The following is a 144,179-nucleotide window of genomic DNA, read 5'->3' as shown; positions in this document are numbered from 1 at the left end:
ACTTGGCCTTGTTGAACTTCATTGGGTTCGCAGAGGCCCACCTCTCAAGCCCTCCCTTTAGTGTGTCTACCACACCATGCTGCTTGGTGTCATCAGCAAACTCATTGATGATACACTCAATCCAACTGTCCATGTTGCTGACAAAGATGTTAAACAACATCAGTTCTGATATGGACCCCCGAGTAATGCCATTCGTCACTGGCCTCCACTTAGACATCCAGCTGTTGACCACAAGCGTGACCATCCAGCCAGTTCTTTATCTACCGTGTGGTCCATCTATCAAATCCACGCCTTTCCAATTCAGAGACAAGGATGACATGTAGGAGGACAGTGTCAAATGCTTTGCATAAGTCCAGGTAGATGATGTCAGTTGCTTTTTGCTTATCCACCAATGCTGTAACCCAGTTGCAGAAGGCCATCAAATTTGTCAGGCACGATTTGGCCTTAGTGAAGCCATGTTGGCTGTCACCAATCACCTCCTTGTTTTTCATAATGCTTCAATAGGATTACTAAAGCAGAAAAGGGCACATCAACATGAACTAAAATCCAAGAAAATGACCCAACATATTCATATAAATTCTCAAATTAGCTTTTTGGCCCACAGTAGCAAGACTGACACTGGAATACATGTTATTGCATACAGGGTTTGTACAGTAGAATATACAAAAAAATTTAGAATTGGAAGTGCAAAGAAAAAATAAGGGAAGTTAAAAGTATTTTTCCTGACAGAAATACATTATACATTCTTTAACATATCAAAATATATTACACTTAAAAAAAAAGATGATAATTATAAGGTACTAATAAAAAGTAAAAGCAAAATGCTAGCTATGGAGTGTGTAGGTAAAACTAACACGGCTCTTAGATATAGAATCATTGAATCATTCAGGTTGGAAGGGACCTTCAAGATCATCGAGTCCAACTGCAAACCTAAGTCCACCACTAAACCATGTCCCTGAATACCACATCCACGCACCTTTTAAATACCTCCAGAGTGGTGACTCAGTCACTTCACTGGGCAGTCTGTTCCAATGCCTGATCACCCTTTCGGTGAAGAAATTTTTCCTAATATCCAATCTAAACCTCCCCTGGCATAACTTGAGGCCATTTCCTCTTGTCCTATTGCTTGTTACTTTGGAGAAGAGACTGACACCCACCTTGCTACAACCTCCTTTCAGGTAGTTGTAGAGAGCAATAAGGTCTTCCCTGAGCCTCCTTTTCTCCAGGCTAAACAACTCCAATTCCCTCAGCTGCTCCTCATAAGACTTGTGCTCTAGACCCTTCACCAGCTTCGTAGCCCTTCTTTGGACACGCTCCAGCACCTCAGTATATTCCTTGTAGTGAGAAGCCCAAAACTGAACACAGTATTTGAGGTGCAGCCTCACCAGTGCTGAGTACAGGGGGACAATCACTTCCCTAGTCCTACTGGCCACACTATTTCTGATACCAGTCAGGATGTTATTGGCCTTCTTGGCCACCTGGGCACACTGCTGGCTCATATTCAGCTGGCTGTTGATGAACATCTCCAGGTCCTTTTCTGCTGAACAGCTTTCCAGCCCCTCTTCTCCAATCCTGTAGCACTGCATGTGTTGTTGAGGCCCAAGTGCAGGACCTGGCACAACTGTTTTAGCAAGGTCTGTACTACATTATTTACATTTTACAATAAAGTCTATGATGTGCCTCTTGTTCATTTCACCACAAAATCAACATGAAGTAACCATATAGCCACAACTGAGTCTTCTTAAATGCACATAAACAGCAAAGCCTATAGGTACACGCAAAAGTTTTGGCTGGGTTTCCGACAGTTTCTGAAACAGAGCACAGTGAGTGCTGGTAAAGGACTTCCTACAAAATGTCTCTATCTTACTGTATGAAAAAAAATATTTTTCTTACAGCTTTAAAATTGAGATATCTGAATGTCTCAATGTAAATGTTGCATTTCCAGTGATCCATGAGAAATCCTTTATGTTTTTGAGTGAAACAGGTTTTCCAGAGGTTTACAAAGCCAGAACACAAAAGTAGTTTTATTATCTGTCAAGATTTTACAGACCATGTCACAAAATTCATAGTAAATGCATCTGCACACAGTTCTTAAAAGAAACCTCAGTTTAACAGACGCAATATTTGGATAGGATGAACTTGCTGTTTGTTTATAATAGTTGTAAGAGATCATTCAACCCCTCCATGTAGGCAAGCAGCTGTCTCCAGATTCAAAACACAAATCCGAATAAAAATAGTGAAGCGGTTTTGCTTAGCTTGCACATGCATGGATATATGGGCCATGGATAAGGGCCTACAGGAAAGCTGGAAAGCTGGAGAGGGACTTTTTACAAGGGCGTGTAGTGATAGGACAAGGGGCAATGGATTTAAACTGAAGGAGGGGAGATTTAGATTAGAAATAAGGAAGAAATTTTTTACATTGAGGGTGGTGAGGCACTGGAACAGGTTGCCCAGAGAAGTTGTGGATGCCCCATCCCTGGAAGTGTTCAAGGCCAGATTGGATGAGGCTTTGGTGTAGTGGAGGGTTTCCCTGCCCATGGCAGGGGGGTTGGAACTAGATGATCTTTAAGGTCCCTTCCAACCCTAAACATTCTATGATTCTGTGATTCTATATGTGTGTGTAGAAGAGACTTCAAATTGAGAAGTGGAGCAAAGCTCAGAAATAGATTGAAGACATAAAAAGAACAAATGCTAGTATATGCCCTAGGAGAAATCTACAGAATGTATTATGGATTTGGTACTGACTGGAGGACGTATTATTTCTGGTAGCTTGAATCCTGACAGTTTCAAAAGCAGGAATTTCTTTCTTGGAAATAAACCTTCTAAGAAATAACCAGAAATAAACATCAAAGAAAATTTACCCCATCAATTTCTTCATCCAATGGGAATAACCTATGAGATCTCAAAATATGGCTAGTTACTCAGATCAAAAACGGCGACCACATGTTTCTCACTATCTTTAATTACAAAGAAGAGTAAATTACTGAAAAAGACCTTAAATTCAAACAATTCCAATAAAAATAAGAGTCTGGTTTATTAACAATTATGTTCATTTAGATACGGCTGTAATTCGGTTAAGCCTTTAAGGTATGGCTGTTATTACTGAAATGAAGTGGTGCCTCAGTCAGAGGCAGTCTGAGACCCCATCATGGGAAGAGTTCCATGAAGAAAGGATAAAACCCACAGTCTTGCCTCAAAAATCATCTAAAGATAAGACAAAGGAACAGATGCAGAAATATGATTACAAGGAAACTAGGCAATATCAGATGAATTTAGTAGAAGTAGTGATAAGTAAAGGTGTCTGCAGGCCAGTAATCTAGCAATTGTCTGATTATCCAGATATCAGGGAAAAACAAGGCTGTGAAGAAGTTGTGTCCTGTTGTCATTTTTCAATAGTTCCTCCCAAGCATAATGGGCAAAGAAGGCAAAGGAGGAAGGTACTTGTTTTAAAATTTATTACTTGAGTATAAACTGCTGAGAGTGTCATTATGTTCATGTTAATATCTGTGAGTCAATATTTGAAAACCAATGAGAGATAATAAGCAGGATAAGGGTATATGATCTTAAAGGTTTGAAATTACTTTGGCAATCATCATTTTGGTAGAATACAAAAAGTGTTGGCTGGGAGATGTTCTATGATGGAACCTGCAGAGAGAAACTCAGTTTTTCTTTCAGTGAACTTGTAAAAAGTAAATAGGGCAATTGCTGGAGAGACAAGTGTGAGGAGGTGACTGTGGAAAAGACTGAAGCAGGACCGTACTGAAAGGGGCAAGTGACAGAAGTTATAGGAAGAGTAATGGATAAAATGGAAGAGGGTGATCAAGTGATGGAATGTGGCTGCTGGAGAAAGCAGAGCTCTGAGAGGAAGAGAGCCATCATGGCATCTCTGCCTCAAAGGAAAAGGGGAGAAAGTTGGGGAGGAGAAGAGAAAGCAAGATAAAGCAGAAGCCTTTGCTGATTTCCTCTCCAAATATGTGAGTGAGATGCCATCCCAGGAGAGAGAGAAGTGGATACAGGAGGATGGAAAGCTTAAGGAGTGAGTCAGAGATGTGGAAAAAGTTACTGAGATTAAGTAGATTTACTCTGAAGAACATTACTTAGGGAAATGGCAAAATTGGAGGAGAAAACACATCTATGGTGTGGGAAGACATCTAGGCCACCGAGTCATACTGTGCTGTGCAAGATCAGGAAGAGAGGAAAGGAGTAATGGAAATGAGTTAGAATTCTGCTGTCAGAGAGGGATGAAGACAAAATGAAGAGCAGAGGACAGTGAAACACAGAGGCATGAATTACCGGATCAGAGAGAGAAGGGAACAGAGCGTGAGGCAGAGAGCCGGTTTCCTGCGAGTTTGCTAGTCAGGCTTACGGATTGTTCTGGCCTCAGCTCAAGAAGTGGTTCATTTCTGTGAAGCTAACCACATAGTCCTATCATGCAATCGGTTGGACCTTTAGTTATTTTTCCCTGAACACCAGCTCTCAGGCATGATTTTTGTGGCACTTTTAAGAGGTCAAAGTTAAAAGAACAATAGTTTGGTAAATGGCCATTTGTCGCTGTTTCCCTGGTCCAAAAATGTCTCAAGTAATACAGTTAAGCTTTAATTTGTAAGTAAAATTCTTTCTTACATCAAAACTTTATAGAAATACAGCAGAGAAAGCACACTTTAATAATAAACAGATAATTAAAACCACTTGAAACACATGTATGTGTTTTATTAGTGACTAAAATAAATGGTATGTTGCAATTTAGTTATGCAGGCTGATTTAGTATCATGTTATGTACCAGTTACATAGACATGTGCTATGGGCTTAGTCATAAAAGTGTGGAATGCGCCACTAACAAATTCAATTTTTTGCCCTTAACAACTCACAAAACTCCTCTTCTTCTAAAGCGAAACCACACATCATCTCCTATAAAGAGCTCAATCAAAAGGAAAGCCAAAATAAAGACAGTCCTTAACGGCCCACTGGACCTTCACTAAAACTATATATTTGGGGAGAAAAACAAAGAAAAGGAAAACCAGGAAAGTTCACCCCCATTCTTAGAAGGAACTGCTGTTCTTAACAGGGTTCAAATACTGCGGTGATGTATCCATGTCTCTTGGAAAAGCTGAATGTGTTGTGTCTAAGAAAATGCCAACAGATACTTTTTCTGTCATTCTGGTTAAAGAAGAGAAGTACAAGGCTGGCTGAATAGTAGATTAAGGATTTCCCTCTTTAGCTTTGTATTGGGAATTGTATTTCCAAGTAACTAATTTATTACAGCAGACATCTGAAGAAATAGGCCTTACTTTGGAATGCAGTGTCACTAATGCCAAGAAAATTAAAGCATAGACATTTTCACAGATATGTGCCCAAATACCTGGTCTTGGCCTGCAGCCATGTCTGTCTTTCAAAGGCCGTGCTGCCTCATGAGAATTGTAGCTTGTGTGACTCAAGCTGGCTGAACTTCCAATATAAACGGCCTTGAATGCCCTGTGTCAGACAGTTCCTATGACACCTTGTCCGGTAAGCCAGAGGGAGATGTGACGTTGCTACATCAGGGAACCCTGACTTTAGAGGAGAATAAGACCTCTGAATTTTAACTCTAATGAAGCATTATGGCAAACATATGCTAACAACAAATTAATCCCAACCCAAAATGTATGACTAGAAGACACATCTTAGGTGTCTGAATACTGTCACAGCAGTGTTTTGTATAAAGTCACTGCATAGCTTATCATACTTCAAGTATGAATAAATACTTAAATTAAAACAGACTCTCAACTCTACAGTGACTGCACACTGGTCACAGGCCCTATCTTTTCCCAAAGACCACCTTTCTCCATGGGAGAAACCAAGCTGTAAGTTTACACGCAGTGTGTGAAAGAAGAATGACTTTTATTTTACTTTAAAATGTATTTGTAAGTTAGAAATCTATGAAAAATGGATTGCACAGGAAGGCATCACTATGGAAACTAGTCATCTAACTGCTGTTGACTTTTGGTGAAAACTAAGTAACCCAGAGCGACCCATGCATTTGAAAATCTATGATGTCATCAGTTATTACAAGTTTACACTGAGACTGACCTTCACACTTCAGCTGATTCAGACCCTCACTGTGTAAAAATCTGTACTGACCCAAGAAATGTCAGACCCACTCTCCTAACATTTATGAAAACTAAGATTATTTTAGCAAAGGTTTGCACCAACACAACTGTATAAATTTGTAAATATTTTAAATACATTTAGTAGATTTCTTATGTGGGTAAGGTATTATACTTACTTAAATTCACTTACAGATTTCCTCAAATATATATAGGTGATATGTCTGAAGATGTTTATAAGTCATGCTTACTCTGATGTGGATAATATGGACATCTCTCCTGTCACTGTAACTTCTGTTGAGGCACAGTAGAACAAATTGATAGGGGGATAGAATTATAGCACAAGAGTCAAAATTTTAAATATTTAGACTCAATGTTTCCTAGTGTGTGAGATGTACTAACAGGACAGAGTGTAAATAAAGCATATTTAGCTTTTCCCTAGGCAAAATGCATGAACTTAATCTCACAGGAAAATTGTGAGGAAGCTCACAACCTGCAACATCCATGGGGAAAAGAAATAACACAGGTTGTTAAAATTGCACTGTAAACTTTGTATTGCTGGTTTATCGCTTACTTAGGTGGAGGAAGGAATCCCCTTAAACACTAAAAAGATTTGGCAATCCCTTGTGAAGAAGTTGCAGTGTAACCTGTGTGGCATTGGCTTCTTTCTAAATGCCAGTATTATTACCCTTCTTTTGATGGGTTAGGTTTTGTTTCGGTTTTTGTTCTTGAAACATTCATGTTTCAGAAAATGCCAGTAGTAATATAACAACAACAAAACATCCTGATCAGTCTTTTTTTAAAGGCTTAAATAAATGTGTTACAGTGAAAGCTAGTTTCATGCACTTGAGAAGTTTATTGACCTTAGAAGACCGGTCAAGTCAGGCTTGTAAATTAATTGGTGTTTGGATGCTGAAATCATGAATCCACTGAAAAGTTTTGCTTAGGCAGCTTTTAGCCAAACTTTGACTAACAAGCATTTTGTATGGCAGCAGCAGAGTTGACTACTGGAGTATATCACCTTTCTGCTCTTCAATGCTTTCACTTTCAGTTTCTGTGCCATAATGGTTACCAGTAAGAGTGATAAGGAAAGCCATTCCTATTTCACAGCAGAAATAGCTGAGAGAACCAGTAGTTGGGATCTAAACCTCTGTTATGAGAAAACCCACATGGTGCTCTGCTTAAGATACAAAAGACTTGAATCTAAAGCAATGGAGACAGTGACCACAAGCAACATCTACTGTGCACAGTATCCCTTCTCTCTGTCAGTGGGAAGGCAGAAGAATTACAAAAGCACTCTCTAGCCTGTATCAGACAATATCAAAACACCTAAACTAACAATTTATTTTAACTTAATTGTCTTTTTCTGAGGCAACATGAACATGATTCCCCCCAGCAGAGCTGTGGGGCAATAGTATGCAGCCAAAAAGGAGCCTTTTCTGAAGCCTTAGGCTTCAGAATCCACCGTGAATGACTCCAGCATCTGCTTCTTTTGAGGTGGATCTTCTCAGTCTTTTTTATAGAGCTTCTTAAATCTGTTTAAATTTTTTTAAAAGATAATTACTAGATCTAAATCCTGAATCTTATTCTCTCATATCACAGACACTGGCTAGTCTAATGTGAGTTACTCTCCTTCTCTTATTTTGGACAAGAATTGTACCTTCATTAGAACTGGTGCAAATATTCCACTGAGAAGTTTTGATTTTGACTAACTGACATTGATTGAAAATGACATGACGGGAAATCCCTGATGAACTCTAGGTGTCATGTTTGCTTCACAGACACTGAGGATTCATAACGATTCAAAAGCAAACAAGCCCACAGACTGCCTCCAGGAATTGCCAGGCGATCATTTTTCAAATTACTTTTCTAACAACAAAAAGAACTGAACCCCACACTCACTCTCAGTGCACCTTTTACTAACTGAATCCAGTGGTAAACAAGTTACAATGAACATATCTTATTATATTATATAATAAGATAAAACTCCCAAATTATCTTAAATGGAATTTTTACAACCAAAACGAGGTCCGCGATGGATCCTATAAAATCCATACAATAATTAGGGCTGACTTTTTTGGAAATAACCTTGCGAGCCTAAGGCAATGAACAGCAGTATGAACTAGCGAGTGAGTCTGGGAATCAGAACACTGAATCTGCAATAGCTTTACACTAGCCATGTATGAGAAGAATCAAGCATTGCAAAACTTTCTAAAGCTGAAACGATCTTTTCTGGACCTTGAACTAATTTATATTGTTACTGGATTAGATATAGCAAAGGAATATTAAAAGCAGTTTTCGCTGTGCAGAATGGAGTATCAGAGTGAAACCAGAGTGTTAATGCACCCGTGCAAGACAGGAAGCTAATATATCACACAGTCTGGCCCACGTATCAATTATTTTGCCAAAAATGAGACAACTAGATTATGTCCCTACTCTTTCCTATGAGCTCTTTCTTTTAGTTTCATTTTATAAGATGTTTAGTATGACTCGGTAATAACTTAGTAGGTTTAACTCAAGTGTTAAATGCTGAATCGATTGAAAAAGACTCTTTATAATGATGATCTCTAATAGTAGTTTTTGAAAAAGCAGTAATTCCCCCAATACTTGTGGCACAGAAAAGAAAATACAGAAAATCTTTTCAATGGAAAAAATAATAGGTGGTATCAAATTAAACTGAAATTAACTTTATGACTTTTGATTAGTATCCCGGGAAACTGAACGCATGGGTAACCAATTTTCAAAGATGTGACATACTAGTTAAGACTAACATCTTCTAATATTTCAGTCAAAGTACATTTTGGTAATAATGTACATGCATATAACCATCATAGTAAAATAACTTTTTATTTTAAAATATTGATTAACAGTTTGACATCTGAAGTGCTACAGTGGTCGATATGGTTTTGTTTATGTTTCACGCCAAAGAAAATTTGTTAGACTAAGTTGCCATGTTTTTTGCATCTGGATTTTATGATGCTTGGCTTTGTAATGGTTGTATATAGAACTGATTCCAGTACTTGAGATTCTGGCTAAATGTAATTAGCTTAAGTGCCTGGAAGATGAAAGTTTATTTGCTTTGTACTGGATTAAAGTGTAAGTAGCAAAGGTAACATGAACAGACTGTGTAAGTTACCTACAGCTATTCAAGTTCCAAAGATCTACATACCAGTGAAGGACAGTGGTGGCCAGGAAGTCTGAGGATGTTTGAATTTATTAAATTTGCTGTAAGAAAACATGAAATATGTTCACGGACTAAAAAGGTTAAGTGAAACCACAGCTTGCATAATGATTTGTCTGATCTTACTTCTTCTCAGAAATTTTATCGCATATGGATATCACATCAGTGCTTGCAGCTTGAGCAACACCATAGGTACATGACCAAGCTGCTAGGTTTTTCTCACCTTCTGCGCTGAAGAGGGCAGCAGTGATTCTCACCGTCATAAGTGCTAAAGGATAAGAGGAGAGAAATGTACAGTGATTATTAGCATTAAATTCCACTGTCTCAGCAATGATTTATTTGAACCATTAGTGCAGGGAAGCAGATACCACAAAACTGATCATTAGGACCCAGACCCTGGCAACCCAGTTTTGCTTTTTATTAATCACATGTTAAAGTGCAATTGTAGCTAACTAAAAATAAGATTAAAATGAAGTCAGAATGCCAAAGCAATTCCACATGGGAAAGACCGCTATTGCTTACTAGATATGGAAAATATACAATAAGATAAAAACCCAGCCTTGTAGGCAGATGCTACTGGCAGATGGAATGCTTATCTTTTCGAAAGAGATAAACATACATGCTTGGATGTTATTCTTTATTTACAAAAGCAAATTAAATCAGTTTTAACACCCCTGTATTCAGGTAAAACACATGTTATCTGGTCATTGCTTTGAATTCTGTTTAGTGCTAGTAAATATTAGCTTATTTATAGCTTTTGTTTTTTTTCTCCCCACTTTGATATTGGAATAACCTGGAACTTCTTCACCATACCCAGTAAGCGATGTGACTGCCAAACCCCCTTGTTTGGTCTCCTTCTATACCTCTATGGAGGCTTCTTTTTTCCGTTGAGGTAGGAAGCTAATACTGCTCAAGAGCAGGACTTTGCTTCTTCTGACTCAGTTCTGCTGTTTTTTTATCTGGAATTGAGGGCATGTAAAAATGCATAGAGACAGATACAGAAGCTGTTTAAAGTCCAGCTTTCCTGATTGCAAACATTTTTACAAATTCCACATTTCAATTTTTGGGGAACATGATGGAAAAAATTGGTCAAGATTATATTTATGGTGCAAGTCAGAAGATAAACTTTTTAGCTTTTAAATCAGAATAAATTACTAGAATGTATTTTTATCAAAACCAGTGGTATTTTGAGTAAGATTCTAACAAAAAAATCATGCAAAGAAAAATGGAAACATTACATTCAGACACATTAAAGTGTGTATGCATGTGTGTGAAATTGCCATGCTTAAGAATGTGAAAATATTAATCTTTTTGGCTTCTTATTCTGCATCAGAAAATATATTTCCTCTTCTTTGACACACTTAGAGTATATCTATACTAATAAATAAAACAGACCACAAACGGTTTTCTGGCCCCATGTTTAAGCAGTATTATACAGCTCATATCTTTATGGCTGAAATCTCCTGTTGGAATCAGGAGGCCAAATCCAAACTATCTATTGATAATGATCATTGCCCCAGATGCAATTTGGGAATTTTTTTGGGGCACAGGCCAAAACTGTCCTAATTAACATAATGGTTGATTATATGTCTGCAGCCTGGGCCTGTGTTTGATTCACAAACACAGACATACTTCTGTAGTTTTCATTGTAAAAAGAATGGATATTCACATATTTGTCAGTCCTCTGTACTCTGTGGATTCAGCAGAATCAGTTGACAGTAGATTATTCAAGTATTTAAAAATTAAGGTATATAACATTAAGCCTCTGGGTGTTTTACTACACTGCAGATCACGAGGTATGCATATCTGACTTGCTTCCAATTTTTCTCCACTATTCAAGTTTTAGAGCTATTTTAGGGTGTGTTCTCAGGAGATGAAAGAGGCTAGGTAGTGTCTTGCATCCTTTCTGTGGTTCTCCATTAAATTAATGACAACATGGTAGCTTCATTAATGACTTTCAAGTTCCAGGTTTTCCCAGAACAGTTTCACAATGAACACCATAAAGATCATAAAGATGAAAGGCCTCATTGTTTCATATGTAAAAAATGGGAAGGAGCTCAGATGCTTGGAGCTAAAAGTAGCTCATTGCATCAGGTACCTTTCTGGGGCTTGTGCAACAGAGAATCTGCGGGTAAACTCCAAGTATCTTATTTTAACCATCCATCCCATAGCCAAAAATGACATAAGGAACAACTTGGGATCAAGCATTTTTCCAAATGTGACCACATCACTTGCAAGATGCTGACCTCTGGCTTGGTGGCTGTTGAAATCTATGGGAGTGAATGTTGTGCATCTCCAAATTTCTCTAAGAAGGGAAAGAGAAAATAAAAGTTTACTGTCTCGTGGTGAGGATGAAGGAGTTAATAGTAAGCATAATTAGCATTAATGTTAGAGCTAAAATCCGGGCCTCATAAGAATCAATGGAAAATTAACTCTTAAAGCATCATGATTTCATCTTAGACCTCTTTTTTCCCCAAGACATTTCTGTGCCTTTGCTTTTTGTCCACAACAATTACTGATTTCCTGCTCTATTTTCTGAACAGTTATATAAAGAGAGCTGCTGTATTTAGTACCTTCACCTTTTGAAAGCATTATTTATATTTTTAAAAAATGCAGTTATTTTTTTCAATACTGGCATATGCCTATTTTCCACAATGTGTAGTCACAGGAAGAAAAAGGTAAGAGGTATTAAAAGAACTGCACACAAAGATCACCCTTTATATGGTCCCTTAAGACTACAGCCTTTCAAGTCTCTCCTTCTTCTCAAAAAGTGTTTGCAGAAGCTGTGAATCTTCAGTACAGTATGTATGGAGACTATAAAACCATTCAGCGATCTATGAGGACAGGAGATGAAAATAACATGCTCTGGCAAAAAAGTTTTCTGTAGGAGAATTCTTCTGAAGAAGAATTTTGGTCTGTCAGGGGGAATGTCTTTATCAAGAGAATGACTGAATATTTTATCTAGTATTAAAGAGCAACTATATTCTAATCCCGAACCTTGATCATGCTAACGTGTCACACTGGTTTTCCCATTTGATGTTAGCCCAATAAGCCCTCATATACATATGTATTGGGTACTCAGCCTGAGCTGAGAAGTGCTAATTAACTACTGAAGGCAGAAAGGAACAGTTTCTTAAGCTGCTTCCTTGAACTGATATTGGTTTAAATTCTGAAAGTAATTCAAGTTTACAGGCTGGGCTCTGCTTTGAAAGTGCGAGGTTCGTATGAGAAGTGGTTTAAGGAGGTGCTGATTTTCAGATAGTAGCTGCTCCTCTGAGAAATTCAGCCGTCTCTCTGATGGCTCCAAGGCTGTTTAAGGCAAAATCAAACATACAGGCTAGCTGAAATCACTACTAAGAAGGAACTTTAAACTTACTTGTTTTCTATTATTTGAAATATAATTATTCATCCAGTCAGATCTACAGTAGAGAGATGGATTAGGAAACCATGGCATATGGCGTCTCAACAGTTAGGTCTCTGACCAAACAAGAAAACGCAGCTTCCAAATGCCTGGACCGGCTCTGCTCTGCTGACATTGCGATCACTACAGTCTCATGTGCTCAGTTTTCTGACTACAGCTCTTCCTTGCCCCCCTTAGCAATTCGTGCTTGACTCTAGCTTAATCATCTCATAGACTGTATCTGGTAACAAAGAAAATCAACAGGGTTTCTTTGAAGTCAGAGCATTCGTTGAAAATAAAAGCTAGGTGGAAAAGGCCATACAGAGCTAACCTCACAAACACAGCAGTGTAGGAAGCATCCCAGAGTGAAGCATTCTGCAGGCTTAGAGGAAGTTAGAAGAAACAGTGCATCCTCCATGACATTTTAGGAAAGCATAGCTATAGATTCATGGCTATGTAGCTGTAGCTGTAATAAAGCACTCGAGGCAGATGGAATTTATTGCATGAGAAGATGACCGTAGTTTTTCACTGGCTATACAGGAAGTCTGGGTAAGTGGTGCAGACTAGACTCCTAACCTTTAGGCAGCTATATTTAGGTAAGATAAATCCCATCTGTGGTTTCTCACTTTCTCCAGGGAGCTGAGTGAGGTAGCTAAGCTGGGGGTAAACTCCTAGCCCTTTTGAAGTGACAAGAAAAGCTTGTGACTGCATGAACTTCGACTAAATAAAACAAATACAATCATTCAATAACTGCTCCAGTCTTTAGTGCGCAGTAACTACATGCTAGTTATAGATGTAGAATAGCTAATAACTATTTAGCTAGTAACTAAAACAAGCTCATCTACCATTTAAGGATAATAATCATATTGCTGCCCTCTTCTTAGGTTAATCTTTATTTTCATATTCTTGCACTCTAGGGATATATTTTGTGCTTCACAGTCACCCTCAGAGCCTTCCTAGTGTCTAGAAATGAGTGTGAGCTTCATGGAAAACATATATTTATAAACAAAGTATTAATTTTAATACTCTGTTGTGAATGCCGGAATAATTGTCCTGAATGACTAGAAAGTGCCTGAAGGCAGGGACAATCTTGGTCTCAGACGGGACTTTGTCTCAGCATGGAGTATTGGATAGGCTCAGGTTTTAGGTATAATCGCTTACTCAGCCATAGTGTATGTCTCTTCCAGAATATTCAACACAAAATATCCCAGAAACTGATTCCTAGCGTCCAGTCAAAGGAAACAATATACACATAATGGAAAACTCTTGCTAGGAGTGGAGTCATAGCCTAGCTTAAAGAATACTTTGTTTCTTTTATTTAATGAAACAGAAGGGCCTCAAACGTTTTAAAAATAACTCTACAAGTGCTGAAGCGAACAGAGGATGATCAGCAAGAACAGAGCAAACTGATATTCACAGAGCAATGGTCATTGCTCTTCCTACTACCTAATAATTTGTAAAATAGTTCTGTCAAAATCGAGTACTTTCTATATAGTTCAGGGAATTGTGTTTCCTTGTTTAGAGCTTGATTTATTTACCCCATCCCCCCTGTAATCCTGAGATACTTCGTTTCCTTTTTTTGGTCTAGTCTTGATTCAGCAGAGCATTAAAGCAAGCTTTACAACCAGCTTCACATCAGGCTTGTAGGTGGTACCATTTGCCTAAATTTCACTGGACTGAGTTTGAATTTCTCCTTTCAAAGTAATGGGACAGCATGACAGTAAGGTATTATCATCATGGAGTGGCACATGCTGGGTCATACTGAAGTAGCAATTGTTTTGAAAATGGTTATGGAAAAAGGGAAGTCTCCATAGGGTTATTTATAAAAGATTCTTGCTAATGGCTGTCATTGTCACCATCATTTTCTTAACTGGGAGGCCTTGTTCTGTTGTATCAACTGCTACCACAGCCTCCAGAGAGCTCCACCAGTCGCCCTCCCTGTTCACCTTGTAGGTCTGGCAGCATAACTGCAGCTTCCCCCTCTTGACTGCAGCAGGACCTGGGAGCACCCTGCAGGGTAAGCCTTGCGTTTTCCTGTGGTTTTGGTTGACTGTGACTCCACAAATGTAGGTATTGCTACTGCATATCAGGTCTAGACTGCCAGGTTTTAATACAAATAGAAAAGTACCTCTAGGACAATTTTACATGTAAACCTTTCAATGACTTGTCCTGAACGTTCCACCTCTAATTTACCGCCTTTGCAACATAGAGTGCTTGGTCATTAGTCATTCAACTTTGACAACGAGCAAGGAGAGCCCTCATAACCATAACACGCAAAATACACACTCTCCGTGTTTCTTGTTCATGATCCCATTTTTTTACACCTTAAACAGCACCCCACTGATTCGTGAGTATTTTAGCTTTCAATCACATTCCAAATCTCAGGCTGTTGCTAACCTTTTATCGCTGTTCTTATCAACTTTTACTATGGAGTGGCTTTAAGAAATAGATAGAGTAATCAAAGGGCAGTGCTTCTCCCTAGATTTTGATCAAAGGCATTTATTGACAGAGCAATTTGTAGCAACATACGGAAATCTAACCTATTTAGACAGCAGACAAGGTACTTCTAAGGTAAGGAGATATAAACTGCAATTTTGCCTGCTAGAACATTTACTTTTTGTGTTCTGCTTTCAGAACCGTTTAATGAAATAGGCCATGTGATCAAATTCCAATATCATTATAATAATGGGAGATTTGTACAAAAATTAAATAATGTGAAAAATTGCATCAAAAGATTTTTATTTAAAAGAAGATATGCATATTCATGTTATACATGAAAATATATCTAGTGAGCTATAAAGCTCAGTATTTTCCCTGCATATCCTACTGCTTAGATATTTAATTCAACTGAAGCAAAGTATTTTCTAACATGCTGTATAAATCTCTTGGAAAAATGAGCTTTTCCATTGATCTAGGCACAGAGCTACTCTTTTTAGAAATCAATTACTTGGTATGCCCTGATAACGAACTAAATTAAGACAGTGTTAAAATCAAGAAAACAATTAATTCAAGGGAAAATATTGTACAGATTTGTTTCAATTACATCAAAGCTGGAAAACGTGATTAAACTTAAAAGAGATTCACTCATTAAGGTAATCAATGAAGATTAAGGCTCTGAAACATCTTTAACTGTGTGGTAATTATATGATTATAATTAAAGCATTTTGTATTTGTGGTCCTGGATTAGATTATATTTCATTTTTAAAAGCACATGAGATTCCCCAATCCTATGTTTTCTCTGCTTGTAGTATCACTGAAGGGCAGAGTTAAAGTTATTTAGGTGCCAGACTGCCCTAATCTTAATGTGTTTGGATTACCATTATGTGTAACCAGACTCAAAGAAAACACTGACACAGATGCTAAATTTCTTGAAGGACAGACTCATTTTTAAACAAATAATGAACTAAATTAATGTAATGTATTTACCTGGAGACTTAAAAAGACTCATCCTGCACTCCAACATTGTGTTGTGAATACAGGGTGGATTCGCTGCCTGGGTAATACATTCTCTGCTTTGGGTACACAGTAACTGAGCCTTCATGGCAGAGTTACAGCTGGTTTCTCTACAACTGCAACAGCATCGACATGCCCCAACCTAGGAGGATTGGTGTACGTGCACACACTGGGAATAAAGCGCTACTGAAGACCATCGAAGTCTTTCTGTTTACTTAGGTACTCGGGACTAGGCCTGTAAGCAGAGACAGTCATTTGTCGAAATGTCTTACGTTGTACATAGAAGGACAGACCAAATGCAGGGTAAAGGGAGGATTCCCATCAACATTTTATACATGGAAGCTGCCTCCAGAGTTTCTCCGTCACCTCTCGTTCCCTGCTTAGATTGGCTCGAAAGCTCATATGAAGACAAACGTGCCTATTGGCGTGAAGTGCAGGTTGGCGACATTAAGCTTGAGCAAAATAGCACCGGAAACACCTTTGCAAGGCGACAGCTTTCTGATGGCAAGCCTCTCCTTATCTCTGCAAAGAAAAAATTATAAGGTCTGACTGACAGCTTTCCAGCAAGCTGCAGTATGAGAGCTTTGCAGCCAATAAAACACCTGCAAGAAAAAGCTGTTTCTTTATACTAGGACTTATAAATTATTTTAAGTGAGTCTGTCAGCATTGTTGTGTGCTGCTGTCCGTTTCCCAAATGTCAGGGATTGTTTATTCCTTTGGCGAAATGTTTAGCAAACGGCATAACTTCTTCCACAATCAGCTTCCACATAACCCTGTTAAAGCCACGTCCAACCTTCCCTTGCTCGCATTGCATTATACTCCAAATCTGGCTTTGTTTCTTTCTTGGTTAATGCTTATGTTTTGCACTTTCACTTACCACACAGTGCACTTTCAAACAGGAATTTCTTACGGTACGACTAATTTTAAGACTTGACAGAAGCTGCGATCATACTGAGTACTGCCGAAGAATAAAAGTATGAGAATGAAATTAAAGCTACAGATGAAGAGTGAGCTTACAAGGCAATATCAAATGGGAAGAATACAGACAGACTAACAGGAGATAAATTCTCTTTCTAACTCCTTACCAAGCTGACAGTTTTCACAGCAATTACAGTGTGTTAGAAATTCCTGATCAAATCTTTTCAACAAAGATTAAAACCCCACTTTGCACTGACTTATGAAATTGCTTTCAATTGTTATTAACAGACTTTAATTGCACCAATATGCTTTTCACTGCTTAAAAAGGCCTTTGTTCTTCACAAATAGTGATACAAAGGTAACAGCAATACTTTAGTGGCTTTTACTGCTTGGATGCAAAATAGCAGTCCTTAAGCTTTAAAAATCTTTTCTCTCAGAGATACCATCTTTTGCCTGGAGCTAAAGGAATTAGGGGATATTTACATGATTTAAGGCTAATTTTATAGCATATTATGTTCCCTCTCTGCCATGGAATCAAATATTAGAGGATTTGATTTTTTTTAAATGTAAATATGGGTAAAATGCAATAAAACTACTGTTTGTATGGGAAATCTGGAAACAATATGCAATATTGGAATTGTGTAACTTGGTGGTCAGCAACAGAAGAAGTAACCATAGCTCTGGGAAGATAAGTACATGTGATAATGTGTACAAAATTCATACTAGAAACTTGGAATAAAGTCAGAAATTATATTTTAGCTTTGAAACTTTATTGTTTAGGTGACAGGGAAAAAGAATACAGTCATAAAAACATTATGATAGATATGAATAAAATATTGCTAGAATATGATAAATATAGCGGTTTGACCAAAACTATTAAACTCATAATTTCTAAAAATGTTTACCAAATCAGGTATTTCAGCTATGAATGACAGAAAACTTCAGCAACATTTGGGTGATGGAAAATGTGCAATTAGCACAGAGGAGGAACGGTTGCTGCTTTTCTCTGAAGATAGTGTTTAGCTCAAGGCAATTGCAGAGCAAGACCAAGTTGCCAATATATAGAACCACTGGGAGATCTGCTGTTTTATGTGGATGGGAAACAAGGAAATTGCTAAAAAAGAACAAAAGGCAGTTAAAGATCTTTGAAAATAAAGTCCCGTGATAAATGTTTGGGCCCGTTAGAGAGAGTGACGTGTGGAAAGAACTATCGAACAAGGGACTGTGGGAGGTCTGTGAAGAGCCAAATGTAGTGAATGGAGTGAAATCCCAGTGAACTGAGTGGGCAGAGTATGTGGTTAGGATGATAGAAGACAGACCAGTGAGGCTTGTTTTGGACAGCCATCATTAGGAGTTTCAATCCTCAGGCCAATGAAGAGGAACATGGAAGGATAATATTTAGCAAGACCTAATTGCTCGTAATATGAATCACCATCAAAGGGAAAAATATGTGCTTGGCTAAAAGAGGTAAGAGAAAATCTGCCAAAGACATTTTGGGTCTACTGAGCTGAGGGATAATAGCACACAGATTCTAGGAAATTTCATGTGATATCTCCCATTTTTAGTTTTGGAATGAATCCACAGAGGAATGATTGCCTTCACTCTTGCTAGAGCTTCTTACTCTGAGGTAAGTAGTAATGAAAAGGATATTCATTCAGTTGTCTGTTCAGAGCTTAACTTCACCATAAGTGGTTAGGAATGAACCAGGAAGAGGATTGCTTTACAGCTGCATGTACAGACACAGGGCTCGCTTTGCGACAAATGAAACATGAAACATTCTACACCAGCAAAAATAGCAAAAGGGTGCCTGAGCTTTCAAATTGTATTATAACTGTTCCGAACTTTTTGGATAAGAAGAATCATGGAAGTGACCATATCCTGCAATAGCAGGCATTCAGGTCTAAGTCCTGTAAAATTCCACTAGTAGGAGCAGGGTTTTCTATTCTCTTTTTTAATACAGTGGGACAGACCACACTTGCAGAAGAATCCACATGAATAAGGATTTGTAAGAGCTAAGGCCAGTGTGAGAAGCTTGACAAAAGACTGAGATATAACTCTTACTGGTCCTTAGCCAAAACACTCATTGAAATGAATGGAAGATCAATAAAACAATTTTCAAGGCCTACTGGAATTGTCTGAAAAATATCTGTTTGTTTACGTATTTTCTCAACATTTCAACACAAGCAGACATTCTTCAAATACTCTATTTAGAAACTGAAAAATGAAATGACATCTTGCAACTCATAACACGAAACAGTTTATTCTGTTTTTAATTCTGGCTTTGTCTGCCTAGTTATGAGTGTCCCAACTTGTGTTTATAGCCCCTAATCATTTCAGTCAACCTCCTAACCCTCTCATTTACTTATACAAGGAAGTAAAGGATTTTTAAACTTCTGTGACAGAAAATGTTTCACTAGTAATATTTTACGGCAAAAATGGTTGCACATACTTACTTTGTCAAATGAGACTAGTGCATGACCAATAATGCCACCAGCATCTAAACGAGCAAGTTTGCATCAGAGTAGTTTGTGGATCAAATTTTAAATAAACCTCAAGTATGCAAGCTATAAAATCACGTGCCAAAGCAGCTCTTACTTTTGGTTTAAAATTCTTGTACTTAATATTAGTACTTTCAAGCCACAGGCAATAAACCTTTAACAAAATATACTGCACTTTCTGAGTGGTCAGATTTCCAGGCAAAATGTGAAGTTGACGCTTATTCATGTGCATTTTCTGAGTTTAGGTTTGAACAGCAGCAGAACCTGTTATATTCACTATTTTTTCTTTAGTGAAACTTCACTCACGCGTTTGAGTTTTCTTTGAATACCACCCTCACAGCCTTGTAATCTGTGCTTGCCGTGCAACAAAATATCCTCTCACATTTGTCATTTATCTACCACACACTTTTACAACAAATTTACTGTAAAATATATAATACATTTGAAGATGCGAGTATCTTGCGTATTCAAAACACAGCTGAGATTTCCCTATAAGGAAATCTTCGTCAGAACATCAGGTTTCCTTCTACTGAGGTGATTTTATATTGGCAAAATATTTTTGCACGTTTAAAGTTCATTTTTACAAAAATCTTTATATGGTACTTGACTTTGTCTTTACATTCACAGTTAGGATATGTAGTATAGTCTTTAAAATGTCATTAAACATTGCTGTAACTAAAAAGATTTCTGTCCCACAATTGAGCACAGACCTGCCGTTTTCAGAACAAACACCAGAGGGGGCGTTTAGATGATGTTGTATCCGTTCTTTAAATGCTGCTCGATAAATTCTCAGTAAAACACTGGGCACGAGTAATATATTTATAGCTTTTGGCTCTCATTCTCTTTCACTCGCTTTCTACTAGTGTCATCTCACAACTTCTCAATTAAATGACACCATTTTTACTTTAATGTTCAAGTAAGAACCAGACTCAAATTTGTTTCCTCTCCAAGAAAATTTCATGTACTGCAATGTATATTTAATTTTACTTTACACCCACACACACTACAGACACATACTCGTGCACCAGATCTTCATGAACTTTGAGACAAGGCTCCTAAATTTCACAGCCCACAAATGAAAACAAAGAAGTGGTTAAATCATTCCGTTTCCCATTTATGGTCCACTGATGCATTTTTCTTCTCAGCCCCAACTACTTCCTTCCATCAGCCACAACCCACATACTCCCACCTCAATCCAGAGCCACCAGCATACAGTCTTGTACTTTAGACAATGTTTATTGGTTATAAGTTCCTATGCTACAATGATTATTTAGAGTTGGTGTGGCTTTCATGAATTACACTACAAGTAATTCTGCATGTGGTTTTCTGTTGGGATGTTTAAGAACGTGAGATACAGTGAAAAATGGGAGCTGCAAGCTGTGTTTCTCTAATATTCAGGGAAATGTATGAATGGGTGATCTATGTTTAAGTGATTTTTTTCTACATTTGGTATTAATTTTTATGAGGAAATTGCAGGATTGAAACCTGGCAAAGTGTTTGCTTTGGTGTCTTACACTTGTGGATGGAGTTATGGTTGCTGTTTGACTGTCCAGGATGTGACTGGAGGTATGTGGGCTGTAGAAGAGGTAACAGAAATGAAGAGGAGGGTTCAATTCATACATTATAGGTGGCGAGACATAGAACTACTTCTTGTCCTTCTGTGGAGTATACACTCCAAGTACTGCAGTTGAATTTTACTTAGGCGGTTTTGCTCTCCTTAGATTTTCTTGCGTGGGACAATTTGACTAATTTTAAAATGACACAGCTCTGCTGACAGTTATTCTCCTCACAGCTACTGTCACTGATGAGCTGTTCTCCATATTACCCCCAAAAAAGTCATGTGCCTTTGAGTTCTCTCTGTTACCAGGTATTCTTGAAAATCCTCCAGGTCCTGTCTCTTCCATTCTCCCTGTAATTTTGAAATTATAGGGAGTATCTGCATTTTCAAACTGTGAGATAATGCTATTGCTTGTTATAAGCCAGACTACAAATCTGGTCCGCTGTGAGATACGGGACAAGAGAGGATTGTGCACTGACCTGCAGTTGGGAGTGGGTCCTTACTTTCAAGGAGGAGCTCCTTACTTTTAAGTGACCTTACTTAAACAAATGTATTTGGTAACTAGATAGCAGAAAACACTACACCTATACAAACAACCTACGCCTCATCAGAAGAAGTGGATGTGGAAGGATACATATATGTACTGGATGTGCAAGAAATTCGTGTACCTAACTGATTTGGTTTTGCTTTCTGCACCGATTTCTTGCAAAACTTATCTGGACATAGTGCTGTGAAGTATACAGTCACTCCTAGCAATGATGCAGTAGCTGTCTTTTGCAGGCTTATATACCCTTCAGATGAAGGTATGGGTGAACAGGATTTTTCAAGAGCAGCAATAGACAGCAGGATGAGACTGGTGATGAAATTGGCAATATGACTATTAAGAAACTGATCAGGCATGAAAATGGAAGATGAGTAATGAACAAGTGAACAGACTACACTGAGGAACCTCACTTCAAAATTAGTCAAGTTATTGCAATGGAATGTGGAAATTAAGCCTGCATGCGCTAGGCTTCTACCTCTATAGAGCAGAAGCAGGAGAAGGAAACAGCCTCAGGTTGTAAGATTTTTGCTCTAGAATCTACAGTGGTATATGATCATAAATAATACATCTTTTCCTTTGAAAAATTTAGCATCTATTGCTGTTATAATCGAAATTCTGGAGTTTATTCCTTACAGTTACCATTCTGCAACATCAGTTTTTCTAAAGTATCAAAACAATTCTATGTTCTATTTCCTCTCATAATGGGTAGATTGTGATGCAGCCAGATGCATGGATATCTGTGCATGTTACTTAAGACAAAAACAGACCAAAATCTCTCCATTGCATAAAATAACTTTTTAAAGTAATGCTTCTTAGCTCCTAAGAAAATATAACATTCAAATTATCCAGAAAATGCTTCTGAACCTCTTTATCTCTCCATGTATGTTTTTATACTTTAACTTGGACTGAAGCATCTCAAGTTGGTAACTGTCTTCTACTCCCCTCATCAAATACAGTCTTTGGCTGATACATGAAGGTTGGAATATTCTCACAGATTCGCATATTCTCCCCCAAATAAAGACTCTTTAAAATGAAATGTTGAGGTCACACAGTAGGGCAGAATACATTAGTTTTCAGGTAAACTGATGGTTTCTTACACTAATCTAGCCACTTTAACCACTCACACAATTTTCTTGAAAGTTCAAATTTTCAACTGGTAGCCGTGCTTAGAAAGTCTGTCAAATCCCTTTACCCACTTAACAAATCGCTGAATTTTGACAGCAACTTCTCTATGTGCTTGATAGCTATTTTTATCTTTGAATTCCTCTGATGCTATGGTAGCTCATGGTGCTAACACTTCGTCCTCCTCCACTTTGAGGTTTTTGAGTGAAAAGGCACGATTAGATTGCTGTCCAACACCTTTTCAAAGTCACCAAATTTTCTCTTTTGGTGTATTTTTCTGAGTTACAGGAGTGTCACATCCAGCAAGGATGGTTCACTGGTAGTGACAGTGGGAATAAGCTACAACAGCCAAACAAACTTTTCGATACAGTAGTGAAATTTTAACAAGGATCGCCAGAGATCCTCCTTTTGCTCCTTTTTCTAAGTTGTGTATGATAAGCATATTGCCTAAAACTTTATTATTCTTCTTGGTAAATGCACAGCTTTGTATAAAGGGTAAAGGCACTGATAAAGCATGTTTTGCTCTGATATGACCTGAAATGATGATATGATGCTTGCTGAGCATTCAAAGCTAGACAGTTCCTAACAAAGCAGACATTTGGGGAAACAGCATGTGCTGTGAGTCTTTGGGCTGGTAAGTATAATAACAAACACTGCAGGCAAAGTTGGTAGAAAAGGAAAATAAATTAATCTGCCCTCAATCTAGTCTGGAGGTGGCTCAGCTGTGGAGCTCTGCAGTCACAGTGTCTCTGTGGCAGTTGATGGTGAAGTTGTCACACTGAAGGGACTGCAGCTGTGCTGAGACAGTTACCAGACTGCATGCTCCCAACAGGAGTTGTTCTAGTGTGCAAAATGTCTCTAGTTATATTTCATATGGTCAGATTCTGAGTGAGGGATATTTCTTAATCATGATTTTTTTTCCCTCAGGTTCACAGCCAGCAAATTCCTCATTCACATCAACACGAAACATTCCTTCCAACTGTGGATATTCATTTAGACCAGCCTACAGGAATGAGGTCTTCAGTTGGACAAAACACACTTAAATTTCTTTGAAGTGCTGCAGTGTGAAAAATTCTTTTCCTTTGATTATATAAAGTTGCTGTCTCCTCTAACAGCACAATAGCAGAGGAAGCTTTGGGCTGCGGAGGTGCTGCTGGATCCAAGTCTAATGTTTAGACAATTTCTTCTGCTTATTTAATAATAGACACAGAGTTGAATCAGTTCTTTGCCTCGTTAACTTTTCTTTGACAAAATTTACTTGACATATTCTGCTTAGTGTTGTGCTTTGGCTCTCTTATAAGCTTTTATTTCAGACTCATCAGGGGTTTTATGAGTGTGGGACATTAAAGCAGGCACATTTACTGTTGCATTCTCCCACTCTCCCCCAGTTTTAATTTCCTTTGAACATCTCATATGGCTAGATACTAGATTCTATTGAAACTGTCCTTTTATGAAGGAGAAGCAGACTAGATGATCTAGAAATCCCTTCTCCTTCCAAAATGTGCATACACTTGAAAGTATGTGCACTTAAGGACATTATCTCAAGAATGTTCTTGATTTATTCATGAGTATTGTTCATTATGAACATGTAACTCAATGTCAGTAAGCAGTTTTTCCAATGAAGTCCATGGAATTTTTTGTTGTCTAAGAAATTATAACTGATTTTTTGTTAAGTTGCATACCAGGGTCAACATGGTGAAGATGGACACTTTTCTCCTGCATGCTGTATCTATGTAATCCTGAGTTCTATCAGCTATGACAGAATGGTATTGTGAACCACAATTAATTTCCTTTACAATAGTGTGGATAACTTCATGGCTCATTAGACTGATGATTTCATTCTGAATTGTTGGACTTGTGTAATCTTGTTTTCTCTTCAGCTAGCTTCCCAGGGTCTCATTGTCATTGCTGTGAAGCTTCAGTAATTCAATAACATTCTCCTCATCAATCTGATGGCCATGAATTACCAAGCCTTGTCTACTCTAGTAATGTACGGTGAGTATTATTTTATACAGTGAGCAAAACTGATCTCCCATCTCACATTTCAGCTGGCTTTATCCTTCAGACATGCTGGAAAATGCGCAATTTCGATATTCCAATCAAACAAAACCCAATTTGATGGCAATTTAAACAAGTTATTGGCTAGGAAAAATTGAGGAATGGTGGAACTTTGGCACTGACATGGATTTTTCTTCCTCCCCTCGACCACTACCGTCTTGATTCCTTCTGCAACTGCTTTCAGTAAATGTTGATGTGAAGTGGTACAGCTGTGGCATCAGAGATAAGACACACATTGATTGGCTAACTCCTTATGGAGGGTTAATTTGTGATATCACACCAAGGGACTTAAGAAACAGTCATGGAGATGTATAAATCACCAAGGCACAAACAAAAATATCAATATTTTTGTGAAGTAATGGTAACAGCTGTTTCTGGTAACCAGAAGTTTGAAGAGTATTTGCCTGCCTAAGCCTGCCAAAATACAATGTCATGACATTATTCTTGGAGCTATATCAGCACATGGTACTTTCATGAATGACTTTGAGGTGGCTTGTATCCAGATTTTGTAATCTCCAAAAAACCAGCTTGAAACAGGAGGATGAGAGAAAGCGAGAACCAGAACAGACAACTTTCAGTAAAAAATGAAGAATGGAAAAGCAAATGTTTACTGTGGTTAACTGCTGTTAAACTAACATTCGGATAAGAGGATGCATGAGTTTTTATTTCATACATCTCATCAGAAACATTGGACTGCAGTTGGTACATGGGGGAACATGCCTGTCACGCGTAATTTGCTTAGAAATATTAGGTCTGCTAATACATGTAGAATTTAAGTTAGAAGTTGAGAATAAGACTTGTTTCATGTTTTCATTATTCATATATTTGTATCTCAGTTCTCACCTATGAATGAAACTAATTTATCATTATCACAGAAACTTTTAGCAAAGATAAAGATTAAAAATATTCACATATTAAAGTGAGAGGATGCCTATGCATGCCTAGGGACAATAAATTAAACGCTGAGTGACAAAATGCTTCATTTGATAACATTTCAAGTAAAACATCTCCGTATATGATATGAATTGTGCAGCATAGATTATGAAGATAATCTCAATCTGGTACGTTTCGTGTTCTGACAGCATCATATCATAATGTCACTGTCTTTCACTGTCCTAGATGGTGAGCTGCTAAGAGGAACTGGACAAAAAGAACTAATGAATGAGAAGTGAGAAGGGTTTGGGCCACACACGTTAAACTTCTATGTCATAGAATAAACCATGAGAAAATGTTGTTCATAATAAGTAAATAAACACTACAGTTAAAATATAAATACATTGTGCTGTGTTTTTTGAGTAACTGTGGTTAATTCTCAAATTTATATACCGAAGATGTAAATACATTACTGCACTTTCATATTTAACATGCATTTTTAAATCTGATTGAATTCATTATGACATTTATTTCAGAGTAAACATTCCAATTATAGAGCTTACTGGTAATGAAATTCTAAATATAAAAAAGAATAACCATACAGTATAATTAGTCCATTAAATAGTAATTATAGAGCTTTTTGGCATGTGTCAGCTAAACTGCCATTGTTTAAATATTCTTTTGAATTATATCCAGTGCATACAGAGTGGCAATTGCAACCTGGCACCAGCAAGTTTATTAGAGAACCTGAATTCTGCCAAACTCACAGCGCTCAACCTTGAGTTTAGCTAGGATGTCTTTATATTACATTGTTTATGCAAACTATCTCTATTGCTGAATTGCATGCCAGCTGGAAATTTCAGTTTGTAGAGACTCCTCTGACAGCTAAAGGTGATATCACAGTCTCTGCACCAATTTCATGCATGGGGACATTCTGGGAGGAAACACGGAAACCTCAGATAATTCTTAAGTAGCAGTATGAGACTGAGAATGCTCTTGCTATCAAATTGCAGGTTGGAGAAGCTTTGCTCTTAGCCCTGCCCCAAAAACTATGAATTCACAGCCAATGACTTTATGCCTTCACCAAGATACCAATGGAAAACACACAGCCGACTAAGTTAAGGGAGGCTGGTTAGTAAGTTGTAAGATGTCTCCATAATACCAATATCTGCATAGTGTTTCTGAGACGAGGTCTATGACTGTTAATTCTAATATTCTGCCCCAAGATGTGTACAAAGTGCTCCCATGGAAGTTAGTGGGAGCTTGGGAGCTGCAGCACATCCTGAGGATAGTCAGCCAGAAGAACGTGAAAGGAATCTGTTTTTCTTTGTTTAGATCTTACAGCAATTCTTTCAGTTCTGCTGGTGCTTCTGCTCTTAAATGTGAATGAGCTCAGTAAAGCAACTGGAGTATTTTCAAGGCTTATGGAAAATCTAACCAGATTAGTTTTACTATTCTCTGTTCGGTGCCGAGTGCTCTGATGATCAGTATGTGGTATGTGAATCTACTAACTTTGATATTAGAAGACATATCATCTCATTCATACAAGGCTGGTACATTTTTTCATTAATAAAACACTGGGAAGTTTTGTAAAGGATTTTTTTTTTCTTCTGTATAATTTTGATTTTTAGAAAAAATAAGAGATGGAGGATTTGATTCTTTTGAGACTTCAATGGTTTCTCAACTACTTTCGCAACTATCTTAGCAATTTCAGACATTTTAACACAAGTTGTATAATGTTTTATTATGATCTTAATATCTCAAATTATCCTCTCCATAGGACACAGTCTTTTAATACTGTAGCTAAATCGTTGCTCACATCAGCAAAAGGAATCTGCCTGTTTTGTTCAATCTAAGTGGAAGAATGGCCATGGCTTGCGTGCTGACATTTGGAAATACAGGGTAGAATTACCAAGTTCTGCACCAAAAGCAGATTTAGTTAGTTAGTTAGTTATGTCTAGTAGATGACAGGTATTTTAATGTATTTTCTCAAAGAAATTCTTCATTTTATGCTTCAGTTCTGGGATAAATCCATCACAGGCCTTTTTCATAGCAGAGAAGAGACTATTTGCTGCAGATTTTTAAAGCAAGTCTCTATGTCAAAATGTCTGTTTCTATTTGCATTAGATCTTTTTGTAATTATTGAAGTTAGGTCTTAACAATCATCATACTCCAAAATGCTACATTTTATTTACTGGAGATCAAAGTTTTTGTGGGCAGCACACTTCTCAAAGAGCAATACAGATCACTCATGTTTCCCCTGTAGCAAACTCTATTTAAGGCAACACTCAACACTAATTTCTGGGTGAAGTTTAAACATGTTCTTGACTTATAAAGCTTAATTTGTGATTGTTTGAGATGCTGCCTCTAAACCCTCTTTGTCCAGTTACTCCTCCATGGATAGTCTTACTAATTTGTCTGCATTCTCACAACTACAGTGTCCCCTTCAATGGGGAAGGAAAGAGTTCAGTTTTTTTCTGAGCACCTTGAGTTACTATACACCAATCAATTCATTTGCTACAGACTCTTCTCAAAATCCTTTTGGTTGCTTCTGTTCCACCCTCAGCACCGGCATGATAGTCATAAACAACGACTTGTGCCCCAAAGGGAAACAATGCAGTCTGTAGATGAGCAACTGCTTGATATTAGATCTTACTTCCTGTTAACTACAGTAAACAATGGTCTGGGGCGAGATGGGAAGCTTAGTAGGATGACTTTCAGATCAGACTTGAAAGAAGATAGACAAAATTTTGAATATGTTTACAGACAAAATTTTGAATATGTTTACAGAAAATTTCTCCCCAGCAAGGGAGAAAGCATTAAAGTGCTTATTTGGGACATGTGCAAAGGCAGCTTACATGATGAGAGGAGGTAAGTGACCTCTGGATACTGCACATAAATGATATGAATTATGCAGTATGCCATGAAGGTCTTTGTGACTGAGATAAGGACCCTATATTGGATCTATTAGAGAAATGGGAACCAACTGAGAGATGCCATCAGAGATGTAACATGATCAAAGTGATGAATAGGAACTTTTTGTGTTGCTATGTATGGGACAAAACTGTATTTGTTACAGTAAAAATAATCCAGATGTTACACAGAACTTGGATGAGAAATTATGAGTGAAGATAGACAGTTGTGACTAAGAGGTTATGGAAGTAAAGAAACTCTGTAGTAATTAGGCTTGCAGGTGATCTGGAGCTATGAACATGGAGAGCTAGGAGATATCAGAAAAGTATTTCAGATTGGGAAGATGGAGCATTACTGACTTTGTAATCAAACCAAGATGACTTCTATAGGGAATAGAATAATGACTATTTTATAGTACAAAATCAATTTTAACTCACTTTAATGGATACATAATTTCAAAAACTTTTGCCTGCTAATGGAAAAGTCACATGCCAGGTTTCTTTTAACAAGAGAAGAAACCATTTTCATTTTAATAGTTTAATCCAAGAAGCAAAACTTTTCCATGTAGTACAGTTCCATTTTTAAATTTTATTTTCCATGTGATGGGCTAAAGGAAAAGAATTTGGCAATCATTCTAGTCAACCAACCAACCATAAACCCATCCAGGACTTAAGATCTGCATTTTCCAACTTTGGACACACTGTTCTCTCCTGTTTCTGACTCCGCATTTTTTTCAGCTTGAATTTCAAGCCCTCTCACTAAGTGACCTACTAAAAGTCCTTGTCCTTGCGTATCCATTTTGTTCAGTACTAACTGAATGGAGATCACCTGTGTTCACCTTAAGCCAGCCTTACAGCTATAAGAAAGGCAATTTTTCAGGATACAGACTGCGTGACATTCCTGTTACTAAGAGCATTTCCTGTAAGTTGTGGCTATGATATGTACCAGTGGGTAGTTCACACTGGGGTGGTCTGAGCTACGTTTACTCGATCACCGATCTTGAACCAAACTCAAGCAAGGTCAACCCACCCATTGCTGGTTTTAAGAGCGCTACTAGAATACAGACTGCAGGTTTGAGGCTACGTATGCGCAAGCACTAACTCAGTAGGTCTTGTTTAACTAGTGAAATAAAGTGTGATTCAGTGGAGTATTTCAGCAGCGAGATCATTGCTAGTAGCCACAATCTGAAAGTCCTATAGCCGTAACAGTGGCATACATACTTGCTTTAGGGAAACTTACATCCGCCAGGGAACATGTAAACAGTACAAGTCAGCCTGAGCAGTAAGAGATAAAATTCCAAGTTTTGGATGGTTAAAAACTCTTTGATGTTCTACATGAATAGAGTATACGTGAAGACCAAATACATGCTCTCCAAATTTGATTCAATAAAGCTGAAACTCTCTGCCTTGCCCTTGGCCTCACAGTGCACCCCACATTAAAACCATTCAATAAAATTTGATACGTTGCCAACTGTTGCCTGCCTGAAGATTAAACTACTTAAGTTTTCAATTACCTATGATATAATACAACAAAGACACAAGAGTAATGTCCTTAACCCTCCAGCTGAACAATCAGGGGGAAAAAAAAAAAGCAGCTATTTACACTGGAGGAAAGCCTCAATAAAGAGATGGGCTTTGCGCTGTGCCCTGAAGGTCAATAGAGGGGAACTTGGTCTACCCATATAGCTTTCTAATATAACTACGTCAGTTTGGGGCCCGATTTTAAACATATACAACCCTTGACGTTGATGCACTTCTACCAGTATTAAGATGCTTGATCTTAGTAGAGCTGATACAGCTACTTCAGTGCAAGTGTAACTTGAATGCAAGGCGAAGGGGCGTGTGTGCACTGTATCCTGTTGCAGAGTTACCTGTGCTAACTCTGCCTGATAGAAGTCAAAAATTGTAGTTGTGTTAAGATGGCATTGAGCCTTCTGAGATACAGTTATAGCAAGCCAACCACAGAATTGTGATAATGTTGCTCTGCTGTTTCTGGGCTTCAATGTCTGCTTTAAATTAATGCCGCAATGTCCACTGTGGACAAATCTGCGCACTCAAAATTAATTGGTTGGTCTCTGCTGTCGTCGTGACTTATGCAATATAGACTTGATCACTGCTTCCCACTGTTTGATCCCTGTAGATTTGATTCTTAAACTAGCAAGAATAATTTTCTTTCTATTTCTCCTCAATGGCTCTAAAGAAAGGCTAGATGATTTGTTCAGCTGGAGAAATTCACTTTGTAAACACATTACTTGAGATGAATCTTAGTTTTAATGTTTTGAGCAGAAAAGTAATATAGTAAAAGTAGGATCTTAATTCCAACATAGCTACATATTCATCGCTAGGATAGTACATTAATAATTAATCAAAGTAGTACAATTTCCTGCATTCAGTCACTCTCAGAATAAGGGGGTGAAAACTCCCGAGTTGAGAAGCCTGGTAAGAATTTGGTGTTCTTATCTGCAGTTAAAATGCTACTGAATCGCTTGGTCTCAGCTGACTTGCAGCAGTGCATGAAGAGAGAAAGTGTACCTGAGGTAGTTAAGTCTCAGATCATGTAAGGCTCTCAAAGTGAAAAAAGCGTGCTAATTTGCACTCTGAAGGGAAGCAGTAACTAATGTACTGGTGCAGTGTGATTCTTCTGACCAGTTTGACTAAAGAAGCGGGTCACTGCATCTGCACCAGCTGGAGCTTCTGAGTGACTTTCAGGAGCATAATATGTTTAGCAAGCAGCATGGTAATCTAATCAGTGAATGGAAAAGCATGACTGTAGGCAAAACGTGGCAGAATGGGAAGAACTTGCTAGTTAAAAAAGGAAAACAAAATGAACTTCCCTCAGCATTTCTGAACCTGCATTTGTTTATATATTTCCAGGGGTTATAATTAATTTGATTTCTACGTTATAAATCTCATTGCCAAACATTTTAATGTCATATGAACAGCAATCTTAAGTAACATTCTATCTTACCAGTTGTAAACTGCTGCATTGTAAATTGCTGCTTCAATGTGAGTTGAAGAAATATGTGCAAAAGCATCTGGTCCTATTTGCAGTTACCTTCAATCTGCAGACTCCTGACTTTGGTAAGAACCCAAAAGCAGCTCCTGCTGAAGTCATGCACTGAGATTGAATTTTGTACACTTTCAAAGTCATAGCAAGTTTCTATTTAAGATGTCTGAAGTGGCAAGCTGACATCCCAAGGAAAAGACTGGTCTTTTATTCAATGGAGAAGCAACTAAGTACCGCAGAGCATGCCGACTTTGTTGAACAGTACTTTCAAATGGCTTTGATGTGGGAACATTTGAATGCTTTAATGCAGAGCATGACACTACAATATTACAAAATCACAGCAGATGTAAATTTAATATATTAATTATATTAATTAATGTATCTTCTCTTTTGGGGAGCTATGAAATATCTTACATAAAGGCGGTAGGCTCTGCCCTTAAAGGCTCTTATTTAGCTTTTCCCTTATTAGATCTAACAGAAAGAACAACATCAACAAAAATGTAGTGCATGTCTCATACACAAAGTTATATAGTCCATCTATCCTGCCATAGAGTGAAAAAAGCCCTTCCTCTGAATTTGCATGCCTTAAAATTAATTCATTTTTATTTTGTAGCAATTTGTAGCAAACCAATGGAACTTCTGCTGAAAGCCTGGACCAGCCTTCACACTTGATTACACTGGTGAAAATTTGGAATTACTACCTTGAAATCAGAGATGTTTCAATGAATGGAATTTGACACATACAAAGTGCATTTTGGCCCATTATCTTCTTGCAGTAAAAGGAAACTTCAGATAGTTTCCCTGTTCTGCACTGAAAATTCCTAAATCATTCAATAGACGGCAAAGGAAGATAGCATTTGGAATATTGGATAAACTGATGGTATAAACTACTTAAGTCAAAGGCAACAATATAAATTGCTTTAAAGAAAGGCAAAAGAAACTGTGCAAAGAAGAGGTATGGGATAACCTGTCACAAGGGCAGGAATACAGGGAAGTACAGGAAAAGCATGTATTTATAAAAAGAAAGGGAATAACATAGCAAATACACGCAAGGAGATTAACTCTCTCTTTTCTAAAGATATTTGAAAATGCATCTGTGCTATATAAAGTATCAACAGTTATCCCTTTTATTAAATATTTAGAGTAAATTACCTCTTTAAAAAAATGCTGGGTACTTCTTTTGCATCCAATGAATATTCATTGGGAAGTTCATTGGTGGGTGCCTATTCAAAACCAAAAGATCAAAAGGGAACTGTGTCAATTTTGTCCTTTTCTGGGTTGACTGCTATTTTTTGATGTAATAAATTGCCAATTTTAGAAGGGTAAAGAACAGAAATGGAAACGAGTATGCCTTTCAGGAGACTTTTGACTGTGCCATTATGAATAGTCTCCAAACAAACAGCTTGTTGCAAGCCATTCACATAGTAGATAGACATCCAATTGTTAGCCATGCAAATAGCCATATCCAATGGTCAGACAGCTGTTAGCTGGCTCTTAGAATGATTGGTAACCAGACTGTTGTAGAACTTACTCATGCCTACAGGCTGCTGGGTCTCATCTTTTTCTAAAATCTTATTAATAAATTGAACACGTTTTATGGGATCACTAAAGTCTATTGCCTCTCTTCTCACTGTTTCTCTCAGTAACAAGTAGAAGACAAAACCAAAACAAGAACAAGAAGGAAAAGCATGTTTACAGGTTATCTTTGTAGACCAGAGTTTTATCCCCATGGGAGTACCATAGGTAAAATTAAAGCATTTTTTGTGCAACCGTTGCAACACCTTTGTACTTCTAAGTGCAAGTATGTTCTACAGGCACACACGTACACACAGAGACACACTCACACATGCTGCTTATGCGTTTATACACATATTTTTTAGTCTCAAAGCCATATTCTGAAAATGCGTATACCAGGAGCAAATTTAGACTTTTAAATGTTCATGGAAAATGCCACCGATATCTTGGAAAGTCTTTTGCAGGTGCTTTTCTCTAACACTGGGCAATTGTGCACTCTTTTGGTTGTGGATGGCTTTTTATGTCTTGGTGAAGTTTTATGTGTTGCAAGAAGAATTTGTCCAACATAAATTAACTAAAAATACTTTGGATAAATTGAAAATAAAAAAGGAAGTTGAAAACTCACAAAATATCATGCTGCTTGTAGTGCCCAGGATTCCCAAGTGTGGTAGAATTCTTTAGCTGGAGTGTCCATCCTGTCCATAAGCTAAATTTTGACAGATAGCGGGACTAGGTGGGTTTTTCTCTTTATCTAATTCAGAAGTTTCTGACATTTTGGTAGCTGATACTCATTTAGTAAATCTGTGGTGTCTGGGCTTCGGTAATCCTACCCCTGGCTTCCTCCTCCCATTCAGTTAGACTCTCATGACCTTACCTTCCTCTTCCCTGGATGAGGCCTTCATGTGTTGCCTCTTCACTCTTGTTTCTGTTGCACCAGGATGCTAGTGTCTCTTGAGTCCTCCCATTACCACCTCCCCTTTCATCTCTGGCAAAACCCAAGCATACTGGCTGAACTTCACTAAGTGTCCAAAGACATCAAGATATCTCTGCACTGTGTTGCTTCCTCAGATCTCTTACTTCTGGAGGAACAACACACATTTTCCCGAACAGGCTCTCTATGGAGCCAACACAGCTTCAGGAAAACTTAGCTCCTTGGTTCTGTACTGAATCTCGTAATGACATCATCACTGAAAACCACAGCACTCAGCAGGAACTACAACTCGAAGGTTAGTGGTGACATGGATGTGTTACATTCGATTTCCTTTTCTTTATGAAAAAATCAGAGCCTTTGCTTTCTGCTACCTGGGTACTTGAGTTGCAACATTTTAGACTGAGACAGAGCCCTGCTGTTCGTCTTTTAAAATCGCTTATTGATATGAGTAGTGGGCATCATAAAGTTAGAGTTAACCTTCTGTGTTAGGGTACTCAGTTGAGGAGGCAGAAACCAAAGTTTCCATCCTGAAAATGATTACTAAAGGTATTTTTGTGGATTCAGAATTAATTGTAAGATTATGTGAGTGCACAGCTTCCTCATCACAGTATGTCTCTTACCTATGAGGTTATGTTGTCTTTTTCTTTATATATGCTTTCCCTGTTTCTTCTCATCTCTTTCTGGTTCAATGACATTTTAATTATGCCAAACAAAGAGGAACAATATCAGAAACAGAAACAGACAAGCAAAAGACACACATATACAGCCATCTCATCCCCTTCTCAAGGCTCTGTGTAACCTCCTAAGGAGGTCATTCACTGGGAGAATAGAGTTTCTTTCTAGAAGGTAGGCAACTCAGCACAGGTTTCCTGTCTCTGAATGAAGATTCAAATCAGGTCATGTTCTAGGCCTCCCAGATCTCCTGATGGAATGTAAACAGGATGGAAACACTTATGTCTATGGGTTGCAGTAGGTAGCAAAGGCTAGGTACAGCATTACATGGCATCATGATGCCGAAGTCCATCTAGAGGTGACTCTCTATGTAACTAGTTTCCATATCGAAAGTTAGGACAATTACAATGTTATACCTCACAAAGATGTTAGAGGTTAAAGATCACAACAGTAACTGAATGAGTGAAATGAGATCTAGAACTACATTACATTCCCCCCCCAAATACGAACACTTAAACCAGAATTTGGAGGGACTGGAATGGTTAATATTCCTCTTGACATTTATCACTGCACTACTTCTTTCTGAACATCATGAATATGTGCATTTAGGAGCTTCTTGGAATGTTGCTACTAAAACTGTACCTTGTCCTGTGAGAGTTCCAAATGGGCTTATGGACTAACAGGTTTTCCCTATCACCTGGTACATGGAACTGACTGCAAGTGTTCATCTTTTATTTTCCATAACTATTTGGAATCCAGCAAATGCTTCTTCAGTTTCAATTACCTCAATATATTCATTAATCAAAGACTCCTAGCTGGGATTTTCCAGGTCCTCCAGATTTCTTAACTGTGGATCTTTTATTAATTACCTCAAAACCTGCTTCAATACTCCTTACAAGGTATCTGATTTTCCTGTTGCCGGATGTGAGTTCACTAGGTCAAAGTTACCATGAAACAATTTAATGGGAGCTTCGATCTCATTGTTTTTTACTAATTATTATTTATGTATCCAGTGCCCCAGGTGTCTATGGAGCTTAACAGGCAGTTTAAAAAAAGGCCACAGCCCAATTAACTAAAAAAGTAACTATGAAAAAATGGTGCAAGTGTTTGGGAAAAGGGCGAGATGACAAGAATTCCTGCAAGATTGAAAGGTCACAAATATGCTTAATGTTACAGATGAAACTTGCCCATTTACAGAAAACTGAAATGGAAAGACTGGAACAAAGACTGAAGTGCTTAGCAGTGAGTGCCTAACTGGAAGCTGAGGGCTTTGGAGAGAGATCTGAAAAAAGGAGAATCATTGTGCAGGGATAAGAAGCATGAAGCAAACAAAAGCATGTGTCCTTTGTGAAACAAAGAGGCTAACGGAAGTAGAATCTGTTGGGCTGCTGGGGGGAAACAGGGTAAGTCAATAGGGGGGTTGAGGCAAACCTTTCCCTGGAAAGTGAGGACAAGAACCTATTTGCTAACATCCCTTGCTGTGCTCGGAGCTGCACGCTACGCAGAGGACATTATCCAGGCCACAAAAGAATTTACTGTCTGAAAGAATGATAGTTTAGTTTTATCCGCCGTGGTTCTTGCAGCTACCTTTGCCAAACTCCAGCTATGCCAAAGCTTAAGAATAGGCTGACTTCCAGCGTCAGAAACTGTTCGACAATCAAGGCGAGATCTGGTCCACAATTCACTAATTTCTCCACTGCAGTGAATATGCGTAATGACTGAAAATGTTGTGTGCAATTTGTTACCCTTCTGCTTGACTTCATTATGGGTTCCATGCAGAAACTTTTTCCCCTGAGAGAAGATGTAAGGATTCAGTTCTGCTTTCCTGAACAAAACAGCACTTTGAATTTTTTAGTTGCAGCTCGTCCAAATACTTCTCTCATGTTTAAAGCATAAATTCTGTTTTTATGCAACTTGCATCTTTGATGACATGAAGAATTTACACAATTCTGTGCTATTTCAAAATTCTTAGTACCAACAGCAGAGATAGATAGTGTCAAATCTTCAGCTAGCAGAAGTTAAAAGTACTCTTTACTATAATTACCTTTCTTAATTGCAACTGAAAATGTGTATTTTGCCTTGATTTACTGCAATATGACATTTTAATAGTTTCTGTATGTTTTTTATAATGATCTCTTGATCTTGACTTGAGTATGTTAACTGAAGCATCAGCACTAAAAATAAAGTCCAATTACCACATCAGCTAACCTAAAACAAGAAAGACAGTTAAGGTTACATTTTTCTCACAGTGACGAAAAATTGTAAAAATTCCTAGTGCTGCCCCTATGCTGCCAATTCTACAATTATGTTTCTTTGTATTCCCCAGGACTGTAATATTTGTCTCAGTAAAAGTGTCAATGGAAAAATAAAGTTGTTCCTTGGTTTTGGCTGTCTCTTTTTGATACAAGCACTAGTTAGTATGATGCATTTCCTGGCAAACTGCTTTTAAGGATGCAGGTGTAGGCTGATCCTTCATGACAATGGTGCTGCTTCAATAGTCCTATGTCAGCAGTGGATGGCTGCAGGCTGGTATCCAGTTAACTTCCTGAATACAAGGAAAAGCAAGCTATCTATCTCTTTTATTTTAAATATACCTCTCTTTTTCTAAGTAGAACCATTAGTTTTTATTGACGGGACTAATGCTTTGCATTTAGCCCAAATTACAATAGGAAAGGAGATGCTTAAGGGTAACTGGGTGATGAAAGGACTACATTAGAGTACAAGTCCAAAGGCTGCTGTTTCCTATTTGTAATGCTGAATCCACATGCAAGTCATATTTAAGCTATAAACGGTGGCGCCTAGGGAGTATACACTCAGATTGCCTTGAGAAACGAAATACTTTTATCAAATCACCAGATGGACTTGTGTTCCAAAACACTCTTTAACAACACGGCTTTTTCTGTATTCACCTTTAGATAATAAATGGGGATTTCAGCAATCTAGACAACTTAATTTGCATGTTCCTCCTGATCTTTTAGAGTTTTACTTAGAGATGCCTACTACACACAATTTCAGACTACAGATAATTTCACACACCATACATAATTTCAACTAGCCTCCACTGATTTGCCCTGGTCTAATAATCCGAAATATTGTAAAGTTCTACTATGTTCATAATTTTCATCAGAGTACTGCTAGACTATGCCACCCCTTTTTATCTCATCACAGAAATACAGTTTGCACTTGGGTGAGTTTAATCATTTGATGCTATGAAGTTTTAGCCTTCAGAAGAACATGTTTTGGGCACTGGTTTGGAGGAAATTTCAGAATACAGAGACAGGCCCTGGCTAAGTGAAAGAAACACATCCAGAGTGTGTGATTTTCATCATGGCAGCAAAAAGAGGCAGGTTTTTGATTCTCAGGATTACTCAATGGGGCAATAGTCTGTTGGGTGAAACAATTTTCATTGTAGTAGGAGGAGCACAGATAAACACGAAGATGTTATTGAACATACTTCAAACCATAGCAGCTGAATAGAGTTCTGTTAACTCAGATGTCATTAGTTGCAAAGGGGAAGATAGAGTTTTATGAAACAAGAGAAGAAAAATAGTAAGGATACATGACTTTAATTACCTCCATGTCTGTATACATATATATATTTGAGGAATATGTCAAATGATCAAGAGGAATGATACAGCATCTGACAATGATTATGGCTTTGGAGGCATAATGGAAATTCTAATGGGTGGATCATGAAGTGAAATCTCAGTTCAACTGTAAGAAAGAAATCAATGGAGAGATGATACATCCTTACTGTCATAACTAAAAACAAGCTTACAGCTATAACAAGACAATACAAGTAGAATATAATATATACAGCTGAATATAAAGCTGAATATGATCAGCAATAGCTGTAAAAATTGAAGGTATCTGAAAACTGAGTATTCTGTATATCCCTAGTAAATGCTGTGTACCTCTTGTGTACTTCTTTTGCCCCAGTGTGTCAAAGTACCCAGAGCCACACAGCCACAGCCAAATCCAAAACAATTTAAATGTCAAGGTAGTTACAAATATGACCAAATCTGAACTGAAAAGTGTATAAGGTCTGAGCCATTGTAAGCTATAACAAATTACACTCTCCATGAAAACGAAAAATTTGAAAATAATAAATAGTTAAGGACTACATTGGATAGGGGCAATGATAAGGAGAAGAGAGCAAGACAGAGAGAAATAAGTGCAGTCCAACAGAAGTTCACTTAAAATTTACAGATGGGGAAACAAAGTTCTCTTCCTAGAGGGATTCAGGAGAAAATACTTAGCTTTTGCAAATATATAAGGAGAAGCGGTTCTTTCTAAATGAACAGAGGACAGGAATTGGTGGTAATTTTTCCAACATCAGCTATGAAACTTGGTTTCCTTGATTACACATTAATAAGAAAAAACCACTGAAAATGGAAGTACCATGAATTTTAAATTATTCCTTAAAAATAGTAAAGCAAACATGCATAGGAATGAATTACAGCAGCACTAAAACTGCCAACATTAGCTTAACTTTGCCAACATTAAAGCCAATGGTAAAACTAACATCAACTTTGACAGAATTGGGGTTAGGTCAGTTCTGAATGCTTTTGAAAATTCCCCCCTCAGAGGATAACTGAACCATCAACCACAATTGCTTGGTGAAGAGTAATTCTTGCCAGACGAGTTGTTTCTTTGTTTTGTTTTGTTTTGGTTTTTTTCTTTATGGGAAATCACAACAAAATTAGTAGATGATGAGAAAAGTGGGGGAGGATATAGGAGTTTTACTAGAATGGTCAGTACAGTTCTTCATGGATTCTTCCCGTTAGGTCAGCTTGGCAAGGAGAGCAGCATGGCTTCACTGACTGCCCAATGGCTGTGGTCAAGTGAGAGGGGGAATTTATCCAGAGAATTTACCCAGACCAAGGCATATGGTGGTCTGGCTAGAGGAAAATGGTGACACTTAGGAAGCTAGCTAACTTTCTTGAAATTTGCTCATGCATAGAGATGGGCAACACTTCAAAACAGGCCTGCCTTAATGTCAAGGTTTTGTACAGCACCAAGCATGCTGTCAGCACTTACCAACAAACACAAAATGATGCTGCTACCTAAGAATAACATCATGTTGGCGACCGAAAGGCTAGAAAGACAAGCAAAACACATATTTACCAGAAGAATGTGATTTTACGATCCAGTAACATGAGAATACTTAATCCTTATATTTGCTAGGGGCTTATCCTGAATACAATTAAAAAAAACAGCTTTGAAAGCAGCAGTGCTGAGATCATGGGTAGAGATAATACTTAGCAAACTGGACATCACATCTGAGTTTCTAAGGCAATGTGTCAGCAAAGAAGAAGTAATGTAAGATCTTGGTGTTTACTGAGGAATAACAATATTTGATAAAGAATAAAGCAATAAAACCATAGAAGAGTATAGGACCATTAAACTTTGTGACACCACATTGCCAAAAAGATGCACCATCTGCAGAAAGCATAAAGAAAAGAATGAGAGCCCAAGTAGCACCATCTAGGCTACATTTTGGAGAATATAAATTTAAATATGCTAAGCAAACAGTTTCCTTTCTGGCATGCCCTGGCTTAGACATTTTACAGAAATGATTATGAAAAGACGATTTAAAAATGTATTTTGGTTGACATTTTTGTCTTTTTTTCCTAACAAGCTAGCTTAAGATGCTAACTCAGTTTAAAAAAACACAAAACATACATTTCCTTGGAATGAAGAAATAGTAAAAACATTCTGGAGAATAACATCAAGGGCAACAAGAAAAACTTCTATAGATACGTCAGTGATAAAAAGAGATCTAGGGAAAATGTAGGCCCTCTCCAGAAGGAAACGAGGGACCTGGCTACCCGGGATATGGAGAAGGCTGAGGTTCTCAATGACTTCTTTGCCTCAGTCTTCACTGGCAAGAGCTCCAGCTGCACAGCCCAAGTCACAAAAGGCAAAGGCAGGGACTGGGAGAATGAAGAAACCACCCACTGCAGGAGAAGACCAGGTCCGAGACCATCTAAAGAACCTGAAGGTGCACAAGTCCATGGGACGGGACTTGATGAGGTGCATCCGCAGGTCCAGAGGGAACTGGTGGATGAAGATGCTACACCACTATCCATCACATTTGAGAAATCATGGCAGTCCAGTGAAGTTCCCGCTGACTGGAAAAGGGGAAACATAACCCCCATCTTTAAAAAGGGGAAAAAAAAAGACTCAGGGAACTACAGGCCAGTCAGTCTCACCTCTAAGCCCAGCAAGATCATGGAGCAGATCCTCCTGGCAACTACGCTAAAGCACAGGGAAAATAAGGAGGTGATTGGTGACAGCCAACATGGCTTCACTAAGGGCAAATCCTGCCTGACTAATTTGGTGGCCTTCTGTGTTGGGGCTACAGCACTGATGGATAGGGGAAGAGCAACTGACATCGTCTACGTGGACTTATGCAAAGCATTTGATACTCTCCCACATGACATCCTTATCTCTAAACTGGAAAGACGTGGTTTTGATGGATGGACCACTCGGTGGATAAGGAATTGGCTGGATGGTCGTGCTCAAAGAGTTGTGGTCAACGGTTCAAAGTCCAAGTGGAGACCAGTGACGAGTGGTGTTCCTCAGGGGTCAGTACTGGGGCCAGTGTTATTTAACATCTTTGTTGGTGACATGGACAGTGGGATCGAGTGCACCCTCAGCAAGTTTGCTGACAACACCAAGCTGTGTGGTGTTGTGGACATGCTGGAGGGAAGGGATGCCATACAGAGGGACCTTGACAGGCTGGAGACGTAGACCTGTGAGAACCTCATGAAGTTCAACAAGGCCAAGTGCAAGGTCCTGCACGTGAGTGGGGGCAATCCCAAGCACAAGTACAGGCTGGGCAGAAAAGAGATTGAGAGCAGCCCTGAGGAAAAGGACTTGAGAGTGCTGGTGGACGAGAAGCTCAACATGAGCCGGCAATGTGTGCTGGCAGCCCAGAGAGCCAACTGTGTCCTGGGCTGCATCCAAAGAAGCGTGGCCAGCAGGTTGAGGGAGGTGATTCTGCCCCTCTACTCTGCTCTCGTGAGACCCCACCACCTGGAATACTGCATTCAGCTCTGGAGTCCCCAACACAACAAGGACGTGGAGCTGCTGGAGCGAGTCCAGAGGAGGGCCACGAAGATGATCCGAGGGCTGGAGCACCTCTGCTATGAAGACAGGCTGAGAGAGTTGGGGCTGTTCAGCCTGGAGAAGAGAAGGCTCCAGGGTGATCTTATAGCAGTCTTCCAGTACTTAAAGGCGACCTACAAGAAAGCTGGAGAGGGACTTTTTACAAGGGTGTGTAGTGATAGGACAAGGGGCAATGGCTTTAAACTGAAAGAGGGGAGATTTAAATGAGATATAAGGAAGAAATTTTTCACTGTGAGGGTGGTGAGGCACTGGAACAGGTTGCCCAGAGAAGTTGTGGATGCCCCATCCCTGGAAGTGTTCAAGGCCAGGTTGGATGAGGCTTTGGGCAACCTGGTGTAGTGGAGGGTTTCCCTGCCCATGGCAGGGGGATTGGAACTAGATGATCTTTGAGGTCCCTTCCAACCCAAATCATTCTATGATTCTATGATTCTATGCTCATGATAGGCTACAAAGGTAAGGTTAAAGACATAGTTAAATCAAGAATGAACAGTTATGTCCTTTTTCTGATGCCAAAATCAGAAAAGGAATTCCCTCATAATTACTCCCTGAGCTTAAGTAAGTCCAAGTTTCCTAGCATTCTTTCTGCTTACTGCCTTTTTTTTTTCTGGTAACACGGACAAAAAAGCAGAATACCATATCCAATAGGTGTTATCCCATGACATTTTTGGGACGCAAGCTTTTTTCAGTACTTGAGGTGAGGGCCTTTACATGACAGGAGCTGGTTCTAGTCACTGAGACAATCTCAAAAGGTGTGTCTGTACCTCATTAGCTGTACCCAAGTACAGATTTTTATTTGTTGTGGTTTAAGTGAATTGTGTCTCTACTGCTTAATCCACTCCTGAGTTTCTCTGTTTGGTAATATGCTTCCTTGCTCCAGATCTGAGCCAAAGTGTGAGACAACTTATAGGAGCAGTATAGATGGCTGGGGAATTTGGTCTTGCATGCTAGCTTGAGCCATAAACTAACGTGGCTGTATAGACTTACCAATAAAGATCAGTATTATGATGTCAGCCAGTTAGTAGCTAGAGATGCTGAGCCAAATGACCTCATAGAGACTTGCATCTTGACACCACAGACACATACAAATAATTACCAGTATGATATAGAACATACTAATAAAGCAGCATTTTTCCCATAGACATTTATGCCTCAGCCGGGACAGGGATGGCTCAATAACTTCTAAAGGTAAGACCGTTAGATTTAATTTTCCCTCATCCCATCATCAACCACTAATTAGGAGTATTCCCTGTTCTTGTGATTTTTATCATGGTCAAGATATTTGATACCTCTCTGAAAAGCCACTGTTTGGAGCCATGTGATTACATCAGACAGAAAGTTTCCAGACCTCAAGGTTGTGTGTTGGGGTTTGTTTTTGTTTTTGTTTTTTTTTTTAAATAAAAGCTATAAACCAGAACAACAAATAGAAGGCCTCCAAATTCTTAGTTTTTCAGAAGTCAGTATTTCTGTGGACCAACATGACTTTAACATCTGAGGTTAACAATATGAAGTCAGTCAAGTTAAAAAGCCAAACAAACAAAAACTCTGTGCCCCTCAAGAAACTAAAATAAATTTATCTAAATGTTGGTAACCCTCAGCTGAGTTTTGATCTGAACCAGGGGCATCTATTTGCTTCCAGTCTTTTCTTTTAGAATCATAGAATGGTTTGGCCTGGAAGGGAACTTAAAGATCACCTAGTTCCAATCCCCCTGCCATGGGCAGGGACACCTTCCACTAGATCAGGTTGCTCAAAGCCTCATCCAACCTGGCCTTGAACACTTCCAGGGATAAGGCATCCACAACTTCTCTGGGTAACCTGTTCCAGTGTCTCACCACCCTCAGAGTGAAGAATTTCTTCCATAGATCTAATGGAAATCTACTCTCTTTCAGTTTAAAGCCATTACACTCCTTGTCCTATTACTACATGCCCTTGCAAAAAGACCCTCTCCAGCTTTCTTGCAGGCCCCTTTAAGTACTGGCAGGCTGCGATAAGATCTACCTGGAGCCTTCTCTTCTCCAGGCTGAACAGCCCCAACTCTCTCAGGCTGTCTTCACAGGAGAGGTTCTCCTGCCCTCGGATCATCTTCGTGGCCTTCCTCTGGACCTGCCCCAACAGCTCTATGTCCTTCTTATGTTGGAGGCCCCAAAGCTGAAAGCAGTATTCCAGGTGGGGTCTTATGAAAGCAGAGTAGAGGACAGAATCACCTCGCTCGACGGGCTGGCCATGCTTCTTTGGATGCAGCCCTGGATACAGTTGGCTTTCTGGGCTGGAAGCGCACATTGCCTGCTCATGTTGAGCTTCTCGTCCACCAGCATCCCTTTTCCTCAGGGCTGCTCTCAATCTCTTTTCTGCCCAGCCTGTACTTGTGCTTGGGATTGCCCCCACTCACGTGCAGGACCTTGCACTTGGCCTTGTTGAACTTCATGAGGTTCTCACAGGCCTACATCTCCAGCCTGTCAAGGTCCCTCTGTATGGCATCCCTTCCCTCCAACATGTCCACAACACCACACAGCTTGGTGTTGTCAGCAAACTTGCTGAGGGTGCAATCAATCCCTCTGTCCATATCACTAGCAAGGATGTTAAACAGTGCCAGACCCAATACAGACCCCTGAGGAACGCCACTCGTCACTGGTCTCCACTTGGACATTGAACTGTTGATCACAACTCTTTAAGTGTGATCATCCAGTCAATTCCTTATCCACCGAGTGGTCCATTCATGAAATCCATATCTTTCCAATTTAAAGACAAGCGTGTTGTGTGGGACAGTATCAAATGTTCTGCACAACTCCAGATAGATGTTTTCAGTTGCTCTTCTCTTATCCACCAACGCTGTAGCCCCAACATAGAAGGCCGAATTTGTCAGGCACAAATTACCCTCAGTGAAGCCATGTTGGCTGTCACCAATCACCTCCTTTTTTTTTCCCTGTGCCTTAGCATAGATTCCAGAACGATCTGCTCCATGATCTTGCTGGGCTTAGAGGTGAGACTGACTGGCCTGTAGTTCCCTGAGTCTTTTTTTTTCCCCTTTTTAAAGATGGGGGCTATGTTTCCCCTTTTCCAGTCAGTGGGAACTTCACTGGACTGCCATGACTTCTCAAATATGATGAATAGTGGTGTAGCATCTTCATCCACCAGTTCCCTCTGGACCTGCGGATGCACCTCATCAAGTCCCGTCCCATGGACTTGTGCACCTTCAGGTTCTTTAGATGGTCTCGGACCTGGTCTTCTCCTGCAGTGGGTGGTTTCTTCATTCTCCCAGTCCCTGCCTTTGCCTTTTGTGACTTGGGCTGTGCAGCTGGAGCTCTTGCCAGTGAAGACTGAGGCAAAGAAGTCACTGAGAACCTCAGCTTTCTCCATATCCTGGGTAATGAGGTCTCTTGTTTTCTTCCAGAGAAGGCCTACATTTTTTACGTTTCCTTCCTCTCCAAAATATTTCTAACTTTCTCTTCTATTAAAATTGTTTGCTTCTTTAAACATCTCTCAGAATAATTCAGTGTTGTTGATGTTACGTGGCATTTTCCATGTAAATAAAAAGAAATGTTCAATACAGAAGAAATGGTAAGAAGGGCAGTTTAAAACGTTTATGATGAGAAATATTCGAAACTTTACTTGTTGGCTAGGAACGTGCAGTTTCTAAGCCAAGTGTCCATTCTGGATTATGTAGTTAAACTCTTACTAATAAAAAAGACATGAAGACTTTTCTTTGGGAATTCTATGGCTTGTCATGCTGTTTTGTGAAGCGATTGTCATTTTGTTTTGTTACACAATTACTTTTAGTGATTCACCTATTTAATGAGAGCAGAAGGGAAACAGCAAAGAAAACATTTCTCTAAAATGTTTTCAGAAAGGCCCACTGGAATTTGAAATGGGTCTTATTTAGTGTACTTTGCATAATTTGTTACACTAAATATGAAACAGATTTCAACTGCAGCTGTACTGCATGTGTTATTCAGAAAAGCTCGAGTCTCCCAGAACACAACCATTGGCTTGTTCAGAGTTTGTCAAAATTGTAATCTCTGGGCAGAATCACACTCAGTAAAAACACCATGCAAAGAGGAAACGAAATAAACAGCCAGGAGCAGACACCATCCGCTGAGGATTCTCACAACATTTGCTCTCTCTCACCTTTGTTTTTGGCAAACTACAGCATTATTTCATGTTAAATGTACCTAGGGAGGGGCAGCTAATATTTTACTGATCTGTCTGATCAGCATTATCATTATCACATGGGAAGAAGTGCAATGAGAGAAACATACACCTTGTCCTGCGTAGGGACATGTCCCTAGTTATATCTATCAGGGACCAGCCACTACCACTGCTCCATCATGCAAACCTCTTTTGTAGTCAAGTAAGGCTGTGTGAACTTCAATTTGAGGTAGTGAAATGGCTTTAACTAGGCATTACACGTCTCAGGTGCAAATGGTAACTTGCAGTAGGTCTGTTCTGTCTTTGCCAATGCGGTTTGAAATTACAACTCCAACAACAAAAGTAACTACAGCTTGTGTTGCTGTGTTGATACCAGCTACCAAACACTCAGTGTTTGCCTTCTGCAGTGGACGGTGATCACTGCTGTCTGCAAGCACCACCCTGAGATGAGAATCGCAGCTGCTTCATATACATATATGGCTATAGCAGCAACTAAACCTTAACAGTGAAAACCGTAATCACAGATGAGCTGTAAAATTGAAAGAATTCTCTATTTCTGAATAAAGATCTAGATTAAACAATAATAAAAGAATAGAAGATTTATAATACAGCTTTAAGGGAACAGGAACTGTTTTTTACCTCTGTGTTTTCATCTCACCAGCAGAATTCAGTACTGGATCACGAAGTCTCCTCTGCACTGTTGCAATGCAAGCACATAATAGAAGAGGTAGACTCATGACACTTCTCACTGTTAAGATGTCTCTTATTTCTTGTCATAGAAGCCTAACTTAACACCCAAGCAAAGCTCTCCCTGTGATTTTCTCTGCAATCCTTCTTGGTCCGTTATGGACAGCACTGATTCTGTGCACAGAAGAAGGGTCCTTTTTCATGTTTTTACCTAGGCATGACAGAAAGGGGAGTCAGAAAGTGGCTTGAAACTGTGCAGAGTGGGTATGCTCAGTGAAGGTTACAATGTTCGAATGGACAGAGGCACAGGGCATGGGCAAGGAGACTAAGCGCTAATTCTGTCAGCACTTTAGGAAATCGAAAGTAATCATGTAATTACAATCACATACAGAAGTGGCCAAATTAAACCTAGAGAAGAAATTTTGTGGAACTTCTCAACTGTTCTATTCCTCTTTAACGCATTTTCATATAATTCTTATCTAAGTTCAAGAAGTGCCTTAAGGAACAACATATGCTACAGCTAAAAATTTAACAATGGTTGACTCAAACTTCAGACATGATTTTATAACTGTTTCTTCCCTATGGTTTAAACTATTATAAAGCTTACTGGTTAAAATCTGCTGAGTGTCTTATTCTGAAGGTCCAGTCTTTGATTTACTACTGTGACACAATTTGGGATTTCACAGTATTTGAACCTACAATCTTCATTGAGTAAAATGTGAAATTCAACTGTTGGAACTAGATATTGGTGGCTGATCAGCAAGAAAAAAAAAAGCTGACCCACTAGTTTTCACTATAGCTGAACCAATAGGAAAGGACATGTTTATTTTAGTTGACAACAGTCCACTTTGTGAAGCATGAACAGACATGCAGCTTGAGATGTAAATCTAAGAGCAAAAGCTTTTGCGAAGCTTTGCTATGCCTTTCTCCCTGGTGTTTTGGGGCTAGGTAAGTATTCCACCATCTGAGAAATGTTTAAGTAAGGCCTGATCTTACACCAAAAGAATTCAGTAATAATACTCCTGAGCAAAATCAAAACTTTAATTTTCAAACCAAACCATTAATTTCCTGAAACACCTTCATCTCTTCTCCTCCTGGCAGCTGTTCCCCTTTTAATCTTCCTTTATCCTAAAACTATCACAAACTGTTTCAGTCGGCATTATGGAAAATGAACTAGCCATTGCCAGGGAAGAGCAGCTGATATGCAAACCAGGATTCAGTCACCTAGATCCTAAGACGGAGGGCCTAACAGAAGGGAGTAATTTGTAATGTTGGGTCTCTGTGAAGGAAATGAGGAAACAGTTCCTGCATACAACTATTCATCTATAGCTGCACTCTTCCTGCATCTAGATGATGAACCTTGTCAAATGTTAAGAGTAAGACGTGTGAAGGAGGAGATTCAAATACACAAATGAATCTTGCATATTCATTTTCCATTTAAACATTTTAGGTCTTTGATTCTCATTTGTGATTATTTTTCATGTCTTTCAAATGTGAAGTGTCTCTGATCAGTGAGCTTTATAAGAGCATGAATCTGAACTTGGAACATCAGAAATAGTCTTTGAGAAAGAAAGAATGAGGTAATGAGAAACAAAAGGATTTTATGAGAAACTTACAGCCAGCAACTGCCTGTCAGATCATGCTGATCCCCTGTGTCACGAAAATAGCAGGGCTCTGAATGGCTAGGGAGAGAAAAAGATTCAGAAAGTGAACCATAGAAATACTACTTTCTAGATGTAATTGATAATTTTCTTTAAAATTATAGCGGATAGCACAGGTTATTTTAAGGTTTAGAGATTTCCAGTATCAGTATGTTTACATTTGCACACATTATTCTAGTCTGTTCTTCCTTTTGTTTTTCTTAATTAAGACTTAAAAGTTGCAGAGCATAGCTGAGAATTCCATGTATACCATTCCTGAACAGCTTTTAGTCCCCCAGAAGAAAGAGCCAAATCAATCGCATTTGAGGTGCTCTGTCATAACGCTATAATCATCTGTCACATGTGCTCCTTGCAAAGGAACTGAATGCAGTGTTCTCTCTATGAAGTAAATACAGAGAACTGATTTTAAAGAAATATAGGCAGTAATTTGTTTTCCCTGACTTGGCATCTGTCTGAAAATGAGGTGAGTAATTAAATTCCCCATCCGGTTAGTAAAAAGAAGGAGGTAACTCTAGACAATTATTCATTCCTTCCTAAAATAGTTAGGATGAGTTACCTGATAGAAATGCTTAGCTCTTCCCATTGATTAGAGGATTATCAGAAGTAAGTACCTAGCATTTAAGTGATGGTAAGTCCCAGTTTCAAATAGTTCTTGATTACTAATAAACAGAATTATGACCATGACATGGAGAAATAATGGGCAGATCACGTATTGGTATAAACAGATAGTTCTGCCAAAGACACTGGCTCTGCTGACTTCAAAATCACTATGTGCCTTCTGATTTTATTACCAGGTTCAAGATATGAGAATCAGGAAGAATGTAAGTGTTATAGAGTTGGATGTCTTCAGTTATAATGGTACGTAAGGAGTAATTTCACTTGAACTCAACGGAAATGCATAAGTGTAAAGCCTTGTGGAAGCAAAGAAGAATTAAGAAATGGGATCTTATCCAAAACTCACTGAAACCCATGCGACCTTTTTGTCTGAATCCACTGAACTTTGGATCAAGCTCCTAGTTCCTTGGATAACAACAGTAGTTTGGCTTCTTAGGGTTGCCAACATTTCTGCAGTAGTCAGTCATATTCTGCTCCACTGCATTTAGGAGGGTATTGAGAGTGATGCTCTGCTGAACGTATCTGTACAAAGCAAATTCATAGTTTCTGTGGACATTTGCTGCCTCTTTACCATGTAAATAGAGGACTAAATTATATATTAGAGCAATTGTGACTACGACCTCTCCTTTTATCTGTCTCTTTTAAGTTCCTAACACCATCTGTTACTATGCAGTAGGAATGATTGGGCTGCCCTTCCAAATAAGAATGCAAAGATTTATACCTTCCTTGTGGTTTTAAGATCCAGGAATCTGTTCACCTCTCCAGGCTTTAACAGTTTATAAATTGAAATAAGTTACTAGTGGCTGTATGAATATAAGTTCTGTGTTTGCTTTATATTTGTATTTAATAAACATAAATATCCCTTTTTGTATCAAATTTATCATCATGTTATTTCACAACTTTTAATGTAAAGCTTGAAGTTCAAAAAACTTAGCCAACCTTTAAAAAAATTGATATCGACCTAGTTTGATCTCAATGAGCATGCTAAAATATGCAATAATGCGTAAAGCTGGCAACCATTAAAGGAACAAATAAAACAATTATTTTCTCTTAAGGCTTGGAGAATAACAAACAAAAAGAGCTAGAAATTTCAATGGTTTAATGTTGTTTCGATGCTGAATCTAAGTATAAAAGAATCTCTCAGGCTCTTCAGGATGTGCCAACAGGTCAAAACACTTTCCAGTTGCTCTAACTACTTCTTAATAAAGTGAAACTGTTTGAGGATTTGACAAGTCCCATGGGTCAGGAAACACATATTAAACAGCCGTAGAGAATTTTTCTCTTTCAGTATCGAACCAATATTGTATGACATAAAAAGTGGTCCTCCATTGTCTTCTCTGTCATACAGAGATCGCTTTCAATGTGTTTTTTGAGTGCAAAGGTAGAAGTACATTCCATTTTAAATATAAATCTTACTCAGTTCCAAACTGAGGGGGGAAAAAAAGACTTTCTTTAAGGAGGGAAGTTAACAGGAGGAAGTGAAGAGAAATAGAAAAGAGCAGGAAGACTGAAAGAACAAGGACAAAAATCAAGGGAAAGAAAAAAATTTTTCTCTTCCTCTTTTTCTTGCTTTCATTATTAGTTTCTCCCTTGTTTTTCTTTCATTCTCCAGTTGCATTGTTTCATCTATTGGCGTCTTTTTTTCTCTGTTCTGTAATCTCTCTCATTTTTTTCTATTCATTATTACTCATTTTACATAAAAGCCTTAAAACAGGCACATATAATTTTTTAAATATTTGTTCCTTGAATCCAAAGTCACCAACATGAAATGTGTTGTTTTCCTGTGAGAGAGAGATTTTCTGTCATCTCTACCAGCAAAAGGCAGCAGAGATCCAATTCACAGGCTGTCATGCAAAGAACTTCATCTCATCTCCAAGCCTCTATATCACTCGACAGTCATCTCGGCAGCCACAGAACACTGGCATTTGATCAAACTGTCATATCCAGAAGTAAGGTAAAAACTCAGAGACAGAGAAGTTTACTATCATATTTACTCTAAAATATCTGAGTAAGTTGAAGCATTCCTCTTTCTTGTCACATGTCCGTTATTCTCAACTGTTTTATTTAGTTTATGTTCAAGATTTTATGTTTGATTTCCCTCTTTTTACTCTTTTGTTATCAACACATTCCCATTATGTATTAACAATTTTAACATTAATTTAACAATTCAAGGGATTCTTTTTTCATTTTAGAAAAAGAATTATCTCCCCATCAATACTTTCCTAGTCCATCTTGTCCAGCATCCTCAGCAAATAGCCCAGACATCAGATGAAATGTCTTTAAAGTCATTTTACTTTGCCAGTCACCAAGAAATACTTCATTTCTGACCCTACGTGATTTTTATGCACTGTTACGAGCCTGCTGCCATACAGCTGAAGCTACTGCTTTTTTTACATATGTATAATTATATTCACAGGCCCTACACTTGTTCCTTTCCCTAAATTCTACAGCAAGAGTTTGTATGTGTAGAGCACTAGAGGCCAATGAGTGTCAGAGTGGATAATCGACTGTTACTCAGTTTTAAGATCTGTAAGTAAGTTGTAACATAAAGCAGGGATAGTGAAAAACAAATCTGTTGCTTTATTCCTTTTTTTTGGTTGTTTTGTTGTTGCTGGAAGAAGGCAGAATATTCTTATGTACACAAGTAAGGTCATTTGCTGAGCTAGCTTTAAAATGGAAGGATTTTAACAGGAATTCTTAGAATAGAAGAATCCTGAAGACAATTGATATGAAGCACTGATACTTCATGCTTCTTCCAATTTTTACCTTTTTGTTATTTTGAAAAATTTTATATTGAAAAGCAGCTGATTTTGGCTGATGAAATGCTTTGCCACTGTCATCACTCCTGAAAAACAATGTCTTCTTTCAAAACCATCTCTTGTCCATTGGATGCAAACCTTGCTAACTTTTACTGTACATGAGCCTCTTCCATTGGATAATCATATTTGCTTCAAGACTGGAATGATATCAGAATGCAACTTCTTCCAGTCTATGTGCTGTAATTCTGATTGTCATAAGGTTAGTCTGCTTTTCTGAAGCTATGGGAAGAAAAATATTTTTACACTATGAGAGGTTTCTGTAGTCCATGTCTGATGCTTGTTATGTAGACAGGAATTTGGCCATTCAAGTTATGTTTCTGTTGCTTAGTATTACTTAAGGCAATAAATGACTTCTGTAGTTATTAAGGCTAATGATCAGGGGTGCATCCAAGCTACAATGCTCTTAATTGTGTGCAAGGCAGAACACAGTGAAGGATGCTCACAATTACATAATAAGATAGTTATATGAAGAACACTTAAAAAGTTTGAATGTCCTTTTCTTGTTACGCTTTCGTGTCCTGTACAACTTTGCATCACATTCTAGGGACAGAAGATAGCTCGTTAAGAAAAATGAGTGTCAACAATATCACACCTGAATAATCCACTAAGAACGTGGCAAATGGACTTTTAGAGGTATCATTCCACTCCTGTGTCTTCTATGAATGAATCAAGTGGCCTGATTATATATTTATTAATATTAATAATATAATTAATATATTATATAATCAAGATGAGTTTACACTATCATTCCATCTAGCTGTCCCTTTATTTGAGCACTCAATGTTATGATTATTTTTTTCTTAACAATATGCAAAGCCACTGAAATAACACAAGTTAAATGAATCCTGCATAACTTGTAGTTTGTGGTTTCATAACACAAGTAGTTTTGCATTAACTAAGGAATAGGCAGAAGGATTATATTGGTATCGGTATTTTGTCCCTCTAAATCATGTAGGTATCAACTTGAATGAAATAATCACTGAAGTACTTACATAGGACATCTTAGTCATGTTCCTTCTTGTGACATATCACAAAATTGTGAAACAAATGAACAATAGTATTTCCGTTGATTGGCATATCATATTAATTGGATATGAGATTAGTATGTTTCAATCAATATCACCAACAGACAATGCAATAATTGTTAATATGATAGAAAGGAAACAATTATGAAAAAGAGAAAATAAAAGCACACAGACACTTTTTTATGCATGGTGTTATAGCAGAGGCACCTAACTTAATCATATTAATAGAACGGTCCTAGAAATAGCGTGTTGAAACCATATACAACTTTATCAAATGTACCAACACTTTAGAATGATCAGGTGATTTGTTGACTTTTCATATTTTCCCAAATTAACTAATTATTAGAAACTACCATTTAACAAGACATCAGCTGCTGAAAACCTTACGCTTACTTGTCTTGTTGTACTCAAGCCTCTGAGTCTATTCATACTAAAGATGTCACTATTTAATGTAACTGTTCTTTATCTTTCTTAAAACACAATCATTATCCTTTTAAGATTTTCACTTTATGTTTCTCCCAATGTCATAAACAATCACTTTTTCACACCTTTTCAAGACTGACTCCCCAGTTCCTGACAGTCTGCCCTTACATCCCCCAAAGCCCAAGGAAAGCTGCAAATACAATCCCAGAAAGCTGTATTTCATTTTGACCTGTTCCTCTTTTCCTTTGGAAAAAAACCTGAAGAGTAGACAAGAAAGTGTAATATATTACCTCTGGTGGCTTAGCTGGACAGCAGCAGGGGCTTGTAATAAGGATGTGGTAATACACCACAAGGAATCTGTAGACTCATAAAACTTGACCTTATAAATCTCTACGTTTATCAATTCCATACAGCAGCCACTCCCTGTGGTGGAAGTCTCAGACCAATAAACCTGCAGTTGATAACCATACAATTTATCCTCAATTTTTCCCTCCAGGCCAGCTAATCATGCTACATTAATAATGTCTGTAAAAAATTGGAATGTCTCTTGAAAATAAAGATACCATGTGATTTTTGTCATTACTTTACATATAATTAAGATGTTAAGCAAACTAGTTTATGGTGATAGCTAGGAGTCCTGGATATTTTTTTCTTGTTCATATCTCTTTGTTTAAAGTTCCCACTCTCTCACCTGAAAACTGCTTTCCTAGTTTTGTTTTGGTTGTGGGTTTTTTTAATTCGCTTAGCTTCCTGAAGTAGATGACTCCTTTCTCTGGACAGTAAATACTTCAGAAACAAGAATAGATATTTCTGCTGCAGGGACCACTGCAGTGCTATGTCATGCAGAGGTGCACTTTGTACATCCAGCATCTTCAGATTTGATGCTAAAGACCACAGCCTGATTTTCTTTTGAACACAGATCTGTAGGCACTAGTGCGTCTGACCTGGATTCTACATTTGTGTGTAGCAAGCGCCTAAACAAAGACAGTAATTCCTTCATCTGATCCTCAGGCCTATTTCCTCCACACAGCGCTTCACACTCTGGATACATTAGTGATGTGCAGCAAGAATGATTTCAGATTAATTCTGGTTTTCAATAAGAAAAATGATTTAGAGTGAACACCAAAAAACAGAATGAAAACAAAATGAAGATATCCTGATTTATCCTCTGATGCAGTGTTTTATCTTGGATGTAACACCTGCATATCTCCACTTGATAGCTGACTCCAAAGAATATTGCAAAACGGTTGTGAAGTGCACTGGGATGAAACAGGCTATAGAAATTTAAAATAAGACTAATGAGAAAGTGGTAAATATAAATGTTTTCCTTTTTTAAAGTATTGCATGCCTCTGATTGCCTACAGGAACTCCCAATTGCAAGCAAATTAATTAGCATTATTCAAGGCAAAGTAAGAGAGGATTGATCCTAAAAAAATCTAACTTTAGTACATGACTCTGGAGAAGATAATGGATCCATCAGCCACCAAAAGGCACTCAAATCTGCATGCCTTACATTAAAGATAAGATTTGAGATCATTGTGAGATTTTACTTTACTACATTTTGCAGAAAAATAAAGTTTCTTCTATCAAAGCTGTTGCCAGAAATATAAAACCAACGTAGCTGCATATTTGATCTGTGTGTCATCATGAGGCAGATTCTAGATCACTGGACAATAACCCATATTTCTTGCCCAAGGAATACGTAGCCAAGGAGAAAACAGAACAGAACTTTGACTCAGTACCACTTCAATGACCTTGAAGGAAAGAAAGAAAATATACTGCTCCAAACAATAAGGAAATACAGTTTATTCCCTCCTAGGAGCAACAGGGGACAAAAGAGGAATAGAGAATAATTCTCCAGACATAAAATTTTCTTGGGACTTGTAACTCTGGGTTACAGATACAGTAACAGATCTCCTCTTACTAAACATAAGACACAGCTCATAAACAAAATTCCAGAGGATTCAGTATATTTAGGGCTTGATTTTGGATTTGAAGAAACTTTGTTTCACATACATAGGCTAAAACTTCTAAAATTTTCATGAACAAGGCCACACCAGATCAATAGCCACTCATATTGCCAAAACATGAAGCAAGTCAATGTATTTGGAAGAAAATATTTTGAGCAAAACCAAATTGAAAACAAAATAAAAAATCCAAAATGATAAAATTTGGTTTTATTTGATTCCCTTTCTTTTTGCTCAGGAAAACAAAATCCTATTCTCAGGCAATCACCTATTAGTCAAATCACTTGACTATTTAATCACCAGCAAGAACAACTAAAGGAATAATAACAACAGTCTAATATAGGAATTTTCTTTCCAATATTATCTTTTCCCTAAAGGCAATGTAGAAAAACAAAACTAGGCAGACTGCTTTTTCCTATAGCTGGATGGCTTTAATATATTTTTTTTTCAGCATTTATTTCCTGTAATATGAATTTTTAGTAAAGATGTACTTACATTCTAATCTTTTAATCGTGATCACTTTAAACTATGTTTTTAAAGATACGTTAACAAATTTACAATTCTGCTAGCAAAAATAATGCTGTAATACCTTGGCTCCTTCGGTCAGTGACAGTTATGCCACTAATTTTATTGGAGCTAGAATTTTTCTCTAAGAATTTTTGGATACAGCATCATACATAGCATAAAATAAAGCAGTTTTGATGGGTCTCACAGATTACTTTGCAGTGGAACAAGTACTGCATTTCAGACAAAACAGAATGCTTATTAGACTTCTAAAATACATTCTATTTTATTCTATTTATTATATTAGTTTTTACTCTTTATCAAGATCAGCATAAAAATAACCTGGTATTCAAACTGTTTATTCAAGCTTGTGTAGCCTTTTATTGTATACATATAATGGATACAGTGAATTGCAAACACTGGATCTGATTCTGCAGTGACTGCTAGCCACAGAAGTTGTATCTCTGCTTTCTTTCATAGAAAGTTGATCTGCCAGTCCTTCAGAAAGTAATCCTGCCTCATCAAACCAGTTCCATGGGGGAATTTCTGTCCAATTATTTGAATGACTAGGATTACATATGTAAGCTCTGCAAATTCAAATGCTGGTCATCATCATATAATTTTTTGCCGGTTGATTAATGCAAAATATGTCTACATCGCATAAGGGAGAGGAGTGAAAAGATCCTGGAAGTACTACTAGCCTGAGAAAATAAAAGGACTGTCTAATGCAGGGTGTTGCTGGTGGACAAGTCAGTTCACCTACAGAAGGATTACTCTCCTTAGCAAAGTGCCTGGCAAATTAGGTAGGATTGTTTTTCTACCTGAGCTGGTTTATTGCAGAAACAGTACAGGTACCAGTGCACTATGCTCACTAGCCTTTGCAGGGCCCAGATTAGCTATCGGAGATCCATCTCTGGCACCTCTGCATCGCCTTGTGGTCAAACAGGCAGCAGAATCATTCCGATATTTAAGGTGTCCTATTCTTTGGCAGGGATAATGGGCTTTATGCCTTTCTGAATCACACTTTCCTCTCACCCTGCACTTCTGCAAAAGCAGTAAGTATAAAATGCTACCGTTCTCCTAAAAGGGGGCATTAAGCCCCTGCAGCAGCTGATGCAGGTTCTCAGAAGACTGTATGAGTTTAAACTGCTGAGTTGAATTAGTTCCCGTAGGGTGAAGAGACAGAAGAAGAAACTTGGCAAAGGTTCTTTTTTTGAAAAGCCCCATGTCATTGCAGCTGCAGCCTTATTTTCAGACATTCCCAGTCTTAGCTTTTGCTCTGAAACCTCTCCAGTTCCCTGAACTCCACCAGGGCTCATCTACGTAGGAAAACCAGTGAAATAGTTATGGCAGAATGGCTGCTCAAGGGTAGTCTGTTTTAGCAGAAAAGTGACTTAATCCTGGAACAATCACTACTTTTCCAAATAAGAGTCACCATTCTAGCATAAAACCTCTTATTCCAGAAGAGAAAGTTCACATGGGGAGCTATTTCACTATAAACGCTGGTCAGCACAACCATATGGGCAAGCTCAAAATGTCACATCTAGAGAAATGAATGCCGTCTCAAAAGATTTAGACATGTTTTTCTTGTCATCCAGTTGTCGTGGTTTTTTTTTGGACTGAGGGTCGCGACAAGAACCGAGCGGGAGCACCCACCAAGCATGGTCTCGGGCAAAACATGACTCAGGCTTTCTTAATAAAACAAAACAATTTATTAACAGTTACTAAACAAAAGACAAAAGGGAACGAAACCGGTTACTTGAGAGGAGAAAGAGAAAACAAGGCCCGATCTTAAAACAACACCCCCCCCCCCCCACCCCGTTTCCTTTCGTTCCTGGCTCTACCTTCCCCCCAGCGGCGCAGGGGGACAGGGAATGGGGGAGTACAGGTCAGTTCATCCATGTTGTTCACTGCCGCTCCTTTCTTAAAGGAGGAGGAGTCTTTACACCATTTTTCCCTTGCTTCGGTGGACCCCTACTCACAAAGAAAAAGTCCCCAAACTTTTCCAAAGTAAGTCCTGCCCGCAGGATTGCAATCCTCCCCATGGATCGCACCAGTTCGGGCTTTACCAGTCTCGGCCTCTTAGGGAGCTGCTGCCACTCGCGTCGGCGTGGGTCGTCCCACGGTCTCCAGATGCCTCCACGACCTCGTCGTGCATTCCATGCCCCATTATCAACAGTACCTGGTCGCGCATCCCCTGCTCCACGACCTCTCCTGGGCTCAGGCATCTCCTTCCCGACGTGGGTTTCTCCACAGGCCACGAGTGGGTCGCTGCTCCGCCGAGTACACCCTGGCTGCAGGGGGGCCGCCTGCCATCTCACACCGATTTGCAAGGGAAGCCTCAGCTCCAGCACACCTCCTCCTGGTCCATCTTTGCTGACCCGGTCGTTGTGGTTGTCTTCTCTTAGCTCTTAATCCTCTCTGGGGGAGCTCGGCCCGGCGGGCACCCCGGGAATGGGGCGCTTACCGAGTCCCCCATGCGGCTCCCCCGGCGCCATCTTGAGCACATGGCGCCGGCCCGGGCCCGAGCGGCCGCTCGGCCGGGAGCCGGGAGCGAGGGCAGCGCCCTCCTGCTCTCTCCTCGCTCCTGAGCAAAAAGCCCCTTTCCCGCCCCTTTGTCCCAACTTAAATAGGGCAATTCGCAGAGGCGCCGCCTTGGCTCAACCTCCCCCGGGGGGGATGGGACTCAGATCTGGTGGCACAGGGAGCAAATCCCCTCCCCTGCCACCAGAACACCCCCCCACACATCAAACTATCACACCAGTTAATAGTTTGATTCCTGCATTATATGTTTGATTAGCAAATCTTGTAGAGAGATGGGGACATAACTGTGTATGTATTTATATAGTAAATACTCACAACAAAATTCTAGTCAAAATGAAACAACGTCCAAGATTTTATGCTTTTTAAAGAGAAACTGACCTACTCTCCACAAGTAAGAAGAAGGAAAAGCTTTCCATGTGCACCATGATCTCCTGAGTTAGGTGGTGCACATGTGTGAAGCTCTGTTTCTTACAAAGGACATCAGGAAATATGGGAATTACACAGTGCTGATCAAGTTGCAGAGGGGCGAGGAAGCAGAGCTTCCTGGCAGAAGGAGCAGTGGGCTGACTCTGTGGAAAAAGATTCTATTTCTGGCTCTCTCAACGACTTGCTGCATAGGCTTTGCGATAACGATTATAATCATCGCTTTTGTAACATACTTAAAGACCTCATGAGGGATGCAGATAGCAAAAAAAATGAGTTTATCTATGCAATTTGTATGCTCAGCAAGTCCTAAAAACGTATACATTAAATATTTTTAATTCTGATTATCTCATTAGACACTTTCCTATGAAATCGCTTCCTGTAATAACAACTGGCAAGTGCTTCAAGATACCTTGAGCCTTCTCAAAGCAGGATAGTTGGTTCCTTCATATTTAAGCAATGGAGATCATAATGACTCTTTAAACTTTTCCATAATGTAATCAACTAAAAACAACACCAACAGAATCACTATTTGTCCAATCTCTTGGTGATCAGTTATAGCAAATACTACTTGTAAGTCATTTTGCTAATAACATAAATAGATTTGGAGAAAAAATTAACTAATTATTCCTTTCAGGCTTTATTGGCTTATGTGTTTGAGTGGCGATACTAAGTCTTGAACATAACTCTGTTTCTATTGCACACAACTGTGTTCTAGGTCAGGAGAGCACTTAAATGTCTGTAAGGAGCTGCTTTGCACCTCAGTGAATAGAACAGAAAGGTGTGCTTAAAGTTAAACAGGTACTTAAGAGTACTTACATAGTACTCTTAATATATAATATTAATAAGTAATATGAAATTATAGTACTAAAGCAGCCTTCTAAAGAGATGCTAATTCTGATTTGGTTCATTGTTCTGCAGTTAATCCAGAGAAAGGGGAAATATATAATTTCCCCACATGAGGACACAAGCTGGGAGAGACCTCAAATTGTTCTCTCCTTCTCAGTGGGGAGGAATAGGGTAGTAGGAGAAGCACTCAACACCTGTAACAGGCGTGGTCACGATGCAGTGGCAGAACAAGCACTACATCTGGTGGCTGACATAGAAGAGCAGATCATTGCACAGCAGTGGTTCAGCACACCATGGCAAGAGAATAGACTCTCTCACATCTTCTGTATCTTAGAAAGAGTGCAGAGAGGTCTAAAACCTGCCGTTCTATTAGCAAACACATTGGGCTTGCTCCACAAGGTATCAACCAGCACTGCTATTGCCTAGTTGATGTGCAAAATCTGCATATTGTCTTCAGACTTTTCTCTCTTTCTACAAAATGTAGAAATAATGTATAATTCTTTTACTGATAAAAGTTCTAAGGATATTGGTTTATCTACTTGCTTTTAGCACCAGGTTACAGAAAAATATTGTACCAAAAGAAAAGGGCCAGGTGCAACTCATGAAGGAAAGTATTTATTTTGAGTGAATGTAAAGTCCTAATTTATTCAGCATATTTTTAGGCCTTGCATTTTATCCTTTTTTAATTAACTCACTTCTAAGCTTTAAACCTTGTACAAAAATATTTTATTGGAATTTCATTACTATTGTTTTCCTTGGGAAGGCAGCTTATAATCTTCATGATATTATTGTAAAGCCATCACTAAGCAACATGCTTTGGCATTTGTATAAGCCTTTGTCCACCTCCTTCCCTCCACCCAAAGGCACACATTTGCATTTACTGTTAAAATATTATGGATGTTGACACCAGTTTAGCCACAAGACCTGGTGTTAGACTGTCTCTAATTGATTTAATTATTCATAATTGCTCAGCTGGGGCTTATGTGTACTTCAGCATGATTAAGGGAGAACATACAAGTCTGCAGCTAATGATGTGTTCCATCATAATTTACAACCGTGAAGTTGCTAGAGCTAAATTGTATAGGCATAGTACATTTCTAATCCTGTTTAGAATGCTTTTTCATACCTTGCCAAAAAAAAAAAAAGAAGAAGAAAGAAATAACGCAACCACACTTCTGATGCTCTTCAGAAATGAGTTTTAAGGAAGGATTGGAACAGCGTGCTGCCTTTTGGTTTGTTCGAATTAAAATTATTGACAGAATCAGAAGATCAACAGATCCGAGTCCATTGCATATGTGATTTAATTACAATGCATTTCCCTCTGTTGACTTCTTCCTAAGTGTACTTGCTCATCCCTCCTTTCTACTTGCTCATCTTGTGCTAAATATGATGAAATTTTCAGTGAAGAATATTGTCTTTTGTGATTATTAAAAAATAAAAGTAACTTCTGTCAATAGGATGCATGAAAATTATCACACAGTGGTTTTCTTAATTGTCACCAAACATGTTTTCATAATTAGCTCAAGACAAACTAATTCTGACAATGCCATGTACATTTTATGAGACAACATCCCTGAATACTGTTACTGAGGGATGGTGCCCTTCTTGTCTTTCAACAGTTCCTTACACATGGTGAACACTGTTGGGAAAAAAATCAATAGGAAAGATACTAAAAAATGACCATGATTTCCAGTGTAACTGGATAATTTCAGATAAGGCCTCTTTTTTTTGCTTCTGATAGGAAAAAAATATCATCATTTTGGAAGTGTGTGTGTCAAGAAAGGAAAACAAAGACGTGTGCTGCGAATGATGAATATTTCTGAGATTTCTATAGTCTTAGCGTTGCTAGTATGAAGTTCAGCATTTCTCAAGAATCTGTTCAGACTAGTACCTTAATCAGAGAGAGAAAGCATGGTTCAAAGGATTATATTCAATTTAATCTTAAACTGAATGTCAAACCAGATCAGCTGGTGATGCAAACTAGAAAATGCAGCATCATTGCCCTGATAGTAAAGGCAGCATGGCTTTGTCTGGAGCAAGTCTCAATTGCTGCTAACGCGGCATTAACTTTCTGTGGTACTTTGTATTTTGGATCTCTCTGAACAAAGGTTCCAAAAAAGAAGGTTCTACCCCAAGTCCTGGTTCCTAACACACACTTTTCTTTTTTGGACCTCGGAGAGATACAACATGCAGCATTTAGAACTGCAAAGTATTATCAGAAGGATGTAATTACAATTATTTATTTAAGCCGGTTCTGAACCAGGGAATCCTGATATGAAGCTGGAGCCAGTAAAGGCTTGAAAAACTACTGACAATAAGCAATTCTTCATGGAACAAAACTATTACAATAGAGGGTCTTTGATCTTGCCTGTCTCCTGTTGCCAATTGAACTTTGTCACCATGCACTGTCATCCACAAGGGAGCACTTTTGAATTAAGCAGTCTACAGCAATTTAGTCTGTTCCAGCTTTGAAGTGCCAACATCAGTCAGGCCAGTACTAACTTTTTTCATTAAATTTTTTTTGAGTTCTCTTAGGAGTTTAGCAGTCCTGGCATTTAGATAACTAAAGTCAAGAAACCAAGGCACTAAGACATCAAACGCGAGAGGGGCCCCTAAAATACAAATGTGAACAATCATTAGGCTCTAATGGTGCACTTCATTAATGTCCACTTCAAAGCAAAAGTTTACTGACTTTGGGATTGACTAATTTACACATTGTGGGAAATTGCTGCCAGCCATGCATGTAACCACTAAATGTTTCTGGAATAAATAGAAACGCCCTCTTCCTTCAGAAATCAGGAACTGCAAACTGAGCTTTTAATTGCAAGATGGCCTTTCATTTGAATGGGAATGGAAAACCTGTCTAGCACATAAATCACTAAAGCTCTGTGTAGTTATCATACAGGCACGCAGATGCCAATCAGCATCCTTTTGCAAATTTCTCTCCCTCCCCCAAACTCTGCAGCTAATTAGGAATATTACAACATAGTCTGTTTTTCTTTGGATATGTTCACCTACTTGGAGAAATTTTCGTCTTCCTTTGAAACATAGAGCCCGCTGTAAAGTCGGTCTCTTCTAGGTAATACTGGTTAACTGGTAACACCGCTGAGACTTAAGTTTCTCCGAGGGGAAAGAGCTGTACTACTTTAACTGCTTGTGGTAACTGTTACATGAGTAAAAAAAGTACCACTGTGCTAAAAAACTGCACTCACATTCAAAGTTGTACTAGTCCAGTTATATCAATTAAAAAAAAAAAAAATCTGCTAACCACCAGAGTTAAAACCATAATTCAGATAATCAGAATGAAAGCCTACCATGCTAAGAAACATCTACAGCACGTGAACTCCCTAAGCAACACCCTCATGCAGAAAAATCTAAGATGATGTGGGCCGGTTTGTAAAAGCACTGAGCACATGCAAACTTTCTTATGCTGTCAGTAAGGACTGCCTACGTTACAAAATGTGGTTGTGTCTGAATGGAGTTGTGATAACTGAGTGAGAGGACGGGAGGCCAGTCACAAGTTAGAGGTCAATGGAAGCCAGGAAAAATTGTGTTCAGCTGATGCTGTGGTGAATATAATTTGTCCTTGTCTAAACACTAAACACTAAGAGACGGTAACATCCTGCCATCTAACTAGATTGCTTCCAATCTTCTTCAAGCACAATCAAATCTTTTATCTAGACAAGCCTCACTGTGGCTGTAAAATCTCAGCCCCTTTGAAAAATCTAGTTGTTGGCTCCTAATGCGTAAAAGAGCCTAGAAAACGTTTTGCTTAAAAAGGGTCTGTACAAGAATGCCAGAAATCCACACTTTAGTGTGAATGCTTAGAAAAAGAAAACTATTATGGATGTACATTGGGCAAAATATGGAGAGATGGTTGCCAAGGGTTATGACGAGAAATAAGGAAAAGACTTACAATGTTTCTGCTTTATATTTCAGCTAACTTCCTTAATTTTTAGCAATTACCTCCTTGTTGCAACATTTTAATAAAAGGCTGTGCCTTCATGCCTGGTAGGGAAGCTAACTTGCCATGGGCAAGAATGGCAAAAAAAAAAAAAAAAGGTAAAAAAAATCCACTTAGCAAACCACAAATTTCAGAGACCTAGTCACATCTGTGTTTTATCAGCTTTTTCCGGATAGTATTACACCAAACAATTGTCTGCAGATCGGTAGACAGCTGAGACTTTAAAGTGCTGAATTACTGAGAAAATGCTAGAGATAAAAAACAGCACATGTATCCTATCAATGTAATGAAACCAACCTGCTGCTAGCGCCATAGTGCCTTAGTTCTAAGTACCCTGTAGAGGAACGGAAGGCTTTCATTTAACTCTTAAGAGGAAAGCAAGGGAAAGAAGAGTAAAGGTCATCTAATACCAGCCTTAATCACAGAACTGAAATACTCTCAGATATATGAGGGGAGGAATGCTCGGTGTTCAAAACAAAACACCAACTGCAGACAACAAGAGTGTGTCTGATCATACTGGGGGTAGCATTTCCTGTTGGAAATTCCCAAGACTTAGCCTGATGTCAACTGGAGTTACAGATGCATGGAGCATGGCAAAAGCTGAAACTAAAAAACCTCGGTACTCAGGCACTGCCACATGAAGGCCGATTCAATCTAGTAGAAAACTCTCCAATGGAAAGTAGATTCACTACATCAGCCAGAAGGTACACTGGAAATGAATAATGGATATTTCCTGAATGGAGCACAGTTATTAAGCATCACAGCTCCTACTCAATGACAGATGTAAAATTTGAAGTTATGTTTAGAACTCCAAAAAATATTCCACGGAGTGCTCTAAGTATAAAGAAAACGGAGAAATGTAGAGATTCAAATAACACTCTTCAGTCACAAAAAAGTGATTGTTGAATTTCTCACTTTTTTTTTTTTTTACTTTGTGTTAGGATTGCATTGCAGATAAGATGTCAGGTTTACTTGGCTGAGTGTGATACTCAGGTGTCTGAAGTGAAGTAACTCATAAAGTACTTGACTGTAATCACTGAAGGCAGTGATAAAACTTCAAGAATGAAAAATTTTACTAAAAAAAAAAGAAAATGAATGAGACTCTGTGAATTATGTCATTAAAGCTCAAATTTTTACTCTGCAGACTTCTACTGGAATAAAAGCTAGCCTAAATAACTGTGTAACACAGAAAAGAGCATTATCCTTACTGTTGGGCTTACAGTTCCCTGACAGCAAAGCCCAAAAATTCTAGCAAGAATCAACCTGTTGTACAAAATGCTGTTCAGCAAAAAATAAATATGGCCCTTTTCACAAAGAAAACTTAGAAAAATCAAAAGGTAATGAGTGAGGAAAAAATCAAATAGTTAATATAAACCTTTTTATATTCATATACTTTTTAAACAGGTTTTGATTCAGTGTACAAAAGTAGTTTTTCTCCATGAGTCCATCAGGCTCCAAATGACTCTCAATTAGCCATTTAAAGTCAGCTAATTTTTGTCTGTTTTGTGGCAGAACCATAGAAGAGACACATGAAACAGAAGCAATATTTACTTCTGGCAATACACTCCTAGCTTCAGGAGTAGTGCAGGGGAAAGCACAAAGGCCACAGAGACATTTATGAGCAGATAGAGAAGACGTCAGCTGAAGCAGTAGTATGAGAGATGAGAGCTGATAAGCAAAAAAAGCAGAAAGAGGATCTTTTTTAATTAAAAAGGGTCTTTAAAGTCTTTTGCGCTGAAGCCTCTGAACATACCATTAATGCCACAAATAGCCATAATGCTCAGCGCTTAAATTTAATGAGTGTTTTCAGATGACCTTTCTTACAGGAACATCCATTTTGTATCTGTATATGAATATTCTCAGAGTTGGGCGTACCATGGACACATGCTTGAACTGCACTTGGACACGTGGCATAAAAGAAATCATGAAGTACAAACCACTCATTTAATGCATTTCCACTTAGTCCCACTTTAATTCACTCTACTATGCAGTAAAGTGTACAAGTGAGAGAAAATTAGTGTGTACAAACCCTATAAATTCAACTTATTGTCATCTAATTCAATGCATTCTCAAGGGAAATACAGTGAAGAACTGACTAGTTTGTAGTTTATTTTTAAAGCTTCCTAATTAAATGTCCAAATTGCACAAAATGACATGGAAGTATGGGCTTCGATACACCAAAATTCTTACTAAGGATTGGATTATGAGACTGAGATGTGCATAAATTAATTCTAATGAATTACTGATCTTCGTCCATGCTGAACACTCTCTTCCACAAATCTACAAGAGCACTTCTGCAACATTTCATAGGTTGATGTTATCAGCCAAAAGGTAAATAGAACTATTCATAAATTCTGTCAGACAGATATTCTCTCTTAAGAGAACAGAATATTTAGGTGTATAAATAGTAACCAAATATTGAAAGATGGGAGTAAACATCAAACAGCCTTACGAACAGAATGTGAGTGGAGTCACCCTGTGCATTATGGTTTCTGGGAATGTAAGTGATGAAATTAGTCCCATCAATACACAAATATAGAAGATTTTCTTTTGTTTACAAAGCTAAGATTTCAAAAGTTTCCAAGCAATAGCGCATGTCATTCACTTATTGTTCCAATTCCTTTCTTCTTTAATGTTGATTGATTTGAAAAGATTGTCTTTAATTCAAAAGCTGTTTTCATTTTAGTTTTCATCTTTCTGTCATGTTCCAAATGAGATGAAATTGAATTACCCTCAAGTATAAACAAAGGAGTTTTGATTTTCTTATTTGCTTTATCCCCCAAAGACTGCAAAGATTGCATATAGCATCTTTTATTTCTCCTACCTCTAGTCTAGAGAACATTCACCACGAGTGGATGAAAATTCTCCAATATCAATCCTTTCTTACACTTTGTGCATCAAAATGATAGTTTCTTATCACCCAGGAAACATATATGGCTTACATTTTTATTGCTAAAGTATCTTGCATCACAGTTTGTGCGCAGTGATACTCTGTACTATGAGATACTTGCATCATTCTGACATGCAGAGGCTGTTCCCTCATTCAGTTGCTGTAACTCAACAGTTATCTGTGAAGTAGCTTGAAAGAACCATGTTAAGGTTACTAGGCTCAAAAAGTCCATTTGCCCATTGTCGTACTTTTGTCTAGATAGTTTGCTCTTTCAGACTCTTCAGAGCCCTACAGAGGACGCACTTGTTTTATCACTCATCAATATGGAATATAGGAAAATAAAATAAAAATCTGACTTTTGTCAATGTGGCCAAACATGAATGAGATCCTTTTCTACAGATCATACAGTTTCCCTTTTAGGGAAAAAGAAAGAAGGAAAAATAAAAAAAAAGAGGAAGTCTCATGAACAAAATATGGATGGAGTGAGGTGTGAGAAATCGAGTTTTGGGAATTCTTATATAATCAATAGGTCACATCCAGCAAACAGAACAGATACTCATACCACTGCATGTGCACTTTTCCCAACTTCATACCAGGCTCCGTGGTGGGAGATGATCAGAACGTTTGTTCTTAATACAAAATAACATTTTATTCCCTTTCTTTTGGTCACAGTGCTCTCTTGTATAGTTTTCTGTAACTGTTTCTGTTTTCATGTTTTGCTGTCATTCTTTTTTAATTTCACTGTCAAGACTCTGCTGTAACTGCTGGCCATTCTCTAAAGCTATGGTAATCCTAGCATGACATTACCTAGCCACGCTGCATATACTGGCCAACTTGTTTTCATTTTACCTTATTTTCTTCCATCAGTCACATTGGCAGAATGGAGCTGTGCTTGGGTTTGCACAGGAAGAAATGTATATAAGTATCATCTGCCTGACGAAGTCAGGCATTGACTCAAGTTAGTTACATTTCCATCTCAGCATGAAAAAGAAAAAAAAAAAAGATAAAGTTAAATCCCTTCAAACAAACCAAACATTTTAGCAGTCCAAAAGGTCAGTCCCATCTTCTATGAACTAACATAAAGGTGTTGTATGTCAGCGTTTCTGGCTTTATAGTCTTGAAAATGTGCTTTTCATAGTACTGAAATGCCTCATTCCTTCTTACTCCATGTTTAAAGGCACCCTAGGAAAATATGCATCAGCAAATAAGACTCAAGAAGACAGATGAGTCTTTCAAATGTTTAGTGCACACAAAACACACAAAAGCTATTCTCTGATTAGCACCTTTGACTTATGCACAGTGGCAAGATCCCAGCAATGATTTACGGGGATTGGCTCAATCACTGCACTGATGTCATGTATTGCTTGTTATTTTAGCAAATTGTTTTTCCTCCAAGCCAATTAATTCTATTCTGATTGAATAGCATACACTGAGTGTCAAAAGCTTTTACAGTCTCTTTTTTCTTTTCAAATCCTGCAGGGGAAAGAAGTAAAAATTAATCTGCAGGATTTTGAAATCGCTATGTAGAATTTTAATTAATTTTATTTTATTTATTTTTTTTAGGCCTATGCTGACAAACTGCTGACCTAATGGTTTCTGTGTGGAATTTAGCTTGATTTCTTCCAGGAAATGACCATATATGTGTTTGCTTGTTTTCAGCTATTTATAAGATCCACAGATACTGATTTTGGAATATATTCTTATCCTGAAATACTTTTAAGTTGTAACAGCTAGGACAGAAAGCACAGCACAGATTACTTATTATCAAGACACTATGAAAGTAAAACTTATTTTACCAGCGTAACTGTTTATGTGCTAGAATCCACACAAAGTAGGCTTTCATATGAGTGGTAATAAATATTGCAAAAATGCAATGGCTGTGAAGAGGATTTGCACAAACACAGGAAATAATGTAATGAGTCCTCTCTAACCAAGTCTAGGAAAAAATCTTAAATTACTAAATAATAGGGATATACTTGGTAAATCTATTGTAAAATGTGCCTTTCTGTCCTTTTACACTGTTTGCAAAGGAGTGATGTCCATTGCCATTGTATTTAATGCAAATACTGTCAATAAAATAGTTGATTTTTATCTTTGTCCTTTCTTCTAAATAATCCAGTCTTTTTCCAGATTAGCCATAATGTGTCTGATATGAATGACATTATCTTCATGTCTCAAAAGCATTGAATATACTAGGTGAAAAAGATAAGACAGCATTTTCACGAAAATATTTGGGCAAACAATATTCAGGCAAATAATATTCTAATTTCTACAAAGTCTTTGATATCATCAGTCAAGAGCTGGGATATTAGATTTGAAGGTTTGATCCTACATATTTATTATTAAGTTATTTTTAGTGTATCCTTAAAAAAGGTAAAACTGGATTATACCCTCCACATATTTACACTGAGGACTGAAGCAATCTATATCAATATCTAATTTACACTGCCTCTTTACATGTATAAAGTGCCAACTCTGTCAGCTATATATTCAGATAAGATACTCTGTAGTTCTTGATACAGACACAGATATATTCTTTATGGTTTTAATTCTATAATAATGTATTTTTTTTTATTAAAGTGTCCAACATTGCTCTTACCTTAGGTGGTAGCAAATAAGCTTTCCCTTGGTTAAATTAATAAAAATATAAAATACTGTTTTAATGAGACTTTATCTCTTAAGATACTCTCATCACCACAAAATTCAGGATGAAAACAACATATGCTTATTATAGCAAAGAAAGTAAACGATAACTAAATTTGATAATATACCAAAGATTTATCTTAAAGTAATGGTAGCAACTCTGGCATCTTTCCTGGGAGTGATGTGTTTAAGAATGAAGCAATATTTAACCAAAGATCTGTAGCTGCAGGGAGCTTCCCTGGTTTTCTTGCTAAGTTCTGCTACTCTTCCTTTCCAGTAGCTTTCCTACCATTTTAGTTTCACCTAAATTGTTCCTCAACTTTGTAGTGTTGACTTGATTCTTCATTTTCACAATTGTTTTTCAGATTTTTTCTCACTAACAGGCTTCTGGTTCTTCCTTGAACCTGGATTTGAAATTGTTAAGTTGGAAGCAACTGACAAATCAAACTCTTGGTTTGAATATTCCAAATATTTGACTCTTGGAAGGAGTCAAAAACAGACACAAATTTTACAGGTTGTCCCCTTCAATAATTTCATCCAGAATTAACTCAAAAAAACCCAAACCCTGCTCCGATAATCCACAGTATTCACGTTTGAACCTGAGAGCTTTCAGTGAAATACTTAATTCAAGCACCTGAGCAAATATGGACTCTACAGTATATTTCCTACTCTGCAGCCAGTTCTGCACTGTAAAGTTATTGCTATTACAGCAGAAAACAAGGCCTCTTTTTGCTTAGTGGACATTAGTTGTGAACTAAAACTTTGAAAGTAAGCAGCTTGCCAGTTTCACAGACCTCAACACATCACTCTCCATGACAACATGGAACTCAGAGGAAGGAAGAATATTCCTGGGGGAAAGCTGAGAAGTGCAAAGAATTTTTAATTTTTTTAAAATCTAGGATGTGGTGTTTGTTTTTGTTAGCTGAAAACTACTGTTTGAAGTCCATTTGTGTTGGTAGATTACTTTATCCACTCTTCCTCAGGGAACAGACACTACACTATCACTTTGTATACACTACACTGATAGTGCCTTTACATTTGAGCATGGAATTGTATGCCATTACATTCAAGTGCTTTATTTTCCCCTAGAGCTCTGAAAAGCTAGAGGAAACTTGCCTGTAAATGGAGGAGAGCCTTGCTTTATTGTTTTTTCCTTTAAACTTTGAGTTTGTGTGACATAGGGCTGAAGAGGCTTTTTAATATGTAGAAAAGATTAAACATGAAAGAAGGAAAGGGGTAAGACAAAAAGCATTTAAATAACATGCAAAATAGTAAAATTTTCTAAATTATACTGTAAAATATACCTTGAGAGACAGTTATGAGAGCACCACAGAGAAACCCTCTGTAGGAAATCTATAGATACATTTAAAAATACATAATTTTTTCAGAAGTTGCTTAAGACCCTAGGTCTCCACAACTGTCATTCAGATCTGCGTTCGTAAACCGTTGAAATGTCCTTGAAAGTTTTGTCCAGCAGCAATAACCAACATGTTTCTGCAGCCAGGTAACTCCTTTCATAAGAAAGGAACTCTATTCTCTTTAAAGGATAAAGTGCCTCTCAGTGATAGCTTCAATCACCCTTTACTCCCTAAGTGTTGGTGTAAACCCACAACTACCCACTCCGGCCCCAAAGAAAGAGGTTATTGTACCCACTATTGATCTTGTCAGACTTTAAATACGGAAGTAATAATATCAGAACTTCTAAAATCTCACTTCCATCTGGCATACAAGGAGTTTCCCATTCTAGCTGCCTCTTCTCCTGGGCTGGTGAGCAAACAAACACTTCTATACCCTATGCAAGCCATTGAAATGGTCTGTGTCAAGCTCAGCTGTAGTTCAGTTTCAGGAAGAGAAAAAGGGATTGGGTTATCTGACAGCCTGACAGGACAGACACAAGCTGGATAACAGGAACAGTAAGTGGAGAGTAACCCAGGTTTGAGTAAGGTGGTGGAAGAGAATTCTTCCACAGACAGTAAGACCCTACTTCAAACTGTGCAGCCACTGTCTTACAGATGTGCACCGCCACAACTCAAACTTGGGTATCAGGCCCTACAACCCCTCATTCAGGGTACATAAAGTCAGTGGCAGGACAGAGACTTAAGATGATTCATGGCACTTTATAAATGTCCTCTGTTTCCCCAGTTGTAAGTAATGAAGAAAAAACATATCCCATTTGTTTTTGCTAAGGGACACAGGATTTGAGACTGTAACATGTGAACTCCCATCTCAGGAAGGGCATCTAGCAACCCCTACATACAGCCACTGAACTTCATCCTCAGGAGTGAAATAGGACATTTTTTTGACTGTTCAAGACAATATAATTTAGAAAAATATCACAAAAGAATCAAGCAATCATAAGCATAAATGCCTCTATTTTCACATGAGGCAGTTGGGAATGTCGAGTACGTGTTACACAATTCCAGCACAGCTTCAACCTGCGCTTAAGTCCACACTTGCCAGCATTAACATTATCATCGTCCCAGAACATTATCTGGGAACAGAGACCACACTGTGCCCAAACACGAAACCATGTGCATTTCTGTAATGTGGAAGGACCGGTACCATGAAGGCTGTGTGCTTTTGTGGCACCATCCTGTAGCCGTGGTCAGACAAGCTGACTTGGGCCGTGACATCAAGTGCCAACAGGAAAGATGGTGGGTTTAAGTATTAGCAGACTAAGGTTGCCTGTAACTGTTGAGAAGGTACCATGAACAAATCCCACATCCTCATGATGCAGTCAAAAAAGCTGGATTATGGAATGTGCAAGCTCTAGTCTGCTCTGTGAACCGTACTGTTAAAACATGGCACAGGCACTGCTAGCATCTTGTGCTCAGATGTGATTAGGAAGGCAACTTTGTTAAAGACTGTACTTCCAGCAGAGTTTTGACAACATTATAGAGGAGCACCCTTTTTATCGGGTTTAACATAACTACCTTTGGTAGCATCTCAATTTAATATCGGTAATACAATTCAATTATCTTTCCAATGGTAAATTCTCAAATATCTCTTTACTACAGTGGATCTCAAAACACCTTTGAAGATAAACCTACCCATTTTACAGGTTCAGAAACTGAAGCATGCAGTAATTAAAGCAGCGTCACCCATAAAGGCAGTGGATCTGTCATGAAAATTACCCATGCTGCATCCCATGACAGAGGAATTAAAGCAAGACTCTCATTTGCTATAGAAGACTATGAGTCAGGTACAGAACTTCATTTTCTTTACCTGCTGTATTAGAAACCAAGCTTTAAATAAAATGAAATAAAATCCAGGTTTCTTCAATAAGCAGGTTTCCAGAGTTATTTTAGAACAGGTGTGATTGCTTTAGCAGGACTTTTTTTTTAATATGACAAGGCTTCTCAGGCCATAAAAGTGTAAATCAAATATGAGGCAAAACAAATATAGGATGTTGGAAAATTCACTAAAATTTATAGAATAGTGTTAGCTGTTGGTTTTGGGTTGGTTTTTTTTATTATTATTTTATTTTCCTTCTATTACATTTCTTTCTCATTCTAATACAGATGGGGTCATTTTAGGTCTCATCTTTCTAGAGAATATTGTCTCACTTCTGAGAGGAATTTATCCCTAGAGCTAGGTGTTAGAGAAGAGAGTAGATTCCCAAGCCTTTTCAAGTGTGAGTTCCTCTCTAACGGCTTCTCCCTAGCTATCTTTGCTGCAGAAATGAGAAAACAGAGAAAGCAGAGACACAGGCAAGTACACTTTTCTGTGAGAGAAAAGTCAGATCAACCTATTGGAGTTCCTGGAAGCCACTGTCTGGTGTTGCAGTGTAAAGAAACTCCAAGACTACTGAAATGCTTTTAGGGTGAAGCTTTGTACTCAACATGTGTCCAATGAGATAGCTTATATTTATATCTAAGGAAGCAAATTCTGCCTTCCATTGCATCTCACTGTATTCGCATACTTCAGTGGTACTGAAGGAAAATCAGTGAGACCTAAATCTGACGGGTAACATGTCTACTTGAAAGGTAATCTGTTGTGCAGAAATGATCGCATGCCCTGGGAGCATCCTAGCACACATCCCTCTGAGACCCCACAGCCCCAAAGACAGTGATTATTTTTCACTCAATCCAGAGATGTCAGTTATCAAATGTAAGCACTGCTCATGGTCTTGAGAGAAGTTAGTAATAGAAATATTTCTCATAAATCTGAGAGATACTCCAGTTCTGGAAATTTCATGATCCTTACTTCAGCTTTACAGGCCTGTAACTAGACTCTGAATGTCAGCCTGTGTAATTTTCCTCCTGCTCTGTTTAGCAGGCTGGCAGTAAATGCTTAAGTTTTTGTTCGTAGTAATCTACTGTAACACAAATCTTTTCACCCGTTACGATTTCAGGAGGGATTTTGTCTGATCATTTCCATGCAAATGCCACTAAAGTTTGCAACAAAATCTTTTTTTCAACATAAATCTATTGGTTTTTTCCCTCTGTCTTTTAGAAATTCATTGATCCATACACTTTCTGGGCAGAAACATTCACAGCGAATATCTTCTCTGTCAGTCTATATAGGTTGCATAGTTTTTTCCTCAGAAGCTAGATTAAAAGACTTAAACTTAAAAGCTTGTATCCTACTAAAGAATTCCTAGTAAGGCCATGATCTCCTTTTGTAGGCTGCAGTAAAACATACATAAAATATAAGGTGTGATAAAGTCAACCTAATATTCCTGATCTCATGACTTGCTGGCTGTTCTTTTCTCATGGAGGATGATAGCTGGCTATCTAATCAAAATGCATAAGCAGTGTCTGTTCCTTCCACCCCCAGACCCATTCATTTTCTACTCAGAATCTCTGCTTGGGGTAGTATAATTGATTTCGACATAATTTACTGCTTACTTGGTAATGCAGCATTGCAGTCTCTGATAAAAACCATATCAAGTCACAGCACTGGTCTAGAGCTTGAAAGGGAGGCAGTGTAATCACTTTCTTACCCTAATGCACCGCCATCTCATTTCTGCTGGGCAAGGAGCTGCAAAGTAATCATTGTTAAATGACGCTGGCTCCAGAGAGGGTCTTTCACTTCTCTGCCTGACCACTTCTCTTTGTCTCTCTGCTTTATTTCATGGCGAGGCAGCAGGGAAACTTTTCATTGTTGGATTGTCACGGAAATAAAAGACTATGATTATAGTTGCCTACCATCAGACATCTACCTCTAGCACAGAGCAAAGATACCCATTTCTGAATTGCCCTGGAAAGAAGTGGTAGTTCAGGAGGATGTGGAGGAGCAAATACTAAAGAGGAAATATTTTGCATTAAAATTTTTGTTATTCCACGCCGTCTGCAAACTACTAAATATTTCTTACTGCTCCTGTATTTGGCAACGAAGTGAGGGGGACCACTGCCTCTCTGTGCTCCTGGTCCCAGAGCAGAGGTTTGGTACCACCGCAATACGCAGAGCTCTGTCTGTCATGGCTCCTCACCTCCGCCATCCTGCTGCACCAGCACCAGTGGCCATTTTCACCAGGCCTGCCCACAGCAGCCCGCAGCCTGGCTGCACGGCACGTGCCACAGCAGCACATGAAGCCAGAGTGGTTTTTAAAAATGGGCTACTCTCTTTGTAAGGAATAAAGGTCCGTAACTTCATGGAAGCCTTCCTCCAGCTCCCCGGCTGCCATCTTCTCAGACCCATTTCCTACAGGGGCCAGGCTGCCTCGCAAAGCTTGCTGAAAAACTCTCTCTGATTGGCTGTTTTTCTGCCGTTCCGACTCTGTAGGGACTGGCAACCAATCAGAGCTGCTGTAACAGATGCCAGCCTCTTCCCTCCATCACTGGGGCCAATTCCTGAGGGGAGAGAACCATGGGGTTCCCAAATGGCATCTGGCCCTACCTCTGTTGCATCCTGTCGGAAACAGGACAGCTCTGCCTCCCCTCTGCAGCACCTGCCTGGGATAAATGGCATGTGCTGCGTGGGGAAAGAGGTGGAGACCCTCAGGAGGGGCAGAAGTGGTATGGGGAGCAAATGCCACCACAGCTAGGCTGGCAGAAACCTCACCAAGCACAGTGAGAATATTGATAGAGAGGTAAAGGACGCAAGGGGGAAAGGACCATTTGATTTCGGTGCCTGGGTTTCCCCAGATGTGTTATCGTTTGCTGTGATTTATGTATCATTTGCATAAGTGGCTAAATGAGCACTTGGTTGCAGCAGTTCAGACCATCCAATTTCACTGAGTATCAGACAGCCTAGATCTTGGGCTGTAATCATCTGTTCCTTCTCTGGGGACAACTGCTTATTTATCTTCTACTGGTCACTCGTGCAAAATGGCCAGATATGGCTAGCAGTTTTAGGGAACTGCTTACCGCTGTCCCTGGCCAGCTGACTCCATACAGAGCTTTTCTGAATCACTTACATACCCTCTGTCCTATGATCATGTTATGGAAACAAAGAGCAGAAAAAGTATCACTTGTTAAAGACAACTCTTATCCTATGCTTCCTACAACAGATTTTTTTACAACAGGCAACAGTAAACACATTTGCAAAGGAAACTTCATTTGGTTTGAAATTGAGATTTATTGAGGAAACAAGTAGGCTTTTGGGATGAGGTTTTAGAGTTGCTTTTCAAGCCACAAGATATGTTTTGCCTGACAATGAGAGAAGATCAACAGATGCAGGCTTTTTTTTAAAAAAAAATTGAATAGCAGTAACCACTCAAATAGTCTATACAAAAATAATTCTTCTCACAGTACCATTCACTCAAACTTACTAATGGCAGTGATTCTTCACACTGATTCAGACTTATCTTTGAGAGTAAGGAGAAGATCTCTTCTAAATAAATCACTTGAGCCCAGTCCTGGCAGACACTGAACATTGTTGATGACCAGCATCTAAATTGGAGGTCTACATGGGGAAAGTTGTGCAACTGTGTGCAAGGCTACCGTCTGATGTCCAGAAGAAGGCATGTTGTACCAGTGGTGCTGAATTTGATTGATGTGGTATCCTTGGTAAATATCGGAATGAAAGTAATATGAGTTTCTCACCTTGCAATGAATTGCTTAGAAATAACTGCATTTCACAATTTGATATCCAAACTTTAATTGAGAAGGAGCTACATCTGACTATAGACAGGTAAGCATTCATGCCAGCTGGCTTTTAGATGTTGACAATCCAATCCAGACCAGCTTTATTCTTTCATGTTGTAAAAAGGTTTGCTTTTACTTTTACTTTGGCAAAAACTACTACCCAGGAAGCCCAAGCAACTACCACAGGAAGAGACAACAAGCATGAAAACAGTGTTTACAGGGCATGACACAGTAAAACAATAGGTACTGTATAGTAGACAATCTATTAAAAAAAAAAAAAAAAAGAAACAAAGATTTGCTACAGCTGGGAATCAAGAAACCGAGGCATTTTACTTAAAAAAGACTTCTCTGGTGCTCATTGGAAGTTAAATTCAGGTCTATGCAGCCATTTCTACATTTAAGACATAACTCAAAACTCTTTGCAAGTAGTACTGTGGCATGGGAAAACTTTGTCTATTTAAATAAAAAGAGAGAATAAATAATTTTCCTCTGTTCAATTAGTGTAGTATTCTACTCATAGATGGGGAAAAAAAACACAAGACTATTGACAAGTCCACAGAAGCCAGGAAGTCAAGACCAAAACTGTTCTCAGCTTACCCTGTGATGCTTGACATAGCACCTCGAATGTTGGATACAATCATCTGCTCTCTTAAGTCTCCTTGGAGGCATATGTCAAAAGCGTGCCAAAGAAGACCAAGGTGAATTCGAGATGAGATTTTAGCCCTACTTATCCAGTCTTCAAAACCCGTCCAAAAGTTGGCGGAATTCCCACTGAATTTCATTGCCTGAAAAGGACTTGTTTATTTTGCTTTGCTTCTGTTTTATTTCCTTAAATTGTTGCCTTGCCTGCATATTTAACGTAGAAGGTCAAGGTACACGTTTGTTTATTTATTTATTGTATTATTCTTGATCATTTTTGCATTTGTCTAATATATTCTAATGTTTCCAGATATTTCCTTTCTTCTGAGACCTTAAAAGCACTAAGAGATGGAAAAATCTGTGTTTAGGAAACTAATAAAAGGGTGAGTTGTGTTTCGGGGGGTGGGGTGGAGGTGGCGAACAAAAGAATACCTGTCAAACAGTACACAGGAGTTCAATGAATTGGACTATGCTCTTTTGTATGCTCAGGTTCTAGCCTGGAGTTACTCATGTGCTTGATATTAAGCACATGCATAAGTCTGTGCACGACTGGAATCTATTATTACCATGTTGACATACATTTGTTAAGGGTTTGATTCTGCTAGCATTTCTGTTGGCAACACAGAGAGATGCAGTAAGATCCTGCAGTTCAGGAAGGTATTACTCTGCAAGTGGAAGATGGAAGAGATTTCAGGGAGCTGCTAATACACTCAACTTTAGAGACCATTCACAGTAAACCACATTTTCAGTACATTTCCATGGTCATGTTTATTTCTAAAGTACCTAAAGACATCAATCAAGTTGTAGATTAAAGAGATATATACGTATCCAGCCCTGAGAACAAAACCATTTAAAAGATTTATTAACGGTTATTTATATGTTTAAGTCCAGTTCCTGTAAGATCTCAGTAGTGTGAATAAGAGGTTTAAAAACTGTTCCTTATTTATTGGCCTTCCAGCTATAAATATATATTTGGCCTCTGGATTTTTTTGATAGCTTTGAAGTATTTTTTGTCTGGGTTGAAACCTAATAATGCAAATTTTTGTCCAAAGCAAGAGTTTTGAGAAACACAGGTTTCCTATCATATCTTCACCATGGCAACTGCTGTTATCTAACTGATAACATTCTGGTAATTTAAAATAAATTCTACCAGAAGCATAAACTCATACTTGTCTACTTTGTCTTGGGACTTGACTGTTTTTTCCTGGAGTGTTTGAACTATGTGCTCAAGTAATCTTAACCTTCTGGTTTAAATCCAAATGTTTCAGTTGCGGGAAGCACTATATTCTGTTTACACATCCACTACCCCTGGAGGATTTAATGTGCCATTTCCATCACAATTAGATTTCTAGTAGCTGAACTTGGATTGCTTTCTTTGGGCACAAACTTATACGATCGGATTTATGAACCGAAGACTACAGAGGCTTTATTCTTAGTAGCTTCTCATTTCAATTCAATGCTGTATGGGAACATGACGAAATATGATGGATGAAAGTGATGGAGTCAGTTTCCTTAGGTGCATGCTCCGCAATGAAGCCTGGTGCAGGGACAGGACACTGCTTTCATCTCCTCCTCCTTTTCTCCTCTTCCTCCTAACCGAGCTCTGGCTGAGCTAGCCTGCTGGCTGAAAGCAGTATAGCACAAAGCTCGGAAGAAAATAGCTTTGCTGGGAAAAATCTTTACTGACTTAGGTGCTAATGTGGCTAATATTGCTAATGTGGCTATGTAAAGCTTTCAAGCTACTGCCTCTGCATGTCATGATACTGTGCTATGCCCAGTTGGTTGGCAGTAGCATAGGCTCCTTAGCAGAATGCAGACGAGCACATGAGCAGATATTCTGCCTTTTCAACAGTGTTGATCGATCTTTTGAAATAGCTGCCATCTCTCAAAAACAAAAAGTCCCTTGTCAAACAAATATTTATTTTCAGAAAGCCTATGAAGAAAAATTTTGTCAGTTTGCTTTCTGATTCTCAGTCAGGTGAGTATTATAGGTTAAGCTCTATTTGCCAGAAAAGTTTTATGCAAGGAAGGTTGTTTCTCTTTGCAACCCTACCTGTTTCACATGCACCAAATTGTAATTAATGGGGTTATTATTTCATCCTTGCTCAATGCCTTGTTATTAGAAAGGTGAAGGAGAAGGAGAAAGTAAGAGAGCACCATAATCTCTTGCTGCTACTTTGCAGAAGCTGTTTCTTAATGTTTTTTTGTTTGGGAGGCGGGACAAATTTGAATCAATGTTTTATGCCTTCTTTGCTGTATCCATCTGACTATTGCACTGGGAATGATAATGTAGACAGATTGTTCATGGGAAAGAAACTTAATTCCATAGATGGCTGCATAAGACAGAGTCACAGAAAACCTTTGTAATATTAAGTTGGGCGGACAAATTATGTTCTGACATGATCTATTTGTAGAAACATCTCACATTGGCCAAGAAATATTATTTAGAGAAAGATAGTAGCTTGGCCTATCATCTACTTCAGAGATCCTTGGCCCCACTCTTCTGCTGTTTCGTTTCTTATCAATTACAGCTACATAGCGTCACGTCTCAAGTGTCTAAGTTAAGGGCACGTGATTGTGTCTGCCTTGGACTCTGTATAGGGAATATTTAGAGCAGACATTGTCCCCCAAGTATCATGCAATGATAAGAAGTGGATCTTTCCTCATACACAGAATTTGGATGTACTTATTTCTTTGTCTTGTATCAGATGAACACTTGATGAACCTAAGCTTCTAGACTAACTCTGTCTTTGCTGGTTTACTGAATCTGTTCTATTCAATATAGAAAAACAAAGCCATTAAAGAAAATAAGTGTGATGTTTGTTAAAATATTTTTTCTTTTAGGGTCTGTTATGTTGCATACACCAGAGCACTGCAATGGATTCACAGCTTTCAGACTGGACTTGCCTCGTTTGCAGTGAGCTTAAAATATTTGGCAAAAGAGCTCAGGCCTATCAGCCACCAGCCACAAATGTCTCGCAGGTATGTAATGTTTTGCCTTAGTTCATGGGGGTGTGGCTATAAATGTGTTTAAAATGCTAAGATACCTAGTTCAGACACCTCCTGCTTAAAGCAAGCTGAGAATTCACGAAGAAGTCTGACACTAAATTTTGAAGTATCTGACCTAGTAAATATGCTCAATAAGCAATATTGGTGTTAAATACAAAGCTGTCCAGAACACAACTGCCACAACAATTTTTATTCAAAAACACTGGGATGGGGAGAATAGTGATCTCCACCTTCGTGTAATAACCCAGTGCTTTGGGACTTTCTGATAAGTGAACTGCTCAAGATTTTGACCCTTCTAGCCTGGCTTTGGTTCAAACATTTGTTTTAAGGTTTAACTGCCTCCTAATGGTTAGAAAGTACTGAGAAAAGGCCCAGAACCAAGTATTTCCAGTTTTTTAGCATGCTCTCACCACTGCTACAGTTACATTGTCTGTTTCTTTCTTTAACCATTTAAGTTTTACATACCTTTCTGCTTAGTTACCACCTTCACCAGGGAGTAGTAGAAAGTGTGCTCATCCCAAATTTACCTGTAGCTGTGAGATAGACATGCTACACTTCGCTCAGGTTTAGCTGCATCTTATTACTTATGTTATCTGTTTCCTGATGTGTTGTCTTTATGTGGTGGGGTTTTAGTAGTGAGGGAGGGGCTAAGGAGATGTAAGGAGCTGCGAGAAGCTTCTCCAGCTCCATCCAAGTTGGACCCACCTCTGTCCAGGGCTGAGCCAATCAGTGCCTCTGTGAATAAACATACTTAAGAAGGGACAAAGGAACCTGTGCCTTGTGAAACCTGTAGCTGAGAGAGGTGGAAGGTAGAGAATCTCACCCCTGACCTCCAGCATGGGCGTCCATGCTGGGCCACCACCACTCGATTGGTGATGGCCACGGCGGTGAGGCTTGGAGCGCTCCGAAGTGTTGCGCTCCTGGTGCACCTGCTGGGCAGAACTTTTCCTGACGGGACTGCCAAGGTTCATGGGGCTGGTTGGGCCAGCATGGCTGCAGCAGGGAGAGGACTGAGATTTGAGAGTAACAACTATGCAGACACTAAACTCAGTGAAGATGGAGCGGGAGGAGGTGTGCCAGAGCCGAGATTCCCCTGCAGCCCGTGGTGAAACGGCTGGCTACCCCCCTGCAGCCCATGAAGATTAACAGTGGAACAGAGGTCCACCTGCAGCCTGTGGAGGACCCCACGCCAGAGTGGGTGCCCATATCTCAAGGAGTTTGTAGAGAACTGTCTCCTGTTGGAAGGACCTCATGCTGGTGCAGTGGAAGAGTATGAGTCCTGCTCCTGAAGAGGAAAGAGCAGCAGAAACAACATGTGACAAACTGACGTGCAACCCCCATTCCCCATCCCCCTGTGAAACTAGAGCCAGGAAGAAGAGAGGGGAGGGGGAAGGTGTTTTTGAAATCTGACTTTGTTTCTCATTATCCTGTCTAATGTGATTGGTGATAAATTAAATTGATTTGTCCCCAAGTCGAGTCTGTTTTGCCCGTGACCGTAATTGGTGAGTGATATCTCCCTGTCTTTGTCTTGACCCTTGAGCCTTTTGTTATATTTTCTCCTCCTCATCCCACCAGGGAGGCAAGGAGCGAGCAAGTGGCTGCGTGGTTCTGAGTTGCTGACTGGGGCTAAACCACACCTGAAGAAGCTGTCCAGCTCTAAGGATATTATATAACAAGTAGGTAGGAGCGTGTCCCATGTTTTCTTAGAAAAGAACGACCAATCATCCAGATTCATGGGGATGATTTATACACCTTTTATCCATTAAGTCCATCAAACTCTGGCTAGCCACCTAATTCATGTCCTTAAATCTAGGACAGATTTCACACACCACAGTTTATCATTTTCTACGGGTATGTTAGCTGTCAGGTGCTATGAATCTCCTTCTTTGGTATCTAACTTTGCTTGTGAGTAATTTATTAACTCTGTTCAAGAATTAAGGTAATGCTAAAAGTGTTAATCTCCATAGGTGAAGGCTCTAACTTTAACATGGTAACACCTACCTCTGTTTTAAACACAGGCTTTGCAACAGATGTTCACAGAAAATCAATAACTTAGTGTCCTGCTGAAAAACTCTCAGTGTTTTAGCTGCTTAACTTGAAATTCTTGGATTTTAACCCCTGAAGTTTTGAAGACCTGCAAATGTAATATAAAATTGTTGGGAACTATGGTCTGAGCATAGGCATGTATTCAGCCGTGGACAGAGAATTGAAATACATTTTTTTTTGTTTCGTCTGTATTGCTTTGTTTTTCCAACCTTCTGTTTTTTTGCAATGTGAAATAGAGACTAGGATTTCATTTCTGTTCTACCAGTCCTTCAAATGCTGAACATTCCAGATATTTATTAGGAGCAGGTGTTAAACACTTTATTCTCTTTATCTCATGACTATTATCAATAGCTTACTCACTGTAATGTTATGACTAGATACTTGCTACACTGTCTAACATAATTAGTGATGAAAAAGGGATCCCTCCTAACCACCAGTGCAGTTGAAGTACGCGGCACGAATTTGTTTCCTATTTTTGTTCCAAATTTCTGCCTTGTTACCTTCTCTTGTAGAATGTCAAATGATGTTGCCTCCTGGCAGATCTTATGCAGCACAGTGTAGCCCATTGCTACCTGGCGACTCATCCTTTTCCACTAGTATTGTTTCAGTGTTTATAAAGTGCATTTTACAGAATAGGCTGATCTCAAACCTGTGTATTGCATTTTGTCCGGCACCATCTTTTAAGAAACCTGAATAGTTCAAGGGAATTTCCAAGATCCAGATCTTGATAATGAGCTGAATTTCTCTTGAGATTCTCATTTAAATTACAAAAAGAATAACAATATTTGGTGTTTGCAGTTACAGTTTGTTTAATTGAAGGCTATGTGTGGGTTTACGTATTAGTTATCAACCAACATGTTAATCAGTTGTGAGAGATATAGTCTTGCTTTTAAAAAATATTTACTAAAATTAATGGTTACAAGTAAGATTGGGACTGTGGCACTATGTGCTAATATGTGACATTAAGGGGTGATCTCAGCATTCTACTTTTATATTGTCTTCTGAAACTATTGTTATAAAAAATGCCTTTCGTTATAAAACATTTCTTGAAGAAACTTAGGTTTCAGCTGAGGTCCAGCCAAGCCAGTGTCAAGTTCCAAACCATGCCTACTCAGTGCTTATATACAGCAGTCAGCTTCCACTATTAAAGAACTACTTTATGAATTATTTGCAGGTAGGACAATAATGTTGGCATATAGGGTTTAATGAGCAGCAACGTATTCCATTTGCCTAATCTATGGTTTTCTCCTTCTTCCAAGTGTAAAAACCTAGCTCCAGAGGATAGCAATTTCTGTTGTGAGCATGAAGATTGCCTCTTACTTCAAGTTGATAGAATCTTTTGTTTATTATTTCAGAGACCTATGATCTTGATTAACTGCAGAGTGATTCTCTGTAGAAATATAAACAATGTGTCACTATCTTCTTCTTTGGTAGAGAAATACTCCGATTTAGTGATAATCAGTGATACCAGTAGCAGATCACTCCAGCAAGTAGAAAATCCCCCTTACTCTTTACAGTTATCAAGTTTCTACAGCTGGGCTCAGCTTAGAAATATTAGTCTTGGTTCTTGCATTAGCAAAAAATTTTACTCCTGTGTGAGGAGAAAATCAAAGCAGCAACTTTCTGAAATAACAGGGCTTTGTTTAATTTCCTCTTATAACTCATATGATTTAAATGTCGTGGAAATTTACATTTACAAAAAAAATGAGAAGGCAGGCTCCTCATATTTTTTCAAACTTCTAATGTAGCATGCAGTCACCATTTTGTCCCTACTATTGTTCTGGTACATCCACCTGCCATTTGACACTATTTGTAATTCCTCTCCCAGATAAAGAATAAACACAGCATCAGGTTAGCATCAGTATTATTACTGTTCTTTAAACAGAGCTGTTAGCCAAAGTGCAGAGCTTCACAAACTGTTTTCATTAGGGGGAGTGATAATTGAGTCTGACATCTCTGATGCAATCCTGCTCATTTACAACATACAAATCCCTGTTTCCCTAGGCACAGAAGAAATCAAAGAAGGGGCAAATTCTTCACAGATAGCTCCAAACCTATTCAATTCAACTTCTGGCTAAAACATTCTCACATATTTTTGCACTTCTGTGGTTACATCTGGCATCTTCTTGCCTTTTCTCTCATCTTCTTTGGCCAATCTGCTGTGAGTCTCACACTTCTTCAATGTATCTCCATATTACATTATTTCTCCCACTTATGTGCTTGCAAACACCTTTACGTTGCCTTTTGATCCGCGTTTATGCTTAAGGTACAGATAGCAGTAGTTTTAACTCCTTGCTTCTAAAAGTGAGCTTAGTGACTTTCTTCAGCTGTACGAAATTAAGGGAATTTGGCGCCCTAAGCTTCATCAAGGTTAAATTCAACACCTATCAAATTATAAGGCAGGTAAGAAATGCTAGCTTTTGAGTTTCATGGAACAATTTGGTAGCTTTGTGCAAGAAGGTTAGTGATGACTATAGGCACGGGGTGTGTGGGAAGCGCAGCCAAGACGTCTGAAGTGATCAGATCTGCAGTTGACCGATTAGTTTCAAGCCACTCTTTTCTAAATTCTAAAGCCTGTGTAGTTTAAACTGCCCTTGCAGTTTAAGAGCTGTGGTCTTTATCCTGATTACTGCAGACAGCTCGAAAAAAATGCTTGAATGGCATTTGAAATATTATTTCTTGAGGCAGTAACTGAGTCTAGATAAGTTTAATCACCATTACTCACTGTCCAAAATGTGAACTCTGATTCGTGTTCTGTTTTTCTTTTTCCTTCCACTGGCATAAGATTTTACAACAGGGAGTCATATGAGGGTGGGAAAACATATTTGGAAACATAAAGCCAATCTAGATCCAAAAGATGCAAATCAATGTGTTCTACCCTCATTGTGAAGGGGCAGTTTTAAAAGTGTGTTGAAACATTCCATATTTTGGAGCTGGTCAATAAAATCAAACCATTTGACGTTAAACTTTCTTCCAATTCCATGATTTATTTCTCAGAAATGATTTCTAGCTGTGATGTTTTCTTTATGTTTTATTTGACCACGGTCATTCAGCTTGTCCTTGTATAAGTAGTTTGTTGATTTGGTTCTGCCTTTCATCGTACAAACCTTAATTAATACGCTTCCACAGAAATACATAGATTCATATGTAATAGGGTTAGAAATGTTAACTCACTCATGCAGTCACATGTGTACAGTACTTGTGCACATACAGATGCAAGGATATTTCAAAAAGAAACAGAATCTTTTCAGAAAATATTATCATAAATTGAAGAAAAAAATTTTAGAAAAAACGTATTAATTCCTTTCAAAGATCCTATGAAAAGACATATTTCACAAACTCCTCATTGAAGGTCACCCCAGGGATTACTGTCCTTTTCACAGTCACCGCAGTGGGCTGCAGACGCAGTTGAATGACTGATAGACAGATGGACTAATTTGCAGAGTATTGTGTGAGTTTTTAAGGCCATCGCTCTCTAATCCGAAAGAGACCAAATAAAAGGAAAGGGCAGTATCACATGACCCAGCCACAAGTATTCTCTTAGCCAGAGCAAATTTACATCTTACAGACCATCTAGGCTTGGCCTCAGGGTGACCTTGATGTTTACAGATGAGAAAAAATCAAGTGATGTGGTATATGTAACTAGAGGACAAAGGATGTGTAACAAAGAAACCTAGTAGACTAAAATATATCTATTTTAACAGACACTCAAAACAAGTCTTGGCTACATTCCCATTGCACAAAGATACTGAATGTCACTCTTTTGCTCTTCTCTAACTAGACTGGTGGCTAGCTGTCTTCTGTTGGGGTCACTTTACTTTGTTCTCCTCTAAGAGAACTGTGCGCAGGTTTTTTAAGTCTGACTACGTCCTTTCATTCTGAAACTTTTTTTCTGAATAGCTCTACCTCTGTTCTTGACATCCAATCACTATGATGTTTTCTAATTCTAACTGGAAACTTGTTTCCCTTGAAGACTTTTCAGTCATTGTCTTTGTGATGACAAACTTAATAACAAACTATTTGATATTTACATCTGAGTTCTGCAAAGTTCTTAATTATGAATTCAAAATTGGTATCATTTGAAACTGAAAACCTGGACTAGATGCTTGGTTTAGATCCCCTTAAATCTGAATCAATTCATGCTGTGTGAAAACGTGTAGATGTAGTAGTTCTTATAAAGACACACAGACACTTCTACAATTTGTATTTGTACCAAAAGCTAAAGGTTTGTGAAAGTCTTTCCTTTTGCCGTAGACGCCTTCGTTCTGTTTTATATTCATGTATATCAATGAAGACAAACTTTACCAGACTGAGAGAAACACCCGTGTTTCAATGATTAGAGCAGAGATAGCCATCCAACAACCTGTGGGACAGGCGTTTTATTCCTTAGTGTCTTCTTTTCTGAAGGCCTCTGAGACTTGGGCAGGGAGTGAGTAAGTGATTATGATTAAATGTTAAAAAACTGTTTTCTTCCCGACACGTATTTTCATGACTGTGCCCTACACACAGGGCAAAAACCATGAAAATCTGAACAACTGCAGCCATGTCATTATGTGTTGGGCTCAGATCAAGTTACACAGTACTCTTTGTTCATACGGTGGTTCGCATGGACTGAAGAGTGCCTGGATGATGCAGATGTGCTCAGTTACAGCAGTTTGCATTTCGAACATCTCAGGGAGGCATTCACGGTCATATGACAGGTGATGGCGTAGCTGATATAAAAGTATGGCTTTGTTGTGGCTTCATGACAGGGACAAATACCATTACTTGACAGGATAAACAGTCCTGCAATAAAATCAGAAATCTGTGGGCTATTTAATGGATGTATGTCCAGCCATCTGATGGGAGACATGCATGCTGCCTTCTTGTAGCTTGCTCTTGTGGAAGAGTTAAGTCTCATGGGGTTAGAGCACTTATCTTGGGTTTGGAGGCTTGGATACTGATTCCTGCTGTACCACAGACTCCTTGTTATGATATGAGACACTGAGCTTAACATCCCTCCACTTCAGTTCCATGATTTTTAAATAGAGAAATTTAGTGCTGTTCTTGCAGAGTGTAATAACAGGAATCATCCAAAGAGTTTTAACAGAAGTCGCTGAAAACATGTATAAGACAATAAGAAATTAGACCCTGTGTTTTACATCTTCAGGGACAACATTTCATTCCCCACAGAGAATTGATGAAATCTGAGAAGTCCTTTAGACTGTGAGAAATACTTGAAAGAAAAAGCAAAGATTGTGTTACTGCCCTTCACTGAGTGGCCATACCTGCCATTTCCAATTCACATTCAAAAATGCTTGTGAGATATCCTACTGCTTTTGGATAGGTAACGTGCAATTGTTCCCAGCTTGTGTACTTCATAAGGTATGTACTGCCTTTTCTTTTCAATACATCTCTTACCGCAATGAACGTGGTGTTCGATGCTTTGATGTTACACTTTCAAATTACCTAGAAATTGCAGCTGTTACAGTGTCTGGTTATTAAGTGCAGCTTCACACAAAGTATGCTGCTACTACTTGCTGTGATCTCTATCAGCTCTCAAGTTTTAAAGTCTGTGTTTTTCCAGTAAAGCCTGGTGTGGCTTTGACTTGGGCTGCTCATATATACCAACTATCTAATCCTCTAAAGGTTTTTTGTGCCTAACTCCCTTTGAAATCCCAAGAACTTAGAAATACATTTGAGGATTGGAGCCAATTTTTTTATCCAAGTTATAAAAGTACACAAATGAGTTAGAAGTATAAGTCTAATTGAAAACCATGATTCTTGGGCTTTTAACTCTCTTAGGTTACTCCTTAGAATAGAATTTCCAAAATACTTGAGTGTTTGGCAGTTTGCATTAATTTATTTAAGTTTTTAAATTTATGATGAAGCTGCTGGGTGTTCAGCACGTATGAAACTCAGGCCATGGCATAGATGCCTAACTTAATTTCTCTCTGTAGTTGATTCTTGGTGTAGTTGTTCTTGTTGTCTCTTCTAACATGACACCATGATAATTTATGATTAACTACTCCTATAAAACAGTGCACTTTGAACTACAGGCTTCAGAAACTTGGTTAATCCTCTCTCCAGCAAGTGATTGCTGAATTTTTCAGAGGGACACAGTGCAATTGTCAATGCGCAAAGAAGTGCTCAATAGGAAGGGGAAAAAATATAACTATATAAGTTTATATAAATGGCATGTAGGTAATTGGAGAACACTCTAGGCAAATGGGTCCTGATTTTAGGACTTGCATTTGCTGGATTCAAAGATCATCAGAATAATACTTCCTCAGGGCTTTTCTCTTGATACTGAATAGATTAGAAATGGAGGATGAAGGGTAAAAGAATGGCTTGAATAGAAAGGGAGATTTCTTTGAGATCTTTGATCAATTTTAGTGCTTAGAATGAAAGGCAGGCATCAGACAGGACTACCAACATGCGACAGAAGAAGGTTTTGGGAAGGAGATCACCCTCTGTCCACATCACAACTTTGGATCACTACTGGCACCCACAAGTTCTGACATAATTTGAAAACTCTTGAGCTCTAAATTTCACTATTCAAGAAGCCTCTCTGCTTCTTTCATCTACTGGCTCTCATTAACTCCCTGACCCCGTTGCTTGGTAATCCTTGCAACAGTTACATTGCTTTATTTTATAGGTTGGCTTGTTGTGTTATTGAACACATGCTAATTAATTTTCCTCCCATCTCACTGTTTGCCTGGCTCTCACCTTCTTACTGAGCCATTGACAATATCCTTCTATTACTTTTCTGTCAGATTCAGTATTTCCTTTGGTTATGACTAATTCCCTTGTTTATTCTATCCCTTTCTACTCTTCTGTCTTCTGCAATGTTCTTTTTCTTTAAATGGTTGGTTTATTTTTGTACCATCTGCCAAAGTTCTTTTTCTCTCAACTTTTTGATTCCACAACCTCATCCTCTTACGTGGTTTCTACTATCCTTCCTGTGGTAAACACTCAAAAATCTGTTTTTTCTGTTTGTCTCTCATTTTCACCAATATCTTCTATCACCTTTCATCTATACTGAGCCTATCTATCTATCCATTTAAATATGATGTATTAAAACCTGTCACTTGTCAAGATGATAATGCTTGTCAGATTGTCAAGTGGTTTTCTTTTCCTTTCTCCTTTTTTGTCACAGATGATGACTACTATATTATAGTTGTCGCTATAAAAATGGATGTCAGCAGTGATTCCACTTCCTTTCTGGAAAGCCGTTCTTGACTTCAATTCTTCATCTTTCCCATATCAAAATCCTTGTTGTCTTGTTTTCTGTGAATTCTTGACTTTTCGTCTTTCAAAGTCAGCCAGAAGAACCTGACAACTGTAATCTTCTCATCTATGGCTTCCTTGGTGTCCTCATCATGCTCACATATCTGTCCAGACAGATGCTTTATAACTGTAAACATATTTACTATGACATTCTGATCATATTATCTCTCTCTTCGAATTCTTCTTCTCCTCCAATGTGTTATGTGCAACTTTATTACACCAATTAATAATCAGCACTGTTGGCAACTCAGCCCCCTCTCAGTATTATTGCATGTGCTTCTTTTCTTCTGTACCATCATTTATGCAAAGAACATGTTGAACTGCTCTGTAAAGCCACTGGTTCCTCAAAATTCACTTCTGGCAGGATCATAGGGAAACTGATGAGTGGTAACTAAAGAAATCCTCAGGAGAGACTTAAGAGATTTATTTTACTCATGCTACTCCTTATTAGCTCTTCCAGCTAGTTGTTGAATCCTGCCTTGATAGATATTGGGATCTTTGGCACCAGGCCTTTCATTTATTTCATTTTGCGTGCCTCTTGGCATGATGGTTATCGTTTTCCTGAAGAATAAATACAGAAACTGTCATAGTATCAACGCTCCCTTTTTCCTTAAAATATGGACTTCTCCATCAGGATTGCGAATAAGCTGCCAAAAAGTCATTCACTTCACTTCATTGGAAATGAAGAATGTTCAGCAACAACAGGATTTAAATTATGAAAAATCCAAGCTAGTATTCAAATTAAGGTTCTAACTATAGGACCTTAACAGGGGTCTTTGGAGAAAGAGATAATCAATGTCACTGCTTTTGTTTCTTATGCATACATGTAGTGCAATCCTTGAATTAAACCTTTAGAAAGGAGATAAACTTTTCCTAATCAGCAAAATCTATATTTAGTTCTTACACGTTTTGTTTATTAATCCACAAATATATTGTGCTTTTGAATGTGAGATCAAAGTAATGGAAATCCATTCTCCAGAAGATTCTGAAACTTTGAGAGAAAAAGTTAATCCCAGACTCTCTTTTTTCCAGAATGAAACGTTCTTTAAATACCGCAACTTAATCAGAAATTTATTATACTATATCCTGCAACATGAGAATAGCAAAACAAAAGCTTTGCTTCATTCTAGCAGGAATTTTTAACTACTTCGATGAATTCCCACAAGGAATTGTAATATATTCAAGAAAATATGTTAGATGTAAAAAGTGCCATCAGTAAATCTTTAATCAATCTTACCACAAAATATTTTTGGGCTAGTTACTCAAATCTGTGTATTATATATAGCAATTATCCAAACCATACTTTTTCTTTCCTTTTTTTTTTTTCCCTGAGTTTTGCATATGTAATTCTGATGTAATTCAGTTCACTTCAGTGAAGTTATTCCCCACTAGATTAACCCACATACTCAAATTATATTTCTCAGTTTCCAATGTAAACACCCAACTTTGCAGCCCATATATTTCTGGGCAGTTTTTAGCCTAACAAGGGATCCCACTGATGCCAATACAAGTAAAACCCACTGAAAAGGTACATGGATGGCAGAATCAAGACCTCATAAAGTTGAAGACAACTATAGAGTTAACTAATCCCCATGCTTACTTTCTACAGTGGTTTAGAATCCTCCTGAGCAATCCCTCCGTATTGTAATATGCAATTCATTATAAAGACTCCAAGTGGGATTATTTTCAAGCCTTTCTTTTTCTTTAGCCCTAACAGGATTTGAATTTGCGTTTCATTTCTCACTCATATCTTTCCTGCTTGCTTTCAGATTTGCCCATTTGTTCTCCTTCACAAATGGATCTTTGGACAAACATTTTGTATATGGTATGGGTCGCCATGTTAAAAAGATTATCTCACCATGGAGTCCATCAGCATTTAGCAACAACAGCACTTATATTTTTCTCAGGTTGCCTTTATCTCTTAATCATTATGAGCTGACTGAGATTTATGATATCTTCTTCATCCAGAGATAAAATCAATTAGTTGAAAAATCTTTAGCTTGTTAGCTGTAGTCAAAAAACTAACGGCCGAGCTTGGATGTGTATAATTGTATTTTCCAGTTCAGCGAGCATGTGCGCAGGAAAACAGCCACAACCCCCAGCAGGGAATGGTCAGCTGGTCCCAGCCTATTCAAGGCTTTTGGTGCCAGCCAGCTTTCAAAGAGGAAGGGGTGGGTCCTAAGGAGCCCAAAGGATTTTCCCGACCCTCTTGGGTAATTTACACCAATCTTAAACATGTATGTTTGTCTGAAGTCTCTTTTATCAGCGTGGTAATCCCATTACTGACAAATGAAGATGTAATCGCAGTTTATTCAAATCGTTTGAAAGCTTTATCCCCTTTTGAGAGAAAGGAGAAAGTACAATTGGCTGCAACTGACTTCTTAAACTCCTACTGGGACACTAGCAAAGCAAAAATGGTTTTTAAAAAGCATCAGCACTTGGATATAGGATGAAAAGTATAGCCTACAGGGTCCCTGAGGAAAGGAATCTTCTCATGCTTATGGAATTTACATGATACTCAGCACTGTTGCTACTAATTTAAATCAGGGAAATCTTGGTTTGTCCTACAATGATATTTCCTACTAATGCTGTCTCTGCTTAACTCCGTCAGCAGTCGTGAGGGTAGGGATGCTGGTTGAACTGTGTATCCATCACCTGGGTAACCATCCACTAACATGCAGAGATCCTCCCTTTTGTGAAATGTACACCAGTAAACAGAAAAGCATGGAGAAAAAGCTAGAATAGATAACCTTATGCATTTTCAAGGGAAAAATTAACTATCACAATGTTTCTCCATCAACCTTGTCTGTAGCAAAGGGAAACGGAAACATAGACTCAGGGAAAAACCTTGGTGCAGAAGTGAAGCCTTGAGCACTAATAGCACCACTGGACTCTGAGGTGATGAAGTGCCAGAGAGGATCCACAGGAGGTCCTAGGAACCCCTTGTTAAAATTTCTTCAAGTGTGGAACAACTTCCTTGTCTTGGGTATAACCCATTCACACTATTCTGATACATTGATATAAAGGTTATAAAAATAATCTGAAAATTATATCTTCCTCTTCCTCCTCCCAAATCACAGCAAAAAAACAGTTTTAGTAATTTTGTGACTAAAAGTGTGCCCAGATAGCCTAAAAAACTAAAACACACAAAATGTTTAGATGATTTTAGCTTCTGAACAAGAAAAAAAACCTGTAACATTTCAAATGCCATACATAATGTTAATTTTAAAGAAATTATATATATAGTGAAAATTTCTTATTAGGCAGATGTCTTTCACATGAGTTTCTTGACTTTGTGATAAAATTTGATCTCACTGATAAACAGAATATCATGTTCTGCAGTTTTCAGTATAGGGCAGTACTGCGTGAGGTGATGACTGCTTTGCATTTCCGTTAGCTAACATGAATCCCTTAGGTAAACTGCTTTTGCCCTCGGAAATCATTACTTTTATTTCTTTTTATTACCACAGTTACCCAACCTAGACTATGAATTAATTACATGTGTACATAATATGCAAAACATTTTGCTTTGAAGAATATATAGTCTAAATAGACTGAAATTGGGAAGAGAGTCTTGGAACATCTAGCCTGACACCATACAGCAAGCTAGTTTTGTAGCTGGGTGTAGTCCTTACTTTCACAGCTCCGTAGGATCATTTTCAGTTAATAAAATCCAGCACTTCCAGTGTAGTGGTACTTGTTTCTTTCTTTCTGTTGAGCCTTCTCTTTTGCTGGAACAAGTTTCTTGTGGCCACACAGTGAACCAGATTTGAGAGAGGGTAGAAATAGCACAGCCAGAAAAAAAAAAAAAAAAGAAAAGAAAAAAAAGAAAAAAAATAATTTTCTGTTGGATCAGTTCCCCATTCTGAGTCATTGTTCAGCTGTACAAACTCTCGTGCTGGCACAATGGAAGGAATGACAAAGGCTTGGAAATGGCCTGCCAAGGCAAGGGAAGGGGGCTGCTCCACAGCGAGAACAGCAATGTTAGCAGCAGTGCTGGCTTTCACCAGCTTCACGTGGCTGAAATGGCGGCCTGTGTTTCCTCATGAGTTTCACCTTAGTTTCACATTGTACGAGGGTTTAGTATTGGTAATGGCATCTCCTTTTGACTGTAAGCAATACGCTCTTCTGAAGGACCTGCATCCTGCAGCTTGGAAACCCCCCCTTGAGAGACAAGTTGCAGAATCTAGGAGAAAGAAGCCTCCACAGAAAAGGTTCAGAAAAGCAACAGATATCATCTTATTTGTAGGTAGTATCCAGAGTTGAGAGGTACCAAGAGTCATTGTCCAACTTCTATTTTGTTTTGCTTTTTTTTTGATTGGGCTCTCTTTTTTTTTTTGAGGGTGTGTGAAGTGATAAATTTCAACAGGTATTTGGAATACCAAACAACATCTGACTGGAGGTTGGTTATCATACGATGAAAACACAAAGTCATTAAAACCAGCCACTTGTGCTAAAGAGATGACTTTAATCCTTAATAAAGTTGTTCTCTGAGAAACTTCAGTTCATGCTATAAAAATGCAGCCTGTTACTGACCATTTAGTAACGTGTCCAAGAATACTGGTATTATCTGTTAAGGAGATTTTTGTGAGTCATTAACTACAATTTACATTATTATACTTCACGATGTACCTGAAAAATGGATTTATTTTTTTTTATGTTAGCAGAATAACCTCTGAATGCTGAATGTTTCCAGTTGAACAAAAACATGAGCACTTCTATCCATTTTCTGCTGAATGCATCATGTCAAACCATGTTTTGGCCCTGTGTACATTTTCTTGCTCTCAGAGCAAAAAAAGGATATTTCTGAATTCTCTTTTTCAACTGGGAGTTCCATTTCAAAGCTATTGAACTTGTGGATTGAGACAGAAAGCAGAGATTCAGCAGTGAGAGGTACAGAAGAACACTGAGATTATGAAGAAGAAGCCATGCCGTATCACGGGAGATGCCATCAGGAGCAAGTCAGACCTTTCAAGAAAGCTTTCCATTGCAGCCTTTGCAGCTGTCAAACATGGGCCTTGCACAATATTAAGCAGCACAAGCAGAAGACAAGCCACAATCGATCAGTGCATTGAGCTATCAAACTCAATGTAAGGAGATGTGCAAGAAGTAAGTAACTTGGGCTCCATTTGGGTTTTGGAGATGGGTTCCAAAGCCCACTGCATTCTTTTTCTGGCCTTTGGATTTACCGTTTGTGTACTTCAGCATCAGCATAATTTCTTATACTTTCAGTAGACAACTTCTTTAAGCTTTTTAGCTTCGGGAATGGTTCTGTGTCCTGATCTTATTATAAATAGATAGTATGGTCCATGTTACTGATCACATTTCGAGCAGCAGACTCTCTTGCAGGTTTATATTGATCTACGATGAGTGTTATAAATCCTTTCTTTTTTGTAGTGAGGCCCGTTTGACTTTGTAGTGTGATGGTACTCCCCCATAAATGAATTATAGTGAGATCTAAACATCAAGACAATCCAACCTAAAGTCAGAGTATTGGCTTTGTAATATTTGTGCATTGTGCTGCCAGAAATAATAATAGATATCTACTCTTTCACTCTGTGATTCTAATGTTGGCTCCCTGATGTCTAATAGTCAGCTGGTGAGTTAATGCTCTCCTCAAAGTACACTTCAGGAATTCCAAGTAAAGCCTTACTTTTGAGTCTCTCCTTTTATCATGCACACAAAAAAATCAATACCATTCATATTCTTTAATTTAGTGCTGATCCATAATTTGGTAATCTACCCTAAAGCATTTTTAATTTTTGTTTTCAAACAGAAGACGTCTTTTCCACCACATAAAATTTTTCATTAGAATGTATGATTTGGGAAAATATTTTATGTGTTTTGGATTCAAACATGTATTTTTCTGAAAAAGGTTCACTTTGGTGGAAAAAAGTTTCATTTAAAAGATTAATTTTTTTTTTTTTTTTACATTTGCAAATAGGAAAAAGGTAAGAAAAACTTATATCCAGTATGAAAGTTTCCACTTAAAAAAAAAAGGTACCTTGAAAGAAAAATCTTTTTTTGTTGAAAGAACTTACTAATTTTGAAATGAAAAAATTCGTATTTACATGCAATATATTTGCCAAAGTGAAACTCTTACAAAACTGTGTTGATTTAATATTTGTTTTGAGAAAATTATGAAGTCTGAAAATGCTGAAATGTACTTCTGAGTGAAGATATGAAATGTTTTGATCATGAAAATAATTTATTTCTCTTTTAATTAGAACTATATAATATATATCTGGAAAGTCAAAACTAAAACAAATAAAATTACTGATTTTTAAATTAAAGGTTTGACCAATGTAATTTTTTTTCCTCACATTTTCTTTTATGCATTTTGTTTTAATTTGGAGGACTTTCTGGCCAATCAGTTAGTGAATATACTGAAAACCTTGTGAAATAAAAATTCTAGCTTCTCCTCAGTTCTAATAATTCTCTTTGTCTGCTAACACAAAGCTCAGAGGTCTGCCCAAGCCTGCATACCCAATCAAGCTAGTGGAGTTATGGCATTTCAGTTTTGTAGTTGATAACATACAGGCTACAATAGCTATTGATATATCCCCATTCACTCTGTAATGATTGCATTTAGGGACCTGGACATATAGAAATTCTCTGATGAAACCGCTCATCAATATCAGAAGTTACATGAAAGTTGAATGTTCTTCATTTTAAAGTAATCAACTTGTCATAGGTAGAGAAAATGCATGTTTTTAGCCATTGGGCCTAGCTTGAGAATAATCTCTACTGCTCTGTACAGTTATGATTGTTACCAAGTTTTTATCTTTGCTTAAAAAGTTCATGATGGGCATCCAATTAGCTTTAAAATGGTAAAGCTTATTGTAAGTGTTGAGAAACATGCTGACCCTTAGGCTATGGGATAATGTCCTCTAGCTGTGTATAGTAGATCTTAAATTAATGATGTTTTGCAATATTGGGTTATTGTTCCTGCTATGAACTATGCTGTAGAGTAAGAAAATCTCATAAAAGTACAGTGCCAATTTCCTAAGGTGCTATTTTGAGTTTCTTATAATCTGTCACTTCTAAAAGATTTACGAGAAAAATAGGGAATATATAATAATCTCCAAGGTTACAAAGTTCTCCATGCTCATATCTAACAGTCACACTGAGTGAACTCCAGCATGTATCCAAGTACTTACTTGTTCAAAATAGAATGCAAAGGAGCCATGCGTAGCCAATCCCAAGCCTGCAAAGCAGAGAAGAGCTCAGTTACAAATTTTTGGTTGTTTCTGTACATAAGCATCTTTTGTTTTAAAGCTCCTTAAAAGTTTTCCCTAGTCCTTTGCACGGGCCTTATATCCTCCCTTGAAAATAACTGTACGTTTGCTTCTGCAATCTAGGCAGTGGAGCTAAAATAATCGAAATACGTACAAAAACCAATAATACAGCTGTCATTTTGCAGAAATTTTCCGAAAGGATGTGAAACAGACTACCTGATGTGTGCTGAGGAATCTGGAATCTGCAAAGTGTGGGATCATTGCTGACAGTCCGATGTTCCTGGTTCGAGCAGGTAAACGCCAAGTCCAGTTTTTCCTTCCTGTTTCTTATGAAAGGACACATGGCTGCAGCTGTACTGCTTTTGGCCATGAGCTCCTCGAATGTTTTATAGTATTCACAACTGCGTTTGGTCGTTAGAATAAGCACTGTGATAAAAACAGGCAAAACCACGTTGTCGACTAGTTGCTTTGGTGAACACAGTGGGCAGTTCTCATTCTTCTGAGCAACAAATTCTACAGCAATGCTGTATTTCTACATACATCTGCAAAGACGATTTTGTAGCGGTGTTTGCAAGAATATGAATCTGTTCCAATATTTTAGCTATATTTCACTTCCTGTATTTTATGAAACAGAGAAGAAGGGGACAGTAAAATAATCCAGAGAGAAACAGTCAAAGTAACAGCTAGGAAAATGATCTGTACAGAAGTATTTTAGCTATTTGGGTGTAGGATACACCCTTTTCTAGTCAAAAGGAAAGGATATAACTATTGAACTATTGAGGATAAAACTGTGGTATGGAATGGCATCATTCTGTTACATGCTCTGTAAGAAAAAAGAGAAAAATTTATATGGATTATACTTCAGCAAGAAATCTGGAAGCTATCATGATTTAATAATGTAAAAGAAAAACTTGACACTGTGACCCAAAGGCCAAGAGTTTACATTGACCTAAGGAAAAATATCACCCTTTCTTTCCCCTCCTCCTGCAAATGCAGACATACTGATTCTCCTGGGATAAAGCCAATGGCTCTATCTTCACCTCCCTTTCTTCCCCGTCTAGGCCTGTGTCTTATGCATTCGCAGGGCTGCACGACAGCCTCTTGACTACTCCACAACCTCTTATACAAGATAAGGTTGATCGGCCACATCTGCCAGCCAGCTGTGTCTGCTGCATGAGATCACTGATCAGGAGAGAAGCCACAGCATCATGTTCAAAACAGAATCCCATCCTGAAGTATTCCTCAGCGCAGCACATCGATGAGGCCTGTGCTATGTCCTTGCATCTGCTGTGGCAGGTATGCCTCCTGGTACATCATCCAATATGCATTGGCTCATGCGCCAGGATAGAAGAAATGTCAGCTCTGAGTAAAGTTACTAATTTTGCAAGGCTGAGGCACTCAACTCGGAAATTGGGAAAAACTGCCTAGCTTCTGGTGGATTGCAGCTTACAGTGAAGATGCTGCAGCATCTATCTTAACTAGTAGGTTGAGGAGTAGTTTGAAAAGTATAGGAGATTTTACTGTCATTTAGTGCCATCTAAACCTAACGAAGGCTTTGTAGCCTCCAAATTTTAGATGTTTGGTGCCCAGGATGGAGTCTAGATTTCATGTAAGCTGCCTGTAGTGCCTCTGGGGAGAGTTAGGCAGCTCCTACTTCAGTCATCAGACTGAAGATATGTTCTTTCTGTCGTTAGTCGACTCTGACTGATACAGGTCGCTTCAATCCAGGAGCTGCACAGCCACATCAGCATGGCACAGTGCTTGAACTAATAGGTTCTAGACAACATCTGGCTCAAACGCAGCCATCTCACAGAACAGGCAAAGTGAGATCACATCTTCCTACAGCCAGTTGTGTGGCTCAACCTCCGAATCCATGGCACATTAAAGGAAAATTAAGAGGTAAAGGAGAAAGAAGAAGAGGGAGGTGTTATTTTCACTCTTTTCTGAAGTGTAAATACTATGCTAAGTATATTAATTCTACTAAGCACAGAATTCTATCCTTACATCTATAGAGAGGTGACTAAAGATCCACATTTCAAAAATCAGTCCTGAGACAAGAGCTTGTTTTGGTTCAGAAGGCCCAGGCTTCTGTTTTAAAATGTGGCCAAATTAAGAAACTCAAGTACCCCCCTCTTGATCTCTGCTGCAATCAGCAAAGGATGCAAGATTAATGAGGCTGGAAATCAAGCACAAAAGGAATCCTCACCCTGTAATAATGGTTTGAGCACTCAGCAGGGATTCGTGAGACCTAGGTTCAGTGTTTGGTGTAGAATATATAGTACTTATATTCCTGGCTAAGTACTCATACTACTAGGCTGCTACACAAGGTGGAAGAGAGGAGAGGTGAGAGCGGGAACTACCTATCTTCATCTCATTTTGTTTTAAAATGAAGTTATTTTAGTGATGTCTAGTTAATCTGCTGTGAGAATATCTAAGACATCAGCCCCTGCATGTGCACGGAGCCAGAATTTATAAACCTGACCATCAGTGAATTTAGCAGGATGTTGAAATGCAGCAATAATTTTTCTGGATTATGGCTATTGTCAGGCACCTCAGTCCTTCTGTCCTGATTTAGGCATCTAAGTCCTTTATTGGACCTTTTTTAAAAAAAATAATTGTTGTTCCAAATTAGTCAAGTGGTAGAAATCTGAGTTTTTGACCAGCTCATTTGGAAGACTATGTTCATTGAAGCATCGGCCCAATTTCAAATACTGTATTCTACAAAAAGCAACGTAATCTTTTAGGCAATGAACGATTACTTTTATTTTTAGCTGCTTTAGGAATCAGCTATTGAGTAATTTCTTTCAGAAGCTTAAAAGAAGGTAAGAAAAAGGGTTTGGGCTTTGCATTTGCTACACACTATGGGTAGAACTCCTTCTTTACACTAACTGGTGTAGATCAGGAGCCATTCCAATGAGATCAATAGTTACACAATTGTAGAATTGGTTAGTGAGCTCAGTCTGGCTGAGTAGACCTATGGCATTAATCAGTTTTAAAGATCTGGTCCCTGAGTACTTAATTTCTAGGAAACAGTACAATGTGACATTACAAGGATCCTATTTAGAGACACACACTCTGCAGATCAAAGCAGGAACTACTGGAAATGCTTTCTGAAGGTATGTGTAACTATAAATGTTTTGAGTGGCTGCCAGTATTTTGTAATCAGTGTTGTAAAGTTTTGTGATACTCTTGATGTCTGCAGATGTTATGTGGCCCGTGGCACAGAGCTGATGTTCTGAATTACCAATTATATACCTAATGGAGCCCTGAGAACTAACTCCTGCCCTCCTTTGGGTACTGGGGCAGTCTTTAAATGCTAGCAAAGGACTGATGCTATAAATAAAACTCTGTCTCCATAGCGACAGGCAGTTCAGTGCTCAGCTTTCAACACTTTAAAAAGGTAATTACTGTCTTTTTTCTTTATATTTTTCTATTCTTGGTTTATAACAGCAGTAATAACCTCCTGAGTTGGGCATTTCCTGGCAATTAATGACTGACAGTGTTAAGAACACTTGGCTTTACCTCAAGCCCTCAAATCCTCCAGCCGGTCATTAACTGCCAGGAAATGCCCTTCCCCATAGTCATTATTGCTTAATTATGTAAACCTGGATTAGAAATTTAATTAGATGACTTTAACATTCTCTGATTCTCTCTCTCTTTCTTCCCCCATGTCCCAAGCGTCAGTCTTTGCCACAGTTGTTAGCTGGCATGGCTGATGTTTACTCCCTAATAGTGCCAGCATAGCAAATGCTACACAGAGTCTCTGAGAAACAAGACTGATTCCTTTTTTTAGCATTTGGTCAGCAGAATTTATCTGCATGCCTACTTGTAAAGAACATATTAGATTAGGTTGAAAGGAATTTCCAAGTCCTATCTGGCACTGCTTTTAGGTGATGACCGAGAAGAGTTCCCATCAGGAACTGGATGACTCTCCAGTCTGATGAATGAAGGAAAGCTTGTGATGGAGGGCTCTGAATCTCTACCTTAGCTTCCAGACACCAACTGTACCTGCTTCAAAGAAGAGTATGCCAAGTATCACAACATTTTGTCCCATTTCTCTTAAAAGCCCAAGTGAATAATTGCTGTAGGTAAATGCTTAAAAACAGGATCCGTGACTGGCCCATTTCTAATCAGACAGCCCTCGAAGCTGCTTTCACAGCAGCTTTCCTTTATCTAGACATGGTACCAAGGTTTAGCTAAATAATAGCTAATGCAGCATCCAAAGAAGAGTTGACAAATAAAGCTGTTTCTCTGTATTTAACATGCCATTTTGTTTATTAATAGTTTTTAAAGATCTCCTGCATACTGTAATACTGAGCCCATCACACTACAGTCAAATATGTTGGCTTCCAGGAAGGCATTGCTTCTGTGCTTTTGATCCACGTGGATACTTGCAGCACATTATTATCACCATCATCAATATTTTATCAGTACATTAATAAAATCAGCTGTCTATGCCTTCTGATTTTTAGTCCCAGAAGCTTTATTTGGTCACTAAACAAAAGCAGCAACTAATGCGTACTTTTCTCTTATATTTGAATAAACTAGTAGCCAACCCCTAAAATTCATAGTTGTGATTCTGGGAGATCTCCTTCTAAATTCTTAATTTGTTTCTGACTTCTATGCAGGCTGTATGGCACCTTTTAATGACTTAGTGTCTCTGACACTCTGTACAACTATAACTACTCACATACTTCATAAAGTACTTCAGTGTTAATTTTTAATATACGAAGGGCATATAATTTGGATCAAAGGGCACTTTCTATGAAGTGTTATGCATTGTAGCACTGGTACAAAATATTACTTCTTGACATATAGGTCATGTTCTAATAAACAGAGAAGCAGCAATAATGTGGACATGAAAAGTAATTATTGTATTACTGAATCATCTCTTTAATTTGAAATCCTTTTAAAAAAGCACACTATGCCTGACTGCAGCCTCTGTCAATCCCCAATAAAACAAAAGCACAAGTGTCTTTTGAAAGCTCTTTAGTTTTAAGCATTCCGTTCATTTCCACTGTGTATTTTAAAAGAAACAAATCCCCCACAATGCAAAGCTCCTAAAAACAATGCAAAACAATATTCATTTTTAAAAGCCTTTCCTCTTTTTTAAGAGTTTACAATTTTATAGAAAAATCCATTGAAATCCATATCCATTAGAAAGGTAAACTACAGATGGCAGAGCCAAAGTATTTATATATGACTTTAATTGAGCTAATAAAGTATAATATTTCTTTTTCTGTAACGTATTATACTGAGGTATGTATGTTTGTATCATTTAACTTTTTTTGTGGTAATTAACTAAGTACATAAAGCTGAGGCTAGACTGGTGTGCAGGTGGAGGACACTTCCCCGCCCCGCACTCCCAATAAAAGAAGTAGACAAGGTAACCGATTTCCACCTGCCTTTTTGAAGGCACACTAAAAGTAAAAAAGGTGGTATAGGGTGAAGTTCTAGTCTGTTACTCATATACTAGTGGAAAAAACGGGACAGATACAGAAAGCTGAATACTTGCTGTTTGTAGTGGTCTTGTTTTTCTTTCTCTTCTCTGCCCACTCCTGCTTTTCTTTGTACCTGCTCCACAAAGCTGTAAGGCTGTGCTCAAGAGGAGCACTATTCCTTTGAATAGCATTGCAAGTGCACAAAGCCAGGGGGTCCCAAAGCAGCTACTTCTGGAAAAGTAATACAGAAAATACAAGTGGCTTTAAGGCAGCTTTTAAGGAATTCACCTATGATCAAGGTGAATTGGATCAATCTAAGTTAAAATACAGGACAGAATTAAAGAAGCGTTCTCTCCTTTCCTAAGATAGAGTGAACCAGAGGATGGAGCCAAAATCTGGAACATGATAGACCCTTGTTCACCTCTTGGCTCTGCTATTGATCTGAAGCTTCAGTTTTGTGCCTTCATTTCCCAAATACATAGTTACACTTGCTCCCTGTGTAACAGTGATGTTGATATATACTGACAAAAAGCATTAAATAAACATTGGGTTTTAATCACATCAAGCCTTCAAGGGAGTCAGCCCGATCTTTAACACACTATGGACAGTCAGTTATTCTGATGATTCACATCAAAGATTTGAATTTAATCACAGAAATCTCACCAGCTTAGCAGAGGGAATGAGAAGGCAGAGAAAACCCACTTAGTTTACACACCAAAAGAGAAGCTGCTTCTGTTGAGAAGCTTCATAATCTACAACAACTAAAGACCTGACACCTCAGAAATACAACTTTAAAAAAAACAACTGTTAACTTCATTGCTACAGCATATGTTTTGCAATTTGATAGTTTGCTAAAGCATCAACATAAAAATGTGAAGGAACAATTCCTCATGTTTGCCTTCTGTATGCTTTATCTTAGTTATAAAAAAAACCAACCCATAAACTCATATACTTTAAATAGTGTATTTTGTGAAGGCTGAGTGGCTAAAAGTATTCAGTAAACAGAAAGAAACTTAACAATTGATACTAACAGGTCATTGCCAAGCATATCAAAGTAGACATACAAATTCAATTGCTAATGAGATTGTCAGTCTAACTAGCCAATTCAGAATTTAGAGTGAATATTAAGAATTAAGAAAAAAAAAAAGAAAAAGCTCTGAAAAGTATTACAGAAAATGAAGTTTCTTGGTGAATAACATTTACAGAAAAAAAGTAATAAATATTTAGAAATAGTTTTGTTTTCTATGGTGAAAGAATGCTTTTCCTCCTCTTCTCCCAGGACAGGTTTTGAGCTCAATGAGACCAAAGAACTGTTGATTTAGCAAGGATTACAAGACTGATCCTCATATTATACGACAAAATTTATCCACCTCAGGAATCACTTCAGACTCTCTCTCTTTGCGAGTCTCGGCAGTGAATCAAAGGCTATTAACTGCTGTAATTTATATAATCTTCTACCTCCCTTGTGTTACAAAAAAATGCATTCAGCTAAGACTATTTAAGCATTTCTTTGCACAGGGAAGTATTGTCAGCATAACTAATATTACTTTAGCTGAGTTGATATTGCTCCAATTAAGTGCATTCATGCTGTTGTGATGATGTCCACACAGCATTATACTATAATCTTTTCAGTGCAGACAAGGTGGCTGAGCCTTGCTGCTGTTGTTTGGAGTTCATTGTGTTGTGGATAAAAAAAAAAAACAACAACTTGTGATATACTGTGAGATACCCCTTGGTGTCTGAAGGAGCAGTGGTTGCAGTGGTACCCCTTGGTGTCTGAAGGAACAGTGGTTGCAGTGGCCACTTTCTAATCTAAATTCACTTGGAATGTTATTCTGTTTCCAAATTGTTCTTTGCTTGCATGGTCGAAACACAGAACACAATACTTGTTCTTTATCTAACAGGAAAACAAGCTGCTTCATCAGAAGGCTGCAGTGTTCATGGATAGCCTTATTTCTCAATCAGCCTTTACATTCTGATAGTTTTGGGGAGAAGATCTACAGCTGGATAAAATGAAGTAATCCATGATGTGAGACTGTCTTTATGTTGTAATCTAACTGAAAAAGCACAGAGGAGAAATTTTCCTGTACCAAGTCCCTAGTAGGCTTATAGGGGTAGTGCTGCCACATTTTAAATTTTTGTGCAGCCTTCATTTCTTTGATGTTTGATGTCCTCCACTGACAGGCCCAGATGCAGCCACAATGTATGTGCAGAAGCTATGAAGCCATCAAGTAACCTAGATACATGTTCCCCATATGTGGAGCTAAGCAGGGAGCAGCGAGAGGCCTAGGACAGCTTCTTTAGCTTTATTGACAAGTTTCTGCCTTATAGCGTGCAGAAAAAAAAAATTGAAAACTATTTTATAGGGTCTTAATATTTTTTTAATTGAGTAACACTTTGAGAAAGTTTTTGTTTTATTTTCACTAGTTAGGAGTGGAAAGGTTTCTGTAGCATTTTCAGTGTGTTTTTCATCACGATTTAATGGAAATGTTATTGGGTTTGTAGTTTTAGGGTTTTTTTTGAAGCACTTCTAATTCTTGAAAAGCAAGTAAAGGAGTCATGGACTCATAGTTTAAGCATCACCTTAAGCTGTCACAAAAGATTTGGAAATAATTTTGACCCCTCTGTCTCTGAAATAAAAGAAAGCTTCCTATTTGTTGCCCTTCCTTTCAGCATGAAGGAAGTTTTCTGTAAAACGTGAGTCGTGTAGAGAATGAATGGTACGTTGTACGAGGCCCATGCATGGGAGCCAAACTCAGTGTGAAGGAGCAGCGTGTAAGCAGGGCTGTACGTTCTGAAAGGCAGTGAGGGATACGAGTAATGTCATGAATGGTGAAGGAGCGGGAATGAGCCAGCTGATTAAACTGATAGGAGCCAAACAGTGCCATGGAGCCTTTGTTGAGTGTCAGAGGTCATCTCCATACAGTTCCCCAAGTCCCCAGGACACACAACCTTGCTGACCTAGTCACTAGATCAGACAAGAGCGTTGAGACTTCATCAGCAAACAACAACCTAACAGATTTAGATAACTGATAGACTGCTAAGCAAATGCTGTAAAAAGGAGTGAAGGAGGAGCAGCTTGTCTGGAAGAAAAAACTGGGAGAGAGAAGGAAAGAGATTGTTCAGAAAACGTCGACTTCTGTGTCTAAACAGCAATACCAGGATGTATGAGAAACTCAGGGTAAATATCATTGACATAAAGGTACTAAATCTCCTGCAAATCCGTGAAGTCTGTATTCATGCTAATTCTTCATCTGCTAAAGAATTTATGGAATTTTAGGTGTTTCTTTAGCTGTCTAGGGGGTTTCAGTATTTACATACCATTTTAAAATGAATGAGGTATCAACCTAAAATATAGTCAGCTACCTAAAAATATAGCCAGCTGCACTGTAGACACTCTGCCACCCTTTTATCCTTATTTTGTAGGGCTGGTTTGCTTTGTGTTTCACAGCATGTTGCAAAAGAGACAAAGTCTACCTCCGAGAAGATGTTGCGCAGAGATACTAGCTTAGATTGCTAAAGCACTGTAGCTGTATTAGTATAGCACTGTGCCAAGCCGCCTAAGCTCAGAACGGTTAGCTATTTGAACCCAAAATAAGACTGATAAGACTATACTCATTTTTGGTATAATATCTATGCATAACATAAACACTCCTTGAGTCTTCAGTAACCGTGGAGTCTGTGCCTTCCCATGTGTTTGTGCAACAGTCAGTGAAATGTTCACCTATATGGGCTTGTTTTGATATGACCAGACAATTAATATACCTGATCTCAAAAGCTCACTATAGTCAAAAAGTGATAGAAAGCAATGACAACTTCTTATTTGTGTTTTGGGAGCCATCTGATGTATTATACTGAAGTGTATCATGTCTAAATAAAGGCGTCAAGGGCTATGTGAGACATCCTAGGATACCTGAGACATTCACATGATGCAGGTAGATATGACATGGGACCTGTGTGAGACCCACATCCTTCTGGAAGGGGGACTGAAAGCCAGAAAAGATGCCCTATGTCATTTCAGGGGATATTAGGAGCCTGTTTTGGGTAACCTAATCGTTGGGGCAGGAAGGTCACCTGTGTCATCTCTTCAGTATCATATTGCCAGCGCAACTTAAAGTAGGATATCCACTCATGTGCCATGAGCTACCTCTCTCTCCCCTGTGAGCTGACATGCTGCAAGCCAAACGCGAGCTGGAAGCCGTTTAGACAGGTTTGGGTCTTGCTGAAAGGTAACATAATGTTGAGAAGCAGGACTCACTTGCTTGGGCACAATACTGAGCTAACAAATCTGAATGGATTCCAGAGCACAGCTCGCTCACCGGCGAGTCTAGCTGGCAATCGTTTGCACATGGCGATGTGGTCGGACTCTAAGAGGAGAAGACCAGTCTGGGCTCTGCTCCACCTTGTGCATTGCCATCAGAATCGTTCCGGAGTTCACATAGCAGATTGTGATTGTAAGTGAGCCAGAAGGAACTGGACTTGCAAAAACTCAGCTGGAGTTGGTAAGCTCTTACAGTAGCAAGAAAGTAGAAATTCTTATGTACAAACCGAGAATGGCTGAAACAGGTATATGGAAGAAAATGGTTAGGATCCTTTTTACTTTTGCTTTTTGTAACATAATACACCATTTAAGAGGAAAATTTGAGAAGAGTTACGAGTAAATTAAATTGTACAGATGAGATACAGAAGTTACTCTGCACAGTCCTTCCATTCACCATCACAGATAAAGTAGTTCTTCAGAAGCTTATGTGGTGCGTTTAGTTTAACAAATTCACTTAGAGACATGATTGACTATTTTTAAGCTGAACACTCACAGTAACAATTACCTGCTTTCTCAATGTCCATGAGCCTCAATAAACAGCCCATGGATTTATGTCTTAGTGAGAACCAACCTATTAGTTTCAGCCATAAATCTCATACGCCTTGTGTGCAAAGTGAATTTTAATAAAAATCATATAAGGAGCCAGACTTGCTAGGCAGGGTTTCACATGGCTGCCAACATTTGAAAACAATTAATAGAGACCTTTTGGGGAGGGTAAGTAGAAACCATGTCTTTAGCTCCTGTTGAAATACAGTGGACTCAGTGAACTTGCCTGAAGGACAGAATAAAGAGGTTTTTTTCTATTAAAAAATATTAAAAAAAAAGAAATGGAGGCCATCACTTCTAAATAAGGGCAGAAGGAACAGAAAGGGTCATTCCTTTGAGTTTGCAGTCTCATCCTCTCTGACACCCTGCTGCCAGGGAAAAGGCAGTAAGTATCTAAAATTAAGCAGCAAAATAAAATAAATATACATCTGTGCTCCTTGTCTGAAAATCGACTCTGGCCCCTAATGAACAGAGGTAGCATATGTGTTCAGTTTCCAAACCCTCGCCTTCCATGTTCCTTGTGCACTCCCCGTCTAAGAGTACAGAACGTGTCGTGTCGAACAGAGTCCAAAAGACAAAGCTAGGAGTCACTGCTCATTTCTGTTCTGCTGGCCATATTAGTTTTATAAGCAAATAGTTCAGGCTAGAAAAATAAATATGAAAAGTTCAAAGAGAAAAGGTTAGGTCCCGAGCTTCATATGCTTTGTACTGCCTCCACGGTGCTGAGGGTGGAAAGGTTGCTCTAAAGGAGAGGCCAGGGATTTCTGTAACATGCAAGGAGCCTCCCAGGGTCTTGGTGTTGTGTCTGCCCAGTCCATACAGGACTAGTTCAGCTGGTGTAAATTAATCCAGCTCACAGGCTATAACATACTGCTATAATATAGTGAGGAATGGATGTCTTATCACCAGGCTGGTAAAGGACCTTGGGGTGAAAGGTACTGTTTATACCAAGTTTAACCAAATGCAGCTGAAGGCAGGTCCACTTCATGTGTAATACTAATAAATATGTAGGCTTGGTCCAGGTAGGGAGCTCTGGCAGTGATAAGGGGAGAGCTATGCTCTCCCTGACTGCTTTTAAGGAACACAAGCCATATGTTTTGAGTTATTGAAGTGGCGTGTACCAGTATGTATGTATCTGTGCTGCTACTCACGTATGTTTAAATCTAGGTTGGGATGCTTATAATAAACTAATATTGTAATTGCAGATGGAGTCAGTCTCCTTCCTTTGGAAGTTCTTGATGGAAGAAAGTGATTGGCACTGATTTTATGGTCAATTTTCTTAAGCAGTCAAGGTGTGGATCCCATTAACCACTGCTGTGCTTATATACATATTACACCGACAACACTGAAGCTTGAGTAAATGGTTCGGGAGTAAAAGCTTGAATCTAAACAGACTGAATTTGAGCCAGCTATACAATGTCCAAACATAAAGAGCTAAGTCCAGCTAACATGTCACTGTGGCTATAGGTGTTGTTAGCCAGTCAAAAAGTGCCTCGAGCTTAGATAGTCCCACTCAGACTACAGGAAGAAGCATCAAACTGTTTTCCTCCCCAGCTGACTCTTCTGTGATACTTTCCTATTCTTTTAGGAGTGTGATAGGATATTTGGTTGACTTTGATACTTTCAAAGAGTTGCGATGAAGATGTCTTCACATCTTAAAGCCGTTTGAGGATTAATTTGACATATATAGAAACTTGTACTTCTTCTTGGTAAGGAAGTACTGAATACTAGTTTCTACCTTCAGATATGAGTACATCAAGCTGATTTTAGTTACTGCCAGCCTGGTATATGTAATTAAGTTCAAACTGGACTGCAGTAGTGCACATATTGGTGTACACAAGGAAGACAGTGGGAGGAGAATGGTCAAAAGCACTAAGAAGCTTCAGGAGCAGAGTTGAGAATTGAATTCCATTTGTGCCCCAGTCTAGGATTTGCTTAGTATTGTAACATATACTTTAAGACTATTAAAAGCTTGATCAAGAAAATCCCAGGAGGTGTCTTTCCATCTACTTTTGTGGCCTTTCGGACTTGGAAGTCTTTTGCTGTCTTGCAGTAAATGCTCAGGTATAAGCTGTAGTTTCAACCTTCCTTTTCTTGCCTCTGGAGATCCTATGGAGACTGCTCAAATTACCAAAGAGGGTTGTGATAGTATATTGTTTTCTTGGACTTAACTTTGTGTAATTACACACAGGTAATCCTGGTTTATTTCTGTTATCCCTTAATTGAGCTATAAGATTTTTTTTTAAGCCTAAAAAATGCCACAGGCTTTTTAAGGGCTCTAAATTAAAATGCAACAAACTGAAAAAGAACCCTCCCCAGTTAATGCTATTGATCGATAATCTGCCAAATTTAATTGTAAAAGAAGTGTGGGGTTTTTTTAATTACAAAATCCCAAAGAGATCCTTCAAAACAGCTGTAGGGATTTTTTTTTTTTTTTTTTTTTCAACTTCCCTGGAGTGCTGTGTCTCCATTTTCTCACTCTCAGCCCGAGGTATGCTTTTATGACTAAAGTATCAAAATCCTGCAAACGGAGGTTCGTAACAGAAATCCTGATAGATCTTTAGCTGCATGGGTGGGCTCAGCTCTAGCAATTGCATCTTTAAAAGTCCTATTCAGCCTATCGCTGCCGTAACAGTAACAGTGGCACCTGTTAGCAGTGCTGCTGCAGTCTCTCACTGTTCCATTATAAACCTCTCTTTTCATGAGTTCATTTCTTGGCTAATAAAACTTTCCTCACAGCTTAAACTTGGCTGAAAGTGACTTTGCCTGGGAACAATAATTATTAATATTTTTTAAATATAAATTTCCTTTTAAAAATCTTTCTGTTATTTTTAAATTAAAAGAGAGAGGTTTACAGGGTTCAGACGCCTACTCTGCATATACGACCAGGTCTGGTGGCCCTATTTACAGTTAGATGCCAGCTAGAAATTAGGAGATTTGATTGTCCTGTGGGTGACATGACATAAAACTAACTGAACTGCTGTCAGCTGAAAAAAAGGGTGATGACTGACGACTGCAAACTGCACAGAAGGTCTGTTGCTCCTGTCTACTTGGATGACACCGTTCCTAGCAAGAGTGCAGATGTTAGGCCAGGGTTTTTGGAAATCAGTATATCCAGGAATTTAAGGTTAAGTAAAGGAAGAGCACAATGGCAGTAAGTTCTTCATCTTAGAAGTGAGTCATGCACACTACGTTGCTAGAAGAGTGACTTAAAGCAGCCTAAAGAGTGTAACCTTGCATGTGGTGCTCACCAGGTGCACTTGTGCTTTCGCTGGATGGGTATCAAGTAGGGTCGAGGACAAAGTGCGTCCTGCCTTCTTATCACGCATTACTCAGGGTTTGCTGATCTGTTTTTCCCCTGCCGTTCCCACGTATCCTTATCTTGTGCTGAGTTTCCAGCAGCCCTCTTCTCCCAGCAGTGTGCTGATTTCCTCTCCTCCTCCCGCTGCCCAGCACTGGGCGAATGCAGCCCTGCTCCGCAGCTCCCCAGTTCCCTGGTTCCTCAGCTCCTTGGCTCCCCAGCTGTGCATGCCGGTGACAAAGATCCTGCATCCGGCATTTCTCGGACCCTTGAAATAAGGTGTTCTTCTTTACTCTTCTGAAAAGCTGGGCAGGAGGAGGTTGCTGCATTCAACTGATGACTGAAGTAGAGCGTGTATTTGGGAAAATAGTATCTCCTCCCTCTCTCCCAAATAATTGTGAGCTCGAGCGCATACACATGATGCCGAAATATTTAGCAATATTGATGAGCTCTTTGTTCCAGACAGGAAGCAATATGTAAATTAGAAGATTCCTTCAAATCCACAAGCGCAGGATCCCCACCAAGGGAATTTTGGACGATCATACTTTGCTGAAATTAGAAAATAATCCCAATTTAAACTAGGGTATGTGAAGAAAATCGCTGACATTGTCTTCTCATTATACACAGGATTTGGGTAGTTAAACAGGCCTTGTGAGCACGTGGGTGAATTCTATCCTCTTTGAACAACACAAGCATAATCTGTTGGGGTTTTTTTTAATTGAAAAGAAACCAAGTATCAAGTGACTGAAGATGAAAGCAGCAGCCTTACACTTTTACAGCAGTGGGTGTAGCTGTTCTGTATATAGTATTTCAGTTTATACATTTTGTGGTACTACCTATCTACCGGGCATGCCCTCGGCTCTGCCCGGTCCTACCCCGGAGCAGGTACATCGTCAGATGCAGCGGTAGCTCCTGCTGGGCAGGAGCAGGAGTGGGCACTGGGGTGCCAGGGCAGGGGGTGCAGAGCAGCTCACGCACACACTGTACGCACACTGTGACTAGGATCCTCTGCCTGCCCGCGGGCATCCTCACCGCCGGCCAGAGAGCCGCTCCACATTCCCCTTGGTGGTTGGTTTATACCGTATGGAGTATGTGGGCTAAAAGGCCCAGGCGAGAGGTAGAGTGCTGATTTCACATCCCTTCCAGCCCTCATTAAGGGTGGATATTTGAAAGGAAGCCTTGGACCTGAAGCGCAAGTTAGCTCTCCCTGCCCGATTGGAGTTATCATATTTGCTGTTTAAGCAAGAGAGGGTGAATAACTCTCTCACAAGGCAATAAGGATGCTTTTCCAGGAACTAGGATACCCAGTTTCTCCTCAAATGTGAGGTTAAGTACATACCCTAACACAGCATAGCATCCTGGGCTGCAGGATCCTGCGCATCTGGGCAAGGAGAGGTCTTAGAGCAAACAAGAAATCAAATTGCCCCAGCATCCCCTCACATCCGAACTGTGGACCCACAGCACCCCAACTTTCCCCTCAGTGGCGGTATGAAACTCACCCGTCATTCCTTTGCTTTACTTGCTTACTCCTGAAATGCTGTGCATTGAGTGCAGCCATTTAGCAAAGAAGGAAACTCAGTTTTCCCATTTTTCGTCTTGGCAAGGAAGAAGGTAGATGCCATCTGAATTTTTCGTCTCATCTCCTTTCCCATCCTCCTTCCCCCTCTCCGTTCACTGTAAACTGAAAAAAAACCCAAGCAAACCCTGCTCCGGCAGTCTGCCTCACCTCCAATGTACCCTCTCAAATAAGCTGCTTCTCTCTTGGTTTCCCCATTGCTAAACCGATTATGTGCATCATAGGAGAAATTGTAGTCTACATCAAGGGGAATTTGCAGATTTTTGCTAGTTGGTGTCCTGGTCCTAATGTATGTAAAATGTAAATTGCGTATTACAGTTTTCTTCAAGGAAAGGAGCTAAATCCTACAACGCTGCTAGAAGGATCAGCATTTTACAAGATCTTTAGCAAACGAGGTCTTCTTCCTCTTACCCAGACACCTCTCCTGTTCCAGCATTATGGACATGGACTTCATCAGACATGGGACTTCATCAGACATGCCTCTGATTTACAGCTCAGTCTGTGGAAGAAGAGGAATCAGGCCCAGAGACTTCAGATTATGCTATTTTTAACCACCAACAATTAGATGTTATGCAGTTAACTAACAACAGGGTGGAAAAAAAACTAAGAGGAATTGTAAATATATCCTAATAATTGTATTGCAGCATAGGATTTATAATTACTAAATGTGTGATAACTGCTTCCTAAATGCCCATGCTCTTTAAACAACCTAATTTATAATTTAAAAGCTGACAACTCTTAAAGTGTTTTATTTTATCTTGTCTGAAATAATTGAAGAGTAGTTATTGAAAACCTTTATTTTTCATTAGCCTTAAATTCAGCTACAATTAATGTGCCCAATTTGATTATAAACTGCACAAATTAAACAATAAAGAGCTGTCTAATGAGAAATTAATTATGAGGAACAGAAGAGGAGCTGGGCTGGATAAAAGCAATAAGTTATGGCCTATGGCAGGATGTGTCAGGTTTTAAAGGAGACAAAGGGCTTTTTCCTCAATGTGTGCCAGTGCTGATAGGGCTCATCACAGATCAGTAGATCCAGAAGCCATAACAGCACGGTAATTGAAACTGCCAAATCAATAGTGCTGACAACCTTAATTAAATTAAATATGTCTCTGATGAGCTCAAACAGCATGGCAGCGGACCACTTGACCCTTTCTCGGAGCCCCGCTTGATAGAGTGCAGCACGCAGCATGATGGATTTCACCCCCGAGGACCGCCGGAGCCCTCGCGCTACTGTAGAAAATTGCTCCAAGAGTGATGGTCTCCCCAGCGCGAGTGTAGCTTTGACTCCGAAGTGCAGCCCCGAGTTTGTCGCCTGCTCCGGCTTTTGCTTTGCCTGGAAAAGGCAGGGGCTACTTTGCTGAGCACAGCCCGGGGAACTTTTCCACCCTTCTTGCAGCAAAAATAACAGTTTGTTTGCTAACAGGCAAACGGCTTCCATAAGAGCTGGCTGGCTGAGAAGCAATTCTGATTGTCTTTTTGGTGCAAGCAGTGTAAGATCCACTTGGAATCAGGTTTAATTCAGGCTGGGTTTTCAGGTTTCGTCCTTTTATAATGAAAAGAGATTGAGTTGAGACACCCTAGAATTATCTGAAAGATTGTCATGGGATTATAAGGGAGAAAAAATGAACTATAAATGGACAGGAGACAAAGAAAAACTCTGTCCCTTAAATCACAGGGCTGGAATCTCAGCTCAGCTGTACAGTCAGCAGTTGTTTTTCTCGCTAGGAAATTGCATGAGTAAATATTTTGCAGAATGCTGTTCTCTTGACCATGACTTCCTAAACGACATTAAATAATTGCACCTCTAAGTTTTCAAAATGTTTATGTCAGCATTAACAAACTGTTCCTTCATTATAAGCCTGTCAAGATCAGAGACTTAGATTATTGAAGTAGATTCCTTTCAAATGCTGAAGTTGTTGCTGTGACAACTGGGGGAGAGAAGAGATTGTTGGAGGTGGTCAAACTGTGGGTTTTCCATACCAAAAAGGGTTTAAATAATCCGCCTCCCTGTTTAGAAAAATACCTCGATCACAGTAACACCCTCCAGCTAAGCACAGAGGTCTCAGAAAGGTAAAACGAAACATTGCATCTAAAAACCAATGCATTTAAATCATGCTGCTGAGCTTCGTATATGTATAAATTAGGCTAATCTTAAATAATGTGATCCAGATACTGTAATTCTGTTCCGTGTATAACATTTTATGAAAGACACATATTCAATATATTTGGAGCATTGCTATTCTGCTAGGAGCTTGGGCAGAAATTTATGATACTGGAAAAATTATACAAAAGACGATGTCCTTGAATCACAACCAGGCCCTCCCTCACAGTGCGGTTTATGGCATTGTTAATTTAATGTGGTTCTGTGTCAGGCAAACTGTTTTATAGCAGCCTCTAATCCAGCCTTGAAAACTTTGTAATCCAGTGCGCAAGAAGCAGTTTGCAGGGGTGGGAAGAGAGGTTGTGTTTGGATTTTTGGAAATGTCTCAGCCCAACTTTTCCTTTTTTCCTTTTTTTTTCCCTTTTCTTTTTCCTTTTTTCCCTTCCTTTTCCTTTTTTTCCTTTTGTTTCTTCTTCTCCTTCTCCTTCCCATTCCCCTTCCCATTCTCCCTCTGCTTCCCCTTTCCTTTCCTTTTTTTTCCTTTGAGTTAAACTAAAAATAAAAATAACCTTTTTATGCTCTAAGTGCTGCGTATTGTTTTCATTATTACTAGTGAAGAGTTATTATGTTGTAGGGGTCAGAGAGATGCTAAACTCCCCATAAAAATCTGTAGGGGCTGGTGCAACCTCTGCCTTTGAGTACTACCCACCTTTTAGTAAGAGCGTCAAATTATAAAAAAATATTAGTAAAATAACATTAGTAAAAAAATATTAGTAACATTGCCAGCAGGAACAAACGGCCTTTACTCTCAGTTCTCCTCAAAGGCAGGATGAGGAGCCTTTTGCCTGTGAAGGGACTGTTAACATTGCTCGGTTACGAAGGGAGAAAAAGGCTTCTAGAGCAAAAGAGGACTTCCCAGAGGTGAAGCGGAGCAGAAACTTCTCACATACAGTATCAGAGCTGTGGATGCAGCTCTAGAAGAACAGCAGATTGGAAAACATACCTTTTCCAGTGGCCTGACAGCCAGGTGGGGGTGCTCACCCTCAGCAGAGAGCCAGTGTTAGGCCTAAAAGCCATTGAAGCACAGTTCCTGCTTGGGTGTCTCCTCCACCTTCCATGGCAGTGTTGAGTTTTTGGCCAACTGGTTATCCACTTGCTGCCTGAAGCACATACTGCCGCCTCATCCAAACCCTTAGGGCTCTCACTATTTTCGGTCTTCTTGTTTAACTTACTTTTTACCACTCCTTTCTCATTGCATCTGTATTCCAGTAGATGCTTTTGCCCCACCGTACTGCGTCGTGGATGTGAGGTAGCTGACCCCTTTGCTAAAGAGGTGATGGGATGCACGCAGGCAAGCAGAATGAGGGAGAGAAATGCAGCCAACACAACCCCTCGGCTTCCCAGTGTTATGGTGCTAGAAGCCAGTAGAGTTTCACTGCCTGAAAAACAGTTTACCAGGGCAGGACACTTGGGATACACTGCTTCTGGCACACTAACGTAACGCATGGGAGGAGGACGAGGAGCTGCGTGCACCGCTGGCTTTTACCTGAGTCGCTCTGCAAGTGGACAGGTTTTCTGGGGCTTGGTAGAAAGATCTGAAGGAGTGTGTCCCATGCCCCAGTGCGATGCATCCTCATTGCACTGGATCCCACCATGTCGCTGAGTGATGTCAGCCACTTCTTCTGGACACGGTAAGAAGCCCACTCCTTTGGACACAATGAGAGTGTTTAAGTGGGGAGAGGAGGCTGCTGGATATTTCTGGAAGGACTTATGAAGTTAGTGGAAGTCTCAACGCTCAGACTGGAGCACAGTGTCAATTTTGCATTTTTCTGGAAGGTCTGAGCTGACAAAACAGGAATTTAAAAGCTTCATCCTTGAGGTTTTGTGCTTTCATTTCTCCTGACCAGTACATCTGTAGCAAGCAAGCATTCAAAGCTCAGTCTGTTGGGAAAAACAGTTTAGAATAAGTGATTCTTAATCTGCTTATTCAAGATAGAGATACGCTCTGGAGCCAAACTTTCTGAATGTTCTGTTGTTTTTGGCTAACCATACTATATCTCCCTAATCTTAAAGAACCCAAAGCATTACTTGTTGCCAAAGAAACACTTCCTGTTTAGGAGAGATCTGATTAGCTACAGGCACCTTCATCATTCAGTTTTCAACCCTCCATTCTGTCTCGTGGCAGCTGACCTCCAAGTGACCATGGAGGGTGGCCCTTGCCACTGAGATCGGAATACATAAACCTTTTAATTGAAAGCAAAAAAGTAGCGTAGCGTAAAGGTTTTGAATTCAATTTCAGTTTGCATATTCTACCAACAATTTGGCCTTTATCTCCTGTATTGTTCTCTGTACACTGAAGCTTCTGATTAATCTCTAGTGATGTATCTGAGCTAGTCTTGTGTCACCAGCCTTTGCAGTGGGGAAGAAAGCTAAGATAGCAAGAACGATAGCTCGGAAGGAGCAATTTGTATAAGGAGGAGAGCCGCATCGATCATGTCATGGCTTTACTACCAGTAACAAGAACACTTCAGCTCCAAGTAGTAATGATTCTCAGTTTCACAAAAGAGCCTGGTTTGAGTAGCTGCAAAGAGTAAATGCCATGCAAAGTAATTTCCAAGAAGTACAGTTTCAAGAAAAAAAAAGAAGAAGCAAATCTCTCTAAAAGGGTGCACGGAAAATCTTCTACACAGCATATATAGGGACGGGTTTTCTGGTGGTTAAAGAGAAGAGGCTGTGAGGACTGTAGATCCAGGTCATGGCACTAAAGCAAGTGCAGGTGTATTGCTGCACATCTGCTTTCATAAATATCCTGGCTGCAGCTGGCCTTGCCAAAGTCACTTCATGCTCCCCAAAACTCATTTCTGCCTTCACACCCGCAAAACCTGAGCAACGGCTGGCGGCGGGTGTTTCAACTGCTGTTTACTGCACTGATTTCAATCACCCGATGTTGGCTGTTGTATTTATCTTACCCATGAGCCTGCAATCTAATTATATATGTTTTATGTTCTACTTGTACAGGACCAAGTTCCTGAATTATTAACCTTCAAATCAGAGCTTTCTATTTTGGTCAGTGTTCGAATGTATTCAAGTTTTGGTACAGCTGCATGGAAAGTGAAAACTTCTGTACTGGGCTCAATCATCCAATATAATGACCCATTAGCATTACACCCCAAGTAAAAACTTGGCTTTAAATGCAGCATTAGGAGCTGAAGGCAAATTATGTAGTTGGAAAGGTGATCTTGCAGTCTTACCCAGCTAAAAAAGATGCTTGTATATCTCATATGTTTATGTCAGGCTGAATCCATTTTAAATATAGTCACAACTCCTTCACCGCGCTTCTAATATTTCGCATTTTTTCTTGTGTTTCAACATTACCAAAAATTAATATCACTTTTCTTTTTCTGGAAAGAATCACAGTTATTACATTTTGCTGCATAATACTGTGGTGTTTGATTATTTATTGATTGTTTTGTTGCATTGAACACGATTTTTTTTTTTGAAAGGCAGAACTGAAATGTTTTTTGTATAATTCTTACATTTTGCTTTGAAATTACTAAATAGAAATGGCAGAATTATTAATGGTCTTCTGCTATTGCTAGGATATGCTTTTGTTTTACTGCCCCTAAATAAAGTTTGTTGTTGTCTTTAGTTTTGTCTGCATATCGACACAGTTAAATAATGCCACTTTTGTCCTTTCATTCATTTTGATTGAATTCTAGAAACTTTTGATGCCCTGATATTATCTTTTGACAACGCAGAAATGTGATGAACTGTGAATGCCCTGAAACACAGACCTTCAAAATTTAGAATAACATGAGTTCACACTGAAGAACATTTATTGTCTTATTATTATACTGTTACGGGAAATAGTCTTAGGAGGAATGGGAATATTAAAAATTATTGTTCATTTGAGTCATAGGTCAAATCAGAAACCTTATTGCAATGTATAGAAACTATCTTTACAGCTCCTAGAAGGTTAGATGGAGTTCAAGGCCAAGTATTCATACAACTGAGAAAGGTCAAATTATACATATGATAATACTTGGTGACAACAAGCCAAAGGTCAACTCCGAGGCATTATTGTGGCACATACAGAGAAAATTACCATTCAGATATCATATGGCATTCCTGCTGGCTCCAGGGCCAGATTCTCATCTTGGTTCTGCTGTTGTAAAATGAACGATCCCAGTTATGCACCTGTGCCTTTAAAAGACTGGTTTTATTCTTGAATCTTTAGCCATAAGTCAATTAAGTTTCTGGTAGAGACAGCAAACAAGTTCCTCTTGATACTCTACCATTTCCATATTTTTAAAGATGTGCAGGCTTCTTTTCAGCAGATAAATCGGCTCCAAGAATTTCCATTTTGTTAATGCAATATTTATGTATCCTGGATTCCTAGACAAAAATAACCAACGCATACTCTCGTAAAATCTGTACAGTTATTGAGGAAATTATGTATTGTGGGTTACAGGAAAAATACGGATGTGCTTATATACTTTTTGTTGCACATTTTAGACAACTGATTTTTTAGATATGTTGCAAACAGTTTTTCTGGCTGCTATCACAGTGAAACTTTTAAGTATACTCATTTGAAAAGGTTTTAATTTATTACAGTTTGTTGCCTCAGATAAATGAAGAGCAAACAAATTATTTTTAAAGTATTTGTTCCTCTAAGTTGTTTAAGATCCTCTGGAAATAGCCCACTGAGGTAACTAGTTGGAGAGTTTAAGGAAAAAGTTCAGCTTTTAGAGCAATCTCGCTTTCTTTGTTGTAAAAATGTATAGCGTCAGCATAGATCAGATAAAATGGTTTTCCCCAAATCAACAAGAGAAAAATGTTAATGATCTGGAGTTATGCATAGGAGAAATGACCATTTGGGAGCATATTCAAACAGTGGGATAACTTGAATGTTTACTGTAATACACTGTTCTTGGCAATTGGAAATCATATAATGTTATTTCTACTGATACAGTTCATAAAGGCCCAGAACTGCAACGCAAGGAAAAAATTATCTGTGTGCACTGCTTCTTTTTTCATTATGTTCTGTACATGGTACACAATGTAAATATTTAATAACAGTAATAATACAATGCAAATAAATGTTTCTGTTAAATAGAAACGGATTCTGTATAAATTATCTTGTCATTTATTCAAATATATTTCTCATTAGTCTGGGAGGAGTCTCAACGAGATGGCTAAAGACAGAAAAATTCATTGCAAGAAAAATGTGACATTTTACTCTGTTCATGGTTGAATGTATACTCTTACAGGGATAATACTCTTTAAAATTGCTGCACAAAGCTGTATATTCAGAATAATTTAAAAAAATAGTGTCTACTATATACTGCATGTGAAAATGGTAAAGATACAGAAAAAATCAAGCTACTATTTTTAGTGTATGCATATACAAACATAGGCACAAACATATGCAATTTATGTCAAAATCTGAGTTACTTGTTTTATTTTTAGTCATTGTATTAATATTAAAATACTCTTGACCTGAAATAAGAAGACATTTTCTAATAACGAAAAAAAATTACATCATTAATAAGTTGAATTTGGTATTGTGGATTGTGAGTGACTTCAGCAGGACTCGTTGCATAGTATGCCAGCAGACCATCTTTTTTAATATTTAGCTGCAGTATCTGTTGAATTACATTACCTTCTATTCCATCCTCTATGAATATTTTTCCAATCCACTACATAGCATCTGCTGGTCCCCATATTCTGTGGCACTGTATAATTGTACAGAGACAATGATCATACAAAACCACTCAGCAATTCTGGAACAGGGTGCCATCAGGAATATTATGGACAATATTCAAATTAAGTAAGATGTATCATTCTTGGAGTAGTGGTGTAGCTTTGACATACAACACTTTAGTGCATCTTTGGTGCGGGAATTTGTACTACTTGATTAAAAGCAATAAATACCATTCTGCGGAGAATTTAATCCTTGGAAGGAAGATTCATGAAAGAAAAGAAAAAATTGTCACAAAGATAAGTTCAAGTATTCAGCACCTGAAAATTGAAAATAAACTATTTTTTCTTTCCCTGACTGACAAACTTGCCCACTCTGGTGTTTGTACCTTGAGTCTTTTTAAATCTAGCTGTTGCTATCGACAGATGACATGGGAATCCCAGCCTTAATTTATTTGGAGCCCTCCTACGAAGTATGAGGGAGTGTGACGCGAGTGCACCTTAAAGCTTCAGGGGCAGTATCTCATGATCTTTACATGAAGGAATCCTTGCTGACTGACCTCCCTGTGCTTTAGATAGGCAACATTATGTCAGTGTGGTGATGGTTCTTGTGGTCTAAGGTATACCTTCAGCTTTGATTTGGTTTAGTCCAGTTTCAAATACTGAGTCAACCCTGATGATGAGTTAATTGAAACAACTGCTTTATATTATAGTGTAGTGGTACAAATGCATCTGCACTGGACTGCCTTCTCCACTGGTTGTTGCTGAAGAAACACCTCAGCCACCAGCCGGTGGCATGCACAAAGTTCACATTCACTTGGGATGGGAAAGTTATTAATGATCCCAAGGATTTTATTTTTCCTAAAGGAGAAAAGTTTGGATATGATTATCTATTCAAATTCCAACTCTGTCCCCCCTAAATGCTCCTCAAGTTTCAATTGAATTTTTTAGCCAGATTCTCCCTCAACTCCAGACCCAAACCAGTGCATGTTGCTCCTGACTGTTTCCCAGTATGAGCATCGTCCTCTCTCTTAGCCTATCTTAGAATCATAGAATGGCTTGGATTGGAAGAGACCTTAAAGATCATCTAGTTCCAACCCCCCTGCCATGGGCAGGACACCCTCCCCTAGATCAGGTTGCTCAAAGCCTCATCCAACCTGGCCTTGACACTTCCAGGGATGGGGCATCTACAAATCTTCCAGGACAGCCCCGGAACAGGGAGCAAGGAGAACAGGGAAGCAAACCAAGACAAACGACCCTGCTTCCCCCCAGGACAGAGCAGCGTTCCCTCCTAGCGACAGCCAGGATGCTGCTGCACTCCTTCCTCGTTGCCATCTGCGGGTGGGAGGAAAGCAGGACAGCCCAATATTGGTGAGGGCAGCCACCCCAAGGGTCCTTGCAGAAGACCTGTGGGTGGTCGGGCTCAGGCGGGGGTTTCCCTTTCATCGGCGGTGCTGTCTGCCCCAGCCCATGCAGCCCTCGCTCCCAGTCAGCCCTGCACTGTGCTGGCACAGCTGTTTGTGCAGCTGTGCAGCCGGCCAGATGGAGAAGTGATTCTGGCTGGAAAGAAAACATGTCGCTTTTTGCAGGGTGTCTTAACATCTTTTTTTTTCCCCCAGCCAGATCAATGCTCTGATCCGGTTGATCAGGCAGGCACAGAGCTGTGCTTGGGCAGCTGCAGGACAGCGAGACGGGTGAGCCGACAGCCTCTGCCCTAAGTGCTTTGTACCACTGGAGATACTCCCGTGGGACTGACACTGCCGTTTGATAAGCATTCGTATCAACGCTCAGGAAAGCAATCTGCCTTCTGCCTTCTCTTTCTTCCCCATCTGAGCATTTCCAGCTCCTGCTGTTACCCATGCATGGAGGTGCTCCTCCAGCCAAGCAGGCGAGGGAAGAAGACTGGCTAACACATCAGGATGAAAAATATACCCTTATCCTATAGGATCTTCCTCTGCTAGGTCAGCTTCTCTGGTTCTCTTCCTGGCAGTGCTGCACACGCCCTTTCTCCGACAGCAGGGTGGGCAGCACAGGGAAGGTGAGAAAGCAGTAGATCTCTGCCTGCTGTTCCCTAGGTCCCTTCCAACTCAATCCATTTTATGATTCTGTTTCCCACTGTGTAAACTAGAAATAATGGGGATTACTAAAAATGTAAAGATACCGCCTACTGACCAGTATCATGCACTATTTTTACAGACTGCCTTCTTTTACAAAGGCTTGGGCTGACAAAATGCTTTAGCTCTGCTCTCCTGAAGTGTTGGAGGCGTTTGATCTGCTGCCATCAGACACTGGGAAGAGCTCGGGTGGTGTGAAGAGCATTTCTGTGCCAGCGTGGATCACCAGTTTCTGTGCTGCCACAGCACGGCACAGCCCTTCCCACGATGAGTGACTGTCCTTCCCGTGCAGAATGAGCTGTCGCCCTGAGCAGGAGCATCAGCGGGGCCAGCCTGGCTCGCTCACACAACAGCACGAGCAAAGCCAGTGTCCAACTGTCCTCCACGTGCTGCTGCCTCACTAAATTGCCTGATTTATCTAAACCTAGAATCACCAGTTTCAGAAGCAATATTGTCAAGAATGCCCTCTTCCAAACCGGCCTAGCTGCTTATTTCATGGCCAGCCCAGGGCTTTTGTGACTGGTTACACTAGTCTGAAAGCCCAAGGAGAAAACTAGGTTCAGTTCAATCTTGTTCATGGCCAGAAAGCTGTGGGTGATGTCTTGTAGTGCAGACTTGCTCACTGGCAAATCAGCAAAAATCAGTGTAGGGTTTGAAACACGGTTAGATGAAATCCAAATCAAACCCAGAAAGAGCCTTGCTTCTCTTCTCTGATCTCAGGGAGAGTTTACAAAGCTGATAGTTATAAAATAATCGTGTGATGCCAGACCTGACCCAGCAGTTAGCATTTTCAGCCTCTTCTGAAGCCAGTGACCTGAAAACACACTTATTCCCAGGTCAGGCTGGTATGCTGGCCTGAGACAGGTAGTGATTCAGGCTTTCCACACACTTCATGGATAGATATCGAAATGCCTTACAGAAACCTTGATATTCAGGAGAGATATCTCCTGAGTATATATATATCCTGAGTATATCTATACTCAGCACCTGCTGCCACAAATTTTCTTTTTAGTATGGATCAGGTCAGGTTCCCAAAATCAAAGTACCCCCAAAATCACCAGTGGATTAAGGAAAAGAAAAGGTTTGGTTTAAATAACAAACAGCAAATCTTATATAAAAGCCACAGAGAGAAAAAATGTCTTTTTTTCCTGACTACTCTCATGTATTTCATGTGAAGATTAAATATTCTGCTCATCCCTTAACTCTGATTTACCTATTCTTAAGACTAATAAACAATCAGTAAAGATATCTGAAAGCTCTCTCCGTCTTTCCTTAAATGAGTATTTTGAAAGGGGCTTATCCTATATCTGGCAAATTCTAATCCCTATGAGCTAAACTTCGGAAGCGAGCAAGGAATGTAGGTAGAAAGCTTTTCTCTTTCAAAGTCGAAGGGTAATAGCACGTCCTTTCTATTCCAAAGTCAGAGTGAAGACAAGTTCCTCTTGATGAAAGCGCCACAGCTAATCCGTCTCAGGATTGGTGTCTCCATGTAGCACCCTGGGGAACTAGAATAAAAAGAAGTGTTTTTCGCCTGGTGAGCTGTAGAGTTACAGTGTAGGAAAATCCTTGTTGTACAGTACGCTATATTGTTTCGCTAATGTATTTTTTCAGTGCTCTGAATGAAGCGCTTATATGCAGGGAAATTGGCTTTGAGGCAACAGATGAAATCGTGATAGTGTCAATGATCTGCCTTGCAGCAGAACAAGCCATCAGCTGATGGATCATGTTAAACCGCAGAAGACTGGATCCCGTCACCATTTCTCATGGTAGCAAACCCGTAAGCATCGGGAGCTGTACTGTTAACATCTGCGAGACTGCTCCAGAAAGGAGGATAATTCCAACACAGTTATTAAGGAGTCAGGCTCCATTCTTGTTAATTAATTGTGATCATTTGTTGAAGAGACTAAGCTTTTGTTTTCCTCCAGACCTATTTTTATTTACGCTGCAAAATGCTCCCAAACCTCACGTATTTCAGATCATTGCGTATTTTACAATGTTCAGAGTGGAAAAAAAACAAGGTTGGCTTCTTTGGTGGAAGTTGTCTGATAGTGGTTTTTCTCCCTTTTTACTGTTTTGTTCTTCAAACAACCTGCTTATGAGGGTGGGACCCGATTTTTTTCACAGTTCTAAACATGTTTAGCATATAGTCATAGACTGGTTTGGGTTGGAAGGGACCTTTAAAGATCATCTAGTCCAACCCCCCTGCCATAGGCAGGGATGTGCTACAGAGTGTTTACTGCAGTGATGTGAAAAGTCCTTACCAGACATATAGGACCGTGGTGCATCAGCTTGCACTGACACATGCAACAGGAGAGTTCCCGTTTTGCTGATTTTATCACTTTATTGCTCAATGTTATAATTCCTCTCAACTCTAAATGAAAGCTGACATTCTGTTGTGAGTTTTTTGGTTGTTTGTCATTTGTTATTTCAGAGCTGTTCAGATGTAAGCAGCGAGACAGAGCTACAGTTCTAAAAGACTTGATTGCCACAAGGTATTTGTGTGGTCAGAGGATAAACAATAGCCAGGCTGTTTCTTCCAACTTCAGAAAAATATTTTCTTTCAATACTCTCTTTTGCTTTCTGAAGAGTCACCATTATATCTAAACCCAGACTGTATACAAAAAACTCAACACTAGATGATGAAAGGTTTTCACGATACAGTTCTTGGGGACTAATTGAAGAGCACTTTGTCAGTGTTCACCATTAATCAGTTTAATCTGGCCTTGCAACTCATGCGATAGGGTTTCCAGTCAGCTGATGCTGCGTATAATCAAAATTCGTGTGAGGCTCAGACTCACAATACAAAGGAATTCCTTCTAAAGCACGTATGGCACGTGAAATCCCAAATTAACAGTCACCCAACTTTAACTAACCATCCTCAAATCAATTTTCATTGTCAGAGCATCAATATAGTATAAGCAAGCCCATGCTTTTGTGTGCTGAAGGCTTATGGAAAGGCTACTCTTTGCTTTACCACTTGACTCTTCAAGAAACCATCAGGCTCTGGCCAATCTTTTCTACGTTTCCTTCCCCGTCTAACAATCTCATTTCCCCAGTACAGCTTTTCCATCAAATTTAGACTAGCATTCATTCTGATGGCAGGGAAAGCTCAGTAGTTCAAAAGAGCAGTCTGTGTGATGGCTAGTGAAATCAGTTACTCTTATGTTTCATTACTATGATACAGCTGTTAAAGCAATTCCTTTCCTTTCTGTTCAAAGCTTTCTCTGTCCTCTAGAGCAGAAATCTGTCAGGAAAAAAAAAAGTTGCTACAACTCCATTCATAGATGCCAATAAGCTGCTGTAATATTTGAGCCATTTATTTTGGTTACACACATTATCCTGAATACGTTTGGTCTTTCTCTCACCTGATAATTACATACAGTACATTTATTGCTTTAAGAATAGTATCTTCTTCATTGTCTTATGGTTGTTACTCCAGGCTAATACTTAGCTGGTGTAAATACATGTAAATATATTTGGGGTGAGCAGTTAGTAATGTTTTAGAATCAAGCCCCTAGTGCTTCTAACCTGAGGATCTGAAAGTGCTGGAAAAAAGTTCACTGGTTTTGCTGAACAAATATTCCAACTTTCAGAGATGCTCAAGTCTAAGCGTATTCGATCACCCCGTTTGTTACTCACGCAGCTTACTGAGCTGGACAAATAATTCACAGTTATGTTAGGTGAATAATTTAATGAATTATTTAAATGTTGTCAATAGCATATGTGAAGGAGGGAATAATTCGTTTTTTATTGTTTCCTGAAGATTTAAGGTTCCCTGAAACAGGAAAATTTGACTATCAGATCTTTTGAGGTCAAGTCTTTATTCTAGCTTCAAGTCTACTCATTTCCTTTTCTGCAAATGGGAACTGCTATGAGAACAAAAATTTTGGCTTGAACTGACTTCTATATTCTGGTGTGTGTTATGAAAGTGCTGTCATATTCCATTTTTATCAACTATTTTTGGTTAAAACACAGCTATTTGACTGATAATTAGCATGCCTGTGTCCTTATGGAGTCTCAATCTTGAAACAATATATAAAATACCAAGTAAGTAAAGGCAAAGGTTAAAGATGCTTGGTGTCTTTCAGTTAAAACTGTGCCAGAATAAGTTTTTTATCTTTTTGAAGAGGAGGCTGCTACTTCTTTCAGAGTAGCTGTATGATTTCTTTTTTTTTTTTTTTTTTCATCACAGCTCTGCATGCATTAGTCTCCTAGAGGGCAAATTGCTTTATTTAACATGCCACAGAAAGCTACTGCTGTTGCATCAGGGAGAAGGAATGCTTCTCTTAAACTGTAATGCCAATAATTGCCTTTGGACTTGCACACATAGAAAGTTTTGGTCTTCGAGCTGTCTGGAAGGGTTTGTCTGTAATTGCTGCAATGTACAATCTCTCCTAGAATAAAAAGGAAAGTGACATATATTTAGAAAGTTCAATAAGAACAGTGCAAACAAGCAGCACTATTATCCAAGACGATGAATGAGCCCCATGTTCTGAGGCTGAGTCTCAGAAATTGTTTTATTGCATATGGTGAGCAGACATGCTGTTAATATAAAAGCATAATGAAAGCAGTTGGAGTAACCACAAGAACACCCTCTGCAGCATCCATGTTTGGTTAAACGTATTTGTCTGAACTCATACCAGGCAACTGGGCTGACAGATTACTAGTGTCTGGATTCTTCCCCTCCACGCTGACTCATTGCAGAATAGGTATATGCCATTTAGACATGGAAAAGTTCATTGCCTTCGACCTTCAGGGAAAATAGAAAGGAAAAGAGTGTGTATTTTCTAAGCCTCACAACTGTTAAAACTCTAGATACACTTTCAGGGAGATACTTTAGCCAAAGTTGCTTCATGAGTTTGACCCACATCCCAGCCCAGTCCGTCACGGCCCTGCCATTGACCTGCAAACCTGACAGTTTTCAGCTGTCTGCATTGTCAGAATAAGAAAAGCAGAGAAGGAAATTGCTGGCATGGGTGTAAGACAGTGATGATCTAGAATGCTCTCTATTGCTTAACAGGATTTAACATAATTTGCTCTGAGCAGTGGGAAGTTGGCTTACTGGTCAGCTATGGCTTACTGGTCAGCCATGGCGTAGGTAGCTCTTAGCAGGCTGAACCTACAGAAGTTAAAACTTCAGGAGACTGGAGATCCCTCTCGTGACATTGTGCAGCTGCAAGAGTAAATGGAAACCCCCAAAGGAGGAAGGAACAACTCAGTGTTTTAAACTGAAAAACTTCACAAGGCATGAGAATTGTTAAAGCACTCTGCAAAGTAATCTTTCAGGCAGGGAAGAAAATTCTAGATCAGATGTTTACATATGACTTCTACTATCCCCTCGTCTTTAACTCACACACGAAATAATTATTTTCTTATCATCTTATTCATTGCTATGGAAAAGAACTGTGTTGTCATAAATTACAAGCTGTCTTCAAATAAGGAGTAGTTGAGTGAAGAATATGAATTCCAAGACAGAGACTTATCGTATCTTTAAAAAAAAAAAAAAAAACATTCTTAGTATTAAAACTAGAGAAAGATTAAAAAATATTTTAGATTTTCTTCTCAGTAAAACGTGTATTAGTATATTTCTGACAGTATCAGGATATTTATGAGTTTTTCTGCCATGCTACTTTTCAAAACGAGATGTTCGTTTTAAAAATTACTAACATTACTGTAGTGGTTTTAGGCTGATCCAGCAACTAAAACTCACACAGTCTCTCCTTCTCCAGTAAAGTAGAGAGGAGAGAAAAAAAAACAAACAAAGGGACTGAGGGTTGAGACAAGAACAGAGGGAGCACCCACCAACCATGGTCCTGGGCAAAACAGGCAGAGCTTTTCTCAAAGCAAAACAGTTTATTAATGATTACTTAGAAGGACAAAGGGAAACAAAAACCGATTACTTGAGAGGACAGAAAGAAACAAAACCAGATCTTAAAACTGACACCTTCCCCCCACCCCGCTTTTCCTCCCGGCTCTACCTCCTCCCCCAGCAGCACAGGGGGCAGGGACTGGGGGAGTGCAGGTCAGTTCATTCTGTGCTGTTACTGCTGCTTCTTTCTTAAAGGAGAAGGAGTCCTTACACCCTTTTCCCCTGCTCCAATGGATCCCCTACCCACGAGGAAAAATCCACAAACTTCTCCAACGTGAGTCCAGCTCACTGGAAACAATCCTTCCCCACAGATTGCTCCGGTGTGGGCTTTACCACAGTCTCGGGTACTTAGGGAGCTGTAGCCACTCGCTCCGGCGTGGGTCGTCACGCAGACTCCAGATGCCTCTCCGCCTTGCCGTGCACCCCAACACGACCATCCTCAGGCTCAGGCATCTTCTCCCCACGGGCTGCGAGTGGGTCGCTGCTCCACCGAGGCCGTCCTGGTTGCAGGGGGGCCGCCTGCTATCTCACCATCAGCCGCAGGGGAAACTCGGCTCTGGCACACCTCCTCCCGCTCCATCCTCACTGACCTGCTGTCGATGCAGCTGTTTCTCTCAGATCTCAGTCCTCTCGAGGTGAACTCAGCCCAGTGGGCACCCCGGGAGTGGGGTGCCCCCGAGTTCCCCAGCTGGCTCCGCTGCCGCCATTCTCCGTGGGCGGCGCCGGCCCGACGCAGGCAGCTGCCCGGCCGGGAGCCAGGGAGCGGGGGCAGTGCCCTCCTCCCTTCTCTGCTCGATCCTGGGTGAAGCACCTTTTCCGGTCCCTTTGTCCTGACTTAAATAGGGCAATTCGCAGAGGCGCCCTATTGGCTCAATCCCGAGGGGGATGGCAGTCTGATCTGGTGGCTGGAACCAAACCTAACCCGGTTCCAAAACCGGGGAGGTTGCAGGGAGCAAAACCCCTCTCCTGCCACCAGAACCCCCCCCCCCTCCACATCAAACCATGACAATTACCTTAATGTGGGTGAAATTCAAACCAGCTAATGAAGAACTGTCCTGCTAACTGAAGTTTCATTTCTGTATATTTTCTGGTTTTGCTAAATCAAAGCAGTAAAAGCGGAACGTAGTCCTTAGGGATATTTAGATATAAATCCTGCTACACTACACTTGCATCTATGAAACACCACCTTTCACTGGTCCTTCTGTGGGTACATGACAGGGATTTGTGTCATAAAAAGATTCTCAAAACTACAATATACAATATAGCTGCACCTTCATTTGGATTATTAAAGAAATGACAATAACCCGTGTAAAAGAAATTCAGTCGCCAATTTGAGGAGGCACTGCCCCAGTACTTTACATCGGAAAGTTACAACTTGAAATATGTTTATGGAAATGCTGTAGTTCATATCTACATGCATTCTTTAAATCACGACATAGCTAGATCAGAAACCGCAAATGGGTTTTCTCTCTTTGCATCTTTATTTGCTTGGATTAATCTGGCCCCACCATACAGCTGTCCTGCAAAAGGAAACAGAGAAGAAGGTAATAAATGTTTTAATAGTTCCGCTCTCTCTACTTCCCACTCTGCGATCGCCTGGTCCCCTCTCACAACCACATCTCAGCATCCTCGTCCCCTGCAGCCAGAGGAGCCCCTCAGCCTCTGCCAGTGGTTATTGATCGCAAGTTCCAGTGTTCTGGCAACTAATAAGGCACCTCGTGGCTTTCGTAAATTATACTGTAGGTAACTCTGCTTGCAGTTTTGTCTTTCTAGGAGTCTGTGAGGTATGAGATCAGATTGCAAATTGTGGCTCTGAAACATGGTTTCTGTTTCAGCATCTGAAAATATCAGTATCTGTGGGATCTCTGGTAGAGGGATGGTCTTAACCACTTGTGTTTCAGGTTTCATCATAGAAGTCCAATCATGTTGTGCTCCGAAATTATTTGAATGCCAAAAGAAGCACACAGAAATAGAAGTTATGATGCAGAAGGAAGGGTCTAGGGTGTTGTGTAAATAATTTATGTTTTGCCTGCAAAAATTTGAAGGAGAAGGAAGAATTTTAATTTAAAATTGCTCTTCGCACACACAAAAGATTGAAATCTGCAATTTGTTCAAACATAAAGTTGAGTTTAGTTTTGTAGTTTCTCTTATGTTAAAAGAGTGACAAATGTTAAAATAAAAAGTAGTTTTGAATAGAAAAATATTCTGATGTCTTCTGAACTAGAAAGAGAAGAGTTTGACTGAAAAAATGAAGCAAATTTGATAGCATTTGATATTGGCTGATCCAAGCATATATTTTTCAGTGAAAAAGTCTTTCTGATAGCAGCTAGATCTACCCAGAGGACTGTTACCATGCGTGCACTTCTTTCCAGCTCCGTTTCCTTACAAAAAAATTCCCTACAATCTATGTTTCCCTTTTCCTCTTCTGCCATGAAGGCAAACCTACAGCACATCCATATTAATTGCCTCATTTTTTTTCTTTCCAAAGTTCTGCTCAGCCCATCCTAGTCCTGTCACAAGCTCTTTGTAGCTGTGTCCTCTCTTCAGTTCCTCAAATGCTGCTCCACAGTTTTCTCCTTCATCCTTCCTTCTAGGCACCCTGCATCTCTCTTCAAACAGGACATTTGGGAGAGGAGAACAGAAAACAGCAAGGCAGGCTTGGAAAAGTTGAAATAACTTGCATATACAAGCTGCTCCAAAAAAGCCAAATTCTCGTTTGGTTTAAAATGGGATAATTCAGCTGACACAATAAAATTAGCACTGATTTAGAAGTTTTCCTATCATAATTCAAACTGGCCCACACTTGAGATGTGGACTGCATGTGTGTGCAAGAGAGAAAATCAAAATCTGGAGCAATGAAGATTGCTGGTCTTTCTCTCTGAAACATAGGGAAGTCTAACATTGCCCCTGTGGAACACTGGTTTTAAGTTTTACCTGAAAAAGCCACAACTTTCCTGCATGGAAATCCTATCCTCAAAAGAAAAAAAAATTGTATTTCCCATGGAGGAACACTGTATCAAATCAGAATAGAAAGTTCCAGGCCTGATAGAGAACTTTAGTCCACCCTCAAAAGCAAGTCTTGGTACATCCTGATTTACAGTGCTGTGACTGACACCTACATGACATCAGCTGCTGGGCATAGTCATATCCATCTGCTAATTTTTGCTAAACCTCTATATGTCACTTGAATTCCAAATGCCTATATGGCTGGTTTTGCTCTATCCAGTGGAGGGAAGAGCAGACTTTCTCTAGGCCTGGCAGCCAGAATGAGTCACGCTATAGACCTAAAAACATTGAACTAGAAATGATACAGTGACATATGAAATAATTTCTTCAACTCTTGTGTTCCAAAAATATACATTTTCTCTCCCGTTTGCCTCTTTTCATTTGCTAAAAATCTTAAAGTCGCTTTACTTCTTTCCTGGGATTACGCCGGAAATGCTGAAACATTCAGCATTTTGCAAGACTGCACCTATATTTGAAAACTTTCTTCCTATCACACCCACCCCCACAAATTTACACAGATCAAAGCGGATGAAAGAGCAGCAGTGGTAGTTCCACTGCTTGGTTAGGCACTCTGATCTGCTAAAATCTAGATGTGGAGCAAAGGAGTCTAAAAAAAAAGAATCCCAAAGAGTGGTTCTCAGGCAGCTCTTTTGTGCGGGGATCATACACTTGACACCATGCCTTATGTGGAATGCACATCAAATCACCTGGAGACTCCACATCAATGGTAGTTATGTGCATGCATGTATCACAAAGAGAATAGACCCTTAAACCAGTTGGGTGCATGAGATAAAAAAAAAAAATGTCTGAAGAGTGTAAATCTAGAGGAATACATCAACTTTTCCTTTTGATTTACCTCTCTGCTCTGTCCTATGCCTTTTTTTGTTGTTTTTTAATGCTTTAATGGATGGATTTTTTTTAAAAAAAGGACTTCCCCAGTGCAGCCAGTGCTTTATTTTATAAGGTTCTGGCCTTAATCTAACACATCTGTGTTATCTGATCCAAGACTGCCCATAGGACAGAGGGCCAGATTCTTAGCTCCCATACACTCGTCTCGTAGACTTCAAGGGGGTTACACTAACTGCAACAAGTCGATGACTTGCTCTTGTTTGTTGTTGAACTCTTAAATGTTACCATATTTTTCCTTTAACTGTTGCTGAAGCCCATACCAGGTACCACTCAGATAAAATGATTTCCTCTGCTGAGCTGATTTTTGCTCCAGGCTGGCGTTTACTAATTTCAGAGAGGTTTTGCTATCACAGTGAACAAGACCAAAACAAGCCTCTTGCAGGAGCCAAGAGACTTCAGTATCTAGAAAAAGGATTTTTATCCCTCAGAACTGAGTCTCGGGTTTAAGGTCCATTTGGTCCTTTCAATCTAGGAATGGTAGAGATGTTATAATAGAAAATGAAATAAAGTAAAACAAAACAAACAGAAAAAATGGGAAACTGCTAGTTTGTATTGCAAGACGAAGTGGGTAAACTCTGAGTTCACCTCCCACTACACACACTCAAGAGTGACGGCACTGCCGTTCCCTGATCCTGGCTATTCTTTCAGTGATGTGAGTAAGCCGGAAGGATCTGCCCACTAAACTGAGTAAAACCTCAGTGAAGCCAAGCCTGTGCTCACGGGCTCCATGCCTGTCCTGCTGCCCCTCCACCAGCTGCTGCTAGACCATTCCTGGGTTTTTGCCCACCCTGCTGCCGGGCAGCCTTGCTGTTGTGACAGTCCATCTTGAACAGAGATTTCTGACCACACTGAGGAGCAACGTCCCCATGATGTTGGTAACTGGGCTCTACTACTGCCAACTATGTCCATCCTCTCTTCTCTGGGAGTCCCAACCTTTTCCTCCTGGCCGTTCCTCTCCAGGTTGCTTTCTGAGATGCAAAGGAATACAGATGACAAGCAAGGGCAACCAATTCCAGATTTCACGCACCAAATCCCGGCATTGTTTCCATCCTGCACATGTGCCCTGACCCCAGGGGGACGTCAGCGTGTGGGTTTGCAGCACACCATAATAGCTTTGTGCCTGACTGGGACCAAACACTCAGCAAGGGAGGCTGTGGAGACCGAGAGAAGACATGGTCTTCTGCTGTAGTGCGTCATATGCCTCCAAACAAGCTGCTGGTCTCAAATGTTGGGAGGTGAAAACCAAAAGGAAGATACAAGTCCTATGGGAAAAGTATGTTTCCGCAGGAGTGGCTAACACGTGCATTGCGTGCTGTGTGGTTTCTAACCAGAATCTCTGGTGTTACAACCTATTTAATGATTACTGCCCACTCAGCTGGCAGGTACACTAAGCATACAATCTGCATAGACGTGTTAAAAGAAGGAGAAAAAGTGATGGATAACTCAGTGTGAAACAGAGCATAATAGATTAGCTGTTGATGTTAGCTCAGAGATTTACAAAGAAGAAGTCCTTCCATATATCTGCAAGCTATGGTGCATTCCATGATTTTTTTTAGATGTGCATGAGGAGCAGAAGTGACTCCATATCCAAACGTGGCCTACAATTACTTCGGGATGCTCCCTGGTGTCAAGGGCAGAGAGAAGGCCCATCTGTGGAGAGCTAGCGTGCCTCTCCACCTCTCAAGCCCTATGACTGACTGCATAGGGCTACCTAGCTCCTTGAGTAAATCATGAGAACACCTGAATAATTCATAAGAGCAGTCTGCATGGGTACTCCTAGGAGGCAGTAGGATGACTGCTCAGTGACAGACCTGAAGTTCACTGATGTTGAGACATGGAGAGCATAAGCATGGGGTAGCACCAGGCTCAAACGGCATCATTGTACACCATCCAAATGAAGTTCACACTGTAATAGCAAACCCAGGTCTCATGTCTGTACTTTAAGAAAGACAAGATGACCTTGGAGCGAGTGCCAACAAGATCTACACAGATGAGTCTAGAGACCGAGGACAAGGACAGATACCTGGAGAAACAGCTCCAGGTGGTTGCATGTGCTAAAAGGAAGTATGAGAGAGGGTTTCACTTCCTTACAGGAAGAAAGGTCATGCACCACTTAATTTAGAGGGGATAGTCACAGAGAACAACAGGCTGAAGCTGAGGACAAAGAGTTAGGCTGGAACTAAACCAAGGTTCTTACTACATGAGTAATTAACTACTAAAACAATCTGAAACCTGGGGAAGGGAAGGGAAGGGGAAAGGAAGGGAAGGGAAGGGAAGGGAAGGGAAGGGAAGGGAAGGGAAGGGAAGGGAAGGGAAGGGAAGGGAAGGGAAGGGAAGGGAAGGGAAGGGAAGGGAAGGGAAGGGAAGGGAAGGGAAGGGAAGGGAAGGGAAGGGAAGGGAAGGGAAGGGAAGGGAAGGGAAGGGAAGGGAAGGGAAGGGAAGGGAAGGGAAGGGAAGGGAAGGGAAGGGAAGGGAAGGGAAGGGAAGGGAAGGGAAGGGAAGGGAAGGGAAGGGAAGGGAAGGGAAGGGAAGGGAAGGGAAGGGAAGGGAAGGGAAGGGAAGGGAAGGGAAGGGAAGGGAAGGGAAGGGAAGGGAAGGGAAGGGAAGGGAAGGTCTGCAGTTTGGATCACTGCAGTTTGCACAAACAATAGGAATATTCTTGTTTTGATAGATCTCCTTTTCCACTGATTTCTATAGCTGGTCCAGATTCTGCATCTCACTTCAAGATGACAAATGGCTTTGCTGTTGCTCTTTGTGGTCCACACAGTTGTTTTAACAAATATGAATGCAGTGCCCACTGATCCTTCCGGCCTTCATCAAGTATTCCCTTGGGAAGCAGCATGGGAAGAAGAAGCCCTGCCTGTCACCTCGTAGGTTCAAGTTGACCCAGGCAAGGACAGCAGGGAGAGGTGTTATCTTTTGCTCTTGTCTGGGAGAAGCAGAGTGCCTGGGTTCAGACAGCTCCTTCATGCTGGGCTGTTGTTGGCTCTCTGTCATAGCTGTTCATGAAGGAAAGCAATGGGAGCTGTGGGGCGAGACCCCAGACGAACCTTCTTCTCGCTGGAAATGTTTGGCCTTCCAGTGGAGGGTGTGACGAGGGAAACTGGGATTGCAGGTCTCCAGGACAGCTTTTACTGGCAGCTCCAGTATGTTCTAAACATGGGCTGGATTATAAGCATCTGAGGACTGGCTGCTTTAACAAAATCCCTCTCTAGTGGATACCACCTCCAAGCTGGCCAAGACTAACCAGAGTTGAGACAGCAAATGCGGTGGGGCCAGGACAAGAAGGGGGATGATGCAGAGCCAGGTCAAGAAGGGAGATGATAGAATCTTACAATCATAGAATATCTGATTATGGATCATCCAGTCCAACTCCTTGCTCTCACAGGACTGTCTTAAACTAAACCATATGACTAGGAGTGTCTGAACTCTGACAGGCTTGATTCTGTGACCACTTCCCTGGGGAACCTGTTCCAGTGATCGACTACCCTTTCAATGAAGAACCTTTTCCTAATGTCCAATCTAAACTTCCCTCAATGCAGCTTCATTCTATTTCCTCATGTCCTATGGCTGGTCACTAGAGAGAGGAGATCAGTACCCTCCACTCAGCTGCCCCTCTTGAGGAAGTTGTAGACTGCGATGAAGTCCCCCCTCTGCCTTCTCTTCTCCAAGCTGAACAAATGAAGCAACCTCAGCCACTCCTTATAAGTCTCGCCCTCGAAGCCTTTCGCCATCTTAGTCCCCCTCCTCTGGACACACTCAAATAGTTTGATGTCCTTCTTATATCAAACTCACTGGTTTGATGTCCCAGTTCTGTTTAACATCTTTATCAATGACCTGGATGAGGGGATTGAATGTACCCTCAGTAAATTTGCAGACGACACCAAGCTGGGAGGCTGTGTCGATCTGCTCGAGGGTAGGGAGGCCCTTCAGAGGGATTTGAACAGACTGGATCGTTGGGCTGAGGCCAATGGCATGAGCTTTAATAAGGCCAAGTGCAGAGTCCTTCACTTGGGGTATAAAAACCCCAAGCATCGCTATAGGCTCGGGGAGGAGTGGCTGGAGAGCTGCCTGGCGGAAAAGGACCTGGGGGTGTTGGTTGACTACCGGCTTGATATGAGCCAGCAGTGTGCCCAGGTGGCCAAAAAGGCCAATGGGATACTGGCATGTATCAAGAATAGTGTGACCAGCAGGAGCAGGGAAGTGATCCTGCCCCTGTACTCAGCACTGGTGAGGCCGCACCTGGAATATTGTGTCCAGTTTTGGGCCCCTCGCTTTAAGAGAGATATTGAGCTCCTGGAGCGAGTCCAAAGAAGGGCAACTAAACTGGTCAAGGGGCTGGAAAATAAAACTTATGAGGAGCGGCTGAGGGAGTTGGGGCTGTTTAGCCTGGAGAAGAGGAGGCTGAGGGGAGACCTGATTACGGCCTATAAATACTTGAGAAAAGATGGTGGGGAGGTAGGGGAAGGGCTCTTTACATTAGTGATGGGAGATAGAACAAGAGGAAATGGGCATAAGCTTAGTCAGGGGAGATTCAGGTTGGATGTTAGGAAGTATTTCTTCTCTGAAAGGGTTGTCAGCCACTGGAATAAGCTGCCCAGGGAAGTGGTTGAGTCCCCATCCCTGGATGTGTTTAAGAATAGGGTGGATGAGCTACTTGAGGATATGGTTTAATGGGGATTAGGGATGGTTGGACTCGATGATCTCTAAGGTCTTTTCCAACCTAGAAATCTATGAAATGAAATATTTTATATTGAGGTGCCCAAAACTGCACACAGTATTCGAGGTGGGGCTGCATCAGTGCAGAGTGGAACAACTGCCTCTCTCCACCAGCTAGCTATGCTGGGCTTGATGGACCCCAGGACACGGTCTGTCCTTTTGGCTGCCAGGGCACACTGTTGACTCATATTCAAATTGCCATCGACCCAGACTCCCAGATCTCTTTCTGCAGGCCTGCTCTCCAGCCTCTTGTGACTGAATTTGTATGTATAACCAGGATTGCCCTGTCCCAGGTGAAGAATCCAGCACTTACTCCTGTTAAATTTCATACAGCTGGTGATTGCTCGGCTCTGTAGTCTATCCAGATTTCTCTGTAAGGTCTCTCTACCCTTGGGGGAGTCCACAGCTCCTCCTAGTTTAATATCACTGGCAAACTTACCTAATGTACGTTTGATTCTGGTGTCCAGATCATTTATAAAAACATTAGAGAGCACTGGCACTAAATTTGAGCCCTAGGGAACCCCACTGGCGACCGGCCACCAGCCTGATGTAACTCCATTTACCAAAACTCTTTGAGCCTGACCCATCAGCCAGATGCTCACCCAGTGTATCATGGACTTGTCTAGCTGTGTGCTGGACACTTTGTCCAGAAGGATGCTGTGAGAGACAGCACCATAAGCTTTGCTAAAATCAAAACCCACCACATCTACTGGCTTCCCTTGGTCAATTAGTTGAGGATGCAGCAGGGCCGGCACAGGAGGAGGGTTGCTGCGGGGTCTGGCTGGGGAGGTCGATGCAGCAGTGTGCGGGGTGGGGGGAAGTTTTGAGGCTGGACAGGGAAGGGGGATGAGGGGACCCCAGGTTGGGAAAGGGAATTCTGCAGGGCTGGGTGGATACCAGCTCTGCCACAGTGTCAATCTGAGTGGGGAGAGCTGGAGGAAGATGCTGCAGGGGAAAAACCTGTCCACAGGCGCATTCCACAGGCCATTGGCCAGGAGCTCAGCTGCAGGGGACATCCGCCCCTCACCCCTTCCCTGTCTCGCCTGGCTGGGAGCTGGCTCGAGGTGGCCACCATTACCCGGCTCAGGGCTTTCAAGGTGAAAATGCTTCTTGAACTCCTCCGAGTAAGATTACAGAAAAGTCTCACGGTGCCTGTTTAAACAAGTGTGTCTGAACAGGAAAATCAAACAGACAGGGAGTGACTTTAGTTTCTTCGCTTATATGATGTTTGAAATGATAAGCGAGGATATATTTTCACATAATTGGACTGTGTCAAGGTACCGGTCGTTTGATCAGATAGGGGCTCTCTATGTAGTCTCACATCAGAGGGCTAGTAAACTACAAATTAAGGCAGGCTTTAGATTTTGTCTGCGAAGTAGCCAAATAAATTGAATTTTATTCCTAAAGGTCATAAGAGGGCAGGGTGGAATATACAAAAAGGGTGGAATAATGTAGCAGGATAACTGAGTCGGAAAGAGTACAGAAACAAAATCGTTGGAAAGGGCTCAGTCACTCGTGAAAACTCATATGTATTGGGAAGATGCCGATTAGCATCTTTGGATCCGACAGGGAGCTTTAAGAGCCCACACTTTCATCACCCCAAAAGAGGTCTGTAGGGGCAGAGGAAATGTAGTGCACTACGGCTCCATTGAAGGCTTTCGGTTTGCTTTTGTTCTGTTGGTAAATTTTCATTTTATTAGGCATTTACCTTTGCAACAATTCCTTGGGGAGGGTGGGACACTCTGGAACTCCTCACCCAGGCTGGCTGCGTAAGGACCAGAGAGCATTGCTCAATCTCCTCCATCCCTCGATCCCATCCCGTTTGCTCTGGTGTCTTGGACCTGGGAACAGTCAGCCTGCCCTTCCTTCTGCTCTCTTGTCCCCTCACCTCCCCCCAGTCTGCCCCTAGCTGCCCCCAAAGCAGCGGAAAGCTCCCCTGCCCACCCACCAGCATCAGGGAGGGTCTCCCAAAGGCCTAAGGACTGCAAATCCCCTTTCCTCTACATGGCCGCTGCATAAGCCAATCCCTCCTGCAAACCCAAGTCTGGTCCCCCCAGCCTTGTGCTCCAGACAGATTCCCAGGCTCCAGACAAAAAGGCCAGAGGGGCTCCAGGGGACCCTGCTGGCTCCCAGCCAGCCCTGCTGAAAGGGGATCACAAGAAGCCAGATTTACTCCTAAGAACAAAGTTTCCGGTGACTTTCCAAGATGCTCATCGTATTCCTTTCTCCTTTTTTTCTTCTCCTCCTTCCCTCCCTCCCCTTATTTTTCAAAATCCTAGCTGGATCAAAGGTGTTCCCTGTAACTGCCCATGATCGTACTGCTCTCCTCCCTTGTCAGCTCCTGTGGCATTTCTTTTTCTGATTTTATACATCACTGGTAATTAGCTACTTGTGTCAGCAAGTGAGGAGGACCTGAATTTACCTGTGAGGCTGCTGCACGTGATTTTTCACTACTGGGTCAGACGGGTAGTGATTTGCCCCGATGTCCCAGCCCCAGCGATCACAGAGTGCGAGTCGGGATGTGAAGCGCACGCGCTCGTATGTGAGTGTCTGTGTGAATGTCAGCTACTGCCAGGGCTGGCAGCTGCACTAGTAACTAGTGAAGGGTGGACTCTCACAGGAGACTTCAGCGTAAAAGAGATGAAATTACTTGCAAAAGGCCACCAGGAAACCTAAGGGAGATAACTCTGTGTGCTGAACGTACCCCTGCTCTGCCTGCTGTCAGAGCCTACTCTTTGTGTCCCTGTGTTATTAATGTGGCACCATTAGCTCATTATTTCTCCCATGATTTTATAGAAAAATAAAAAAGTAGGAGTACTTTTTTGCTATCCTTTGGGTTGTCTCAGAAGTAAAAAATCAAATTGACCCAAACTCATCCCAAGTGTAACAGGACGGTTAACAGCAGGGAACAGAGCCAATCTGGCGCCGCCTCAAGCCAGTAGCTTTCCGACCTGACAGCAAGACCACATGCCGCCCTGCAGTGTGGTCCATCTACGGGGATTCTCAGCTACATGGAGGGTGTCGTACCTTCAAGTCGCGGATTGCAAGGAGAAGTCTGATGCTGTTTGAAAGGCTGGAATGAGTTCTGCTTTGAGTGACAGAACAAAAAAACGGCTGCTGAAAAGCAAAGCGACCCAACACCAATAGAGAGCCCACACTTACTACATAAATAATGTCAAAACCACATATGCCGGGAATAACATGAAGGCAGCTCGAGGCAGACCGATGTCTAGAAATGTTATCTCTTCTGTTCCAAAAGCTAATCAGCCCAGCAGTGGGCAAGCCAGGAACATTTTAGATTATGTCTACTCTTGTGGTTGATGGAAAGTCTGAGAGGAACATAAGCTTTCTGAAAGACAAATTCAGGTCCCCTACAAAATATTTAAGATTTTTTACCCTCCTCCTCTGGCAGTGAAATTGTTTGGTTACATTGATTTATTAGAATGACGTAACTCCTAGTATCATATCTAGCCATCGGCTGCCACTCAGCAAAAGGATGTGGTGAGCTCACATCGCCAAAATAATAAGGCACTGGAGTTCCTAAGCAGGAGGTTACATATCATCAGGACAGTTTCAAATACTTGTGGATGGCTTTGATAGTTGCAGGAGTGTGGTGGTGTTTTGGTTTTCCTTAAACACAGTCTGAAACATACCTGACACTACTTGCTCTGCTGTTCAATGCAGTTTCCTTTGCACAGGGAAATTAAAATCGTTCTATATGTATATGCATGAATATATGTTTTCCTAACCAGCAGATATTCGCTGAAGGCAATCACTTTCAAACCATCTTAGCTGAGGAAGAAAACAAATATTTGCCTCAGTCCTGTTCCTCGTGAGTTTAGGGGGATATTTTTGGGCCTCAGGTTTTACAGATGCAAACTGAAGGTGGGGGGAGGCAGCCTTACCTTGGGAAGCTGTGTGACACCAACAGGAAGGTTCAAAAAGGGGCACTAGAAAGAGGACATCTGCCAAGTTTTACTCCAGCGCCTGCAGGTTGAGCCGCTGTCTGCCAGCCGGGCGGGCTCCCGGCCCTCCTCCAGCTGTGCAGCTGGAGGCAGCAGCTGGAGGAGAAACCCTTCTGCATAGATGCAGCCCTGCCGCAAATAGGCGTTTGCTTTCCCTTGATTTTCCCTTTTATGAACTTTTTTTTTTTTCCTCAGGAGCTGATTATTATCTAGCTGAAACGTATTTCCCTCTGAAAACTGGATTTGGTTTGTGTTTGGTGTCCTCCTCCCCCCCATTCACATAGACCTCTCTATTGGGAACAGACTTAGATCGGGACTTTTGCAGTTTGCAGAGTTTTTTCAAAATGTAGTGACATATATTTTTTTTTGCTCTATATGTTTTCTTACCCTGCTTTCCATTACATATTTTCCAGCAACTTAGAGAGACGTAAGGAATAGCTTTTACACAATAGGCAAAGAAGAGAGGGGGTATTATTCCAATGGTCTTGCAAATTTGAAGTATTTCAAAAAAAAAAAAAAAAAAAAGTATTTCTTCTTCAAAAGGCGAGGAAAAAAAAAATCTGTGTCCTTGTGAGCAAATGATTAGAAGAAGACTGGGAATACAATAATTACCCCAAATGGAAACCCAGACCGCAGTCAAACAATACAACTTTTGTAAACCGGCTCCGCCTGTAAAAAATCTAGGAAATCTCATAACTAGAGCTGTTGAAATCCTTTTCTTATGCAACGATATGTAAAAGGCTCCTGAGAAATGAGGAGTAAACATGGAAACGCTGTAAAATAGCATGATAATGAAGTTGCTCTGAGCATCGGAGATCGCCTTGGCAGTACCAGCATGGATTTCTTCAACCACAAAGTATTTTCTCATGTTAAAGACTTTGGGACAAATTAGTTTTCGTGACATTTTGTCAATAAACAAGCACGTGAAGACAAATAAACCTGGACTCAGTATAAGCTACCTTGATCGTTGTGGAATTCAAGGGGACCAAAGGAATTGGGAGCGAGACAGAGTGCGGCTTTGAATGAATGTGCTTTATGAGGGAGCAGAGAGAAGATCATTTATATCCTTCATATTTTATAGTTTTGCCTCTAGGAAAGAAAAGATCAGCGGAGCCCCGACTATCATTTACTCATAATGATCGCATTCAATCTAGTCATTCACAGTGAATCATATAATAAGGTTTCCATTTTGCGCATGGGGAAAAAGAAGGAGGGGTGGTTAAACTTGTTTAGTTCGCATTCATGCCCCCGGCCTCCTGTTTCCCTTGAACCGTCCAGTTCAAATGACTAACCCATGGGGCGATGCTTTTTTCGTTGTTTTATTTTTGTGTGTTTTTTTTTTTTTCCTCTAGATCCCGCCGCCTCCTGTTACCCCCCAGCAATAAAATTCCTTGGAACGAAAGCTAACGGGTTAATTATATAGCTATTCATTTTTCCTTTAGCAGCGTTTCACCCGAGCACGGCTCTACTTTCGCCGCCTCCCTGGGCCGGGCCGGGCCGTGCTCCGGAGGTGACCACCGGAGCGCAGCGGGAGGAGACCCCCGGCCAGCCCGGGCCCCGGCGGCCGCGGCTCCGCGGGGCGCTCGGCCCGGTGCCGCCCGGCCGCCCGGGGCACGGCGCGGCTGCGGGCCGGGGAGCAGAAGCAGCAGCCCCGCACGCCGGTTTGCAGCGGCACCGAGAAAAAGGGGAGAAGTCGATTTACGGCGTTTTGGCCTAAACCCGCACCCACGCCGACCGCGCCCGGAGACGGGGCGACAGCCCGCTCTGCGCACCCCTCCCGCGGGTTCGGGGGAGGACGAGGGGATTTCGGCACCTGAGACCCTGCTCTCCCTCTAGATGTTATTGCAGAGACCCCTCCGCACACGGGCAGGCACATAAGCAAAACCACCGGCTCGCTATTACTGCGCCCGGCAGTCGGATGCTCCCTTTGCTCTCGGGACCTTTGCCATCTGCAAGCGTTTCAGGTATAAGCCGAGGCGAGGGCAGGTTAAAGTTTTCGGGGTTGGGAGCAGGCGGCTGCCTCCGCGGGGAGGTCTATGCCGGGGCTGGGAGCCGCACATCGGCCAGCGCGCCCCGTCGACCACTGCTCCTGCAGACCCCCGTGAGGAACAGTCGGAATCGCCCCAAAAAGCGGACGAGAGAAAGGCACCGAGCGGGGGAAAGGCTCGGAGAGCACAAGCATCCCGGAGATGGCAGACGAGGAGACGCAGGTCGGTGCTGGCGGGCAGGGGCGGAGGGGGTGCCACACAGATCCCAGCCCCAAACGCGCCTGGAGGAGCGGTGCTCATCTCCAGGGGAGCCGGCACCTCTGCAAGAGCTTTACAAAAAGATATAAAACTATATAGGCGTGTTGTCACTGAAGGGAAACCACTGTCTTAGCCATGGGGCTTTCACCAAGACAGCCAAGTTCCCTTTCGGGCAGAGCAGAGAGTCTCGAAGTCTGCTTGACATCTTGAAGCTTAAATAACCGTAAGGCATTGTTACTCCCTGGCAGCAAAGTGCCTCGTTACGCCTGATTGAGCTAATTGCTTTGAAATAGGATATATTATCTATAATTATAGAGATCTTGGAGGAGACGGCCAGCCTTTTCTTTCATCTTTTCCAAGTGCATCATAATGTCTCGATCAAATTAATTTGGGCCACTTGAAATAGTGCCTGCCTTTCAGCCCGGCTCCTCCGACCCTGGAAGAGCCGGGGACGTCTCAGCGGCTGGAGTTTGGCATTCAAATCACCACTCCTGGTAACCTCTCGAGGACCAGCCCAGGTGCATGAACCTTAAAAGAAGTTTAAATTATGTTTAATCTGGACAGAAAGGGAAAGGGGGAAAGAGAGAGAGGGAGAAAAAAAAAAAAAAAGAAAAGAAGTGAGGTCTTGCCGCATTATCCGAAGCTCAGCGGAGAAAGAGCAGCAACGGGAACAGGAAGAGTTGAGACTTGAAGGGCTTTGAGGGCTTGTAAAGCCCGCGGGACATTTTTAACACTTGCGATAGATCTGGCTCTTTGCCTCCAGGGCTGAGCCGCTCAGAGCTGGAACGAGACGGGCTGAAGGGCGCGGAGGGAGCGCGGAGGGAGCGCGCAGGCGGTGTCCGAAGCGGCAGAGCTGCCCCTGAGCCGCCAGTCCCCAAAACCTCCTGTCCCCAAAGCCTCCTCGTGTCCTGCGGGGCTGTCTGGTCTCCTAAGAGCTGGTGTCTCGGGGGAAATAAAATAGAAACAAGGGAAACAACACCACCCCTCTCCTTTCTGAGTTCTGCCTTTAAGTCAAAGATAACGTTTACAAAAGGCAGACAATGCCCTGAATTGGCTTAGCGCTGCCTCCTGTCCTCCCTCCCCATCCCCCACGCACTCCTCCCAGCCCTTGTTGTTGTATTCCCACCGAAATAAAGTGCTACGGGTAATGGCTTTGCCTGGCACATTCATTATATTGAAACGGGACTGTTTAGGATGCTAATTGCCCAATATTGTTATCTAGCATAAGTGCCTTCAGGGAAGCGCCACGGTTCCCAATAAAAACACTGGACTGGAACAAGCACCAATAAAGTCACCTATCCCCCCCCCCCCGACACACACACACCTCTGCCCTTTCACTTCGGTTTTCCTTACAGCCCAGGGAGAAAAATAAGAGAGAGGCACCTAAAAGCAAGTCAGAGTACCAACACAACGGAACCAATACAAAAAAAAAAAAAAAAAGTTCCTAAAATCCTTTGGTGTTTCGGTCACTCAGCGCGCAGCGAGCAAAGCGAGAAGAGTTTGGACACTAAAATTTTCCCTTAAACAAATAAATATATCTCGGGGCAGATTTCGTTTTGTAAATTCGATTTCTCCATTCCTAACTTAAAACCTGTAGTTATCATCATGAGAGAAAGAAAGAAAGAAAAAAAGGCGCAAGAAACGAAAGAAACTTTACTGGCGTCCCGTTTTCAGCCCAAGCGCTTGCCAGCATGTGAATTGGAACCGAGTCCCTGCTATGGCACAGTGATTAAAATACCACCGAGTATGACAGAAACGTAAACACAAAGCGTTCATTGCTGGGAGATAAATAAAGAGCTAATTATCTCGTTCTGTCAGCTCTCAATGAGAGCGGGACCTCGCTCGCAGTGTGGGACACACTCATCTCCTCAAACCTCAGCGACATCCCAATGTTCTAACTGTTCTGCAAGAGAAAAGTGAGGGGAAACTGCCCCAGCGGTTCTATTTTTCCTTTCATATTTCCATCAAACCGATGAGATCGAAAGCAGCGTAGGGGCTGCCTGGAGGTCTAATAAACACATCACTTCTTCTTTTGCGCGGTTGCATTTGGGATCAGAGGAAAAAAAAAAAAAAGGATCCTACCTGTAGGATCGGGTGGAGGGGACACCGT

The sequence above is a fragment of the Tauraco erythrolophus genome, chromosome 5 (assembly GCF_009769465.1).
Source record: "Tauraco erythrolophus isolate bTauEry1 chromosome 5, bTauEry1.pri, whole genome shotgun sequence".
NCBI classification, from domain to species: Eukaryota; Metazoa; Chordata; class Aves; order Musophagiformes; family Musophagidae; genus Tauraco; species Tauraco erythrolophus.
This window is presented reverse-complemented; position numbering follows the sequence as displayed.